A 144,179-nucleotide genomic window follows, 5' to 3' on the forward strand; every position below is an offset into this window, starting at 1 on the left:
TGCCCTACGGTCCAAGAAGGCCAGCATCCTATTGTCCTCCTCTTGCATGCGCGTAGACATGGGTGATTATGTCCATGGTGTCTTGCTGCGCCAGGCACTGCGCGGTGAGCGCGACCTCAAGGTGGACATTCTCCGGCGCGGTGGCGGGCAGTCGCAGGGCCACCAGTGCGTCGAAGAGGTTCTCACCATAGTGGCCATTGAGGGTGGCGGGCATTGCAGAGCCTGGGCGCGTCGGCTGTAGGCTTATGTCAAAGTTGTCCGCGAGCTTCTTGACGACGGTGAACTTGTCGAGGAAACCGACGAGGACCTCGTCAAACAAGGAGACGAAGCTGTCGTCTAAGCAGCCCCTCGCTCTCCCGGCCTCAAGCATTACTACCTGGAGACGTTCCTTGTTGCCGGGCCGCAGGCCGGCGTCGTGGACCATCTGGCACAGCCGGGTGATGCTCACGCTCATCGCCTCCATGGGTCTAGCTTAGCTTCTACTAGTCAACTGATCTTGTGATTCGAGTGATCACTCTTGCCCTCGGTTAGTATGCGTAGGTGTGTAGGATTTCGTACTACTCCTCGGCCCTCTACTGCACCTGCCTTTGGCTGTATGATAGGTGGGCCAGCCACCCCCTGTGCCCACATGTCATTCACCCAAAGGCAGTTGCCGTAAGTCAATGAAGCTGCGGCCCCCTCCGTGCCGGTGCAGTATAGTCATCTCACCGGACCTCTAGTTGGGGCCAAACGACAGAAGTTTGATGTTTTCTGGTTTATTGGCCCCCTTTGCATTTTGCGCCAAGTTTTGACCTTTGATTTAACTAATAAAATGTTAATGCATGTAAACAAAAATGTTGTGTAAGTCACATTACGAAAACCAAATAATCCCAAAACATTTAGGCACGATGCATTAACTCCCTCCTTGTTTCTTATTTCGTGACATATCAACCAATGAGAGATGTGGGCCGTGCATGCTTTCAATGACTTGAGACTACCAAACATGACATGCAGTGTTTAGTTCATTGCATCATTGCATGTAATCCTATTAAGACTCTAGTTAGCAAGAAAACATTAAGTTCTCTCGCCGATAGGAATAAAACACCATGTATTTATTTACAGAGGGAGTAGTACATTTTTTGTGACATGCATTACTAGATATTGCTAGTCAAATACTAAAATCCAGATGGACGTGGTAGTACTCCTAAATCCAGACGGTGGTGCTACTAGTACTAGTAGTAGTACTACCAATGTAGTACTCCTAGGAGTACAAGCATTGTACTACCCGTTGGTCAAATTATTACGTGCTACTCCTCACAGTGAAGTGACAAGACCCTGCACCGGAGATGACACCTGAGTATAGGCGCCGTGTTTGGCATACCATAGTCAGCCTCACCGTCTGCAGTCACTATCATCATGGCTGTAGAGCTAGCCTGCTTACAACTAGCCCTGTTCGACATAATTTCCCGTGCGTAGATGCCCGTGCATTGCACGAAACACCAAGATTGGGTGTGGACTGCTCCGGCAGCGGCCATCGCGCCAGATTTTTCCACGGCCTTCTAGATGTGGTGGGGAGGAGATAAGGCTGATTGTGAGAGACAAGGAGTTGTTTGTAAATAGGGAACAAATGCGGACATCTTTTTGCAAAAATGGAGAAGCTTGGTTTGTATGCGTCAGATCTAGATCCGACAGCTACTGGTGAAAGATGGGAGGCACAACATCATCACCAACTCATGACCTATTTGATTCGCAGGATTTTGAAAACGCAGGAATAGGACACGACAATATTACAAGTTTCAAACTGATATTACAAATGTTAGGAGTAATGCTGCACCTAGGAAGAGGGAATTACTAGGAAGTTCACGTAAGAACTTTCGTTACTTTAGGTGGATGCAGCATTATCATACAAACTAAAATCCATCGCCCTGACAAGTCACTAATGGGCAAATAAGTTTTCGAGTCTCTGGCCACTTAATGTTTCAAAAACAAATTCAGCTTCTGCGGAGACTTTGTCATTTAGGCTTAGACGCTTGCGGTGATCAGCACGCCATTCATTGTTGCGCCAGAGAACGCCAAACCTCATTACCTTGAGCACACTTGCCTCTAGAACAAAGAACCTGGTCAATTTAATCTCAGATGTGCTGCCTCGGTAGTCGATCAAATCAACTTTTGTAAGATGGAGATCAAGGCATACGATGAGATTGTTATAGTGCAACACATTTTTCACTTTCGGGTCTTTTTTTATCTGCAAAAGAAGAGAACATATTAGAGCAGCTGGCTGCATAAGATTGCCATGTCATCAAGAGGTACGAATAACATTCGCTCATACGATAGGGTTGGCTGGCTAGTGATATTTTTTCACTCTCTCTCTCTCCCTCTCTCTCTCTGTTTCTGTTTCCTCTCATTTAAGTAGGAGCACATGAAGAGCTTGGGCATTTGTTGCCTTCCACTATGTGGCCGATGCCATATTTCGCAAAAGTATGCCACATAATACGCATCGATGTCAAATCAAAAGATTTTGGCACCTCTCTCGCGATGTGAGAGAGTTGGCACCGCTGTGCACACAGACCCACATGTATAAACAAATCAATCAAACAAACTACACCAGCCTCTCACTCTACCAAACAAGTGTTTTTTATTGCCTCAGTCCTCTCTCTCTCCCACGCAGTGTTTTTTCATTGCGTGAGTTAATTTGGCACCGAAGCAAAGTAGGTGCTCCAGATTGGGGCACCAGGTGAGGAATGGAGGGGCATCGATGCCAAATGCATCACAAGTGAATTTGGCACATGTTTTAGCCTACATAGCCCACTTTTGTACTCCCTCCGTCCCAAAATTCTTGTCTTAAATTTGTCTAAATACGGATGTATCTAGTTACATTTTAGTGTTAGATACATCCGTATCTAAACAAATGTAAGACAAGAATTTTGGGACGGAGGGAATACTACCTCGTATTTAGTATAAAATTTTGACCATAGATTTACCTAAGAAAATGCCAATGCATGTCACTAAAAATTACACCATTTGAAATTATGTTCAAATACGAATCCAATGATATAGTTCTTAGTGACATGTATTAACATTTTGTCAGTTAAATCTATGGTCAAATTTTGATACTACAAAATTGGAAGAGTAAACCAGGACGGAGGTAGTACTTGCCCTTAGGGCAACCATAGAGTTACTGGAGTAGTCTAAGTTACTTTCCACTATGACTAGCCTAGGCTACTATAGTTGTACAACATAAAAATGATGCAGGTGATCACGTGAGAAAAAAATACTAAAAACATTTCTTTCGGTGCAGTGCGTAGATGTAGTTTTGAACACTACACTTGTCATCGTAATTTGGGAAAATTACGAAAAAATTGAGCTACGCTGTGATTACCGTTTACTAATAGGGAAGAAGTTTCACCTCGATGAGTAGCTTCTCCATGCATGGAAAGCATGTAAGGAATCCAACAACTTGATCCAAATTGGGGCCGATAGATTTTAGTGCTAAGATCTTCACTGTGCACATGGACTGGGTCAAGCTTGTGGGAATCATTTTCTGGAAGACGGTCATAAATACATCAAGAAGAAATAAAAATGTGAATTTCAAGAAGACGGAGAAGAAGATGAGTGCTGTACCTGAACGATTACGGATCCAATAAAGAGTTCGGAGAATTTGGCAGATGAGTACACCAACGCTGTCAATTTCGGCGCGTCAATGACCCTGATTTTTGTTGGACCTTCTAGATCCGATACAAGCAATCTCTCAAGGAAAGGCGCATTCTCAATGACCATAACATGGAACAACTGGAGTGATCTCTTCCCAATTGATGTCTTGTTGCGGGGCCAGCAAGACACATAAATCCATCGGAGGTTCGTCGAGGCGATGTGGAGGCTAATGAACCCGTGGATCTGCTCAAGATGAAGGTACTCGAGCGCAGTACAGCTACGGAGCAGGTGCTCCATAGCCTTCTTCGAGATGACAACATCGAAGAGGTAGAGCTGCTTGAGTTGAGGGAGAAGAAGGGCGGGCACGGAATTAATCTAGGGAAGATAGCAGGAGCTGAAGCTGGCGTGGCGCAGCGTTGGCCTGAGGCGGAGCGCGGACGGCGGCAGAGAGCGACATCGTCCAGCTTCAAAGCTGAGCTCCTCGAGCTGATCTAGGGAGGGGGATAAGAACCACTCGTCGAACTTGGGTTGGACCTTGCAGTTGGTACTGAACATGCAGATGTCAAGGCGTCTGGCTGGCCTAGGGTGCGATGAAAGGATCTTGGAGACCGCGGCCATGCGTTTGCAATCCCCGTCGCAGAGGCAGGTATCGACGTTGAGGTTGAGGGGGACGCAGTGCCAGAGGGGGCGCCACTGCCGAGAGAGCAGGGCGGTCCGCACGACAGATTTGGTGGGGAGGAGGCCGATGATGACGAGCAGCATGTCATCGGGGATGCTGCTGATGAGGTCCAGGCTCGCCGGATGCGGTTTTGGCTCAAGTGGCCTCCGCTTGTTGGCTGCCTTGCCGTCCATCTCAACCGGCGGCGACGCTGATGTACACGTGTGCTGGTGTGTGTTGTGTGCTGGGTGTGCGCGAGTGCGTCCTTCTGTACATGCCTCCGCGCAGTGGTGAATTGTGCGCGAGTGCGTCCTTCACGAGCAAGAAGTTTGTCCTCAATGCGCCCTCAATTTACTAGCGTGCGGGGTGCTACCCCGGTTGGTTTCAACTTTGTTTCCTTCACCGTGTGTCAGATGGGCCTCTAGTTTACTTATTTTCACCCACTGCCACATGGGCCAGCACACCAAGATACATAACATGAGCTGACAACACAGCATGTGGATTGGTTGACCGGTCAACTAAACAATATACAGAGCTATACGCTGACACAGTGAGCGTATAATCCGTTGGTATAGAGAGTTCGAGTGAGAGGGGAGGCCCGTGAGAGATAGCAGAGAGAGAGAAAGAGCTACTCCCTCCATTCGATAATGTAGTTACAACATTTTTTAAAAGTCAAACTTTTGAAACTTTGACCAAGTTTATAAAGAAATTACTTATATCGGCAATACCAAAGATAAATGATAGTATGAAGTAAGTACATGTTGTGATGAATCTAATGATCGTTCCAGATGTAAATGTTTTTCTCCACATATACCTAGTCAAACTTTTCTGAGGTTTGACTTTTTAAAACATCCATATGCTTATGGACATGACAGAGTCCCTGACGAGAGAGAGAGAGAGAGAGAGAGAGAGAGAGAGTGAGTGAAAAAAGTGTGTGTGCGTGTGTGAAAGAGACATGGACAACACACGATAAAAGTGGTGAAAAAGCGTGCGTGTCTTATGCAAACATATCACACATGCATCTTCGACAACAGAGGCAAGGTGAGGAGATAGTGTGTGGTTGTTTGGAACCGAGAGAGGAAGACCCCTAGCACGTGGCCAAGAGGGGTCTGACAAACAAGGGAGAGAGGTCGAGAGAGACGTATGGAGAAAATGCAGACATGGGGAGGAAAGAGTGTATGTTTGTCATAGAGAGATCCTCTGGAGATCGTGATGGGACTACATGGGTGGGAGATCGAGTGACAAGGTGTGTGCGCGATAGAAGATGCCCCGAGAGATATCGAGATAGACATATGGATGGAAGGAGACAATACGTGTGTTCCTGATGGCTAGTAAGAGATAATCATACTTAGGAGGGGGGGGGGGGTGCTTGCGCCTATGGCCCTGTTTGGATACTCTAACTCAGTTAGAGGTTAGACTTAGATTCTAACCCTTAACTAACTCTAAGTAAAGAGGTGTTTGGATGGCAGGGTTAGATGGAGCACGGATACGGCGAGGCACCTTCACGGGCGGTGCGAGAGGGAGGGACGGAGAGGACGAGAAGCTTCGAGGAAGTGGGGAGGGATCTGCTGCGGGGAGAGCGAGAGAAAAAAGTGTTTATTAGTGGTCCCGAGAAGAACTAACCCAAATAAGCACCTCTTGGATGGGTTAGTTTTTTTGGATGGGTTAGATGCATCTAACCTAAACTAACCCTCCTGTTTGGATCTTTTTGGGTTAGTTGACTCCAAACTAACCCAAACTAACTGTAACCCATGGATCCAAATAGAGCCTATGATGGTACTTAGGGGGGTGCGTGTCACATGGAGAGAGAACAAGGGCGGAGAGTGTTGGATGGGTCTATATGTATAGCATGAGCGAGACATGTGTATGTGTGAACCAGGGAGATATAAGGCCCGTTTGGCTTGCGTCATGAGCATCTTTTGCGTGGCCTGGGATTGTGGCTGGATTTCATGCACGCTTGTTTGGTTGCTACCCTGTGAAAAAGAAAGCCCGCCTGGGCTGGGTTCCCTCTTGCACTTTAATTAGCCTGGCTGAACTCCAGACACTGCAAGTAGCCTGGCCCAAGCGACCGATTTCGAACGCCTGGCCATGCTTGGTCGTGCGGCCACGAGGCTAACAACAACATGGATGGATATTAGCATTAAATAATCGATGCATGGATTGATTGATGGGATGTTGATGCTTTGCCTGGCCCAGGCATGAACCAAACGCTTCAGCACCACACAAGCCTAGCCAGGCAGAAATATTTTACATCTCACGTCCACACCAGGCAGTACCGACCATCAAGGCATGAGAGTCAGGTCACGAACCAAACTAACCAATAAAGTTTGAGAGAGATTGAGGAGCCCCGATAAGGCTGAGTGGTACGTCAGATAGCTGAGAGGGGGAAATAGATATTCCATCCGCTCGATAATGTAGTGCATGTAAATTTTTTAGAAGTCAAACTTTGGAAACTTTGATCAGGTTTACGCAAATGTTATTTATATCTACAATACCAAAGATACATCATACAAAACTACATATCATGGTGAATCTAATGGTATATGTTTGCCGTACTAGATATAATTCTTTTTCTCCACGTACATGGTCAAACTTTGTGATGTTTGACTTTTCAATAAATCAATGTGCTATGGATGGATGTGAGTGCCTCAGTCGATACAGATCAAGTGCGTGTGAAGGAGAATGAGTAAGTGTGCAAAAAGAGTATGTGTGTGAAAGAGAAAGTGACAACAAACGATAAATTAGAGAGAGAGTGTGTTTTTTCGTTTCTTATGCGAACATATCACGCATGCATCTCCGAGATGGAAAAGCGAGGCGAGGAGATACATGAAGATAGCTAGTGTGTGATTGTTTGCAACGGAGAGAGACACCCCTGTAGCACATGTCCAATAGAGGTCTGGCCAACAAGGAAAAAAGGTCGAGAGGGACACATGGATGGCATGGACGCATGGGGAGGGAGAGAGGGTGTTTTTGTGATAGAGAGATCCCCTCAAGATCGTGAGGGGACTATATGGGTGGGAGATCGAGGGAGTGCGTGCGCGATAGAAAGATGCCCCGAGAGAAATCGAGATAGACCATGTGCATGTTTGTGATGGAGACTAAGATTAGCTAGTCATATACATATACGGGGGACTGCGTGTGCCTACAATTGAGTGAGAGACCATCATACTTGGCTAGCTGGGCATGAGATTGTGTGTGTGTGCGTGTGAGATAGAGAGAGAACGATGGAGAGAGATAGAGTTTTAGATGGGCCTATCGAGTGCGAGTGAGATATGCATGTGTATGTGTGACCCAGGTGGATGGAGAGTTTGAGAGAGGGGGGGGGGGAAGAGCTCCGAGACGACATAGTGGTGCGTGAGAGAGTTACGGGCAAAGAGACAAGGAATTTGTGTGCGTACGATGAGTGCACCCAAGATATATAGCTTGGACTAGCTAGAGTATCATACATAGTGTGCGAGAGAGACCTATAGATGGTGTATATATGAATGCGGACTAGAAAGACCCCCCCCCACACACACACACAGAGAGAGAGAGAGAGAGAGAGAGAGAGAAAGGGAGAGGGACCAACAAGGTTTTTGTGTCGGATGCGTGCGATAGAATTGAAGATTGTCGGCGAGAGAGTGAGAGTGAGAGAGAGAGAGAGAGAGAGAGAGAGAGAGAGAGAGAACAGGAGTCCGGGAGAGGGGGAGATCACGTTTTATGCATCAAAGACTGATATAAACTTGCATCCAAATATTTAAATTGGAGACCATGTTGTCTGCAATCCACACATGAACGGATATATGCGTACATCAAACAAGTTCATTAATTTGACTTTCAACATGTTCATGGAGTACTATAATACTGTACAACATGCTACTCGATTGAGGTGTTCAATTTTGGATTTAGTTAACTATTTTGACCTACTGAACGAGCTAGTTCATTGAATCGAGATATTGCATTTTGGGTTTGATTTGCGTTTTTGAGTGGGTCAACTATTTGTCATATAGTAAATCGCTAGCAACGAGCATGTAAAAACACATTACTCCCGAGCATCATCTCTCCATCTAAAAAAGAAGTGGCAAGCTAATATTTCAAAATTTGATTCGAATCAACTTGGTAAGGTAGACGTGGATGCTCGTTCTCCCAAAATTTGAACGAACCGTTAAACATCCTCTCTGCTCGGTGGAATTCGCCCGAGCAAATAAATGGGAAACGCGAAATTACCATCCTATGTGGGACACGCATCAATTGCTCGTTGTACATCGAGGGTAGGTTCGTAACTTCATCCAAGCGCACCTTCTCCTCGGCCGAAATGACATGTGCCGAATAATTCATAAACCATGGTCGGCAAAACACGCTCTCCTCGCCCAAAATAGCTCGCGCCCACTATTTCAAAACACGCTCTCCTCGCTAGAATTCGCTCGCGCCCACTATAGTTCAAAACACGCCCTCCTCGCCCTAAATCGCTCCCGCCCACTATTTGGGGAGAAGCAAAGTTACTCTACTATCCCCGACCCTCAGTACACAGACCCAAGCCGAGAAGCCTATAGGCAAGGGTAGAACTGTAACTCCCCCTCACATTTCAGACAAATGCGTCCGGAAGACATGTTTCCACTCCCCTCCCAATTCCCCCCGCCCGCCCCCATTCATACCTCGTGGGCGCCAAATCACCTTCTCCCCGGGAAGCTCCCTTCTCCTGAGCCACGAAACCTCAGTCCCACCTCCATGGCACCCCCACGGCACCAATTTCACAGCCGCCCTCCTCCCTAATGCCGAAGACGCTGTCCAATATCCGTCGTGCACTGGGCCGTGTGCCTCTTACTCCGTGCTGCTGGTGCTGCCTCGACGATGGCCGCGTGAACCATACTGGAGCCGATTCACCCCTGCCGTTGTTCACGGCACCGGAGCGGCTCCAACTTCGGATTCGTCCAGAGTCCTGGCGCTGCTTCCGCGTAGCCGTCGACCGTCGCGACATCGCTCTTTCCCTGCCGTCGGTCTCCACCGCAACCGCGCCGGCCTCACTGACTCGGCAGCTGGACCTGCCTACTTCACCATGCCGCCAGATAGGTCGCACCCTCATTTGAAATCACTTTATTTAGGCGCCAGTTGTCTGAATTTTTATTCTGGGCCAATCGATTCCCAATGGGAAGCAGCACCCCTCGAGGCGGCGGAGCTCCTAGGTTGCCGGTTGGCTGGTGTCTAACGTAAGGGTGCGGGGCTGCAAGTTCGCCGCGGAAGCAGCTTAGATGGCTATCTTTTAGAGCTGCATGGGTTGAAGGTACTGCCGCCACCGGATCTGGATGACGGGGAGTCTTTGTGGATTGGCCCGGGGGCGGCGCAACCATGGTAGTGCGGTGGGGCGGGGAGTGGGGTTTTGGACGGGGCCACGAACGGCGGAGGCTGGCTGCTCTACCGTTGGTCGCTGGCTCTTCGGGGAAGATTCCGAACAGTGTCAGCCGGGAGGCACAAGACGGCCATCAAGCCATCCGACGTAGATCGGATAGTACCAAAATAAAATAAAATCGTGTGGCCCCAATTTAGTCTTCAGTCAACAGACATGTGACCACTCTCGTACCTTGCTGTTGATCTCTTAGTGTATTTCTTCGAATCAAAGAGATATGCCATTCTTAACTTTATGCGTTATCTGCATCTTCAGACACACCATCTTCCGACTCACCGTAGCTGCTCCAACAAGGGAAGCATACACCAGAAGGGAGCTACAATCCCCACTCAATAGTTCCCTGCATCGAATGCGCGTGCCTGACTTGGACAACCACAACAACTGCAGGGCCATCGACAAGTCAACACATGATGCTCACTCCTATGGATGGCAGCCAGATAGGTTGTACCCTCATCTTACTTGTGTGCAACATTTATGGCTTTGTTATTCATCTAAGCATGGAAAATAGATCATCACATTTCACTGTATATTCATGCTAATCTCTTACGGGTCTTGTTCAGGAGTTCACGCTGTTCCATAGTTCAGCTAAGATACTTGTTCTTTAGGTAACGTTGTTCCATAGTTATCATCCATCAGCCAATGCTATCCCACAGGCTGGTGATTATAGTATTATACTACTTCTAGTATTACCTATGTTGTTCTTTAATACTTTTGTGTGCCATCTAGTTAATCTCGAGTACAAACGATACATATTTTGTAGCTTTCATATGTGTTCTCCCTTTAGTTTATGAGACCTGTTGCTGCTAGTTAACCCCAGTCCTACTATTTATGTCGTCTCCTACAGGCACTCATTTACATAAATCTAACTACTAGTTGTCTTCCATGCATGTCAGATATAATTGCACACACTGATATATCCACAAGAACCTCACGGAGCAATGTAAAGGCCAATAAACTTGATGTCAATGATACCCAATAGGATGGAACATGTAAAGGCAGTTCTTCAGAAGACTTGCAGAAAGATGATGAATCCTCTTCACCCCACAAGGTCCTTGTTCTAACTTGGCCTGTGATATGGGTACAACATGCATATAATGTCCTAGAGTGTATCTACTCTGTTGCAATGCCATGTGCTTAGCATGCTGATCATGCATGTAAATATGTCATGCCTTCCTGTTTTTCAGTACCTATTCCATTCATGATAACATGTTTTCAAATTCAAGTACTGTCATTCTACTCTATCGCAATGCCATCTGCTTAATTTGGACATCATGCTTCTGAATATCTTATGGATTGTTATTCATCAGTATGTACTTCATCTGTCTGCCATACCATGTTTTTTTACATTGAAGTGCTGTTCTAGTGCTCTGTTGCAATGCCATCTTATTTTCCCAATCATACACGTGTATGTTGCCTTGGTTATTTCTGTACATATTCCGCTAGCATATAGTTTTACATTCAACTAGTTTTTTTGATGTGTTGTCTTGTCGTATCCCTAGCTCTTACACCATACTCCCTCCGTCCGGATTACATGTTGCCGAAATGGATAAAAAGGATGTATCTAGAACTGAAATACGCCTAGACCCATCCATTTTTTTCCGGATGGAGGGAATACATGTCAATATGTCATGCCTTTCTATTCTTCAGTACCTATTCCATCTCTCTGCTGTCCCATGTTTTATAATTAAAGCACCATTCTTCTATACAAGACATGCAAGGGGAAGACGACTATGTTAGAATCTGAAGGGTTACAAACAAGGCCTTTGCAAAAGATCCAAATGCCAGGAGATAATAAACCAACTCCAGTTTTTATAGATAATGCTCCAGCATAGAGAAACCCAACAACTACAGATAATAAGCAGATCCAGTGGCCAAAGAACTAGTCCGCTCCAGTCGAGCAAAAATATGTCAACTCAATTCTAAGAAGCGTGTGCATATCCTTGCATCATGAAATTTTATAGCATGCTGATCATATTTTCTACATGTTTCTTACCCATCTCTCTTTTAGAAAATAAGCTTAACAGATAGAAGAATTTCTGCAATGGTATCGTTTGTGAGGAAAGATTCTTGCAGGAATTCTCTGTGCTCCAATGTAGATGTAAGTACCTGTTGTATATCACTATATTTTTACATCAGCATGTATTTTGTTAATTGGCGTGAATCCAACCTTTATCCGATCTAAATTTAGTTGTAGCAAAATGTATGATTAAAGGCCACAATGTTGATTTTTGTAAGGAAAACTGCCTGGTAGTTTTGCATCCTGAGCTGCATGAGTGTACTATCTCATATCAGTGGGTTTGAATACTTTGGTTCTGCAGTGGGTTTTTTAGTGTTTTTTTACCGTGTTGTCCTGTCGTATCCCTAGCTCTTACATCATACTCCCTCCGTCCGGATTAAATGTCGCAGAAATGGATAAAACTGGATGTATCTAGAACTGAAATACGCCTAGACCCGTCCATTTATTTCCGGATGGAGGGAATACATGTCAATATGTCATGCCTTTCTATTCTTTAGTACCTATTCCATCTCTGCTGTAGCATGTTTTATAACTGAATCACCATTCTTCTATATAAGGCATGCAAGGGGAAGACGGCTCTGTTAGAATCCGAAGGGTTACAAACCAGGTCTTTGCAAAAGATCCAAACGCCAGGAGATAATAAACCAACTCCATTTTTCATATATACTGCTCCAGCACAGAGAAACCCAACTTCCACTGATAATAAGCAGATTCCAGTGGCCAAAGAACTAGTCCGCTCCAGTCCAGCAAAAGAATGTCAACTCCATTCTAAGAAGCGTGTGCGTATCCTCGCATCATGAAATTTTATAGCATTCTGATCATATTTTCTACATGTTTCTTACCCATCTCTCTTTTAGAAAATAAGGTTAAACGATAGAAGACTTCCTCCATTGGGATCGTATTCGAGGAAAATATCTTGCGGGAATTCTCTGTGCTCCAATGCTGATGTAAGTACCTATTGTATATCACTATATTTTCACATCAACATGTATTTTGTTAATCGGCGTGAATCTAACCTTTATCTGATCTAAAATTAGTTGTAGCAAAATGTTAAAGGCGCCAATGTTGTTTTTTGTAAGGAAAACTGCCTGGTAGTTTTGCATACTGAGCTACATGAATGTACTATCTCATATCACGCACATTACTAAATTGTAGTGCTTCTCTGGTTGCCCATTCATTCATTGTGTCAATGTTGCTTTCGTACTACCTTACCTGGCTGATGATAGCTGTGCCATATTGTGTTAATTTGGTGTAGGCTACTTGCCCAAACGTTCATTGTGTCAATGTTGCTTTCCTATTATCTGACTTGGCCAATGATAGCAATGCTAGTGTGTTAATTTTGTGCAGGCTGCTGAAGATAAGAAGACAAACTCTGAAAACAGCAAGGCAACCCCATTGTTTCTTTCCAGTAAATCTAGGCCAGGTAATATGGCAATAACTCATGATTAATCTGTTTGGTTCCCGTCCTAATTTATGTTATGATGCAGTGGTCGAGACACTCTCCACTATCAATAATACAAGCCTGCCAAAATCGCCATCTGAATCTGTTCAGTATCCTCTGTCTCGAATGCAACAGAATAAATGTATGTTTGTGAACCAATTAATGGCTGAAGCAATGATGGAAATGGTGGATGAATCAGAGGTGTAGAGTCGTGCGACACAACAACTGATCAATGTTTTCAGAGACAGTGTAGCAAAGCAGAAAGAACTTGCCCACATGCTTATGGGCGTCATCTGTGGTGAGGTTGCAGATTGTGATGTTGTAGATGGTTAGGTTCTGCTCATTTATTTGCACTGGCATCAATCTTTGATTGCCCAGTCGATGTAATTTCCTATAATATATGTTGGATGTGCAACGTTATTCCCTGTATGCTGTACCTTTGCGTGATCGGTTTTGGTCCTGTGAATAATTGCTCGTCGTAATGGGCTCAAATTATCTAATTTGGCCTAAAGACATGTACGAACTTTAGTGGGCCCATTAAGTTAATGGGCCGTTACTAGGCCGAAAGTTAATGGTCGGCCCTCTTACCTCCCGGGTCGTTAACAGGCCGACATCGAAGCGGGCAACATGTGGTCCCAGTTTATTTCACGGTCCGTTAACAAGCCGTTACTAAGTTTGGGCTACATATGGCCCAACTATACTGTAGGCCTTTAGCAGGCCGAAAGAGATAGCGGGCTTGTACTGGACCATGAAGACCATGGGCCGCTAAGAGGCCGAAAGTCAGGTCGTATTGTAAATGGCCCAACTGTGTTGTGGGCCTTTAGCAGGCCAAAAGGGAAACCGGGCTGGTATTGGACCATGAAGGGCATGGGCCATTAAAGGGCCAAAACTAAGGTCCGACTACAAATGGCCCAACTCATTTATGGTCCGTTAATAGGCCGAAAGTCACACAGGGCCGGGAATTGGCCCAACACTTAAATGGGTCGCTAAAAGGCCAAAACTCAGGTCCGACTAAAAATGGCCCAACTGATTTATGGGCCGTCAACAGGCTGAAAGTGACACCGGGCCAGAAAATTGGCCCAAACTTAAATGGGCCGCTAAAAGGCCGAAACTCAGGTTCGACAACAAATGGCCCATCAGATTTATGGGCCGTCAACAGGCTGAAAGACACACCGGGCCGGAAACTAGCCCAACATTTAAATGGGTCGCTAAAAGGCCGAAAGATGTACATCCTGAAAATTGGCCCATCCATTAAACGGGCCGTTAACAGGCCGATATCTCATCGGGCCGATATTGAGCCCAGATATATAGCGGGCTATTAACGGGCTCGAACTGACGATGGGCTGCAATGGTGTCAAATCTTTAACGGTCCGAATTGGCACATCTCGTATGGGCCGTGGGCTTAAATGGACCTGGCACAAGTAGGCCTTATATGGGCTGGCGTGCTAATTTTTACTAGGCCAACCTTTTCATAGGAATGGGCCTCTGTTGGGCCATGCCACGTGTCGACGTACCATAGGCGTCTTCCATCTAATGAGTGGATGACATCTGTCCCAATGGTGAGCCGACACGTGTTTCCTCCAGCCAATGATGATTTTACACGTGGAAAATCCCCATTGGTCGGGGCTATTAATGGGTTATCGGATCCAAAACCCGACCCGATAGCTTAACGGCGTTCCGTTACGGTGGATGCCACGTGTCGGTCACCCTTGACGAAAGCACTTCTGTGACGCGCGAATTATCGTCATGGAAGTGGACACTTCCGTGATGATAATTTTGATAATGTCATGGAACATTTCTACAACAGCATAGGTATGACTATCTTGATTCTGTCATAAATTTGTCATGGATGTACATGCATGACAAAAAACGCAACCTAGTGTGACAAACACGTATCATCACGAAAGTGTATTTTTTTTGTAGTGCATGCATCCGATCATTTCCCCGTTGTCCGTTTCGCGATCCGATACTCACACACGCACCCGTTGCACCCTTCTTATCTCGTTTCATGAGTAGGAGAAAAACAATCTCGGAATGGGTCAACATTTGTCAAGTGGCCTTGGTATATCATCGGTAGACCGCCTATCAAATTTTGTTCCATTTGGAGGTAGTTTGATGCCCCAACGGTTAACCGGTTTACCGCAAAAGCCCTCTTTTGTTTCAGCCCAACACCCCTCCTTAACAGCCCACTAACCCATCTGAAACCCCTCCATGCTCTCCATCGTTGGATCACGATCGTGTGGGCGAAACCTGCACCCCATTTGGACACTCCTAGCTCCCTCTACCTATAAATTACCCTCCCCCTATCGACATTTTGGGAACGGGGTTCCCCAGACTTGCCTGCCTGCGGCCTGCAGCGTCGCTCACCAGTGGCCCAGTACGGCCCGTCTTCATCAACCCAAGCTCAAGACCCTCGCGAGGTGCCAAGCCTCGCGGGGCAGACGACACAAGGCCTCCTCAGGGGCGGCCTCACCAGGCAGGCCCGCGAGAAGGCGGAGAGATCAAGGCAAGGGGTACCTCGCGAGGTGCTCATGACGCAAGCCATGACGATCAAGACCAGGCAGGCACCAGCCTGCACAGTGTCCTCGTTTCCTCTTTGGCGCAAAGGGGGCAAGCGCAGGCGCGGAGTACCGAGGCATCAAGCAAAGGTTTCCATATCAGTGCAACGAGACCAAGACCAGCAGAGCGGCAGGACAGAGGTCACCGTGGAGCCCAAGACGACGTCATCACCAGTGCTTTTGGCAGCCGAAGACCACCTTTAGTCAGGATAGCTTGTACTAGCTGTCCCCATTGAAAATGGCAGTTGTTGGCTCCCTTCCCACTCAATATTTGGGAAGAGGACCAGGGCCTCTATAAATAGAGCTAGCCACCACACTAGAAAGGGATCCCATCTCACCTAGAGCCAACAGAGATGGAGCAACTCCTCTCCAGCCACCACCACAAGAACACCCCTCGCTTGGTTGTTCTTCCCTTGTACTGTTCATCATCAGACCAAGAGGCAATCCACCACACCACACACATGATTAGCGTATTACACCACAACGATGGCCCAAACCAGTATAAACCTTGTGTCTCTTGTGCTGTTCATCGTGCTAGATTAGAATCGCGGCGAGGTTGTGGGCGTATTTCGATAGGGAGTAGATCTTCGTGCACACCCCAGTGTTCGAACCTTAGGTGTTTTGCCGAAACCCAACATCCGACATTTGGCGCGCCAGGTAGGGGTGCACCGAAATCTTCTTTCTGCTGATCTGCGTCCCAACGCTTCGTTGCATCCATGGCAGACACTCGCCGAGATCGTGCCAAGCGCCGGGCTGCTCTCGCCCCCCGCGTCACCCAGACGGGTCCCGTCGGTGGGCCTCCTCGTCGTTCTTCGTCACCTGCCGCCAACGCCGCCACCGGCCCGACGGGGAACGAGCAGCAAGCATCTTCGCTGCACCCCTCGGTGCGGCGGGAAGGCCGCACCGCCACTCCATCGCTGACCCCAGCTGGTTCGTCGTCTCATGCTTATCGCGCCCCCACGGACGCGCAGGCCGCGTTGCTCCTGGCACGTGAGCTCCTGCACTACCGCCTCGTCGACGACCTCTACGAAGAATGGCTCGCTCGCATCACCGAGCTCGTCAGCGCCGCAGGGGGCTCTCCCGTGCCACCTCTCTCGCTGCCTCGCCCTCCGTCATGCATGGGTGACGCTGCTCAGGGAGCGCCTCCGCCTCCTCCTCAAGGAGGCACCCCGGCTCCAAGGCGCGCGGCCCCTGGATGCGACCCACCGCGTCTGGTGCCCGCGTAGCAAGAAAGAAGCTGTCAAGAAATCCCTCGGCCTCAAGAAGGCCTCACGTGCTCCCTGCACCAGCTCGACAAGACCGCATCCCTGCGCCAGCGTGCCAAGACCCCGTGCTGCCCCTAGCGGCGGCGCGCGGGAACCACCAAGAGCAAGGTCTGCATCAGCAAAGGGCTTCGGTGACCAAAGTAGGTTGCCGCGCCTTCACCACCGAGGTGTGTAGCGTCGCTTGGCCCGGCAAGTTCAAGCGGGACCTGCCTCCTCACTACGATGGTACTACCGACCCCGCGGAGTTCTTGCAGCTCTACGAGCTGGGTATCGAGGCGGCCAACGGAGACGAAAAGGTCATGGCGAACTGGTTTCCCATGGCGCTCAAGGATAGTGCCCGCACTTGGCTCCTCAACCTACCTCCTAGCTCGATCTCCTCTTGGGACGAAATGCACAGCCGCTTCATCGCCAACTTCCAGGGCACTCGCGACCACCCCCTGGCCGCAGGTGACCTGCGCCGCATCAAGCAGCAGCCTAGAGAGACCCTGCAGAAGTACAACCAGTGATTCAACGACGCCCGCCTCAAGATCCCCAAGGTGACGGATGTGGCCATCATGTCAGCGTTTTCTGACGGCGCCCGCGACGTCAAGATGAAGGAGGAGCTCGCCATCCACGAGGACCTATGCACATCCCTGGAGCTGTTCCACCTGGCGACTAAGTGCGCAAGAGCTGAGGAAGGGCGCCTCTCCCTCCTTGAGCTTCCAACTGCTGACCTAGAAGAGAAGAAGGCCAATGCCAAGGACATGAAGCGCAAGGGAGCAGCCGTGCTCGCAGCAGAGCCAGACATGAAGCGCGCAGGGACCAGCCAGAGTCGTCCAAGGGCAACTGATTCTGCGCCTATCACAACCTCTACACCCACAACACAAACGAATGCCAGGAGCTCAAAGCCGTTCGAGAAGGATGCATCGGTCGATGCCCCGAGCGCAACAACCGGGGCTACGGCCGAGGAGGAGGAAGAGGAGGAGGACGATGGGACGACCGGGGCCCTCACCAGGAGTGGCCTGACCGACCTCGCGAGGATTGCTGGCAGGACCAGCCTCGCGAGGAAGCCTGGAGGGATCAGCCTCGCAAGGACGGCCCGCAGGGCAACGCAGGCCTTCCTCCTTTGCCTCCACCGCCAAGAAGGAATGATGACCACCACCAGGGCGAGGGGGCAGGGGGTTTCCAGGAGCCACGTGCTATCGTTTGCATCCTGGGCGGTGCCCAGGCCCCAACTTCTCAGTGCATATTCAAGAAGTTTGCTCGTGAGGTGAATGCAGTCCTCCCCAAGCTCGAGGCCATGCACCCTCTCAGGTGGTCCAAGTACGCCATCACGTTCAGCTCAGCAGACCAACTCAAGTGTGCGGCTACCGCTGGCGTCCTCCCAATGCTTTGATCCCCAGTCATCAGCAATGTGCAAGTTACCAGGACCCTCATCGATGGTGGCGCAGGACTCAACATTTTGTCCGTCGAGACGTTCAACAACCTTCAAGTGTCATATGATCAACTTCAGCCTACCAAGCCTTTCTCAGGAGTCACTGATGGCTCCACCACCCTTATAGGGCAGGTCCGCCTCCCTGTCACGTTCGGGCAGCGCGACAACTACCACACCGAGCTCATCGACTCCGATGTCGCCCACATTCGCCTACCATGCAATGCCATCCTCGGTTATCCAGCCCTAGCCAAGTTCATGGGGGTGACCCACCATGGCTACAACGTCCTCAAGATGCCAGTAAGCAGCGGGATCATCACAGTCCCTTGTGAAGAGAGATATGCGGTGTGCTCCCTCAAGCGCGCCTTCCAAGCTGCATAAATCGAGGACCCGGACAACAAGGGCAAGAACCCTCCTGAGGCAGTCCCCAAGAAGAAGAAGACATCACCCAGCTCAAGGCCTTAGGAGGTTGGCATCTCAGGTGGTGCCACATCAAGATCCGCGCCCGTGCAAGGGGTGCCTCCCTCCATCGCATAAGAAGGCGCGCCCGGTGCCCTTCTCGGGCAGGGCTCGGGGGCTCTCTTCTGAAGGGCCTCAGACTTTGCCAAGATAGCGAGGGAGGAGCTTGGGCACCATTTGGAGGTGTGCTTCACAGCACGTTTCCCTCAGGAAGTCTCAGGGCATGGAAAGCCCAACCCTCAGGAGTTCATCACCAAGAACATTCAGGAGCTTCAGGAAGCAAGATCCATGCGCGGCGATCGCTGTTTGCGTGGCTTAGCTCCCTATCCAGGCGAAGATGGCGGGCTGCGCGTCTGCATGGACTACCCAGGGCTCAACCAAGCCGCATCTCAGGGGTGCTTCTGGCCTTCGCGCGTGGGATGTTGTGAAGGTCCGCTGCGCAGCTGTGTTCGCATGCTTTTCGGCCTGCCAAACGCGACTGCTACTCACCAACGCCATATGTGGAGCATTCTGGCGGCTCAGGAGGCCAGACACCACGCGGTCCTGGCGGAGATGGAGATGGTGCTCGCGGAACTGCCTGGGCCCCCAGAGCCTCTCGAGGCTCATGGCTCCGGTGGCTCATGAGGATCGGCTCCTTCATCGCGCATCATCAGCTACTCCAACACCCCTTCTACAACGATACCAGGTGACATCTTTCGAGTTCATTTCAGCTGGGAGCACCCTTAGGGCTGCATCATTCCCAGGCCGCGTGGGTCCGTCCCTGTGGCATGTATCCCTTTTCCTTATGTCTTAGTTTACCTTGCTGGGGGCGCCCCTCGGGCTGCATCATCCCCAAGCCGCTCGGGCCTGACCCAGTGGCACGTATCCTTTCTACGTTTATCTAAGCTGATTTGCCCTTCATGCCTAACCTGCCTGCGATTATCGCCTCACCAATTGACATCTACCTCTGGAGCCGCCCGCGCTGGCACAACACTTGCGCATGGGTCCGTCCCTGCAACATCGACAAATCTGAGCGGTTGAGCTCTGACCCGCGGCAGCCCCGCAAGCGTCACCTCACCAGGCCCTTAGTGCCCTCACCACTCTCTCGGAGCAACCAAAGGCCGGCCGGCAATCATAATGGCAACCCGTGCTCTTCTCGTGTTGGTTTGCAGGAATCTCCCGAGGTCTATAGCGGGTGGCGTCGCAGGCTCTCTCCTCCTTTCCCGCGTGATTCGCTTGCGCCTTAAAAGGGGGGCTCCTAAGCATCACAACTCACGAGCTCTTACTAGCTCTCCAGCCCTCACCCCTGGCCTTGTCCACGGCATCGCGACCTGACATACTGTAAGACCCCGGATACAACTTTCCATATTAGTAACTCCGACTCTTGCCATTTTCGGCTATGTGATTTATTATTTCCTCCATGGTTGGGTTTTTGTCTGTGGTTTTGCATTTTGTTCTTGTTATGCATCTCGCCTCATGTCATCATCTGCATTTCATCCGCATGTTTTTTCAAAACTTGCATCCGTTCGGGTTCCGCCGGTTCTCTCCGTTGTCCGTTCTGAGCCCGACCACACTTGCACGCGCCCGCGGCACCTTCGAAATATTATTTTATAAGTGGGATAAAAATGTTCTCTGAATGGGATGAAACTTGTCGAGCGGTCTTATTATAGTGTAGACAGGCCGCCTGCCAAGTTTCGTCGCATTCGGAGTTTGTTTGACTGCCCAACCGTTAAATAAATAAAAGCGATATAGTCGGTATATTCGTCGGACATTTCAGTCTCGGAAACAGTTGCAGGGCTGCAACCTCTCTTCTCTCCCCTCAGCCCAACTCCTCTTCATCGCCCACTAGCCCACTCACCTAGACCCTCTCCGCTCCGGAGCCATCCGATGGCGATCGAACGGCCCGAAAACGGTCTCAAACCCCCCTAACCCTAACCCTGCCTATATAAGGGAGGCTAGTCCTTCCTAATCTGGAGTCCTACCCCCCTCCTCCTCTTTTTCCGCGCCCCCACCGCGCCGCCGCTTTCCCCCTCCAAATCTGGCGCCCCCCAGCCTCCTCTCGCCACTTGGCGCCGTCTGAGTGGCTGCGCCGCCACTCAGCGCCACTCCTGCCCACTCAAAGGCCGCCACGTCGCCCCTGCCTCCCTCCTCCTCCCGCAGGGCCCGCCGAGCCCGTGCGTGGCCCGCCCCAGGTCGATCTGGGCCAGCCGCGCCCGCCGCCGCCCGCGGAACCGTCCCCGAGCTCCTTCCCGAGCAGAGCGCTCGCTCCCGCTCCCCGCTCGCCGGAGCCGCCACCGGCGACCTGACCAGGCCAGCCCTCGCCGCCCTTCTCCTCTTCCTCCGTCCTTCTTCCACCTTCCTAATCTCTCTGCTCCCTCTCTGCCGCCATGGACAGGACTCCGATGTCGCCGTCCTCGTGCTGCATCGCCATCGCTGCCGTCGCCACGAACCGGCTCCCCTCGTCAGATCCGATGGATCCCCGCCGGATCTCGCCGTCTCCGCCATCCGTCCTTCACCTCTTCGCCCGGATCCCGTCGCCGACCTGCGCCAAGTCTAGCGCCTCGTCCCGCCTGCGGCTGCTTCGGTTCTTCAGAAACGAGCACCCCGCGCCCGTGTGGAGCAGGCCTCGATTGCCTCCAGCCCAGCCTTGCTCCAAGGCCCAGCGCTGCCTGCCCGGCCTCCTCCTCACCGACGGGCTGAAGCCCAATGTGAGCAGCTCCCACCTCCACCGATCTGGGCCTAGCCCAGCTAGGTGAGCTGCAGCCCACCTCTAAGCCGCACCCAGTGCTCCTGTCGGACCAGGAAGATTCGGCCCATCTCATGTTTTTTTCCCTGGACGGATTTTGCGATTTAAACCAGCGCATTAATACAACAACAACAAAGCCTTTAGTCCCAAGCAAGTTGGGGTAGGCTAGAGGTGAAACCCATAAGATCTCGCAACCAACTCATGGCTCTGGCACATGGATAGCAAGCTTCCATGCACCCCTGTCCATAGCTAGCTCTTTGGTGATACCCCAATCCTTCAGGTCTCTCTTAACTGACTCCTCCCATGTCAAATTCGGTCTACCCCGCCCTCTCTTGACATTCTCCGCACGCTTTAGCCATCCGCTATGCACTGGAGCTTCTGGAGGCCTGCGCTGGATATGCCCAAACCATCTCAGACGATGTTGGACAAGCTTCTCTTCAATTGGTGCTACCCCAACTCTATCTCGTATATCATCATTCCGGACTCGATCCTTCCTCGTGTGGCCACACATCCATCTCAACATACGCATCTCCGCCACACCTAACTGTTGAACATGTCGCCTTTTAGTCGGCCAACACTCAGCGCCATACAACATTGCGGGTCGAACCGCCGTCCTGTAGAACTTGCCTTTTAGCTTTTGTGGCACTCTCTTGTCACAGAGAATGCCAGAAGCTTGGCGCCACTTCATCCATCCGGCTTTGATCCGATGGTTCACATCTTCATCAATACCCCCATCCTCCTGCAGCATTGACCCCAAATACCGAAAGGTGTCCTTTCGAGGTACCACCTGACCATCAAGGCTAACCTCCTCCTCCTCACACCTAGTAGTACTGAAACCGCACATCATGTACTCGGTTTTAGTCCTACTAAGCCTAAACCCTTTCGATTCCAAGGTTTGTCTCCATAACTCTAACTTCCTATTTACCCCCGCCCGACTATCGTCAACTAGCACCACATCATCCGCAAAGAGCATACACCATGGGATATCTCCTTGTATATCCCTTGTGACCTCATCCATCACCAATGCAAAAAGATAAGGGCTCAAAGCTGACCCCTGATGCAGTCCTATCTTAATCGGGAAGTCATCAGTGTCGACATCACTTGTTCGAACACTTGTCACAACATTATCGTACATGTCCTTGATGAGGGTAATGTACTTTGCTGGGACTTTGTGTTCCTCCAAGGCCCACCACATGACATTCCGCGGTATCTTATCATAGGCCTTCTCCAAGTCAATGAACACCATATGCAAGTCCTTCTTTTGCTCCCTATATCTCTCCATAAGCTGTCGTACCAAGAAAATGGCTTCCATGGTCGACCTCCCAGGCATGAAACCAAACTGGTTTTTGGTCACGCTTGTCATTCTTCTTAAGCGGTGCTCAATGACTCTCTCCCATAGCTTCATTGTATGGCTCATCAGCTTAATTCCACGGTAATTAGTACAACTCTGAACATCCCCCTTGTTCTTGAAGATTGGTACTAATATACTCCGTCTCCATTCTTCTGGCATCTTGTTTGCCCGAAAAATGAGATTGAAAAGCCTGGTTAGCCATACTATCGCTATGTCCCCGAGACCTTTCCACACCTCAATGGGGATACAATTCGGGCCCATCGCCTTGCCTCCCTTCATCCTTTTTAAAGCCTCCTTGACCTCAGACTCCTGGATTCGACGCACAAAACGCATGCTGGTCTCATCAAAAGAGTCGTCCAGTTCAATGGTAGAGCTTTCATTCTCCCCATTGAACAGCTTGTCGAAGTACTCCCGCCATCTATGCTTAATCTCCTCGTCCTTCACCAAGAGTTGGCCTGCTCCGTCCTTGATGCATTTGACTTGGCCAATATCCCTCGTCTTCCTCTCTCGGATCTTGGCCATCTTATAGATGTCCCTTTCGCCTTCCTTCGTGCCTAACCGTTGGTAGAGGTCCTCATACGCCCGACCCCTTGCTTCACCAACAGCTCGCTTTGCGGCCTTCTTCGCCATCTTGTACTTCTCTATGTTGTGTGCACTCCTATCCAGGTATAGGCGTCTAAAGCAATCTTTCTTCTCTTTAATCGCCTTCTGGACATCATCATTCCACCACCAGGTATCCTTATCTTCGCTGTTTTAAACTGCTAATAACTGTTTTAAACCAGCGCATTAATAATTACAGAAAATGCCCCTGTTTTAAACTGCTAATAACTATTTAACCATGCATCCAAATAAAACATGTCTTATATGCAATATGCTTAGAATTTCATCTAGTTTAATAATATGCAACTTTCATTCATGTTAAAATATTTCAAATTGCTGTTTGTTTAAATTTGCTTAAATGCCATGCTAAAATGCTTTAATTCATAACTAAATAACCGTAGCTCAGTTTTAAATGTTCTTTATATGTAAATGGGGTGGAAAAATGCCTAGTTTAACATGGTCCACTTTATGTTGCTGTTTAACAACATTAAAATTGTGTTTAGGGCAGAACAATACCAAATCCATAATTTGCATATGGGGATTTTCCGGAATTGTTGTTTGTTATTCCGGCCTCATTTAAACTTGTCTAGATAGGTAGTTTTTCATATGCTTCACCCCTTGCCATGTTTAATAACATTTAATATTGTTGGGTACATAACCGAGATCAAACTAAATAATTGCATGTGGTGTTTCGTCAATATGCAACTCGTTGCATATTGAGCTCCATTTAACTTGTAATATTGTTTGTTGCACTTTGCCATGCTATGCCTCTGTAAACCGGACATGCATCATACTTGATTGTGCATCATGCCATGATTATGCTTGTGTGTTTACCATGTTGTTTGCTTCTTTCCGGGTTGCCTTCGGTTTCGTTCTGGAGTTGTGAGGATTCGTTCGACTATGTCCACTTGTCTTCTTGATGGACCCGTTCTTGTTCCTTGCGGGATTTCAGGCAAGATGACCGCTACCCTGGATCTCACTACTATCATTGCTATGCTAGTTGCTTCGTTCTATCGCTTTGTTGTGCTACCTATCATCTGTTCATCGAGCCATCCCATATTGCCATGAACCTCTAACCTTTGACACCCTTCCTAGCAAACCGTTGCTTGGCTATGTTACCGCTTTGCTCAGCCCTCTTATAGCGTTGCTAGTTGCAGGTGAAGTTGAAGATTGCTCCATGGTGAACAGGATTATGTTGGGATATCACAATATCTCTTATATTATTATTAATGCATCTATATACTTGGTAAAGGGTGGAAGGCTCGGCCTTATGCCTGGTGTCTTGTTCCACTCTTGCCGCCCTAGTTTCCATCATACCGGTGTTATGTTCCCGGATTTTGCATTCCTTACGCGGTCGGGTGATTTATGGGACCCCCTCGACAGTTCGCTTTGAATAAAACTCCTCCAGCAAGGCCCAACCTTGGTTTTACCATTTGCCTCACCACCACCTATATTTCCCTTGGGAGTAATTAACCCGAGGGTCATCTTTATTCAGCCCCCCCGGGCCAGTGGTTGTCTAAGTGTTGGTCCGAACCAGAGCCACTTGCAGCGCCACCTCGGGGAAACTCGAGGGCTGGTTTTAGTTGTACGTAGTGTTCATCCGGTGTTGCCCTGAGAATGAGATATGTGCAGCTCCTATCGGGATTGTCGGTGCATCGGGCGGTCTTGCTGGTCTTGTTTTACCATTGTCGAAATGTCTTGTAAACTGGGATTCCGAGTCTGATCGGGTCTTCCTGGGAGAAGGTCTATTCCTTCGTTGATCGCGAGAGCTTGTCATGGGCTAAGTTGGGACACCCCTGCAGGGTATAATCTTTCGAAAGCCGTGCCTGCGGTTATAGGCAGATGGGAATTTGTTAATGTCCGGTCGTAGATAACTTGACACCAGATCCGAATTAAAACGCATCAACCGCGTGTGTAGCCGTGATGGTCTCTTCTCGGTGGAGTCCGGGAAGTGAACACGGTTTTGGGTTATGTTTGACGTAAGTAGGAGTTCAGGATCACTTCTTGATCATTGCTAGCTTCACGACCGTTCCTTTGCTTCTCTTCTCGCTCTTATTTGCGTATGTTAGCCACCATATATGCTTAGCCGCTGCTGCAACCTCAACATTTTACCCCTTCCTTTCCCTTTAAGCTTTGCTAGTCTTGATACCCATGGTAATGGGATTGCTGAGTCCTCGTGGCTCACAGATTACTACAACAACAGTTGCAGGTACAGGTTATGCAATGATCATGATGCGAGAGCGATGTTTGCTTGTTTGGAGTTCTTCTTCTGCTTCTTCTTCGATCAGGGGATAGGTTCCAGGTCGGCAGCCTGGGCTAGCAGGGTGGATGTCATTTGAGTTTCTGTTATGTTTCATCCGTAGTCGGATGTTGCTCTTATGTATTGTGATGATGTATTCGTGTGGCATTGTATGCCTTATGTATGTATCCCCATCTATTATGTAATGTTGATGTAATGATATCCACCTTGCAAAAGCGTTTCAATATGCGGGTCTATCCTTGGTGGGACCTTTGAGTTCCTTTTGGATAGGGTCGCATATTGGGCGTGACAAGTTGGTATTAGAGCCTCGACCGACCATAGGAGCCCCCTTGATTGTTGGCCGTTGTTGAGTCTCGAAGAAAAATGTTTTGAGTCTTAGGATTATATATATCGGAGAGTAGGAATTCTTTTTACTCCTCAGCCCCCTTCGTCGCTCTGGTGAGGACTCCTGACATAGATGTTTTGTCTTTCCTCTCCTCAAATTTCACTAAATTTTTTTTAGGATCACGCGGGTATCTTGGAATCGTTCCGATGGTTTTGTGACGAGAACATTGTTCTTGGTGCCTCCTGTCTATTTATGTGGCTTTGACCCCGGGGAGTTGAGCTCCGAGGTGTTGTCATCACAATTTTATCGTTGCAGTTCTGGAATACCTGAGTTTTGCCGACATCAAAAATCTCTTTTATGCAGTTGTTGGTGAGATAATCTCGACGTCACCCAGTACTGGGGGGTTCGGGAGTATTGCCATAGCTTGTATAACGGATGCTCTTCGAAGGTTGAGGTACACGATTTCTAGAGTTTTCTTGGTTATGTGTTGACGGGTGGATACAGCTTGGATGTAGGTATTGTTAGTTTGGGTGAGATATATTGCTTCCCCTGTATCCCCAACACCAGATTGCATAACCAGAAAGTTTCGGGAGTTTATTGGTGGGAATTCAAGTAGCTCTTAGAATATCTTTCCGTCAGATGCATGATATGGGAGTGGGTAAATCTCTATCATATGTATTTGTTCCGGCTTATTCTGCAAGCCAATCCTTTGTTTTATTTTATATGTGGTATTTTAGTTGCTTCAATGTCAAGTGTTGATTCCATACCTTTCCTAAATGGTGTTCTCATATTTCTATGGGAGTGCTAATCCTTTTGATCATCAAGATTGTCAGGTCAATTCTTTCCAACCGGCGTGCTTCTCTTCAAGTGGATCCCATCATTTTTCCCCATCCGCAAGATCAATTCTAAGTTTTCTCAACGGTGTTTATTTCATGTGTCCCAAGTTGTCTTTGTTTTTCCCCACCCTCCCACCCTTTTCTTCAAGGACTCATTTTTTAATCAAGTATCCATTTATTCATGTGAAGTCACTTCACTCTTCTCAATCAATGTTCTGATCCGGTGATCCCTCGTGAAGATGCTCATGAGCTTCAAGTTCATCAATCTTCATTCTCGTATTCTTTTCCGGTGGATTTAATTCAAGCTTTCGATATTCATCATATTCCTTTCCTTGTTTCTTATGCCTTTTCATGCTGATGCACCTCTTAATCATTCACCTCTCTCTATTCTTATCCGGAGTGCTCAAGATATCTCAGAAGACTTGTGTTTCCATTCTCAATCCGTCCAAATTATTTCGAGGTTGTTATCTCATTCAAGTCATTTAATTCAACCGGTGCAATCCCCCCTTTCAATCAATTGTTCAACGGTGTATCTTTTAGTGGGCCCTAACCCACAGGTCTTTTCCCAAGATCTTACCTGACTCTTCTAATTATCAGGAGCGATTCTCAAATTCATTTGAAAGTTTGACGTAAGAATGAAATATCATCAGTCAAATGTCTTTCTCCAAGATCTTTCAAATTCTTTTCAACGTTGGTTCAACCTTTCCAACTTTCATTCCGGAGTGCCTCAACAATTCATGGTGTTTCTCATCATCATTCTAAACATTTGAAGACCGAAGAAGAGTTTCTCTTAAATCTTGCTCCATTCTCTTCAAGATTCATGGTTCTAGCTTGATGCCATCCTCTCATAATTGTTTTCGATTGTGAGAATTTTTTTTCATCCATCCGGAGCAATTCAAGAGTCTTTTCAGATTGATTCTCCGGAGCCATCATCTTAGAATTATTCATTCCAGCTTTCAGATCTCGTTCTACAAATCTTACCGGTGCATCATTCAAGTATTCTCTAATCAGTTCATGTTCTCTTCATTCTCTTGTATCAAATTCCCTCAAGTATCTTCATTCGTTCTATAATTCTTACCGGTGATTCACCCCTTTACTTCGTTCGTTTTCAATCCTTACGGTGGTTCGTTTCAGATTTCTCTTCCTTCGCTATTGTTTCAATTCATTCATTCATTCGTTGTTTCCAAATCCCACCAGTGGTTCCATCAATACCTTCTCAAGCTTGTGTTATATCTCTTTTAATCCTTTCAACGAGAATAAGTAGTATGCCAAATCCATTGCTTGTCATCAATTTAATTTGATAAAGGATAAGCATACAGTAAATCTTATTCTTATTTCCTCGAGGCGATTCAATTCTTTTCTTCCGGAGATTGTTCATGATGAAGTCATTCTCGGTTCAAGAGGCTTCATATTTCTTTCCAGAGTTCCAAGTTCTCTCGGTTATATCATCGCGAAGCTCCATCTAAATCATTGCAAGGCTTCACCTTGTGTTTTCAACTTCTCTTTATTTCTATCATCCTTTCATTACTGGAGTTCTTCATGGAGGCTCTACATGGTGTTTTGTCAAGGATTCCTTTCATTCTTCAATTGTTCTTCAAGATTCCTCTCGAACCTAAGATCCGCCAAGCTATACTCAAAATTAAACATGGTGCTAAACACATGTTTTGTTTTGGGGAGTTCAAGCATTCTTCATCTTGCATTCCGAAGCGCAATTCTTTCTACCTTATCTTTTGTGGTGGTGTTATGTCACTCTTGACAATTTCCCTTCGTGATTCATATGTTGTCAAGAATGAGGTATTTTAAACCCATCAACTCCTTCGAGCATGAGTTCTTCTCAGTCCATCAATCTCTTCATTGGAGTTATCTTGTGTCAGATTTCACTTAAAGCCTTCCCTAAGGAATGTTGCTCATTGTGGTGACTATCAATGATCCAATTTTTTCTCCTATCCTCTCGGTGAAAGGAGTTGCCATCTCCATGTTGACCTCAATACAATCTATTGTTTCCGTTAGTGGCAGAATTTCACCTCAATTTTGAGAAGTTTTCCATAAGCCCACTACAAACTTGTGTTTTTCGTTGTTGATTTTCCAACAACCCCGTTCAATCCTTCTTTGCAAGGGTGCTTTCCAAGCTCATTTGTGGCAGAAGTTGGCATTTTCTTCTCCATTCTTTTATTCCAGTGATCTATCTTCTATTCTTTCTTCCAGAGGCATTGTGATGTTGCTCTTTTCACTCATCATCTCTATTGTGAGGATCGTGTTCTTTTGATGCTTATCCATTTAACCGGAGTGTTGTGTTCTCATTCAAGTTCTTTCATCTTATCAAGTTTTGCTCCCCTTCACAACCGGAGTGCTGTCTGAAATCCTTCTTACCCATTATGCCATTCTTTCAATAGTTCCGGAGGCAGTGTGTTGTTCATCTCATCAAGTATCATCCCTTCTTCTCAAGTTCAAATTATATTCCTTCCATGGTCAACCGGAGTGCTGCCCAAATTATATCAATCTTATTCCTTCTCCATCTAGTTTTAACCGGAGTGGTTTCAATATCTATCTTATCACTAAACCTACAAGGTTCTCGAATGTTCCTTGTTCCTCTTTTCTAACGGAGTGTTTTCAACTTTGTTCATCTTCGTTGTTTTCTTTCTTCATTTTGCTCAACCTCTCAAGGTTCATGGTTTCACTCGTTTGTCGAAGAAGCAACTTAGTTTTACCTCTTCTCGTCCTCTTTTGTTTTCCCTCTGGTGCCATCCTAGATCTCGGGACGAGATCCTCTCGTAGTGGTGGAGTGTTGTAACGCCCCGGATACAACTTTCCATATTCGTAACTCCGACTCTTGCCATTTCCGGCTATGTGATTTATTATTTCCTCCGTGGTTGGGTTTTTGTCTGTGGTTTTGCATTTTGTTCTTGTTATGCATCTCGCCTCATGTCATCATCTACATTTCATCCGCATGTTTTTCAAAACTTGCATCCGTTCGGGTTCTGCCGGTTCTCTCCGTTGTCCGTTCTGAGCCCGACCACACTTGCACGCGCCTGCGGCACCTCCGAAATATTATTTTATAAGTGGCATAAAAATGTTCTCGGAATGGGATGAAACTTGTCGAGCGGTCTTATTATAGTGTAGACAGGCCGCCTGCCAAGTTTCGTCGCATTCGGAGTTTGTTTGACTGCCCAACCGTTAAATAAATAACCGCGATATAGTCGATATATTCGTCGGACGTTTCGGTCTCGGACACAGTTGCCGGGCTACAACCTCTCTTCTCTCTCCTCAGCCCAACTCCTCTTCACCGCCCACTAGCCCACTCACCTAGACCCTCTCCGCTCCGGAGCCATCCGATGGCGATCGAACGGTCTGAAAACGGTCTCAAACCCCCCTAACCCTAACCCTGCCTATATAAGGGAGGCTAGTCCTTCCTAATTTGGAGTCCTACCCCCCTCCTCCTCTTTTTCCGCGCCCCCAACCCGCAGCCACCACCTCCTCCCACCTCGGGGGCCGCGCCGCCGCTTTCCCCCTCCAAATCTGGCGCCCCCCAGCTTCCTCTCGCCACTTGGCGCCGTCTGAGTGGCTGCGCCGCCACTCAGCGCCGCTCCTGCCCACTCAAAGGCCGCCACGTCGCCCCTGCCTCCCTCCTCCTCCCGCAGGGCCTGCCGAGCCCGTGCGTGGCCCGCCCTAGGCCGATCTGGGCCAGGCGCGCCCGCCGCCGCCCGCGGAACCGTCCCCGAGCTCCTTCCCGAGCGGAGCGCTCGCTCCCGCTCCCCGCGCGCCTCCTCCTGCCGGACCGCTCGCCGGAGCCGCCACCGGCGACCTGACCAGGCCAGCCCTCGCCGCCCTTCTCCTCTTCCTCCGTCCTTCTTCCACCTCCCTATTCTCTTTGCTCCCTCTCTGCCGCCATGGACAGGACTCCGATGTCGCCGTCCTCGTGCTGCATCGCCATCGCTGCCGTCGCCACGAACCGGCTCCCCTCGTCAGATCCGATGGATCCCCGCCGGATCTCGCCGTCTCCGCCCTCCGTCCTTCACCTCTTTGCCCAGATCCCGTCGCCGACCTGCGCCAAGTCCAGCGCCTCGTCCCGCCTGCGGCTGCTTTGGTTCTTCAGAAACGAGCACCCCGCGCCCGCATGGAGCAGGCCTCGATCGCCTCCGGCCCAGCCTGGCCTCCTCCTCACCGACGGGCTGAAGCCCAATGTGAGCAGCTCCCACCTCCACCGATCTGGGCCTAGCCCAGCTAGGTGAGCTGCAGCCCACCTCTAAGCCGCACCCAGTGCTCCTGTCAGACCAGGAAGATTCGGCCCATCTCATGTTTTTTTCCCTGGACGGATTTTGCGATTTAAACCAGTGCATTAATAATTACAGAAAATGCCCCTGTTTTAAACTGCTAATAACTATTTAACCATGCATCCAAATAAAACATGTCTTATATGCAATATGCTTAGAATTTCATCTAGTTTAATAATATGCAACTTTCATTCATGTTAAAAATATTTAAAATTGCTGTTTGTTTAAATTTGCTTAAATGCCATGCTAAAATGCTTTAATTCATAACTAAATAACCGTAGCTTGGTTTTAAATGTTCTTTATATGTAAATGGGGTGGAAAAATGCCTAGTTTAACATGGTCCACTTTATGTTGCTGTTTAACAACATTAAAATTGTGTTTAGGGCAGAACAGTACCAAATCCATAATTTGCATATGGGGATTTTCCGGAATTGTTGTTTGTTATTCCGGCCTCATTTAAACTTGTCTAGATAGGTAGTTTTTCATATGCTTCACCCCTTGCCATGTTTAATAACATTTAATATTGTTGGGTACATAACCGAGATCAAACTAAATAATTGCATGTGGTGTTTCGTCAATATGCAACTCGTTGCATATTGAGCTCCATTTAACTTGTAATATTGTTTGTTGCACTTTGCCATGCCATGCCTCTGTAAACCGGACATGCATCATACTTGATTGTGCATCATGCCATGATTATGCTTGTGTGTTTACCATGTTGTTTGCTTCTTTCCGGGTTGCCTTCGGTTTTGTTCTGGAGTTGTGAGGATTCGTTCGACTATGTCCGCTTGTCTTCTTCATGGACTCGTTCTTCTTCCTTGCGGGATTTCAGGCAAGATGACCGCTACCCTGGATCTCACTACTATCATTGCTATGCTAGTTGCTTCGTTCTATCGCTTTGCTGTGCTACCTATCATCTGTTCATCGAGCCATCCCATATTGCCATGAACCTCTAACCTTTGACACCCTTCCTAGCAAACTGTTGCTTGGCTATGTTACCGCTTTGCTCAGCCCTCTTATAGCGTTGCTAGTTGCAGGTGAAGTTGAAGATTGCTCCATGGTGGACATGATTATGTTGGGATATCACAATATCTCTTATATTATTATTAATGCATCTATATACTTGGTAAAGGGTGGAAGGCTCGGCCTTATGCCTGGTGTTTTGTTCCACTCTTGCCGCCCTAGTTTCCGTCATACCGGTGTTATGTTCCCGGATTTTGCGTTCCTTACGCGGTCGGGTGATTTATGGGACCCCCTCGACAGTTCGCTTTGAATAAAACTCCTCCAGCAAGGCCCAACCTTGGTTTTACAATTTGCCTCACGACCACCTATATTTCCCTTGGGAATAATTAACCTGAGGGTCATCTTTATTCAGCCCCCCCGGGCCAGTGCTTGTCTAAGTGTTGGTCCGAACCAGAGCCACTTGCAGCACCACCTCGGGGAAACTCGAGGGCTGGTTTTAGTTGTACGTAGTGTTCATCCGATGTTGCCCTGAGAACGAGATATGTGCAGCTCCTATCGGGATTGTCGGCGCATCGGGCGGTCTTGCTGGTCTTGTTTTACCATTGTCGAAATGTCTTGTAAACTGGGATTCCAAGTCTGATTGGGTCTTCCTGGGAGAAGGTCTATTCCTTCGTTGATCGTGAGAGCTTGTCATGGGCTAAGTTGGCACACCCCTGCAGGGTATAATCTTTCGAAAGCCGTGCCTGCGGTTATAGGCAGATGGGAATTTGTTAATGTCCGGTCGTAGATAACTTGACACCAGATCCGAATTAAAACGCATCAACCGCGTGTGTAGCCGTGATGGTCTCTTCTCGGTGGAGTCCGGGAAGTGAACACGGTTTCTGAGTTATGTTTGACGTAAGTAGGAGTTCAGGATCACTTCTTGATCATTGCTTGCTTCACGACCGTTCCTCTTGCTCTCTTCTCGCTCTTATTTGCGTATGTTAGCCACCATATATGCTTACTCGCTGCTGCAGCCTCACCACTTTACCTCTTCCTTTCCCTTTAAGCTTTGCTAGTCTTGATACCCATGGTAATGGGATTGCTGAGTCCTCGTGGCTCACAGATTACTACAACAACAGTTGCAGGTACAGGTTATGCAATGATCATGATGCGAGAGCGATGTTTGCTTGTTTGGAGTTCTTCTTCTGCTTCTTCTTCGATCAGGGGATAGGTTCCAGGTCGGCAGCCTGGGCTAGCAGGGTGGATGTCGTTTGAGTTTCTGTTTATGTTTCATCCGTAGTCGGATGTTGCTCTTATGTATTGTGATGATGTATTCGTGTGGCATTGTATGCCTTATGTATGTATCCCCATCTATTATGTAATGTTGATGTAATGATATCCACCTGGCAAAAGCGTTTCAATATGCGGGTCTATCCTTGGTGGGACCTTCGAGTTCCTTTTGGATAGGGTCGCATATTGGGCGTGACACATACCAATGGCTGCTGAGCTCGCTCGAGGGCCGGGACCTGAGGACGTAGAGCACTAAGAGAGCGTGTGGAAGAGAGAGGAAGCTCGCGAGGGCCTAACCCAACTACATCCCAGCCGCCGACGTACAAGTCCGGCGCGACGCGAAGGAACGACTCCATGTTTTCGAGATAAGTTTCGCACCTGGAATAGCCAATTGATGCGACATAGACGCTCCACTTAATGCGGTTGTGTGACGGTGACACTGCCTTCCTTTCTCACCTTTCAGCGGCTGCTTGCACGCTAAAGGGGGCCTCTCGAGCATCACGCCTCGGGGACTCTTACTGGGCCTCGGGCCGCTCACCTCCTGGCCTTGACCACGGCATCGCGACCTGGCATACCAGCGATGGCTGAAGCCTGCCTGGGGATCGGGACCTGTCAGCGTAGAGCACCAAGTCGTCGCGAGGTTAGAAAGGGGGAACCAAGCCGGGACAGGACAAGCATTCGCACCGCTTCATAATATGGATAATATCAACAAAAGACATCGCGGACCCCTTTACAAGCCCCACGGGGTGTTTTCTCGATTCCTCACAGGGAACAAAAGATGAGAATCCTAAGGAGCCCTAACTACACGCGCCTCCATGGCTGACGCCATCATCAACAATGGGCCATGGGAGGCCGGCACCAACCTCATCCAGATCAGCTGCGCCGGCGGCCTGATGCAACCGCCTTGCTGCGGGCACGGCGCAAGCTCGGGGGCACATAGCTATCGTCGCTCGTCTCCGGAGTCACGAGGAGCTTGAGAGAATCGCTGGACTCCCAAGTATCGCCGCTGCTGCCAGAGAAGCCGTTGGGGAAGCGAATGGCAGGACTGGCCCCTGCCACGTCAGCGTCTCGGCTGCCTCCCCTGGGGCAGCACTCCAGGCGGCGGCCTTCAGCATCGAAGACCTTGAAGAGCATCAAGGAGGCGCCATCGTATTCGAAGTGAATCACGAGGGCACCCCTCGTTCGGCAGACCCAGGTGACCTCGCCCCAGCCTCGGGTCATGAAGACCTTGCCCGGAGCAATGACTTCAACCTCTGCTCCGGTCGCCGGGGCACCGCAGTCGGCGTGCTATAGCCAAAGCTCGAGAGGCCCCCTCGGCGGCATATCAAAGGCGAAGAATGAAGGGAAGCGAATCCAGGTGCTTGGAGGCATCACGACGTGGAGCACGAGCTCCCGAGAGGAGTCCGCGGCGTGGACTCCAGGAGCGATAGTGCGCGGCGCTGAGGGTCGTCGACCTCGTCTGTGGCGCGGGCGGCGCCGCTCACCGTCTCCCTCTCCAGGGCCCTCGGCCCGGGCGTACAGGGGTAGCGGGAACCCAGGAGGTGGCCGCTCGTACCAAGGCCTCATCATCTCTGGTGTCGCAACTTGGTCGCGGCGGCACTAGACCGGCCATTTCTTTGGCGGGAGCGGGTCAGGCCCCTCCCGGGGGGGGGGGGGGGGCTTTCCTTTCTCTTCGGCTAAGAACCGGCAGTTCAGTGCCATCGACGTCGAGAACGGAGGTGGAGCAGAGGGGAAGAAGCAAGCGGAGCAAGAAGAGATGAACAACAGGGGCTCTCGCCTCTCCGTACTTATAGTCCAAGGGAGGCCAACCGTCGACCCCCCACGATCACAGGTAATGATGACTCTTTTTGCATGCAGCAGGGACTCATCAAATCGGGCAGTTGCCGAGGCAGCGTGGGGAAGCGCAGACGCCCACGTATAGTCAAGTCGCCACACGTCGACCAAGGCCGCATGCTCTTGGGGCCCGCGGCGCTCCGCACTTGCCCTTTGGCTTCGCTGCTAAGCCAAGTCCGAGCGCGCCTTGGGCCCCAGGCTACTGTCGGCGTTCTGGGAACGGGGGTCCCCAGACTTGCCTGCTTGCAGCATGCAGCGTTGCTCACCAGTGGCCCAGTACGACCCGTCCTCATCAACCCAAGCTCAAGACCCTCGCGAGGGGCCAAGCCTCGCGGGGCGGACGACATAAGGCCTCCTCAGGGGCGGCCTCACCAGGCAGGCTCGCAAGGAGGCGGCGAGATCAAGGCAAGGGGTACCTCGCGAGCTGCTCATGATGCAAGCCATGATGATTGATAACCCGCAGGTATACGGGATAGTTTTAGCCTCTTTCAATAAGTAAGAGTGTCGAACCCAACGAGGAGCTAAAGGTAGAACAAATACTCTCTCAAGTCCTACCAGCCACTGATACGACTCTACGCACGCTTGACGTTCGCTTTACCTAGAACAAGTATGAAACTAGAAGTACTTTGTAGGTGTGATAGGATAGGTTTGCAAGATAATAAAGAACAAGTAAATAAAAAGTAGGGGCTGTTTAGATAAAGATGCAATAAAGTAAATATAGCGAGTGTGGAAAAGTGGTGGTAGGAGTTGCGGAATTGTCCCTAAGCAATTGACTACTTTACTAGACCGATAGAAAATATTATGTGGGAGAGGCCACACCTAGCATGTCATCCCTGACTTGGAATTCTATGCACTTATGATTGGAACTATTAGCAAGCATCCGCAACTACTAACGTTCATTAAGGTAAAACCCAACCATAGCATTAAGATATATTGGTCCCCCTTCAATCCCGTATGCATCAATGTCTATGCTAGGTTGAAGCTTCTGTCACTCTAGCCCTTCAATACATAGTCCTATCAACATACAACTAACCCTATAGTGTGATCCACGTGCGCACTCATATGATGGGCACCAAAGGACAGCAACATAACCACAAGCAAATTAAATCAATCATAGCAATTCATCAACCACCAATAGGACAACGAAAATCTACTCAGACATCATAGGATGGCAACACATCATTGGATAATAATATGAAGCATAAAGCACCATGTTCAAGTAGAGGGTACAGCAGGTTGCGGGAGAGTGGACCACTGTAGATAGAGGGGGGAAGGTGATGGAGATGTTGGTGAAGATGACGGCGGTGTTGGTGAAGATCGCGGTGATGATGATGGCCCCTGGTGGCGTTCCGGTGCCACCGGAAGCAAGGGGGAGAGAGCCCCCCCTTTCTTCTTCTTCCTTGACCTCCTCCCTAGATGGGAGAAGGGTTTCCCCTCTGGTCCTTGGCTCCGATGGCTTGGGAGGGGCAAGAGCCCCTCCGAGATTGGATCTATCTCTCTGTTTCCGCGTTCTCAGATTCTACCCCTTCACCGTTTCCTTTATATCTGGAGATCCGTAACTCCGATTGGGGTGAATCTTTCGCCCAGATCTTTCTCATAAAATTGGCTTTCTTCCGCCAAAAGAAGAGCATCAACCGCCTTACGGGTGGCCCACGAGAGCCCAGGCTGCGCCCAGGGGGGGGGCGCCCCCTGTCTCGTGGCCACCCCAGACACCGTTTCGCTTTGATTTTACTTCCCAAAAATCATAAATATTCCAAAAAAAATCTTCGTCCGTTTTTATCCCGTTTGGAATCCGTTTGATATTGGGTTTCTGCGAAACAAAAAACATGCAATAGACAGGAACTGGCACTGGGCACTGGATCAATATGTTAGTCCCAAAAAATAGTATAATAAGTTGCCAAAAGTATAGAAAAGTTGAATAATATTGGCATGGAACAATAAAAAATTATAGATACGACGGAGACGTATCAGCATCGCCAAGCTTAATTCCTGCTCGTCCTTGAGTAGGTAAATGATAAAAAGATAATTTTTGATGTGGAATGCTACCTAGCATAATTTTGATCATATGTCTAATCATGGCATGAATATTAAGATACGAGTGATTTAAAGCAATAGTCTATCATTTGACATAAAAACAATAATACTTCAAGCATACCAACCAAGCAATTATGTCTTATCGAAATAACATAGCCAAAGAAAGCTCATCCCTACAAAATCATATAGTCTGGCTATGCTCCATCTTCGTCACACAAAATACTCCCATCATGCACAACCCCGATGACGAGCCGAGCAATTGGTTCATACTTTTTAATGCGCTTCAGCTTTTTCAACTCTTACGCAATACATGAGCGCAAGCCATGGACATAGCACTATGGTGGTATATGGTGGTGGTTGTGAGGACAAAAAGGGAGAATATAGTCTCACATCAACTAGGCGTATCAACGGGCTATGGAGATGCCCATCAATAGATATCAATGTGAGTGAGTAGGGATTGCCATGCAACGGATGCACTAAGAGCTATAAGTGTATGAAAGCTCAAACTAGAAACTAAGTGGGTGTGCATCCAACTTGCTTGCTCATGAAGACCTCGGGCGTTTGAGGAAGCCCATCATCAGAATATACAAGCCAAGTTCTATAATGAAAATTCCCACTGGTATATGAAAGTGAAAGCATAGGAGGCTCTCTCTATGAAGAACATGGTGCTACTCTGAAGCACAAGTGTGGTAAAAGGATAGTAACATTGCCCCTTCTCTCTTTTTCTCTCATTTTTTCTTTTTATTTTTCATTTTTTTAATTTTTTTCTTTCTTTTTGGTGGGCTTCTTTGGCCTCTTTTTTTATTTGGGCTTCTTTGGCCTCTTTTATTTTTCATAAAGTCCGGAGTCTCATCCCGACTTGTGGGGGAATCATAGTCTCCTTCATCCTTTCCTCACTGGGGCAATGCTCTAATAATGATGATCGTCACACTTTTATTTACTTACAACTCAATATCTAGAACAAAGATATGACTCTATATGAATGCTTCTGGCAGTGTACCGGGATGTGCAATGATCTAGCATAGCAATGGCATCAAAAAACAGACAAGCCATGAAAACATCATGCTAGCTATCTTACGATCATGCAAAGCAATATGACATTGAATGCTCAAGTCATGTATATGATGATGATGGAAGTTGCATGGCAATATATCTCGGAATGGCTATGGAAATGCCATAATAGGTAGGTATGGTGGCTGTTTTGAGGAAGGTAAATAATGGGTTCATGATACCGGCGAAAGTTGCGTGACACAATAGAGGCTAGCAAAGTGGAAGGGTGAGTGTGCGTATATCCATGGACTCACATTAGTCATAAAGAACTCATATACTTATTGCAAAAGTCTACTTATCCCTCAAAGCAAAGTACTACTACGCATGCCCCTAGAGGGATAGATTGGTAGGAAAAGACCATCGCTCGTCCCCGTCTGCCACTTATAAGCAAAGCAATCAAAGAGCACCTCATGCTCCAACTTCGTTACATAACGGTTCACCATATGTGCATGCTACGGGACTTGCAAACCTCAACACAAGTATTTATCAATTTCACAATTACTCAACTAGCACGACTCTAATATCACCACCTTTATATTGCAAAACTATTGCAAGGAATCAAACATATCATATTCAGTGATCTACAAGTTTATGTAGGATTTTATGACTAACCATGTGAATGACCAATTCCTGTCATCTCTCTAAATAGATATAAGTGAAGCAAGAGAGTTTAATTCTTTCTACAAAAGATATGCCCACGCTCTAACAAATATAAGTGAAGCAAAAGAGCGTTCTACAAATGGCGGTTTTCTATGTGAAGAAAAATAGGCAATCCAAACTTCAAATGATATAAGTGAAGCACATGAAGCATTCTATAAAGCCATACTCAAAAGATTTAAGTGAAATGCAATGAGCATTCTATAAATCAACCAAGGACAATCTCATACCAGCATCGTGCATAAAAGAAAAATGAAAACTAAATGCAAAAGACGCTCCAAGACTTGCACATAATGCATGAACGAAACGAATTCGAAAACATACCGATACTTGTTGAAGAAAGAGGGGATGCCTTCCGGGGCATCCCCAAGCTTAGACGCTTGAGTCTCCTTTAATATTTACTTGGGGTGCCTCGGGCATCCCAAAGCTTGAGCTCTTGCCTCTCTTCCTTTTCCTCATATCGAGACATCCTCGATTAGACACTACATCCACACAATACTTCAACAGAAAACTCGGTAAGATCTGTTAGTATAATAAAGCAAATCACTACTCTAAGTACTGTAGCAAACCAATTCATATTTTGTTTTTGCATCGTGACTACTGTAATATAGCTTTTCCATGGGTTAATCCACTGATACAAATTGATAGATTCATCAAAACAAGCAAACTATGGATCAAAAACAGAATCTGTCAGAAACAGAACAGTGTGTAGAAATCTGAACATCCACCATACTTATTTACCCCCAAAATTCTATCAAAATTATGAAAAATAAAAAAGTTGTATATAAAGACAGTGCAAAAGGAATCAGAACCAATTGACGTTCCAGTTAAAAATGTAAAATCGCGCACTACAGAAAAAGTTTCTGTCCTGCACCGTACAAACCAACAAGCATTGTAAACATCCTAAAGGCAAACCTTAGCACATTATTTTTATAAAACATTGGAATTATACAAGGGGATAATTATTTTTATTGGAAAGTTTCTGTAATCAAGATTCACAAAGTTTCCGTGAGCATGAACAAAGTTCAAGGCTAGCTCCCACTTCAACAATGCTTGTCTTTCTCACTTTCACTTTCCTTTTTGAAAAGTTTTTGGGTTCCCCTCTTTATTTTTTTATTTTTAAACTATATGAAAGCACTCAACAGAAATAAATGACTCTCTAAAACTTCCGGGTTGTCTTCTTGGCAGCGCTTTCTTTAAAGCCATTAAGCTAGTCATATAGTGCTCAAGTAATGAATCCACCCGGATCCCAAGGTATATCAAAGCCAATTTTAATTAACAATGATTTGTAATTTAATAGTGAGCACAAAGTAACATATATCAAGCAACAACAAAGTCTAACTCTCTTCCTATGCATCAACATGTCATAAAAGAACAATTCATGCACACCAAGTAAAGGCCAATGCATAGTATAAGCAGTTTCTTGCAATTTCATAGTGTGGGAAACATAGAGAGGTGGAGAAATAGTTCCTCTCTCATAATAATTGCAAGTAGGAGCAGCAAGCACATGCATATTACATCCATCAAAATCATCATGTGCAACGGTAAAAGGCAACCCAACAATATAATCCTTACTAAGCACAAACTTCTCCGATATAGTGTAGTCGGGAGAATTCAAAAAGATAATAGGATTATCATGCGTGGGTGCAATAGAAACAATTTCATGTTTAACATAAGGAACTATAGCAAGTTCATCTCCATAAGCATAATTCATATTAGCATCTTGGCCACAAGCATAGCAAGCATCATCAAAAAGGGATATTTCAAACAAATTCAAGGGATCATAGCAATCATCCTTCGGTAAGCACGAAGGGGAATTAAATAATGTATGAGTTGGAGGGTTACTCTCATTAGAAGGTGGGCACAGGTAGCTAATCCACTCTTCCTCCTTTTGTTCTTCGCTCTCCTCATCATCTTTTTCATCCAATGAGTTCACAGTTTCATCAATTTCTTCTTCCATAGCTTCCTGCAAAATATTAGTCTCTTCTTGGACAACGGAGACTTTCTCAATAAATGCATTAATGTAGTAATTGTATTCATAATTTTCATAGCAATATCTAAGTATAGCAAGATTTTCTGGTCTATAAACTGAATCATCAAAATCATCAAACGCTTTAAACATAGATTCAACCTCATAAGCACCCATAAAAGTAACAAATTCTTCTATTTGTTCCATATCATAGTAATCAAAGATACCATTAGCATAAGAAGCTAAGGTTTCATTATCATTGAATTTGCATGAAAATGGAAGGTGTGGAGACTTCATCCTAGAACAACAAGTATAATCATGCATCAAGCATAGTTGCCTAGCATACCACTTCAACAGTTAAATTTTATCCCATAATAGTTTCCCTTTTTGTGTCAAGTGATAATCCCTAAAGTAATCACGTTGATCCAACGTTACTCCTATAACATAATTGAGTTGGGTTTTCTCAGGATTATCAAAGTAGTACATAATATCCTGAACATAACGAGCATCGAGGGTTTTAGGAGGTTCCCCATCTCCATGAGTAGCAAGTACACCTATTTTTTTGGTATTTCGTGTTCCATATCCATAACTAAAGATAGAGAACAACTTAGAACAGCAAATAAAAATTACTTAGTGATAAAGCAAACAAGCACACACGAGAATATTCACCCCATGCTATGACTCCCCGGCAATGGCGCCAGAAAAAGGTCTTGATAACCCGCAAGTATACGAGATAGTTGTAGCCTCTTTCGATAAGTAAGAGTGTCGAACCCAATGAGGAGCTAAAGGTAGAACAAATACTCTCTCAAGTCCTATCGGCCACTGATACGACTCTACGAACGCTTGACGTTCGCTTTACCTAGAACAAGTATGAAACTAGAAGTACTTTGTAGGTTTGATAGGATAGGTTTGCAAGATAATAAAGAACAAGTAAATAAAAAGTAGGGGCTGTTTAGATAAAGATGCAATAAAGTAAATATAGCGAGTGTGGAAAAGTGGTGGTAGGAGTTGCGGAATTGTCCCTAAGCAATTGACTACTTTACTAGACCGATAGCAAATATTATGTGGGAGAGGCCACAACTAGCATGTCATCCCTGACTTGGAATTCTATGCACTTATGATTGGAACTATTAGCAAGCATCCGCAACTACTAACATTCATTAAGGTAAAACCCAACCATAGCATTAAGATATATTGGTCCCCCTTCAATCCTGTATGCATCAATTTCTATGCTAGGTTGAAGCTTCTGTCACTCTAGCCCTTCAATACATAGTCCTATCAACATACAACTAACCCTATGGTGTGATCCACGCGTGCGCTCATATGATGGGCACCAAAGGACAACAACATAACCACAAGCAAATTAAATCAATCATAGCAATTCATCAACCACCAATAGGACAACGAAAATCTACTCAGACATCATAGGATGGCAACACATCATTGGATAATAATATGAAGCATAAAGCACCATGTTCAAGTAGAGGGTACAGCGGGTTGCGGGAGAGTGGACCGCTGTAGATAGAGGGGGGAAGGTGATGGAGATGTTGGTGAAGATGACGGCGGTGTTGGTGAAGATCGCAGTGATGATGATGGCCCCCGGTGGCGTTCCGGCGCCACCGGAAGCAAGGGGGAGAGAGCACCCCTTATTCTTCTTCTTCCTTGACCTCGACGGGAGAAGGGTTTCCCCTCTGGTCCTTGGCTCCCATGGCTTGGGAAGGGCCAGAGCCCCTCTGAGATTGGATCTATCTCTCTTTTTCTGCGTTCTCAGATTCTACCCTTTCACCGTTTCCTTTATATCTGGAGATCCGTAACTCCGATTGGGGTGAATCTTTCGCCCAGATCTTTCTCATAAAATTAGCTTTCTTGCGCCAAAAGAAGAGCATCAACCGCCTTATGGGTGGCCCACGAGAGCCCAGGCCGCGCCCAGGGGGGGAGGGCGCGCCCCCTTGTCTCGTGGCCACCCCGGACACCGTTTCGCGTTGATTTTACTTCCCAAAAATCATAAATATTCCAAAAAAAATCTCCATCCGTTTTTATCCCGTTTGGAATCCGTTTGATATTGGGTTTCTGCGAAACAAAAAACATGCAACAGATAGGAACTAGCACTGGGCACTGGATCAATATGTTAGTCCCAAAAAATAGTATAAAAAGTTGCCAAAAGTATATAAAAGTTGAATAATATTGGCATGGAACAATCAAAAATTATAGATACGACAGAGACGTATCAACGATCAAGACCAGGCGGGCGCCAGCCTGCACAGTGCCCTCGTTTCCTCTTTGGTGCAAAGGGGGCAAGCGCAGGCGCGGAGTGCCGAGGCATCAAGCAAAGGTTTCCATTTCAGTGCAACGAGACCAAGACCAGCAGAGCGGCAGGACGAAGGTCACCGTGGAGCCCAAGATGACGTCATCACCAGTGCTTTTGGCAGCCGAAGACCACCTTTAGTCAGGATAGCTTGTACTAGCTGTCCCCTTTCAAAATGGCCATTGTTGGCTTCCTTCCTGCTCAATATTTGGGAAGAGGACCAGGGCCTCTATAAATAGAGATAGCCACCACTGTAGAAAGGGATCCCATCTCACCTAGAGCCAACAGAGATGGAGCAACTCCTCTCCAGCCACCACCACAAGAACACCCCTCGCGAGGCTGTTCTTCCCTTGTACTATTCGTCATCAGCCCAAGAGGCAATCCACCACACCACACACTAGATTAGGGTATTACACCACAACGATGGCCCGAGCTAGTATAAACCTCGTGTCTCTTGTGCTGTTCATCGTGCTAGCTTAGAATCGTGACGGGGTTGTGGGCGTATTTCGGTAGGTAGTAGATCTTCGTGCGCACCCCAGTGTTTGAACCTTAGGGGTTTTGCCGGAACCCAACATCTGACACCCCCATCCAAATTCGCGGATGAAACCCTAGCGTCTTCCTCCTCGCGCCGCCGGACACATTCGCCCGCCGGACACATTCGCCCGCCGGACATGTCCGCTGGCCACGTCACACCGGCCAATCTGCGTCTGCCACGTCATCGCGCCGCCGCACCGAGCTACTCACAGACCACCACCTATCGCCGCCACCTCCCTCCATCGCGCGGCCCATGGGCCTAGATCCGGCCCGCGCAAGCCCGCTCCCCACCGCTGCTGGCCCATCGAGGCCCGAAGCTGCGCCGCTGTCCCCGCCGCCTAGCGCCTCCTCGCCGGCGACCAACACCGCCCGCGCATCGCCGGAGCACGCCGCCCCGCGCCGCGCCATCCCTGCCTCCTAGCACCGCGCGCCACCGCCCTGCCGCCGCCTCGCCGCCTCCCAGCCGGATCCATCCAGATCCGACCCGGACCCGCTCGCTCCGGCCACCTCCTGCTCGCCGGCCACCTCTCCGTCCTCTCCGTCATCTTCCCCTTCAACTCCGGCGAGAACTCCGGCGAGATCCATGGATCGGGACCTGGATCCCCCCATCCTGGGATATCCTCATCCCGTGTTGACTTTTCGCAGGGTAAATTCCACTGTCCCTGAGTTTTCCAACATTATGTGCCCATGTTCATCGCATCATAGCTCCGTGCTCGTAACTCCGTTTTGCACATATAATATATCAGAATGTTCGTCTCCTGATGATCTTCATGTTAGTATCATCTGCATGCATGTTAATGTCCATATTGATGCCATTATCATTATTGCAAAAGAGCTATATAATGTTGTCTACTGGAAGTAAATATAACTTGCTGATTTGTCATTTTTTGTTGCATTTTGTGTGTGCATCCTATGAGCATTATGTCTACATGTTTTATGAGCTTCATCATGCCATCTTTACAGGGGTGTAATCCATGTATTTTTATGATTCTTGTGGTGAGTGCATCAAGCTTGTGAAGTAGGGTATTTGCTGTTGCTGTTTTGCTAGGCTGAATCTATCATATCATGATGCTATGTTTGTTTGGAGCTACGATCACATCCATGCATAATCTAGAGATGCTCCCTTAGGATGTTTTGTAGAGATTGTAATGCTCTATCCATCCATGCCTCTGGTTGAAATTATAGAGTAGTGTAGCTTGTCATTATCATGCTCTACTTTTGCTAAATAATGTTGTTGCCACGCTGTTAACATTAAGTTTAGTTTTTGCCATGTGTTTTGCTAGTGCTCTATGCATTCTATGACCATGTTCTTGCCATGAGTAGCTGTATAAATAGGTCTTCTTACTGTTGGTTACCTTGTGATGCCATGTATTGCTTTGTGGTGAGTGCGTTGAGCTCGCAAAGTTTCTATCATGAATCTGATTATGCCACGCCCAGTTTTATCTGAAATTGTTATCATTTGCATTTTTTGCCATGCTGGTTTAGGATTGTTCTAGTGAGTTCTAGCCATAGCTCAGTGTTCATGTTTTGTAGAGCCTCACCAGTACCTTCATGCCATGCACTTTGTTGCTATGTTGAAGCACTGTAGCATAATTACTTGTTGCATCCAAAGTGCTATGTTGCTGTTAAGTGCAGCTTTATATCATTCTTGTTTTGCTTGCCATTTGCAAACCTTGCATCCGTTTTCGGTGATCCTTATATTGATTTCGACCGAAATCACCTCATCTATCCAGCGGCATACTTGGTTTTACAAGTTGATGTCTTGTTCAACCTTTCCCTTCCGGAGTACCCATATGCATTGCACGTCATACATTGCATACCATGCCATGTCTTGCATCATATTGCTTGTGCATTGCACCGTGATTGATTGTTGTTTAATTGCTTGTGTTCTTGCCTAGGGTAGAGCCGGGAGATGAATTCGTGAACAAGGAACCTGTTGAGTACGCTAACAAGGATCAATCTTTCGACAACTCTGAGTACATTACATGCAAGATGACCATTACCCGCGATATCACTTCTATCTTTGCTTTGCTAGTTGTTCGCTCTATCGCTATATTGCGCTACCTACCACTTATTTATCATGCCTCCCATGTTGTCATGTCAAGCCTATAACCCACCTTCCTAGCAAATCATTGTTTGACTATGTTACCACTTTTGCTCAGCCCCTCTTATAGCGTTGTTAGTTGCAAGTGAAGTTGAAGATTGCTCCATGTTGGAACATGATTATGTTGGGATATCACAATATCTCTTATTTAATTAATGCATCTATATACTTGGTAAAGGGTGAAAGGCTCGGCCTTATGACTGGTGTTTTGTTCCACTCTTGCCACCTTAGTTTCCGTCATACCGGTGTTATGTTCCTTGACTTTGCATTCCTTACGTGGTTGGGGTTATGGGACCCCCTTGACAGTTCGCTTTGAATAAAACTCCTCCAGCAAGGCCCAACCTTTGTTTTACATTTGCCTCACCTAAGACTTTTTCCCTTGGGTTTCCGGAGCCTGAGGGTCATCTTTATTTACCCCCCGGGCTAGTGCTCCTCCGAGTGTTGGTCCAACCTGGGCGATGCCCGGCGCCCCTGGGCAACAAGGGTCTATGCCAACCCGACGTCTGGCCCATCCGATGTGCCCTGAGAACGAGATATGTGTAGCTCCTATTGGGATTTGTCGGCACAATAGGCGGCTTTGCTGGTCTTGTTTTACCATTATCGAGATGTCTTGTAACCGGGATTCCGAGTCTGATCGGGTTATTCCGGGATAAGGAATATCCTTCGTTGATCGTGAGAGCTTGTGATGGGCTAATTTGGGACCCCCTGTAGGGTATAAACTTTCGAAAGCTGCGCCCGCGATTATGTGGCAGATGGGAATTTGTTAATGTCCTGTTGTAGAGAACTTGACACTTGACTTAATTAAAATGCATCAACCGCGTGTGTAGCCGTGATGGTCTCTTTTCAGTGGAGTCCAGTAAGTGAACACAATTTGGGTTATGTTTGAACGTAAGTAGTTTCAGGATCACTTCTTGATCACTTCTAGCTTCACGACTGTCGGTGTCAAAACCGGCGGATCTCAGGTAGGGGGTCCCGAACTGTGCATCTAAGGCTAATGGTAACATGAGGCGGGGGACACGATGTTTACCCAGGTTCGGGCCCTCTCGATGGATGAAATACCCTACTTCCTACTTGATTGATCTTGATGATATGAGTATTACAAGAGTTGATCTACCAAGAGATCGTAGAGGCTAAACCCTAGAAGCTAGCCTATGATTATGATTGTTGTTGTCCTATGGGCTAAACCCTCCGGTTTATATAGACACTTGAGGGGGCTAGGGTTACACAGAGTCGGTTACAGAGAAGGAGATCTACATATCCGAATTTCCAAGCTTGCCTTCCATGCAAAGGAGAGTCCCACCCGGACACGGGACAAAGTCTTCAATCTTGTATCTTGATAGTTCAATAGTCCGGCCAAAGTATATAGTTCGGCTGTCCGAGGACCCCTTAATCCAGGACTCCCTCAATAGCCCCTGAACCATGCTTCAATGACGATGAGTCCGGCGCGCAGATTGTCTTCGGCATTGCAAGGCGGGTTCCTTCTCCGAATACTCCATAGAAGATTTTGAACACAAGGATCGTGTCCGGCTCTGCAAAACAAATTCCACATACCACCGTAGAGAGCACAATATTCCAAAAATCTAATTTGCTGACAACTTTTCATAGCCTGACATCACGCCATGGCCAGGTCATTATTCGAACCGTTTTTCTCAACCAGCTACTGCATGTATTACGAGGCGGTTTCCTTGGCACGTCTTGTTGAAGCAGAGATTGTGTCCCCTTATCACGGGATTCTCATCAATACGGGTGTGGGTAACCCAACTGCGCCATTAATCGCAGCGCTTGGGGAATAAGCGATTTTACGAGCAAGTGGGGAGGCGCACAGTTTCTACCACCTTTATAAAGAGATAGGGATTATCCTTTTTCACCTGCGCCTTCTTCTTCCTTTTCTCATCCATTCTTGCACACTCGAGCTCCAATGCCCAAGTTCTCACCTTCTCCGTAAAGCCATTGCAAACATGTCCGGAGCGGGAGGCAAGTGGATGGCTACCTCCGTTACAGAGGAGGACATCACGAAGCTCCGGGAGGCCGGATACTTGGCCGCAGACGTTGCGCACTAGCTCCCGGATGCAGGGCAGATCATTCCTACTCCGGAACCCCATGAGAGGGTTGTGTTTCTCGCCCACTTCATCCGCGGACTGGGATTTCCCCTCCACCCATTTGTCCGCGGGATCATGTTCTATTACGAGCTAGACTTCCATGATCTGGCCCCCAATTTCATCCTCAACATCTCGGTGTTTATCGTCGTGCGCGAGGCCTTCCTCCGCATCAAGCCCCACTTTGGCCTGTGGCTGAAGACCTTCAACGTGAAGCCGGAGATAGTGGTTGGCCAGCAAGCGGAGTGCAGAGGCGCCATGGTGGGCAAGATGCCCAAGGTCAGTTGGCTCGAAGGCTCCTATGTGGAGACCGTGAAGGGGTGGCAATCAGGGTGGTTCTACATCACCGAGCCGCGCGACGCCAACTAGGCGGCATCCCCCGAATTCCGATCCGGCATCCCCATGCGGCTCACCTCCTGGAAAAAGAAGGGGTTAGCTTGGGGTGCATCGGCGAAGCTGACCGGACTCCAGAACTGTGTCAAAAATATGATAAGCAAGAAGATCAAGCTTGTCAACGTGGTCCAGGTCATGCTCTTCCACCGGATCCTCCCGTGTCAAAGACGGGCATTCAATATGTGGGAGTTCGATTCGACCAAACACCAGAAGCTGCGAGAGCTCTTCGACATGACGCACAAAGACGTCTAGAAGGTGCTGTTCAAGGCTGCTGAGGTGCCTCCTCCCCTTACCTAAGATCGCGGACTCGGTGTGAAGCGCCCCACCAATCCGGCAAGCTCTCGGTATTTTACAAGATGTTCCTTTCCCCAGTATATTTGTAGGAGGGATCTAAGACTCCACATCAATTTGACAGGACTGGGTAGCGACAGCGGAGCAGATCGACTGTCCGACTCCTCTACCTGAGGATCCAGCAATGGCTCTCCTAACGGAGATGCTGCTTCCGGCACCCTACGAGGTACCAGAGAAGAAGGCCAAGAAGAAGGCCACGGGGACCAGGAAAGGTCTCCGGCGCAAGGTGGTGTCGGACTCATCGTCCGAAGACACCGAGGCGCACTCCTCCAACGAACACGAGGAGGAGGAAGAGGAAAACCCTCCCCCCCCCCAAACCAAGGGGGAGAAGAAAAGGAAGGCCGCCCCATCTGGGGAGGCCGAAGGGTCCAAGAAGGGAAGGACCCTCCCTTCGGACCACTCCACAACAGCAGCCTACAGCGACGAGGAGTGGCTGCCCAGGGCGAAGCCCCTGGCAAAGTCGTAAGTATCCGGATACTATGATACTTCCGACATGTTTTGCTTTATTGCTTCTTATCATGCTGAACATGATCGTGCAGTCCGTCCAAAGCCCACATCGACTTATCTTCCTCGGATGGGTCTTTGAGCGTGTCGGCGATGAACAGCGACTCGCTCCCGACAGCCACCACCACCCGGCCCGTGGACGACACCGAGGTGTTGTCCCAGATGTTACTGGGCCAAGGGGAGACAGTTCTGGAGGCACCCAAAGGTAAAATCCCCGATGCCGGGCACATGGGGGGGGGGGGGAAGACCCCCATGGATTCTGATGAGGGGGGGCCGCAACAAGTTTGGCCCCCAGCTGGATACTGCACCGGAACCTCCAGTGGTTCCGGACTCAGGCAGGCAGCCCCTCGCGAGCCATTTGTGCCGATGACCTCTGTCCCTCCAGAGGCATCCGACAACTTGCTGGAAGCGCTTTAGGGCGCTTCCATTGAAGAAGAACACCGTACTCTTATGAGTACTGTGATTGTGAAGGTTCGGTCCGCCAAAAGCGGATTGACCGAAGCCTGCGCCAGCCTCCTAACAGGCTTTGAGGTAAGTAATTTAAATTATGAAAGAATATCACAGTATTGACAGTAGCCCCTGATGCTCTGTTTGGTGTTCGGAAATAAAGGCCGAACAGAGGATCAAATAACATCCACAGGAGTCTAATCATATTATGTCTATGTGAATAAGCAGGCGTCGCTGCTGGCGCTGCCGCCTGTACTGCGGAGGTCTCTGGACTGAAGTGGGACCTGGGTCGGGCCGAGGAAGAGCTCAGCCTCGTGAAGAGGCAGCTCGAGGAGAACAAAGTTAAGTGATACCCCGTCTGAATGTCATATAAAGGAAAAATTGTTGATGCTAATAGAAGCATCATGAATATAATAGGGGCCATGACCGAGGTGGCGGCCCTTAAGAAGGCGCTGTCCGTGGCCAAAGAAAAAGCGGCCAAGGAGCGCACCGAGTGCGGGAAACAGGAGGCTCGGGTTGATGAGGTCCAACAAGAGTTCCAGGACTTCGTCAAAAAATTCGAGTCCTTGGAGCGTGACTCCAAGACGCAAGAGTCCGAGCTTGCGAAGGCCCTCCAGAGCACACAAGATGCCAAGGCCAAAGCCCAAAAGGCCCTCCAGGAGATTCAGGTGGCCAAGAAGATAGTGGCGGGTAAGGCATTCATTATGCAAAGCAAGCATGTGAAAGAGACTTTCCTTTTACTTACCTGAATTCGGAGCTCTTGGGGAGCGTTCGTAGATCTGCCACGCAACATATTAGATGTCGTGGAGTTCTACCGTGCCGAAGAAGGGAGCTCGACGGAGAAGTTGTTCTGGTCTCAATATACTAGGACCGAACATCCGATGCCCTTGAGCGACCAGCTGAAGCAACTGGTCGAACTGCACAAGGCGGCCGAACTGGCCATGAAGGACTTCATAGTCCGGCTGTGGCCTGGCGAGCCCCTGCCCAGCAGCTACTTCGGCCTTGTAAAGCGGATGGTAAATGCCTGTCCGTGGCTTGAAGTCATTAAGTGGTCCGTCTGCATTGAAGGTGCGCGCAGGGCCTTGGCCCGCGTGAAAGTGCACTGGGCGAAGATGGACACCGAGAAGCTGGTGACGGAGGGGCCGCCGAAGGGCAAGGAGCATCGCCACCCCGAACAGTATTATGACAATGTCCTGAAGGGTGCCCGCCTTGTGCGGATGAATGTGCTAAGAATGTAATATTTGAATGAATGTACTCATGTCATCCTGTAATATGAAAACGAGTTCATGTGCGCTATATAACACTTGTTGATTTAAAATATTACCTTCTGTGCGGCCATTTATAAAGTCTGAGAGTTGGCAAGTCATCGGCTTCTACCCCCATGTAACTAGTACTGGGGTGTTCAGGATAAATCTGAACACTCTTTATCCAAATTTTTGGTCCTTTAAGGAGGTGTTTAGCGCAACGAACAAGGCAATCAGACTATACAGCTTTATCACTCTCACTTAGCCATAGAAGTCTACACTTTTAAATTTTGGCGAATCCCATAGTATTCGGAAGGCCGAACTTGGGGCGCTATACACGCCTAAATCGGACAAGGCCGATTCCTTGCCTGAAGCGGAAAAAATCTTTAAGGATTTGAGACCTCCTGAACAACGACCAACTCTCGCCTCATCATGACAATCAGTTTTTGGCTTTCTCTACTGAGGTGCTCGTCCGGAAGAACCGAGACACAATCGCAGTAGTTCTCCCTGTGCTACCTTAGCCGATATAGTGGAACGTAAGGTACCAAAACATGGGAGCCGGGCAAACCCAACTATTGACCCAAGACATGATTCAGAGCTGATGCATATAATGCTATAAGCTCGGGGTGCCGCACTATTTAAAGTGTTCGGACTTTTCTTGCCGTGTTATGGGGTACACTGAAGCCCCTGGCGAGCCGGACGTACCAAAATGTACGGGTGCAATTTGTAATGAATAAGCAGTAAAGGAAAGGATAAAGAAATGTAATAGTAAGCTGATGCTATACATTATCTTCCATTTAAATAATACGTCAAAGCGTATGTATACAAGTAGTGCGATAAGCAAAATAGGATTATTTGACATGTCCTGGCCAATGGGTAAGCTGCGTAGGGGTATATAAAATAGGTATAACGATTGTTATCAGAGACCACCTGGGAATCCCTCGTACGCCAAAGCTTCTTTTCTCCTTGGTGTTTCCATCCTGTTATATGTCCGATGTTCGGACTATCGGGAGGGCCTCCTGAAAAGAAAAAGGTGTGGAGATATACAGATCCTGGGGCGGTTGAGCCCTGTTGCGGGCCGTGTTGTAGCCGTGCCTCAGCCTATGCCCATGGTATTTTGAGTGCGTAATTATGTATGCGCGACACAATTTTCGCCGCTTGACTGGGACTAGGGCGGAGGCCTAATTGCTAAGCGAGCTCGAGACATGCCGGACGATCCGGTTGTAGGGTACTCCGGACTCGCTTGACGGCATCTGGGGGTTTTGTCGCCGAATTGGCGGTCTGGCTGAGAAGGCTGCTTTGTACTTCTACTATGTGGGCCGTAGTGTGCTCCTCCATACGGAGCGAGCGCTTTGTGTTTCCATTAACTGTTATAACCCCGCGAGGTCCTGGCATTTTGAGCTTGAGGTATGCATAATGCGGTACCGCATTGAATCTGGCGAATGCGGTTCGTCCGAGCAGTGGGTGATAGCCGCTGCGGAAGGGAACAATATCAAAGATTAACTCCTCGCTTCGGAAGTTGTCCGGAGATCTTAAGACCACTTCCAGTGTGATTGAGCCCGTGCAACAGGCCTCTACACCTGTTTGATCCTTGAGGGGTTGATGCCCATTTTGCGCACTGTATCCTGATAGAGCAGGTTCAGGCTGCTTCCACCGTCGATAATGACTCGTGTGAGATGGAATCCGTCAATGATGGGGTCGAGGACCAATGCGGCCAAACCGCCATGACGGATACTGGTAGGATGGTCCCTGCGATCGAAAGTGATCGGGCAAGAGGACCATGGGTTGAACTTTGGGGCGACTGGCTCCATTGCATAGACGTCCCTTAGTGCATGCTTCCATTCCTGCTTGGGAATATGGGTTGCATATATCGTATTCACCGTTTTCACCTGGGGAGGAAATTTCTTCTGTCCTCCTGTGTTCGGCGGCCGGGGCTCTTCGTCGTCGTCGCTATGCAACCCCTTTTCCTTATTTTCGGCATTCAACTTGCCGGCCTGTTTGAACACCCAACATTCTCTAGTGGTGTGGTTGTCTGGTTTATCGGGGGTGCCGTGAATTCGACACGAGCGACCGAGTATGCGGTCCAAACTGGAAGGGCCCGTGTTGTTTCTTTTGAATGACTTTTTCCACTGAACGGACTTAGAGCCGCTGAATCCGGCATTGACTGCCGTGTCTTCGGTGTTGTCGCCATTGTTGCGACGCTTGTGTTTGTTGCATCGTGGCTTGCCGTTGCTATCTCTGGCATCAGAAGTGTCGGGATTTCTTGATGTGCTATTGCTGTGAGCCAGCCAGCTGTCCTCGCCTGCACAAAAGCAGGCCATGTGTGTCGTGAGGGCTACCATGGACTTCGGCTTCTCTTGGCCAAGGTGTCGGGCGAGCCATTCGTCGGAGATTTTATGCTTAAAGGCCGCTAAGGCTTCGACATCCGGACAGTCGACGATTTGGTTCTTTTTAGTTAGGAACCGAGTGTAGAATTTCCTGGCTGACTCTCCGGGCTATTGGGTTATGTGACTTAAGTCATCAGCATCCGGTGGTCGCACATAGGTTCCCTGGAAGTTGTCAAGGAATGCGTCTTCCAAGTTCTCCCATCTGCCAATGGAGTTTGCCGGCAGGCTATTTAGCCAATGCCGAGCCGGTCCTTTGAGTTTTAGTGGGAGGTACTTGATGGCATGTAGATTATCACCGCAGGCCATGTGAATGTGGAGAAGGAAATCTTCAATCCATATTGCGGGGTTTGTCGTGCCATCATATGATTCAATGTTTACGGGTTTAAACCCCTCTGGGAATTCATGATACATTACTTCATCAGTGAAGCATAGGGGGTGTGTAGCGCCTCTATGCCGGGCTACATCACGACGCAATTCAGATGAGTCTGGTCTGTTCTATTCGGCCCGGCCGGACTTGTTTTTAGTATATCCGGCGTGACGGTCATCATCACGCGTTGTGGGGCGCCCCCGTGATCCGTAGATCGATCTTGACTGTCCTGCTTTGTTTTCCAATACGTCTCGCAGGTCCTTCGTGTAGCCCCGGGCCTTAGTGTTAGTGTTTGATTGGCGGCGGGGTGCGGGCTGGGGTTCGGGCTGATACGCCGCTTTGTCTCAGCCACGAGGTGGTCGGTCAGCCGCATCATGCGCTGGTAGTGTGGCTTTAATGCCTCCTTATTGAGTTGAGGTAGCAACCTGCGCTTTGGGTAACTTTTGGTAGGGCGCTCAAGTCCGTATTCCTTGGCCACCAGGACTTCAGTCCATCTATCCGTCAGCAGATCTTGATCAGCTTGAAGCTGCTGCTTCTTCTTCTTCAGGCTTTTTGAAGTGGCTATAAGCCGGCGCTTTAAGCACTCCTGCTCGACGGGATCCTCAGGCACGATGAATTCTTCATCGCCGAGGCTCGCTTCATCTTCGGAGAGGGGCATGTAATTGTCATCCTCTGATTCTCCATCTGTTGCCTGTTCCTTAGGGCTAGCTTGCCCATCCTCCCACTCGGCCTGCCCGAAGCCTAGGTGGGCGGGATTGTTTTCGTCTTCGGCACCATCCAGATTGTTGTCATCCCTTGTGCCAGTGTCGCTATTTTTGCTATGGCGGGGCTTAGAGCGGCGCCTATGACGCCTGTGCTTAGATTGCTTCTCAAAGGAATATCCTCCATTGCCTCATCGCCATCGCCTTCTTTGGGCGTGTCCACCATATATATATATATCATATGATGAGGTGGCTGTCCAGCGCCCTGTAGGCGGTGGTTCCTGTTCTTCTCCCGCATCGTCGTCCATACCGTCGATGTCTTCGGAGTTGAAGTCAAGCACGTTGGTTATGTCATTGACGGTGGCTATTAAGTGGGTGGTGGGTGGGTAACAAATTTCTTTGTCGTCTGCTTCCCACTCCCGCTGGACATAGTTCGGCCAAGAGTCTCCTGACAAGGAGAGAGACCTCAATGAATTTAGCACGTCGCCCAAGGGCGAGTGTTGAAAGATGTCAACAGAGGTAAACTCCATGATCGGTGCCCAATCGGATTCGATAGGCACGGACGCACGCGGTTCGGAGCCTGTGGCCGGAGACGAGTCCGAGGGTCCGATGACACCGGCCTCATAAGAGGTGAAGTCAGTGTTCAGCTCTATTGCCGCTGAGTGTGCGGCCTCCGTGGCGGGGTCCATCCACCCGTCCTCGGATGGCACGATCTACTCCGGATCAAGGGCCGGGGCAGCCGCAGGTGTGATCTCCCGAAGACTGTCTAATGGCAGATCTAAGTCATGCTCGTCGTGGCAGTTCGGTGCACCTGTCATGGGCTCGAATCCGTCGAAGATCAAGTCTCCGCGGATGTCGGCAATATAGTTCAAGCTTCCAAACCCGACCTGATGGCCAGGGGCGTAGCTATCAATCTACTCCAGATGGCCAAGCGAGTTGGCCCGCAGTACGAAGCCGTCGAATACGAAGATCTGTCCGGGGAGGAAAACCTCACCCTGGACCGCATCATTGAAGATGATTGAAGGAGCCATCAAGCCTTATCGTGACGGCATAGTTGAACTCTCAATGAAAGCACCAATGTCGGTGTCAAAACCAGCGGATCTCGGGTAGGGGGTCCCAAACTATGCGTCTAAGGTTAATGGTAACAAGAGGTGGGGGACATGATGTTTACCCAGGTTCGGGCCCTCTCGATGGAGGTAATACCCTACTTCCTGCTTGATTGATCTTGATGATATGAGTATTACAAGAGTTGATCTACCACGAGATCGTAGAGGCTAAACCCTAGAAGCTAGCCTATGGTTATGATTGTTGTTGTCCTATGGACTAAACCCTCCGGAGGGGGCTAGGGTTACACAGAGTCGGTTACAGAGAATGAGATCTACATATCCGAATTTCCAAGCTTGCCTTCCACGCAAAGTAGAGTCCCACCTGGACACAGGATGATGTCTTCAATCTTGTATCTTGATAGTCCAACAGTCCGACCAAAGTATATAGTCCGGCTGTCCGAGGACCCCTTAATCAAGGACTCCCTCAACGGCCATTGCGTAGCTTCTCTTCTCGCTCTTATTTGCGTATGTTAGCCACCATATTTGCTTAGTGCTTGCTGCAGCTCCACCTCATTACCTCATCCTACCCATAAGCTTAAATAGTCTTGATCTCGCGGGTTTTGAGATTGCTGAGTCCTCATGACTCACAAATACTACCAAAATAGTTGTAGATGCCGATGATGCCAGTGCAGGTGATACTACCGAACTCAAGTGGGAGTTCGACGAAGACCTTGGATGTTACTATGTTTCGTTTCCGGTTGATCACTAGTGGAACCCAGTTGGGACGATCGGGGATCTAGCATTTGGGGTTGTCTTCCTTTTCATTTGTATTTGTCCGTAGTCGGACTATGTGTGTCCTCTGAATGATGTATGATCTATGTATGTATTGTGTGAAGTGGCGATTGTAAGCCGTAGAGAACAGTAGAGACGTGAGAGATAATGAAAATTGTGTAATGTATAATGATAGGGAGAGTGTGACACTCCTCAAGGGAGACGTCGAGAGACCATGTTTGCGAGGATAGGAGAAACATGAAGTGAGTGCGCGAGTGAGCTGGAGAAAAGAGAGTGATACCTACATGAAGGAGCATGCATGCGAGAGAGATGGGCGTGAAAGGAGTGAACATAAAAGGGATTCTAATATTTGAATTCGAGACGATGATACATGTAATCCATACTCGAACCAAAATTGATCTACCAACATGCATACTCATATGAATTCACGCACATCTATGTTATTTAATATGTAGATATTATTGATCCATACATTTTAGTAGAACATAATTTGGTTAAATTTTTTTGAATTCAACCTTAAGATTTTGAGATCATTGTATTTGTAAATCATATTATACATATAAAGGAGCAGAATTCTTTGTTGTGCTTTTGAAAGTATATATAAAAAAATGATGTATATAGAATGTAATTCCAATTGAAAATGGATCCCGCCCAAAAAATAGAATACAAACGGATTCGAATTGAGTTGGAACGGTAAACGTGCACTCTGCAAAATTTGAACGAACCGGGGAAAGTCGCAGTAACCGCCCGAGACCAAAATCTGTGAGATGGAAATTACTACTGCCTATCCCTACCACGCAAAGCCTATCTGCTGGATTTCTATAGGTTTCGATAGGGGTAGGTTTGTAATTTCACCCAAACATGACGTAACGGCCTCTCACCCGGATTCATACACGGTGGGCGCCAAAACACAGTGTGTCCTCGGCCGAAATCGACTCCCTCCCCGATTCATATTCATACACGGTGGGCGCCAAAAACAAACTCTCGTCGGCAAATATTTGGTGTATGCGAGATTACCGTCCTATCCCCAACCGACTAATATTGCTGTGATGTAGGAAATTTGAAACGGGGGCTAAGTTTGTAAATTTCCTCGCATTTGAGACAAGCGCGCCCTAAATACATGGTTCCCCCCTTCCTCTCTACCTTCCTTTTCCCCATTCGTACTCCGTGGGCGCCAAAACACCCTCTCCACCCCAACCTCCTCCGTCCGCCGACGTCCGCCACTCCATCCACCGCCGTCCTCCTCTACCATGCCGGAGCTGATACCCCAATGCCGCCGTCCATTACAAGAGATCGACCTCTCTCATCCACGGCTTCGGACCGGGATCCTTGCATCCCGTCCTCTCGCTTCATCCCCACCGTCGTCCACCTTGCCGACGCCGCTCCTACGACCGTCTCGTCCACCGCGCCCCGCCGCCACCGTCTACCCTCCTAGATCTGCTTCCACGCCGTTGACAGCCATCGCTACCGCAGCACCGTCAAAATCTCAATAGATGCATACACGACGCCGCACCAGAGGCGATACTCTTCCGTATCTGCTCAACTTATTTATCGCAGCAAGAAAATAGATCGCCACTGCTTTACTCTGATTTCTTGTCTTGGTTGCGAAGTTGCCTTTGTCCGGTTTGCACCTTGAGATCCGCCATGGCACGCTCAACACTACAATCCCAGTGCTTATGGTTTCCCTCTTTTATATTCCACACTAGTTAAATCACAGTAGACTAAATTTCAAAATTGGGTCAGTCGATTTTATAGAGCTCGCCGGAGTTGGCCGGTGCGAACGAAGGGGCTCGGGTGGTTGTGGGGCCTCGCCGAACGAAGAAAACTCGACACGGGTGGGGGTGGGGGTGGCGGAGGAACACAGGCGGTGGGGGCCGGTGGTCCGGCCGGCGGCCCGTGCGGTATTCTGTATGGGAAGAATCAGAGACGAGGAAGAAGAAGGGTTAGGAGACGTAGGATCTTCATCCAACCGTGTGAAATGGTCGAGAGACAGCTGGGAGTTGCATTCTTAATGCGCTCTAGTTCATCATGTGTGGGCACTGCGCAACCAACATTTTATTATCCAAAATCTGCTTGCTCTTCTTTACCATGTTCCTCTTCCATTCTTCTTTAATATGCACTCTCTCCATTCCTAAATACAAGTCTTTGTATAGATTCCACCATGGAGTACTTATGGAGCAAAATGAGTGAATCTACACTCTAAAATGTATCTGGATACATCTGTATGTGATCCATAGTGGAAATCTCTACCAAGACCTATATTTTGGAACGGAGGGAGTATGATAGTAGTACAGTATGTTCCTTGTACTGAAGATGAGCAGGGACATTTGCAGTGTAGAGGTCTATAGGGTCAGTTGTGATGGACACTTTGAGCCTCTTTGATTCGTAGGATTTTGTAAACATAGGAATAGGATTTGTAGTGGCCTGCCCACTTGAATCATATAAGAATAGCAAGGAAATGCGGGGAGCTGTGTCGCCTTTGAGAGTTACACTGATATTAACAGTACCACACCTTCACTTGAAGAGAGCTGGTATCCGAAGCCTTTCTAGCCGTACCGACAATACTAGCACATATATTCCAGCAAGTTCCACTTTGCCGATTTTACTCTGATGCTTAAGGTTTTCCCGTTATATCTACACTATGATCTGTGTAGCTGCTTTGTGTCGCACTAGTAGCAGTCCACTCTTGAAGCTAAACACTGCAATGACTTACAAAATTGGCACCAAGGCATTGAGTGCCATTCTGGATGCAATGAAACTCATACGCTCCCCACCTGTTGACTCTTGTTCAGAATATGATCCTAATGACTCTTGTTCAAAATTGCCACATATAGAGAGACAACATGGAATTGCATTTCTTTGGGCGCTGTGATTCATCATGAGTGGGCAACCAACATTATGTGCAAAGAAGAAGAACCTCAAGAATATGCTTCCTCTTCTGTTCTTTAACATGTTCCTCTTTGTTTATTCTATATTTAGTACGTACAGTATGTTCCTTGCCAGGAAGGGGCGCAGGGACATCTGCAGTCAATAGCTGATAGAGCTGGCCTGTACGTGATCGATAGGCTTTCAATTACTAGCGGCAATACAACACCGTATTTTCAAGACAATTCCACTTTCCCGATTTATATATCGTGGTTATGGTGTACCCCTGTTATGTACACTATGATCTGCCTAGTTGCTGTGTGCTCTTGTTATCATGGTTTGGCAATAAACTCTCTATACAGTATATTATGAACCTATCATCTGCCAACTATCCTTACTTCTAGAGCCTATTTTTTGTGTACTTGTGCCAGATTATATAAATGCACGCACCATATTGCAGCACACATGAGCTCTCTCATCAGAATCCAGTGATAGCACACAAGTGTTTACAGGGGCGCCCCTATATTAGAATATCATCTGCATTACAAAGATAATCTCACAACTATTTATGTTTTCACGGTTCTCAGATATTATACGCAATTACAGTGAATATCAGAATCCGCGCATCAGAAGAATATTGTGGTACACTGCAATGACTTACAAAATTGGCACCAAGGCATTGAGTGCCATTCTGGATGCAATGAAACTCATATGCTCCCCACCTGTTGATTGTTCAGAATATCATCCTAATGACTATTCTAACCTCGAGGAGTCAAAGGCAGATGGCCTATCCTGTTCACCCATCAAGGCGCCTGTTCTAATTTGGAAAGGTTTTATTGTTTGCGCGTATCTTGCATATGTTGTCTTGCATTTCTTCTAGTTTCTTGCACCGCCATCTGCTTAGTTTACTCATCATATATGTCGAGATGCCATGTCCATCCATTATCAATACATATTCCATCTATCACCATACCATGTTTTTTCACTCAAATGCTGTTCTTGTGCATCAGACATGAAAAAGGAAGAGGGTGATTGCCGAACCTGAAGGAGCACCAGCAAAGTCCTTGAAAAACGTGGTGGTGCCGGAGAAATCAGACAACACCCCACTTATATTGGCTGTACAACTAGTGACACAAAATATAGGACCGACTCCAGGAGACTGTACCCATACTTCACTGGCCACACCACTAGCCCCACTACACAGGACCTGCACTCCAGCAAAAGGTATACCGATTTCATTTGCCATAGCACCAGCCGTACCACAGAAAAATCCCACTCTAGCAAAAAGTACAACAAGTCCACCGGTCGAAGACCTATCCGAACTGCAGAGACGGCCAATTCCTGCAGATTGGAACCCCATTCCATTTATTCCCAGTTTAAAAGACAATGCTTTCAATGTTGTTAGGGACTACGTGCATATATTCCCATCATGGGAAGATTATCGTGAAGACAAACACCATTTTCACATCTTCCTGTCCAACTTATGTGTAAGTGCTATTATTCATGGTTATTATTTTCTTGTTTTCTGCTGATTGAACACATCAATGATTTACATTACATTGTTGTAACTAGGCGAGGGTCAATCTGGATAGTCATGACGAGCAAAGCTTGCTTGTGCTTTTCAAGGAAGCATTGCAGCAGTATCGGTGTTACCTGAGGAAATCACACTTTGATGGCAAGTCTATAAAGGAATTTCCGGTGAAGTCTCCTGTGCTAAATTTAGAAGTCATTGAACGGAAAAACCTTGTATGCACTGGTCTCGTTCCCAGGATGAGGTACTGTCTATGAAATCACATGAGAATTTGAACTTCTACTTTTCCGCATGTGCCTTACGGATCTTTTTTGCAGGAAATCTGCTCGAAGAAGAATTCCGGTTTGAAAAGAATGACAGGATATCACAAATATGCTGCCCGCTAGTTTGCTCTTGTTAGTACCTATTGTCCTGTATCACTATACTTGCATACGTACCTGGTTCATTATGTGACAGCAGTAAGCATGATCGCTTGCTTATCAATTGTTCGCTCCAAATTATCTGATCTGTATGAATGGTTACATTAGTGTAGAATATATCCAATGCCAATGAATTTTTTATCTCTGCATTGTTCTTGTAAGTACATGCTGTCCTTTATCAGTGTACTTATATTGACAGGTAGTTGTTCATGTACCATCACTCTGCAGCTTATTTTCCTTTGCCCTCCATTTTCTACACATCAGACCTATATTACTCTTACCATAAGGTTGGTACTGAAGAAGTTTAGCCGTGCATTGCTCTTGGTTGTGCCTTTTGCCTGTATCGCTGCACATACATTTATAGCTACTTGATTATGTAGCATCACTCTTCATCTTATCTTAAATATTCTCCATTTTTTTGTATATTATCACATCTATATTTACTCTTAACAAAATGTAGAATAAAGGCAATGCTTATGAAGAAGATTCTGTGGTAAACTTCTTGAATTGCCCCCCCATCAGCATGGACAAGGGCTTTATAGAGCCTGTCTTCACCAGTAATGTAAGTTTGTCCTTCTCAAGCCTTCAAACTTTGTTGTGTATATTTGGTTAGGCATGACTGCAACAACTGTTTATTTTTGGTGTTTGCATCAAATTGCATGTTTAAAGTTTATTATGTAGTTCATAAACAAAAGTTTGTCCTTCTCAATTTAAGTTTTCAGCTGTACAACCAAGTTCCATCTTCATACCATGTAAATTAAACTATACAGAGCAAGTGATCTTCTTTTGCACTGCATGTATGCTTCTGTTCTTCATCCGTAATCCAGTAGTGTGGTGAACCTACCCACTATAGCACAATGTCATATTCTGCAATGTCTTAACTATGAACAATGTCATATCATTCTACCATTATTTAAACTATCTCTTTATTTGCTATTCTGAAATGGGATAAATTGACGGCACACTAACCATTGATACTTATGAGTTCTTGATCTGTAATCAGTGGTGTCGTGAAGCTGCCAACTCCTTCACAATGTCATTTCCTGCCATGTCTTGACCTGAACAATACCATATTGTGTTAATGCAATTTTAAACTATGTCACTTTATTCGTCGGTAAGAAATGTGATGAATTGTCAGCACTGATACTTTTATGTGCAAAACATGTCATTTGTCTATTTGTTTATCTTTCAGAGTGAGGAAGATATAAGTGTTGAACAAGCGTAGTCTGATCATCTTGCTCAGCTGCTTGCGCTGCAGCTCCCCAGCAGGGCTAACCTTTCTTGAACTCTATTGAAGTGTTGTCGGTTTTGTATATTATTTTGTCGGCGTGTTTATTTGCACTGGTGGCGATCTTTGATGCCCAGTGTATGTAATCTGTTGTCTGTTTGTGCTTTATTATCATAGTAGCGAACTTTGATGCCCAGTGGATGTAATATGCCGTAATTTCTTTATTGTATAGTCTAGGTTTTTTCTTATTCATGATGCTGCAGTTATTTTACTATATATATCATGTCTTCGTAGTAAACCGGCCAAACCGTAAAATTACGGTACATAATCGGGCCGTCATGCGATCACAATGTATGATCCGCATCATGGGCCCCGTCATCTTGGTCCCTTAAACGGCCAAAAGAAAACTGACCCACTAGTAGATAAGGGCCTTTAATAGGCCGAGTAAACCCCGACCCTCTTTTCGGAAGAAAACTCAATGGGCTTTTAGGTGGCTGAGAAGTAGGTTGGGTCTGAAACATGCCGAACAGCTCACGGGCCGGCAGCAACTCGAAATGGACCCCAGCCCATGAATGTGTGAATCAAATCACGGGCTTTTAACATGCCAAAATTGTCTTGGTCCTTGTTTGGCCCAATCAGATATCGGCTGCGAGCAGGCCGGATGCAAACCGGGCCGTAGTTAGGTCCAACTATATGACGGGCTTTTAACAGGCCGAAATTAATATAGGGACGGAATGTTAAACGGGCCCTTAATTGGCCCAAACTAATATCAGGCCGAATTACTAAATGGGCCTTTAGCAAGTGGGCCCAAAAGCATATCGTCCAGTTGATGGGCCGAATCTGATATGGGCCATAATTTAGTGCAAAGCCTCTTAAAGGGCTGGACCTGATCTGGGCCATAATTTGACCCAGAACGTGGTAGGATTTTAACGGGTCAGAGCTCAGTTGGGCAATTATTAGGCCCGGAACATGGCAGGCCATTAATGGATCAGATCAAATATGGGCCGACATTTGGCCCGAAACATGGCAGCCAGTTAATAGGCCGGCCTACTAGGGTCGTCAAAATCTTGTGGCCTACAGCTGGGCTGGCCCATTAATGTCGACAAAATCTCATGGGCCTTTAGCTGGGCCGGCCCATTATGATCCGCAAGAATCTTGTGGGCCTTTACCTGGGTCGGCCCATTATGGCACACGAAAATCTTGTGGGCCTTTACCTGGGCCGGCCCATTATGGCCCGCAAAATCTTGTGAGCCTTTAGATGGGCCAACCCATTATGGTTCGCAAAATTTCGCGGGCCTTTAGCTGGGCCGGCCCATTATGGTCCTCCAAATCTTGTGGGACTTTAGTTGGGCCGGCCCATTTAAACTTGATGGGCTGGTCCACGTGTCAACATATCGTAGGCGTGTCTGGCCCATTGGATGAGTGACACCTGTGCCAACACGGAGCTGACACGTGTCTCCTCCAGCCAATGATGATTTTACACGTGGAAAATCCCCATTGGTCGAGGCTGTTAACGGGTTATCGGATCCAAAACCCGACCCGATAGCTTAAAGGCGTTCCGTTACGGTGGATGCCATGTGTCGGTCACCCTTGACGAAAACACTTCTGTGACACGCGATTTATCGTCATGGAAGTGGACACTTCCGTGATGACAATTTTGGTAATGTCATGGAACACTTCTACGACAGCATAGGTATGACTATCTTGATTCTGTCATAAAATCGTCATGGATGTACATGCATGACAGAAAACGCGACCTACTGTGACAAAACACGTATCATCACGGAAGTGTATTTTTTTGTAGTGACACCAACATGTGGCACAAATATATATGAGTGAAAAGGGTGGTTTGTGATGTTCAAAATTACAATGCACAACTTTGACCCCGTGGGCCCACGGTTGGGCGCGTCATTGAAGATCGATGAGAGGGGCCATAAGTCAAGAACCACCTGGAAGTGGTCAAATATATGTACAAATATTGGGGATGTTTAAAACTTTAAATACACAATGCATAACTTTGGTGGCACCTGCCTCGCAAACCCGAAAGCACCCTTACAACCACCTAGCTAGGACATATATAATGACATAATGTCGTACCTAGCTAGGATGCTTGGCCACCACCTCCCACTTCGTGTCAGCGGGGCGGATGCATGTAATGATCGATACTTTGGTCATACATGCATGTCGCCATGACCTACCATAAGACGGACCAATGAATCTATTGTTTGGTCAAATGGCAGTTGTTGTTGTCGATAAACCGCTTGGACCAATAGATTGAACCATCATAAAAGTCGCACGAGAGGGACCACAAAACCATCACCTCTTGCATGCGGCCCAAAATGATGTACGTTGGAAACGGGTGATGTGTGTTTTCAATATAGAATAATGTAAAATTTAGATGTGGTACCTACCTCTCGATACAGACAACAACCATGAAGGCAAGGTAGTTAAGGACGAGATATGCAGGGTTTGATGTAGGTCGAACCCAGCAATCCGAGCATCTGGGAGGGAATCCTGACAACGCATGAGCTAGAGCTTTGGTTAACCGACATTTGACGGTGACCGTACCTAACACGAAATAGGAGGAATCCATTCATGGCCAACACATACCCCTCATTATTGGTCAAAGGGATGATATATATACACTCGGGTAGCCCACAGATATCTGTGTCGTCACAAAAAACTGCACAAGGGAGACGTGGTCGATCAGAAGACCCCGTATACACTGCATGCAACCCAAAAATATGTATGGGTACGATGGTGTATGATATGTTTAAATCCCAAATGCACAACTTCGATGGGCCACCAACTACATTACAAACCGAACACCGTACATGACTCCAAGCCTGGTACATGAAGCACTCTTACAACGATGATTCAGGCATCAAGATGAGCTCAAATGAATATGATGCAATGGAATGAAATGATGTACTCGTTGAGACGAACAATTTGACATATTACACGCACGAAACGGAGCTGCGGATGCAGAGATATGGCATGATGAACATGGCATGATAATTACAACAATCTGGGACAGCAATTTTTGAAAAAAAAACATAACGAGCGGGTGATAACTAAAATGCAACCGGGCGTGTTTTAGACGGGCCGCTCACCTAGCGGGCTGAGCCCAGATTGGTGGAGGACGAGGTGGGCCGGCTGGGGCTACGGTAGCTGGGCTGGGCCTTGGCGCTGCTGGGCTGAGGCCCGCGTGGATGAGGCAGGGGAGGAATCCCCTCGTGCCCGAGGCACGGTGGCGGCACCGGTGCCATGGCGACGGCGGCGGAGCTCCGACACATCTCCGGCGGAGCAGGAGGGCGCGGTCGGCGGCGGGGCGGTGACTGGGAGGGTCGGGAGCATCGGTCGGTGGCGGATCCGGCGAGGGGAGGCGCCGGCAGAGGCGAGCGGGGCCGGGCGGAGCTTCGGGTGACGGCGGCGGACGCCGCAGGCGGCAGACGGCGAGGCGAAGGCTGGCGGCGGGGGAGGTGCATGGCGTAGCGACGAACGGAGGCGGGGCCCTCGGGGACGCCTGGCGGCGACCGGAGGCGAGGTCGCCGGCGCCGGGGCGAGGCACGGGCAGCGGAGTCAAGCTCCGGCGAGGCTCCGGTGCGGCCGGAACCTGCGGGCGAGCGGCGATGGAGGACGGGCCCGGCGCGGCCCGATTCGGCCCGGGGCGGGCCGGATCTGGGCCCCGGGTGGCGTGGTGAAGGGGGCTCTGGCGGCGGTGACATGGCGGCGCGGGAGTGGTGGAGGGTGGCGGCGCGGGTGACGTGGCGGATGGCGATTGGCTGGAGCGACGTGGCTGGCGGACGTGTCCGGCGAACATGTCCGGCGCGGATGGACATGTCTGGCGGCGCGGTGGAGAAGGGGCTAGGGTTAGGGTAGGAAAACATCCGCGAATTTCGTGGGGGAGGGCATATTTGTAGGTAGAGGGAGCTAGGAGAGTCCAAATGAGGAGCGGTTTTTGGCCACGCGATCATGATCGAACGATCGAGAGCATGGAGGGGAGTTAGATGGGTTTTGGGCCACTTTGGAGAGGTGTTGGGCTGCAAAGAGAAAGGGGGTTTCGGGCTACGGGGTTAACCGTTGGAGTATCAAACGACCTCCAAATGGCACGAAACTTGACAGACGGTCTACCGGTGGTATACCAAGGCCGCTTGGCAAACCTCGGGCCATTCCGAGAAAGTTTAATACCTGATCACAACAGGAGAGAAAGGGGAACGCCGGATGACATAGGAGTGCCGGATTGCAAAACGGACAACGGGGAAAAGGCTCGGATGCATGAGATGAACACGTATGCAAAATGAAATGGACATGATGACATGATAAAATGCAACACGCAAGCAAATGACATGGCAACGACGGCGAATAACTGGCGGACACCTGGCGCATCGGATCCGGGACACATCCTGTCCACCTTGTAGGCTCGACGGGACACATGCGAGCAGCAAGGCCGCCCATGCTCACAAGGAAGCGAGCTCTTTGACCTCCATGTACCAGCCACCGCCCGCCTCGCTCACAACTTCTTCATTAATGGGTTAATTAAAGCACCTGGACGGAGGGTGTTTGCTTGTGATCGCATGGCAGCATTTGCTTTGTTCGTGTTTTCAACTCGTATTCCGCCCTAATTTAAATTGCCAAATAGGGCAATGGATAATACAACCACTAATAAAATGGCAACGGATAATACAACGACAAATTTACAATGGCGCAGATAATAATTGTCTTGCATATTCCGGATAATTTAAAATGCCACATGCGGCAAAGCACAGAAGACACAGGGGCAAGAGAAGAAGGAAATTGCAGACAACGATCTGGGTCGCTACTGTCTCTACTCGTCAGTGGATCGCCGGGCGGCGAAATCCTCCAGCTCCTTCTTCAATTCCTCACGACTTTGCTTGAAAGCAGCCACAAATTCCTCCACCTCCTGCTCGCGCTCGATCCGTAGCTTCCTCAAGCCACCCATCAGTTCCTCGATGACCGCTTTCAGTGTCATCTCCGAGGCACTGCTCTGCTCATGCAGCATCTTCTAGCCGGCGGCATACTCCTCCTTCTCGGCGACCAACTTGAGGAGCTTCTGTCACGCCCAATATGCGATACTATCCTAAAGAGACTCGAAGGTCCCACCAAGGATAGAATAGCATATTGAAACGCTTTTGCAAGGTGGATATCATTACATCAACATTACATAATAGATGGGGATACATACATAAGGCATACAATGCCACACGAATACAACATCACAATACATTAGAGCATCATCCGACTACGGATGAAACACAAACAGAAGCTCAAACGACATCCACCCTGCTAGCCCAGGCTGCCGACCTGGAACCTATCCCCTGATCGAAGAAGAAGAAGAAGAACTCCAAACAAACAAACATCGCTCTCGCATCATGATCATCGCATAACCTGTACCTGCAACTGTTAGTGTAGTAAACTATGAGCCACGAGGACTCAGCAATCCCATTACCATGGGTATCAAGACTAGCAAAGCTTAAGGGGTAAGGAAGGGGTAAAGTAGTGAGTTTGCAACAGCGGCTAAGCGTATATGGTGGCTAACATACGCAAATAAGAGCGAGAAGAGATAAAATGGAACGGTCGTGAAGCTAGCAATGATCAAGAAGTGATCCTGAACTCCTACTTACGTCAAGCATAACCCAAAAACCGTGTTCACTTCCCGGACTCCTCCGAAAAGAGACCATCACAACTACACACACGGTTGATGCGTTTTAATTCGGATCTGGTGTCAAGTTATCTACAACCGGACATTAACAAATTCCCATCTGCCTATAACCGCAGGCACGGCTTTCGAAAGATTATACCCTGAAGGGGTGTCCCAACTTAGCCCATGACAAGCTCTCGCGATCAACGAAGGATATACCTTCTCCCAGGAAGAACCGATCAGACTCGGAATCTCGGTTTACAAGACATTTCGACAATGGTAAAACAAGACCAGCAAAGCCTCCCGATGCGCCGACAATCCTGATAGGAGCTGCACATATCTCGTTCTCAGGGCAACACCGGATAGGTCAGCCTACGAGTAAAACCAGCCCTCGAGTTGCCCCGAGGTGGCCTTGCAGTCTGCCCGGTTCGGACCAACACTTAGACGAGCACTAGCCCGGGGGGGGGGGGGCTAAAATAAAGATGACCCTCGGGTTAATTACTCCCAAGGGAAATGTAGGTGGTGGTGAGGCAAATGGTAAAACCAAGGTTGGGCCTTGCTGGAGGAGTTTTATTCAAAGCGAACTATCAAGGGGGTCCCATAAATCACCCAACCGCGTAAGGAATGCAAAATCGAGGAACATAACACTGGTATGACGGAAACTAGGGCGGCAAGAGTGGAACAAAACACCAGGCATAAGGCCGAGCCTTCCACCCTTTACCAAGTATATAGATGCATTAATAATATAAGAGATATTGTGATATCCCAACCAAAATCCTGTCCACCAGGGAGGAATCTTCAACTTCACCTGCAACTAACAACGCTATAAGAGGGCTGAGCAAAGCGGTAACATAGCCAAGCAATTTGGGTTAGAGGTTCATGGAAATTTGGGGAGGCTTGAGGAGCAAAAGATAGGTAACGCAGCATAGCGATAGAACGAAGCAACTAGCATAGCAATGATAGTAAAGAGATCCAAGGTGACGGTCATCTTGCCTGAAATCCCGCTATGAAGAAGAACGAGTCCATGAAGAAGATGAAGCCACGAAGACGAACCAAGCGTAGACGAACAAATCCTCACGATCGCAACGAAACGGGAACTATCGATAAGAAGCACACAACATAGTAAACACACCACACATGAACAAGACATGATGCACAACAAGCATGATGCATGGCAAGACTACATGAAGCTACTCATGGCAAGAGATGATGCAAACAAGAGCAACACATCAAGGCAAGTTTAAATGAGGCCGGAAACAACATATAACAGTTTCGGTAAGTCCTCATATGCATATTTCAAATTAGTCCAGATCTGAACAAACCTTATGTTCAAGTTGTTAAACAGCAAGTTAATATGCACCAAGATGATCTACACGAGATTCTAATCAAGTTACATATAAAATTCATTTAGTTCGGAGCTACGGCCTAGAAGATATGAGCAAAACAAGTTAAACATGGCATTGATGCAAAATGCATACAAACATCAAGCAAACACCTCAAGACAAGGATGCAACATGATAATATGAAACTACATGCAAAATCAAGCAAGTTTCATATAGAGCACACTCAAAACGGAGTAACGGTTCAACACATACACTCTATACAAGTCATAACAACAATCTGTCCAAAACAGCAACTAGGCATATTGCAAGCACCAAAACAACATGCTACAGTACCACAATATGAGAATAAAAGGCATGGACATGATGTACATGTAAAGCATTACAAAACATGAACACTGAGCTATCTCCAGAAATCACTAGAACATGCTCAAACACACATGGCAAAATGGTAATAATAACAGTTCAGACTTTGCAGAAAATAACATCTGGTTGCAATGTTTAGACCTATCAAACAACATGTTACAGGAACTTATCATGGCAAACAAAGGCATGGAATGATTCTAATAATAGCATAGAACAAAAGTCCCTTACTGACCATGAGCCAAAAAGGATCAGAAAATATGATGGCACCCATGTAAACATGGCAAGTTATATTACAGATTCATACATGGCAGGAACATAATTATGAAGGCATGTTGGTGAGCTTGTACCACTCACCACAGAGCAATATATGGCATGGCAAGGCAACCAACAGTAAGAAGGCATGTTTATGAAGCTAAGCATGGCAAGAGCAAGTTCATAGGGTGCATGGAACACTAGCAACAATCATGGCAACAACTGAACTTAATGTTAACAGGCTGACAGCAACATTATTTAGCAACTTTGGAGCAAGATTACAACAAGTTACAGCACGCTATAAATGCAACCAGGGGCATGGATGGATAGAGCATGACATGTATAACAAAACACCCTTAGTGAACATCTCCAGATTATGCATAGAATGACTTGTAGCAGCAGGTTTACATAGCATCACGAAATAATAGATTCAGCCTAGCAAAACAGTAACAGCAAGTACCCTACTTAACAATCTTGATTCACTCACCACAAGTCATTGCATGACAAGATAAACATAGCATCAGCAAGAAGACATGCTTATGAAGCTAACCAAGGCAAGGACAAGTTCATAGCATGCAAGGATCAACTACAACAACCTTGGCAAAATTGAATAACACGTAAACAATCTACCAGGAAACATTTTGTAGCAAAAGTAGAGCAGGAAAATGACATGCTAGACTACTCCATAATTGCAAACAGGGGCATGAATGGATAGAGAACAACCATATATTCAAAACATCCTTACTGAAGTATCTCAAAATATGTTTGGATCTCTCTGTAGCATCATGTTTACATGGCATCAAAATAACAGCAGAACAGGGACTAAAATCAGCAACATCACGAAGCCTAGTTTGCATGCTTGTGCTAGTCACCACATTGATCACAAAAATACATGGTAAGCACCTCTGTAAAGATGGCATGGCATAGATCAAAACACATGTAGACATCAACCTCATAGGATGCACACATCAAACGTGGCAAAAATGACAAATGAGCATGTTCTATTAACAGTCAGCAGACAACATCATATATCACTCTTGCAGCAATGATTCAGGCATCAAGATGAGCTCAAATGAACATGATGCAATGGAATGAAATGAAGTACTCGTTGTGACGAACAATTTGACATATTACACGCATGAAACGGAGCAGTATGCATGGAGATATGATGCGATGAACATGGCATGCTAATGCAAAATTATTTCGGGACTTGAATCATTTTTTCAGAAAAAAATGGAGTGGGCGCAGATTAGCTAAATAGCGCCGCGAGCGAGGGATAGGCCGACGGGGGCGCTCACCTCGTGAGCTACGGCCCAGGTCAGTGGAGCGGACCGGCGCTGCTGGGCCTCAGGAGGCCCAAGCGAGGGGTGCTCGTCCTCCTCCCGATCTCGACCAGATCGGGGAGGCAGGGATGACGGCGGGGGCCGATGGCGATCGCCGGCGGGGAGCATGGCGAGCCCGGGATGATGACGGGGCCGGGAATGGGCAGATCAGCGGCGGGGGACCCCGGATCTGGTGTCGGGGTGGCCGGCGATGCTTGTGGAGGCTACTCCAGCGAGAAGCTCCAAGGGCGACGGGGTCCTGCAGGAGAGAGAGTGAGGCGGGGCGAGGAGAGAGAGGGAGAGAGGTGGCGAGGGGAGGTGCGACCTGGCCTTGGGGTTCGGCAGCGGCGAAGCCCGGCGGGGTCGTCGGCGGGGCGCGAGGTCCGGCGAGCAGCGGGGAAGCCACGGGGACGAGCGGGAGGTCGGGGTCGAGGGACGGGGCGAGCGGGTGCCAGGGACGGGCAGCGGCGCGGCGCGGGCGCCTCAGGCCCAGATCGGCCCGGGACGGGCCGCAGATGGGCTCCGGCAGGCCCGTGCGGTGGCTGGGGAGCTGGGGAGGCGACGTGGAGGCGTGGGAGAGGCCACCGACGGCTGCGCAGGTGGTGGCTGGCCTCTAGGCCGGCGACAATTGGCGGAGGGAGGTGGCTGTGCACGAATTTGGAGGGGGAGGTGGCGAAAACGAGGAGGAGAGGGGGTAGGCTGCCAAAAATGGAAGGGGAAGGTGTATATAAAGGGTAGGGACTAGGGTTTGAGGGTTTTGGAGGGGTTTCGGAGCCTCCGATCGCGATCCGACGGACCCGATCGAGAGGGGGGGGGGGTTAGGCAGGCCTAGGTGGGCTGTGTAGAATGCCTTGGGCTGAGAAGAGAGGGATGAATTGCGGCCCGGCACGGCTTTCGAATACCGAAAACGTCCAACGGATACACCGGCTATATTGGGGCTGTACGTTTAAGGATTGGGCTATCAAACGAGCTCCGAATGCGACGAAACTTGACAGGCGGTCTATCTACACTAAAATAAGACCGCACGCCAACTTACATCCCATTCCGAGAACATTTCTATGCCACTTATACAATAATATTTCAGAGGTGCCACGGGCGCGTGCGAGTGTGTCTGGACTCCAAACGGACAACGGAGAGAACCGGCGGAACCCGAACGGATGCAAGTTTTGAGAAACATGCAGATGAAATGCAGATGATGACATGGCAAAATGCAACACGCAAGCAAATGACGTGGCAACGACGGCGAATATCTGGCGGACACCTGGCGCATCGAATCCGGGGCGTTACAACACTCCTCCACTAACAAGAGATCTCGTCCCGAGATCTTAGGACCGAGACGGAAGGGAAAAGGGGATGAGGTGAAACAAGAACTCAAGAGAAGAAGCAAAGAATCGAGAGCACTCGAAAAAAAGAGAGGAACAGCGAGAATGACGAGAATCAAAAGCTCACAGAATCAGATAGGCTATGAAACCACTCCGGTTAGAACGAAATAAGAAACGAATAAGACTGAAAGGATTTAGGCAAAACTCCTAATGAACATGGAAAGAATAGAACATGAACTTGAGAGGATGGAATGATACTTTATGAAGGCATGACACAAAACCTTCGAAAAGAATTGAAAGAATTGAATGAAAAGTACTTAAAAAGAAGGATTGACTGGAGTTGTTGAGAAAATCAACAACGAAAGAATAAGCTTGTTGTGGTCTTATAGATAACATCTCAAGATCATAAGGTGATAACTGGCCACAAACGGAAATGATTGGACATTTGAGAAGAACGAAGAAATGCAAAACTCCACTTCAAAAGAATACAGAGAATTAATTACACTTCGAGACGCAAGAGGAAAAGATACTTGAACTCCACCAACAAAAATCTTGATGAACTCTTGAAGAAAAGATTAAATCATGAAGGACCACCATGAAGAACTCCATTGACAAAAGGATGACGAGATAGAATGAAGGATGTAAGAATAAGATGAGCCTTGCGGTGATTTAGATGGAGGTTCCGACGAAATTTGAACTCCGGAGAAGAAAAGATGAAAAACACTTGGAACTAGAATTTATTCATTAAGAACAAACTCCGAAGGAAAGGATTACTCACTTGGATGAAATAAGAATAAGATTTATGTTATGCTTATCCTCATCAAATTAAATTGATGACTAGCAATGGATTTCGCATACTACTTATTCTTCTTGAAAATGATTGAGAAGTGACATGTCGCAAACTTGAGAAGGTCTTCATGAACCACCGGTAGGATTGAAAAAAACGAATGGATTGAAATGTTAATCAAAGAAAAGAATCTTGAACGAACCACCATAAGAATTCGAAAATGACTGATGAAAGAGACTGAATCACCGGGAAGAATTAGAAGAACAAATATGCTAGAGGAAATTTAAATGCAAGAGAACGGGAAGAACTTGATCTGATTAAAGAACATTAGAACGAAGCACCGGGATAAATAGAGAATGATAACTGGAATTTGAGGACAAGGAATTTTTTCTGGAATGATGGCCTCCGGTGAAATGAAAAAGAAATCAACTCCTGAAATACTCCGGATGGGTAAGAAAAGAATATCTGACAAATGGAATAATTCGAGACTGATAACATGAAGCTAGAACCACGAATCTTCAAGAGAACGGACAATATTTAGAGGAAAAATCTTCTTCGGTCTTCAAAAGACGACGGTAAACACCACCAAAATTACTGAGATACTCCGAGAGAATTGAAAGCAAAGAGGTTGAGCCAACAATGAAATGATTTGAAATCGATCTTGGAAAGGCATCTGACTAATGAAATTTATTGTTACGTCAGACTCCGAAAATAATTTGAGAATAACTCCGGGGAAATTAGAAGAGTCAGGTAAGATCCTAGGAAAATACCTATGGGTTAGGGCCCACTGAAGAAAACACTGTTGGAAAGGGATGTTGAAAAGATAGATGATGCACCGGAACAATTGAAATATTTGAATGAGGTGACAACCTCGCATTAATTCGAACACAGACGAATCTCCTGAGATGTCTTGAACACTCCGGAAGGATAACTGGCGAGAGGCGAACGAGCAAGGAAAACACTTGATCCAAGGAAATGAATGTAATCACTACCGAAAATTAGACTTGAATCCACCGGAGAAGAAAAAGAGATGACGAATGTCAAATGAAGCGAGAATTCACCGGTTGAAATGATTGAGGGAAGACTGAAGAGGCTCCGCACGAATGACCTTGATGGTCGGTCGAAAGAGACTCAAGCTCCGGGAAGAAAAAGGGGTGGGAGGGCTGGAAAAAACAAAGGCACCTGGAAGAGAGAACCGACTAATAACTTGAAGAGAAAACACCGGTTGAAATCATTGAGGAAAGAAAGCAAAGACTCCGCACGAGTAGGATGGATACTCGATTACGGACTCCAGCTCCGAGAAGAAAAGGGTGGGCGGGTCGGAAAGAAAACAACTGAGGATTGAACTCAATGATGAAGAGGCTCGAGTCAACTTGACGAGAAATGCACCAGATAAAAAGAGCTGAGGAACAACTACCGGAAAACCAACTGCGTGATCCTAAAGAAAATTTGAAGGGGAAGAGGAATAATTCAAAACACCTACATCCAAATTCCTCACCAGAGTGACGAAGGGGCTGAGGAGTAAAAAGAATTCCTACTCTCCGATATAACTAGACTCCGAAAACAGTTTGCTTCTAGACTTAACAACGGCCAAACTACACGATCAATCAAGCAGAAGAAAAACTGCAAACAAACAAACATCGCTCTCGCGTCATGATCATCGCATAACCTATACCTGCAACTGTTGTTGTAGTAAACTGTGAGCCACGAGGACTCAGCAATCCCATTACCATGGGTATCAAGACTAGCAAAGCTTAAGGGGTAAGGAAGGGGTAAAGTAGTGAGTTTGCAGCAGCGGCTAAGCATATATGGTGGCTAACATACGCAAACAAGAGCGAGAAGAGAGCAAATGGAACGGTCGTGAAGCTAGCAATGATCAAGAAGTGATCCTGAACTCCTACTTACGTCAAGCATAACCCAAAAACTGTGTTCACTTCCCGGACTCCGCCGAAAAGAGACCATCATGGCTACACACATGGTTGATGCATTTTAATTCGGATCTGTTGTCAAGTTATCTACAACCGGACATTAACAAATTCCCATCTTCCTATAACGGCAGGCACAGCTTTTGAAAGATTATACCCTGTAGGGGTGTCCCAACTTAGCCCATGACAAGCTCTCGCGAACAACAAAGGATATACCTTCTCCCAGGAAGACCCGATCAGACTCGGAATCCCGGTTTACAAGACATTTCGACAATGGTAAAACAAGACCAGCAAAGCCGCCCGATGCGCCGACAATCCTGATAGGAGCTGCACATATCTCGTTCTCATGGCAACACCGGATAGGTCAGCCTACGAGTAAAACCAGCCCTCGAGTTGCCCCGAGGTGGCCCCGCAGTCTACCCGATTCGGACCAACACTTAGACAACACTGGCCTGGGGGGGGGGCTAAAATAAAGATGACCCTCGGGTTAATTACTCCCAAGGGAAATGTAGGTGGTGGGTGAGGCAAATGGTAAAACCAAGGTTTAGCCTTGCTGGAGGAGTTTTATTCAAAGCGAACTGTCAAGGAGGTCCCATAAATCACCCAATTGCGTAAGGAACGCAAAATCCGGAAACATAACACCGGTATGACGGAAACTAGGGCGGCAAGAGTGGAACAAAACACCAGGCATAAGGCCAAGCCTTCCACCCTTTACCAAGTATATAGATGCATTAATAATATAAGAGATATTGTGATATCCCAACCAAAATCCTGTCCACCATGGAGCAATCTTCAACTTCACCTGCAACTATCAACGCTATAAGAGGGCTGAGCAAAGCGGTAACATAGCCAAGCAATGGTTTGCATAGGAACGGTGTCAAAGGTTAGAGGTTCATGGCAATTTGGGGAGGCTTGAGGAGCAAAAGATAGGTAAAGCAGCACAACGATAGAACGAAGCAACTAGCATAGCAATGATAGTAAAGAGGTCCAAGGTGACGGTCATCTTGCCTGAAATCCCGCTATGAAGACGAACGAGTCCATGAAGAAGATGAAGCCACGAAGACGAACCAAGCGTAGACGAACGAATCCTCATGATCGCAACGAAACGGGAACTATCGATAAGAAACACACAACATAGTAAACACACCGCACATGAACAAGACATGATGCACAACAAGCATGATGCATGGCAAGACTACATGAAGCTACTCATGGCAAGAGATGATGCAAAAAAGAGCAACACATCAAGGCAAGTTTAAATGAGGCCGGAAACAACATATAACAGTTTCGGTAAGTCCTCATATGCATATTTCGAAATTGGTCCAGATCTGAACAAACCTTATGTTCAAGTTGTTAAACATCAAGTTAAGATGCACCAAGATGATCTACATGAGATTCTAGTCAAGTTACATATAAAGTTCATTTAGTTCGGAGCTACGGCCTAGAAGATATGAGCAAAACAAGTTAAACATGGCATTGATGCAAAATGCATACAAACATCAAGCAAACACCTCAAAACAAGGATGCAACATGATAATATGAAACTACATGCAAAATCAAGCAAGTTTCATATAGATCACACTCAAAACGGAGCAACGGTTCAACACATACACTCTATACAAGTCATAACAACAATCTGTCCAAAACAGCAACTAGGCATATTGCAAGCACCAAAACAACATGCTAAAGTACCACAATATGAGAATAAAAGGCATGGACATGATGTACAGGTAAAGCATTACAAAACATGAACACTGAGCTATCTCCAGAAATCATTAGAACATGCTCAAACACACATGGCAAGATTGCAAATAATAACAGTTCAGACTGCAGAAAATAACATCAGGTTGCAATGTTTAGAGCTATCAAACAACATGTTACAGGAACTTATCATGGCAAACAAAGGCATGGAATGATTCTACTAATAGCATAGAACAAAAGTCCCTTACTGACCATGAGCCAAAAAGGATCAAAAAATATGATGGCACCCATGTAAACATGGCAAGTTATATTACAGATTCATACATGGCAGGAACAGAATTATGAAGGCATGTTGGTGAGCTTGTACCACTCACCACAGAGCAATATATGGCATGGCAAGGGAACCTACAGCAAGAAGGCATGTTTATGAAGCTAAGCATGGCAAGAGCAAGTTCATAGGGTGCATGGAACACTAGCAACAATCATGGCAACAACTGAACTTAATGTTAACAGGCTGACAGCAACATTATTTAGCAACTTTGGAGCAAGATTACAACAAGTTACAGCAAGCTTTAAATTCAACCAGGGGCATGGATGGATAGAGCATGACATGTATAACAAAACACCCTTAGTGAACATCTCCAGATTATGCATAGAATGACTTGTAGCAGCAGGTTTACATAGCATCACGAAATAACAGATTCAGCCTAGCAAAACAGTAACAACAAGTACCCTACTTAACAAGCTTGATTCACTCACCACAAGTCATTGCATGACAAGATAAGCATATCATCAGCAAGAAGACATGCTTATGAAGCTAACCAAGGCAAGAACAAGTTCATAGCATGCAAGGATCAACTACAACAACCTTGGCAAAATTGAATAACATGTAAACAATCTGCCAGGAAACATTTTGTAGCAAAAGTAGAGCACGCAAATGACATGCTAGACTACTCCATAATTGCAAACAGGGGAATGAATGGATAGAGAACAACCATATATTCAAAACATCCTTACTGAAGTATCTCAAAATATGCTTGGATCTCTCTGTAGCATCATGTTTACATGGCATCAAAATAACAGCAGAACAGGGACTAAAATCAGCAACATCACGAAGCCTAGTTTGCATGCTTGTGCTAGTCACCACATTGGTCACAAAAATACATGGTAAGCACCTCTGTAAAGATGGCATGGCATAGATCAAAACACATGTAGACATCAACCTCATAGGATGCACACATCAAACGTGGCAAAAATGACAAATGAGCATGTTCTGTTAACAGTCAGCAGACAACATCATATAGCACTCCTGCAACAATGATTCAGGCATCAAGATGAGCTCAAATGAACATGATGCAATGGAATGAAATGAAGTACTCATTGTGACAAACAATTTGACATATTACACGCACGAAACGGAGCAGTATGCATGGAGATATGATGCGATGAACATGGCATGATAATGCAAAATTATTTCGGGACGAGTCATTTTTTCAGAAAAAACGGAGTGGGTGCAGATTAGCTAAATAGCGCCGCGGGCGAGGGATAGGCCGACAGGGGCGCTCACCTCGTGGGCTACGGCCCAGGTCAGTGGAGCGGACCGGCGCTGCTGGGCCTCAAGAGGCCCAAGCGAGGGGTGCTCATCCTCCTCCCGATCTCGACCAGATCGGGGAGGCAGGGACGATGGCGGGGGCCGAAGGCGATCGCCGGTGGGGAGCAGGGCGAGGCCGGGACGACGACGGGGACGGGAATGGGCAAATCGGCGGCGGGGGACCCCAGATCTGGTGTCGGGGAGGCTACTCCGGCGAGAAGCTCCAAGTGCGGCGGGGTCCTGCGGGAGAGAGAGTGAGGCGGGGCGAGGAGAGAGAGGGAGAGAGGTGGCGAGGGGCGGCGCGACATGGCCTTGGGGTTCGGCGGCGGCGAAGCCCGACAGGGTCGCCGGCAGGGCGCGAGGTCCAGCGAGCGGCGGGGAAGCCACGGGGACGAGCGGGAGGTCGGGGTCGAGGGACGGGGCGAGCGTGTGCCAGGGATGGGCGGCGGCACGGCGCAGGCACCTCAGGCCCAGATCGGCCCGGGGCGGGCCGCAGATGGGCTCCGGCGGGCCTGTGCGGTGGCTGGGGAGCTAGGGAGGCGACGTGGAGGCGCGGGAGAGGCCACCGACGGCGGCGCACGTGGTGGCTGGCCTCTAGGCCGGCGACAAGTGGCGGAGGGAGGTGGCTGCGCGCGGATTTGGAGGGGGAGGCGGCGAAAACGATGAGGAGAGGGGGTAGGCTGCCAAAAATGGAAGGGGAAGGTGTATATAAAGGGTAGGGACTAGGGTTTGAGGGTTTTGGAGGGGTTTCGGAGCCTCCGATCGCGATCCGACGGACCCGATCGAGAGGGGTGGTTAGGCAGGCCTAGGTGGGCTGTGTAGAATGCCTTGGGCTGAGAAGAGAGGGATGAATTGCGGCCCGGCACGGCTTTCGAATACCGAAAACGTCCAACGGATACACCGGCTATATTGCGGCTGTACGTTTAACGGTTGGGCTATCAAACGAGCTCCAAATGCGACGAAACTTGACAGGCGGTCTGTCTACACTAAAATAAGACCGCACACCAACTTACATCCCATTCTGAGAACATTTCTATGCCACTTATACAATAATATTTCGGAGGTGCCGCGAGCGCGTGCGAGTGTGTCTGGACTCCGAACGGACAACAGAGAGAACCGACGGAACCCGAACGGATGCAAGTTTTGAAAAACATGCAGATGAAATGCAGATGATGACATGAAAAAATGCAACACGCAAGCAAATGGCATGGCAACGACGGCGAATATCTGGCGGACACCTGGCGCATCGGATCCGGGGCGTTACAGCTTCACATTGTCACCCATGAGTTGCTCAATGAGGCCGGTCGCCTTGTCAACTGAGGCATCGCGATTTTGAGCAACTTCATCAAGCCGTCGACCAGCTGCTGCTACGTAGTGATGCCATCGAGAATGTCGTCGTCGCTGGCATAGGACTTCAGGAACGCCGACTCCTCGCGATGGCCGATGCTGCGAATGCACTTATGAGAGCCCTCGCGTGCCCGTGAGAGCTCGTTCGAGGGCTCCGCGATGCTTGGACATTTCTGCTGCGGCTGCGGCTTCACGATGGTACCTCTCTAGTTCTTCTGCGGCCTTGGTCTTTGTTGCCTGGTTATATCTCCACCCTAAACTCCTCCTACCGGTCATGGTAGAATGACTTGATAGAAAAAACAAGTTTTGTGGGTGATGAGGAGAGGAACTGTGAAGTAATTTTTGAGTGGGTAATTTTTATAGCCCGGTGCTAAGTGTGAACACATATTAATTTCATAGGTGTGAACAGATTTGCGATTACTTATTGCATTGTAATCAACAATGTGACGAGAAACAAGGTCAAACTTTATTGACGGCAGAAGGTTGACCACGTGGTTGCTTGCCGTTGAGGCGGCGGCGGCACACTCCGCTCTGGCGTCTGTAAGGGCATATTTATCCCCAAGGTGTTTTGGTGATTGATGGCAATGCTTGTGCGGACTAATCATGTGTGTTAAGTTCTTTCAGAGATTCATCCATTGGCACGAGACGATTACCTCCCCTCGGTGTTGTATTCAAGACGGTGTAGCTCCTTCGTTTCGTTGTTGGTGGACTAGTTTTGTAGGAGTCACCGTACTATCAAGAGGGGATCTGCTTTGGTAAGACTAGGGTGGAATCAACACGTACACATCCATATCACACCCGTCGTTTTTCCTTCCGCCTCATTGGAGCTGCCTTTCTTCTCCTAAGTATGCCTTATCCTGCCCCAGCGGTAGTACCGCAGTCCGCAGCGGTAGTACCGCCGAAGCACCCCAGCGGTAGTACCGCTCCGAAGCGGTAGTACCGCTCTCCGAGCGGTAGTACCGCTTGTAGTGCTCGGCCGTAGTACCGCTGTGCGTCTGGGCTACTGCCGCCTCGATTTTCGAACGAAGTTTTTCGTGTCGGGTTTTGCGGTACTAAGGGCGGTAGTAGTGGCGGTAGTACCGCTCCAAGCGGTAGTACCGCTCCAAGCGGTAGTACCTCTCCTACCCCCACGGTAGTACCGCCCTGGGGTCAGGGCCCTGTCAGCGCGGCAGTACCGCTGGGTATGGGCGGTAGTACCGCCCTAAGCGGTAGTACCGCCCTTCCCTAGCGGTAGTACCGCCCTGGGGTCAGGGCCCTGTCAGCGCGGCAGTACCGCTGGGTATGAGCGGTAGTACCGCCCTGAGCGGTAGTACCGCCCTTCCCTAGCGGTAGTACCGCTCTGTGCGGGGTTGCTCAGTGGAATAACGGTTGGATTGGTTCCCCCACTATATAAAGGGGTCTTCTTCCCCAAAGTTCTCCTACCTCTTTCCCCCAAAGCTCCATTGTTGCTCTAAGCTCCATTTTCGCCCGATCTCTCTCCCTAGCCAATCAAACTTGTTGATTTGCTCAGGATTGGTTGAGAAGGCCCAGATCTACACTTCCACCAAGAGAAATTTGATTCCCCCCACGTATCCCTAGCGGATCTTGTTACTCTTGGGTGTTGAGCACCCTAGACGGTTGAGGTCACCTCGAAGCCATACTCCACTGTGGTGAAGCTTCGTGGTGTTGTTGGGAGCCTCCAAGTGTTGTGGAGATAGCCCCAATCTTGTTTGTAAAGGTCCGGTTGCCGCCTTCAAGGGCTCCAATAGTGGAATCACGGCATCTCGCATTGTGTGAGGGCGTGAGGAGATTATGGTGGCCCTAGTGGCTTCTTGGGGATCATTGTGCCTCCACACCGCTCTAATGGAGACGTACTTCCCCTTAAAAGGAAGGAACTTCGGTAACACATCCTCGTCTCCACCGGCTCCACTCTTGGTTATCTTGTGCCTTTACTTTTGCAAGCTTACTTGTGTTGTATCTTTACTTGCTAGTGTGCTTGTTGTCTTTGCATCATATAGGTTGTCCACATAGTTGCACATCTAGACAACCTATTTTCGTTGCAAGGTTTAAATTGTTAAAGAAAAGTCTAAAAATTGTTAGTTGCCTATTCACCCCCCTCTAGTCAACCATATCGATCCTTTCAATTGGTATCAGAGCCTCGTCTCTTTATTAAGGACTTTGCCATCCGAAGAGTATGGTTGACACCAACGATGGTGCGGAGGAGCACTCCGGTGTGAATCCCATCTCGTCTTCGCCCGAAAGGGGAACCTCGGTCTCACGTGAGGAATTCAATGTGGCTTTAGACACATTGAAAACCTCCATGACGGCGGAGGTTAAAAGCATGTTTTCTGAATTCCTAGACGGACTCAAACTTTCTACCTCGCCGATGAAAGTGGGTGATCCCACTAACAAGGTGACGGATGCTAACCCCGACAAGGGGGAAGCTAATAGTGAAAAGAGTCCTTCTAATAGTGGTAGAAATGGCACCGGCATCTTTGCCCATGTGGAACCCCCAGTGTATAGAGGACCGATCCCCTCTACTCATTTGAATCATGCCGGTCCCCCTCCTAAATATGTGAAAAATGAAGATTTTGATTCTTGGGTTTACCGCTTCAAGCGTCATTTGAAACATGTGAATACTAACCTTTGGAGAATCATTGAATAAGGTTTCAATCCTCATGACCCAAGCAACTTCACCCCTCGAGAAGAAGTGGACAATCAATTCAATGAGAGTGCTCTTTTCATCATCCAAGATGCAATCCTTCCCGAAGATCTCCCTCATCTTTGACCTCATGTCATGGCTAAAGAAGCTTGGAAATGTGTGGAGTCTCTCTATCGAGGAAGTGCTAGCATTCAACACTCCAACTATGAAGTGGTGCAAGATGAAGCCGATGAGTTTGCAATGAAAGAGGATGAAGAACCTCGTGAGCTCTTTCGAAGAGTGACCAAACTCGCGGTTGCACTCCGAGATCATGGGAGCAAGGACACAGATGACAATTGGATCAAGCGCAAGTTCCTCAAGGCCAAGATGCCTTACAACAAGGCCATGTCCTCCGTCATTCGTCAGCGACCGGACTTCCACTCCATGACCTCAGGTGAAGTGTTGGATGAGTTTGTTGCAATGAGCATCTTGGACAAGACCGCCGACAATGCGGTGCTCCGTTCTCAAAGGGCAAAGAAGCCCAATCTTGCCTTGAAGGCCAAGGTTAGTGTGGAAGAAGAAGAAGAAGAGGAAGATGAGGAGAGCAACCCCGAAGACACCAAGTATGATTATCATGAGCACATGGCTCTTGTCTCAAGACAATTTTGGAGTAAGAAAAATACAAGACCCAACTTCAACAAGAACAACTCAAGTGGCCTCAAGGGCAAGCAACGAGTTAGAACTTGTTTCAGCTGTGGCAATGTGAGCCATTTCGTTGCGGATTGTCCTTACGAGAAGCGGGAAGACAATGGTGGCAAGTTTATCCGAAAAGACAAAGCCAAGTGACAATGGTGGCAAGTTTATCCGAAAAGACAAAGCCAAGTCCTTCCCAAACAAGAACAACTTCACCAAGAAGACTCCTACTCGCAGGTTGGTGGTTCAAGAAGAATACCGTGAGGATGACGATGATGATGAAGATAGTGAAACAATGGCCATGGCATCCGTTGCCATTGTCACAACTCCCCGGGTGTCTCTCTTCGATTCACCTAACAAGAACATCACGGCCAAGTGCCTCATGGCTAAGGCCACCAACAAGGTAACCCCCAACATCAAAACCACCATTATTCCTAACCCTCCTTCAACGTATGACTTTGATAATGGTAAGGGGTCTAATGAGGAGATCAATGAATTTGAGTCCTTCATGAGTAAGCTCAAGGGCAAATCCAAGAAGCACTTCGTTGCTCTCTTGGAACAACTTGATGAAGCCAGTGACATGATTGAGGCTCACGAAGAAACCATCTCTAAGATGGAAAGTCATAGTCGTGACTATGCCGATGAGATATCGGATCTCTCTAATGCTCTTGAGGAAGAGCGTGGGCATCGTTTGGCTCTTGAGGAGTCACACAACGATGGCCATGCTAAACTAAAGAAAGATCTTGATCATGCTCTTGTTGTGTCTCTTGTTCTAGCTTCCGAGAAGGCTAAACTTGGGGTTGATCATGTTAGACTCATGGAGGAGTTTGATGTACTTGACAAGGCCCACAAGGTCTTGAAAGGTGCTCATGCCACCCTCAAGGAGTCTCATGCTCAACTCCAAGTTAAGCTAACCAAGGAAAAGGCCACATTTCCTCACATGGTCTTAATTGATAATGCAAATGCTACTAACCCATGTTGTGAGCATGTGCATCTTGTGGAGGAGAATGCCAAGTTGAAGGAACAACTCGAGAAAGGTCTTGTGTCATGCATAAAAGGCGAGAAGAACCTAAATGACCTTTTGAGCAATCAAAAGGAAGTTGTGGGCAAGGAGGGAGTTGGGTTCTCACCCAAGTCCAAGAACAAGAAGAAGAACAAGGAGAAGAAGAGCAAGACCAATCGACCTCCTCCACTCAAGCAAACCTTTGTGAAGGAGGGAGAAGGTGCTCCTAAGGAGAAGAAGAACAATGCGAAGAGTGGTGATGCCAAAGAGCGCAAAGCCATCTCTCCCAACAAAGCCGGCGACTTTAACCCCTCTTATGTGTTGTGCCGTGCTAGTGATGGGCATGTTTATGATAAATTTGTTGGTTCCTCTTATGAGTACATTGAATGGTCTATTTGGGTTCCTAAGACCCTTGTTACTAACATCAAAGGACCCATTACTCAATGGGTACCTAAAACCAAGCATTGATCTCTTGTAGGTGTTTGCTTCCGGTGGGGGATCATGGTTGCTCGATAGTGGAGCAACAAATCATATGACCGGGAGCAAGGACTTGGTGGTGGACGTGCACAAGATCCCATCTATGCCCACCAATGTCTAATGTGGTGATGCCTCACATTCTAAGGTATTGGGTCTTGTCAAGGTTGTCATTTCTCATGATCTAACGATCGAGAAAGTCATGCTTGTTGAGTCCCTTGCGTTCAATTTACTTTCCGTTCATCAACTCGCACTCATGGGCTTTGCCACCTTCTTTGATATTGATACCATGGCCCTCTTGTGGAGCAAGACTCTTAAACTAGCCTTTGTTGGGCATGTCGAGAATGGTCTCTATGTGATTAACTTTTCGGAGCAACCCACTAAGACCACGACATGCCTAATGGCTAAAGTTGATGTGGGATGGCTTTGGCATCGCCATTTAGCCCACGTCAATATGAGATCTTTGCAAAGTCTTCTCAAGGGGGACCATGTTCATGGACTAACGAATGTTAATTTTGCCAAAGATCGTGCTTGCAGTGCTTGTATCGAAGGAAAGCTTAATGAGATGGCTCACCCTCCCACGACTATCATCTACTCGAAGAGACCCTTGGAGCTCCTGCACATGGACCTCTTTGGACCTCCATCCTTTGATAGTCTTGGGGGTAGAAAGTATTGCTTGGTGATTGTGGATGATTTCTCAATATACACTTGGGTATACTTCTTCAAGAGGAAGAGTGAGACTCAACAAACCGTCATCGACTTTGCAAATGAAGCTCAACATTAACATGATGCAAAGATCGTGACAATAAGAAGTGACAACGGCACCGAGTTCAAGAACTACACCTTGGATGAGTTTTTGAGTGATGAAGGGATCAAGCATCAATATTCTGTACCTTATACCCCTCAACAAAATGGTGTTGCGGAGAGGAAGAACCGGACGTTGATGGATGCGGCAAGGACCATGATGGCGGAGTTCAAGTCTCCATACAACTTTTGGGCCGAAGCCATGAACACTGCATGTCATGCATCCAATCGGCTCTATCTCCGCAAAGGCTTGAACAAGACTCCGTATGAGATACTCACCGGGAACAAGCCCAATCTCAAGTACTTCCGGGTGTTCGGTTGTAAGTGTTTCATTCTCAAGAAAGGTGTTCGGTTGTCCAAATTCGAGGCTAGAGCTCATGAGGGCATATTTGTTGGTTATGCTACAAACTCTCATGCTTACCGTGTTCTCAACAAGTCCAACGGACTCATTGAGGAGACGTGTAACGTAGAGTTTGACGAGAATAACGGCTCCCAAGTGGAGCAAAGTGGTACTTGTGATGTAGGTGATGAAATTCCTCCCCAAGCCATAAGAAGAATGGGTATTGGTCATATCCTACCCATTGAGGAACCCCTTGTGGCCGAAGGAGAAGGACAATGCTCCACTACAATGGAGCCTTCACCTACTCAAGACCCACACGCTTCCGAAGAACAAAGTGAAGGCCCTCAACCTCAGGAACAAGACCAAGGGCAAGATCAACCTCAAGATGGTAGTGAACCTCCACATGATGCCCAAGGTCAAGTTCTCCCCCTCGAGCAAGTTCAAGATCATCAGCAAGCTCAAGGTCAAGAACAAGCTCATGACAACGCTCAAGATGATCAAGTGAACCCTCCTCCTTCGACATCCGAGGAGGAATTGGAGCGTCGTGCCATGAAGAATTCTTCCAAACTCACCACCAAAGGTCATCTCATGGAGAATGTAGTTGGAAGCCTAAGAAAGGGGGTAAGCACTCGTAGACAATTAGCAAACTATTGTGAACATCACGCGTTTGTCTCTTGTGTTGAACCCCATAAGGTCTATGAGGCGCTCGAAGACTCTGATTGGCTCAATGCCATGCATGAAGAACTCAACAACTTCGAGTACAACAAGGTGTGGAGGTTGGTGCCAAGGCCTTCTGGGAACCATAACATCATTGGAACCAAGTGGATCTTCAAGAACAAGCAAGATGCTCATGGGAACATCATTCGCAACAAGGCAAGATTGGTAGCACAAGGCTACTCCCAAGTCGAGGGTATCGACTACGGTGAAACCTTTGCTCCCGTTGCTCGCCTTGAATCCATTCGTTTGTTGATTTCTTATGCTTCCCATCACAACTTTAAGTTGCAAAAAATGGATGTTAAAAGTGCTTTTCTTAATGGTCCTATTAATGAGTTGGTCTATGTCAAGCAACCCCCCGGGTTCGAGGATCCCTTCTTCTCGGATCATGTGTATCAACTCGATAAGGCGCTCTATGGCCTTAAACAAGCCCCACGTGCGTGGTATGACCACCTTACTGAGTTGTTACAAGATCGTGGATTTGAAGTGGGGCTAATCGTTCCCACTCTTTTTACTAAGAAGTTCAAAGGGGAGTTGTTTGTATGCCAACTATATGTTGATGACATTATCTTTGGTTCCCCTAACAAAGCTTTCAATGAAGAATTTGCCGCTCTCATGACCTCTAAGTTCAAGATGTCTTCGATGGGAGAGTTGAAGTTCTTCCTTGGTTTTGATATCAAACAAAGAAGAGAAGGTACCTTCATTAACCAAGCCAAATACACTCAAGACATGCTCAAGAGATTCCAGCTAAGTGATGTCAAGCCGGCCTCTACTCCAATGCCCACCAAGTGCCAACTTGACATTGATCCCAATGGTAAAGCGGTGGATCAAAAGGTATATCGCTCCATGATTGGCTCCTTGCTTTACCTTTGTGCATCTAGACCGGATATCATGTTCAGTGTGGGGATGTGTGCACGGTTTCAAGCCGCACCGAAGGAAAGTCACTATGTGGCGGTCAAGCGAATCTTTCGATATTTGGCTCATACCCCAAACTTTGGCTTATGGTACCCAAGAGGAGCAAACTTCAAGCTTGAAGGTTTTATGGATTCCGATTGGGCGGGAGACAAAGTGGATAGGAAGTCCACTTCCGGAGGGTGCCAGTTTCTTGGGTGCTCTTTGGTGAGTTGGTCTTCCAAAAAGCAAAGTTGTGTGTCTCTCTCATCCACCGAAGCGGAATATGTGGCGGCCGGTAGTTGTTGTGCACAACTTTTATGGATGATGCAAACTTTAAAGGAATATGGTGTCATTTGTGACAAAGTGCCTCTTTGGTGTGACAACGAAAGTGCCATCAAGATTTCTCTCAACCCGGTGCAACACTTCAAGACGAAGCATATTGAGATTCGGTATCATTTCATCCGGGATCACATTAGGCGAGGTGAGATCAAGCTCAAGTATGTCAACACTCATGATAACCTTGCAGATATCTTCACGAAGCCCTTGGATGAAGCAAGATTTCGCGAGTTAAGGCATGAGCTAAATATCATTGATTCGAGCAATGTGACTTGAACCCTTGCACACCCCACCCCACTCATCTTGGTGTCTAGCTTAGGTGTAGGCATGGACATAGGGGGAGTGTTGTTCTCTCAATGAACTCTCCCTCCCCCCATTATGCATAAAACGATCAAATCTTTCACATTAGCCATTTTTGATGGTACTTGTGCTTCAAAGACGAGTTTTGGTCATGGGCCCAAGGATAATTCTTCGCAGTGCCATACCAACTGACTCAAACATAGGTGGCTCCGGCCACCGCCCTCTCGTGAGAGAGGCCAGAGCTCGCTCTGTTTCGTGTGGTTGTTTGTGTTTGTGTGGTTTCTGGTCCGTTGTTTGTGTGTGTGTGTTGCCGTGTCGGTCTTCTCTTTCTCTTGGCCTTGCTTTCCGTTTTTTTGGAGCGTTAGCCGTTGGTCTAGAAGCCGTGTGGTTGCTGAAGCGGTACTACCGCTGGTGGCGAGCGGTACTACCGCCCTCCAGCGCGGTACTACCGTTGTGAGGCACGTGCAGGGGGTTATATCGGGGGCAGGGGGAGTTTCTTCTCCCCCATACCCATTCGCTCGCCCCCTCGCCCTGTTCCTCTCTCTCTTCAGCAACCGGCGCCGCGGGAGGGCTCCGGCGAATCTCCCTCTCCGGGGCGCTCCTCTCCATTTCCTTCGGTGGAATCGATCCCCACCCTGTCCTCTTGCCATGGATGCCGGTATTGCCCCCGTTCCCTGTTTCCTTTTGTCTAGATTTCCAATCTAGCTTCTTAGGGGCAATAGTAGTTGCATCTCTAGATTTTTGTCCAGATCTAGGCTTGAGTAGGATGGAGAATACTTCTAGACAGTTTGGATTAGTGTTTGGTTGGAGTATTTTTGAATTTGGTAGGACGGTAGTACCGGATCTGACCACGGCAGTAGGAAACTGCTGTTTCCCCGCCTCGAGCGGTACTACCGCTCTCTCCAGAGCGGTACTACCGCTTAGAGCGGTACTACCGCTCAAAGGTCACGGTACTACCGCCCCTCTACTAGTTTCCGTCATACTCGTACCTCTCAGTGATCTTTTTGCTCGTGTTTGTGGCTTACGCTCGTTTCTTCTGGTTTTTTGTGTGTTCTTGTGTGTGGTTCCAGGTGATGAGGTTCCTGAGCATCAGGCTCGTTGTGTCAACCCCGGTCGTGCCTCGTCGAAGTGCTACCGCACCACTGAGCCTGCCGGAGGATCTTCAAGTGCTCCACCTCCACCTCAACTCCAGAAGAAGCCTGGGGTCAAGCCAAAGCCAGGCAAAACCGTGCCAGAAATGCCACCCAAGGAGTTCTGGGCAAGGCGTCGCCACAACCCGTATGAGGCTGACAAAGATCCCTCTTTGGTCAACCGTCCATTCTGGAACAGGTTCCAGTTTGCCATCTACTTTGATGTTCTCACAGCCAAGAAGAACCTCTATGTCAACGTGCACTCCATCGACACCGAACACATGGAGAAAGATCCTGAATACTTTGGTGAGGCTCTTCAGATGTGCTCTCAACTGAACATCCTTGGGATCATGAAATTCAACAAGGATTATGATGCTGATATTGTGGCCCAATTATATGCCATGGTTCACCTTGGGACTGACGAGGATAGGACACTGACATGGATGACCAATGGCAAGTTGCTTTCACTCAAGTGGAAAGCTTTCATGGAATTGATTGGGGTGCAAGATCTAGGTCTTGAGTCTTCTGTCGGCTTTCGCCCCCACAGCCGCACCAACGCCACTCACAAGAAAGCTCTGTGGCCCTTCCGCACTTTGAGGATCAACCCTGAGACGAAGAAGGAAACCTATGAGTTGCCTGCCTATCTGGATATCCTTCACCGTATCTTTTAGAGAGACTCTTTTCCCTCGTATCGGGAATCTGGACCAGGTTCACTCCTATCTCGTGGACATGCTTCTTTTCTGCCAGCGTGAGAAGGGACAGATCTCCGGAGAGTCCCTGGATATCTCTCATGTGATGTGGTCTGAGCTGTTATCTGCTATCTTCGAGCGCAAGTGCCCGATTTATGGTCCGTTCATCATGCTGCTGATTGAGAAGGCCTGGGATCGTGTCTATCCCCAGGTGTTGCTGGAGACTGGAGAGTTGGTCTCTCACGACATCAAGCGTCTGAGGAGGAAAGATAACTGGGGCACTCAGACCCCTAGGACTGGAGTTCCTTCATCTGCTGCTGCCATGGAGACTGAGGAGGAGATTGGGGCTGAGGCTGAGGATGAAGATGATGACTACGTGCCTTATGAGGCAGAGCCCTCTTGGGCCAAGAAGCTCAAGCTCAAGGTGAAGAAGCTGTTCTGCATGGAGTCTCACGGTCAGTACATGACTCACGTGGCTGAGAAGAAGGCCCGAGGTCGCCACAAGGAGCTCATGCGACAGATGGGTGCCACTGTGATCAGTGGATTTGAGGATCAGCTTACCGAGGAGGAGGAGTGGATTCAGTAGCACTGCCCATGGACCGATTCTGATGCTGAGCACTTCCCGACTGACAATGGTGGTGCAGATGATCCCTCTGGGATCTGATGTGTGTCCCTCGTTTGCCATCACCTGGAGCCGTAGAAGCACTCCCTCTCCTTTTTGGTGTCTCGATGCCAAAGGGGGAGAGAGTTTAGGGATTTGCGCTTTGTGTTTTCCGCCTTCTGTGTTTGTGTTTCCCTCGCTTGTTGCTTTATTTGGTTTGTGTCAGTGAGACCTAAGTTCTGATTTGTGTCAGTGAGACCTAAGTTCTAGTCATATGGTGTGAGACATATGCTACCTTACCTTTCGTATATCTTTATCTATGTCTATCTAGCTTATGAGTTGCATGCTTATCCTGTTATCTATGTTGCTCTCATATATCGTGCTTAGGTAGTTGGTCTCTAAAATGTAGGGGGAGCATTGATCCTGGCATCTGTGCCATGCAGTTCAAAGCACATATCTCGTCAGCACACATCCAGGGGGAGCCCTTCTACATTTTAGGACGGTTGTGTTTTTGCGCTTGTCCTATATCTATCATATTGTGAAAATCCTGTATTGTCATCAATCCACCAAAAAGGGGGAGATTGTAAGGGCATATTTATCCCCAAGGTGTTTTGGTGATTGATGACAATGCTTGTGCAGACTAATCGTGTGCGTTAAGTTCTTTCAGAGATTCATCCATTGGCACGAGACGATTACCTCCCCTCGGTGTTGTATTCAAGACGGTGTAGCTCCTTCATTTAGTTGTTGGTGGACTAGTTTCGTAGGAGTCACCGTACTATCAAGAGGGGATCCGCTTTGGTAAGACTAGGGTGGAATCAACACGTACACATCCATATCACACCCGTCGTTTTTCCTTCCGCCTCATTGGAGCTGCCTTTCTTCCCCTGAGTATGCCTTATCCTGCCCCAGCGGTAGTACCGTGGTCCGCTGCGGTAGTACCGCCGAAGCACCCTAGTGGTAGTAACGCTCCCAGAGCGGTAGTACCGCTCCGAAGCGGTAGTACCGCTTGTAGTGCTCGGCCGTAGTACCGCTGTGCATCTGGGCTACTGCCGCCTCCATTCTCGAACGAAGTTTTTCGTGTCGGGTTTTGCGGTACTAAGGGCAGTAGTAGTGGCGGTAGTACCGCTCCTACCCCCACAGTAGTACCGCCCTGGGGTCAGGGCCCTGTCAGCGTGGCAGTACCACTGGGTATGGGCGGTAGTACCGCCCTAAGCGGTAGTACCGCCCTTCCCTAGCGGTAGTACTGCCCTGGGGTCAGGGCCCTGTCAGCGCGGCAGTACCGCTGGGTATGAGCGGTAGTACCGCCCTGAGCGGTAGTACCGCCCTTCCCTAGCGGTAGTACCGCTCTGTGTGGGGCTGCTCAGTGGAATAACGGTTGGATTGGTTCCCACACTATATAAAGGGGTCTTCTTCCCCAAAGTTCTCCTAACTCTTTCCCCCAAAGCTCCATTGTTTCTCTAAGCTCCATTTTCGCCCAATCTCTCTCCCTAGCCAATCAAACTTGTTGATTTGCTCGGGATTGGTTGAGAAGGCCCAGATCTACACTTCCACCAAGAGAAATTTGATTCCCCCCACGTATCCCTAGAGGATCTTGTTACTCTTGGGTGTTGAGCACCCTAGATGGTTGAGGTCACCTGGAAGCCATACTCCATTGTGGTGAAGCTTCATGGTGTTGTTGGGAGCCTCCAAGTGTTGTGGAGATAGCCCCAATCTTGTTTGTAAAGGTCCGGTTGCCGCCTTCAAGGGCTCCAATAGTGGAATGACGGCATCTCGCATTGTGTGAGGGCGTGAGGAGATTACGGTGGCCCTAGTGGATTCTTGGGGAGCATTGTGACTCCACACTGCTCTAACAGAGATGTACTTCCCCTTAAAAGGAAGGAACTTCGGTAACACATCCTCGTCTCCACCGGCTCCACTCTTGGTTATCTTGTGCCTTTACTTTTGCAAGCTTACTTGTGTTGTATCTTTACTTGCTAGTGTGCTTGTTGTCTTTGCATCATATAGGTTGTCCACGTAGTTGCACATCTAGACAAGTTATTTTCGTTGCAAGGTTTAAATTGTTAAAGAAAAGTCTAAAAATTGTTAGTTGCCTATTCACCCCCTCTAGTAAACCATATCGATCCTTTCAGCGTCCCTGCGCGTGCTCTACTCGTCGTTGAGGTAAAGTTACAATGGCAACGGTTAATAATTCTTAATAATTGTCTTACATATTCGGGATAATTTAAAGTGCCAAATGCGGCAAGGCCCAGAACACTCACGACCTACATATGCATACAATTATAATAAAATATATTGAGCTGGCGGCCTTCAGGTCATGGTCTTCTCAGACTCCATGATCAGCATAGCACCCTTGCGGCCGTTCACTCCGAGTGTCCCGACCCACCTCCGCCTACGGAGCTGTTGGCGCTGGGATGCTCTTGGGGCTGCTGGGCCTCTTCTAGAAGAGCTTGACAGCTCCACAGAACCGCTCCATTTTCTTGTCTTTGTCCTGGTAGCAAATTCCATCGATCACCTGCATCCTCAAGATATCACGTTGGCAATGTTCTACTTCGTCGAGGACGTCTACTCTGCCAAGGATGCGCTTGAACCTGGCCACCACATCATTGGGATCAAGGTTGACACAGCGGCCGCGGGCAATGATGAAGCCATAGGCTGCCTTTGTCTTGACTGAATTGCAGAGGTCCTCTGCCCATTCCTTCCGGGGCATTTGGCTCTCGATGAGCACTGGTGATGGTGGTTCTTCGGGTGGGTCGTCGATCATGCAGCCAGCAGCTCTAGATATTTTGCACGATGGATGGCAAACTGCTCATCACACCTCCTCTCCAATATGTCGATTGTGCTCCCAAGGACTATGACACCGATATTGCTGCCGATGGGCCATGGTGCCTGCACTGGCCGATGAAGCTCTTGCTCCCCGACTTGCTCCAACTCGTTCTCCTCGCCGAAGATGTAACGCAGGTAGGCGTTGACGTTGAAGCTTTGGTCGTTGCCTGGCATCGTGTGCGATACTCCTAGCCACTGCAAGCAACTAGTTTGCATTTTTCGAAATTTTCCCCATAGAATCGCACATCAACTAACTGTATTAACCGTCTGTGTTGTAAATTTTCATCGCAAACAGTTCATCCAAGTCGGCTGTTTGCCACGTATCACACACATCTTGTTAAGTTGAACCGTTTCTGTTGCGTTCGCTAATCGAAAATAGTTCGTCTGAGTGAACCGTATGCCCTATATCCCACATACCTTGATCTGGCTAACCGTTTATGTTGCACTCCCTAATAGCAACCGGTTCATCGGAGCAAACTATATGCCTTATATCGCACACACATTGATATGGTTGCCCGTTTCTGTTGTTCTACGTCATCGCAAACAGTTCGAACAGATTAACCGTGTGCCCTGCAACGCACACGCAACTAAGATCTAAACCATGTTTGATGCATCCTCCATCGCAAACGTTTTGCACCTTTTTTGACGTTTTTTTACATCCCCGTTTGTGATTAATACATCACACACAGTTTCATTAAAGGGTCTCTGATCGTATTGTCGCGTTAGCAGCATCCTGCAGTAGTGTATATAAAACTTATTATTGTACATGCCCGCTAAGAGGTTGGCTGTATATGACATGGCAACTTCTTATAGCCGACCCTTGGTTGTATTATTAACTAAGCTCTTAGTGAGGTAGCTAGTATATCATAGACGACTAGCTAGTATCAGACTAGCCACAATGGGAGTAACTTCAGCAGTAACATCGACTTCAACTCAACAAACTTGCTTATGTGGCAATAAGTTAATGAGGAGAGAGATAGTTTCAGTAACTTAGCTAGTTACTGTAACATCACATGTCCCAATGCAATATGAGTCTATAACCTAATAAATGAAGCTTTGCATGACACTACACTTATGTTACTACCCACTATGAAGGTAGTAACATAGTCTAGGGATATGTGTATGTTACTAGTGTATGTTACTCTCCATTGTGGCTAGTCTCATACTCCCTCCTTTCCGGTTTAGGCTAGTTGTAATGGTACATAGTATCATAAGCGGTATCATGCATGCCAACTAGACTCTCTGGATGATGTGGCACACATTTAAATGAGGAAAGAGAGGATGTGGTATCATATCATGATACCGTGTCATATTAAATGTTGTACTACTACTTTGTGTGATGCATGACAATTAATAAGGCAACCTAAGATACTAACTTATGATAATATGCATTACGGAAGTAGTATCATACACTATCATATGCATGATACTAGTATATGATACTCCCCATTACAACTAGCCTTATAGGGCTCAATTCAAAAATCTCACCAACCAAGGTAGATGGTGAGTGGTGGAATACTTTTTGTAGCTTGCAAAAACACCCAATTAATGCTTTTCTTTTCCTCAAAAAATTTTGTTTTCCAATGTATTAATTGCAATACATGCATATAAAGTACATGCATTGGTCAACTTTCTCTTAATACTTGCATGCAATGATTTAATGCACCTTGGAATCTGGGCATGTGATGGGGAACAACCAAATTGAGCCATATAAAATGTAAAGACTAAAATTTTGAGATAAGCCTATAAACCGGAAAGGAGGGAGTATATATGCATGATACTAGTATATGGTCGGCAATACCTCCATAATGCGCGCATGCATAATATCATAAGTTAGTATCATAGGTCCCTTATTAATTGCCATGCATGACACAAAGTAGTACAACATTTAATATGATACGGTATCATGATATGATACCACACCCTCTCTTTCTCATTTAACTGTGTGCCACATCATCCAAAAAATCTAGTTGGCATGCATCATACCGCTTGATACTCGCATATTACGACCAACCTTATTAGGGTGGCCATAGTGGGGGTATCATAGCCGGTATCATGCACTCGGGAATAGAAAATATGATGATGTGGCAAAGAAGCAGTAACATAGGTAGATATCGTAACATATATATATATATATATATATATATATATAATAAATGCTATACTACTTTGTGTCATGCATGACCATAAATACGATCATCTATGGTATATACTACTCTACAATACTATATATGCACTATGAAGGTACGTACGTAGTATCATACACTAGTATCATATGCATGATACTATATATATAGTATATGGTACTCCCCACTATATAAGGTTGGCCATAGTGGTGGTATCATAGCCGATGATGTCATGCACTCGGAAATAGCAAGTATGCTGATGTGGCAAAGAATTAAATATATATAAAGAGGGTTAGAGTAACATATAGGTAGATACCGTATCATGTTAAATGCGATGCTAGTTTGTGTCATGCATGGCAATAAATATGATATATATATATATATATATATGATACTATACTCTATGTATTATACTATGCGCTATAATTAATTAAAGGTAGTATCATACACTAGTATCATATATACTGTATATTCAGGATACTAGTATATGACGCTCTCCACTATACTCGTGATTTCTTACCATGGAAAAAAATTGGAGGCGAAACGATAAACTCATGTTTTCATTCGAATAAAATTATGATGTTAGGTATTGTAAATGTTTTCAAAGAGCACACGGTTCACTCACGAAAGCCGTGTGTCCACTAAACCGTGGCCAATGCACCCCAACCCCTCTGCCACGTGCGCGATCTGAGTCGTGCATTCTGATTGGCCAGAACCCAAACCCCAGGGATCACACGTCTGCACCATTAGATTCTCCTTGATCGAACGACGATCCTCATCCCTTTCGATAACACACGTACATGTTTTCAAATAGCCCCTCCCAAAAAAATGTTTTCAAATAGCACACAGTTCACGCACGAAAGCCGTGTGCCTACCAAACCGTGGCCGATGCCCCTCCCCCTTGCTGCACACGCGATCTGAGTCGTGCATTCTGATTGGCCAGAACCCAAACCCCACGGATCGTATGTCTGCACAATTGGATGCTCCCAGATCGAACGGCAATCCTCACCCCTTTTGACAGGAAATGCAGTCCGGCTAGGAATTGATTTATATGCCAACATGCACGGTAAATGCCAAAATATGTCTTACATATAGCACACAAGACCTAAAATGTGCCAGCAAATCAAACCCGTGGTAAAATTGTGATTGGTTTACATGGGAAAAATTTAGAGGCGAAACGATGAACATTGTTTTAAATGAAGGCCAAACTCGTAACTCAAATTTTCAACTCCGCGATCAGATCATAGAAACTTTATTTTCTTGTTACGATGATTCTCCACTTCATTCTAAAATTCTTTGAACTTTTCAAATGTTTCACCAAGTAGATATACCCATACCTACTCAAATCATCTACGAGGGTTAGAAAATAACGATACCTGCCCCATGCTTCAACACTCACCGGACCGCATACATCGGTATGTATTATTTCCAATAAGTCATTAGCTCGCTCCATTGTTCTAGAGAATTGAGTTTTAGTCATCTTGCCCACGAGGCATGGTTCACAAGTATGAAATGATTCATAATCAAGTGATTCCAAAAGTCCATTCGCACGGAGTTTCTTCATGCGCATTATACCAATATGACCTAAACCGCAGTGCCACAAATATGTTGCACTATCATTATCAACTTTGCATCTTTTGGCATCAATATTATGAATATGTGTATCACTACAATCGAGATTTAACAAGAATAGACCATTCACTAAGAGTGCATGACCATAAAAGATATGTTACTCATATAAATAGAACAACCATTATTCTCCGACTTAAATGAATAACTGTCTCGCAATAAACAAGATCCAGATATAATGTTCATGCTTAGCGCTGGCACAAACTAATAATTTTTGAGCTCTAAAACTCATCCCGGAGGTAGATGTAGAGGTAGCGTGCCGACGACGATCACATCAACCTTGGAACCATTTTCGAGGCGCATCGTCACCTCGTCCTTAGCCAATCTTTGTTTATTCCGCAACTCCTTTTTCGAGTTATAAATATGAGCAACCAGACCAGTCTCAAATACCCAGGTGCTACTACGAGCATTAGCAAGGAACACATCAATAACACGTATATCAAATATACCTTTGTTTACTTTGCCATCCTTCTTATCCGCCAAATATTTGGGGCAGTTGCGCTTCCAGTGACCATTACCCTTGCATTATAAGCACTCAGTCTCAGGCTTGGGTCCAACTTTGGGTTTCTTCATGGGAGTGGCAACTTGCTTGCCATTCCTCTTGAAATTCCCTTTCTTTCCCTTGCCCTTTTTCTTGAAACTAGTGGTCTTATTAACCACCAACACTTGATTCTCGTTCTTCATTTCTACCTCCGCCAATTTCAGCATCACGGAGAGCTCAGGAATCAATTTCGTCATCCCTTGCATATTATAGTTCATCACGAAGCCTCTATAGCTTGGTGGCAGTGATTGAAGAACTCAATAAATACACACTCATGTGGGAGCTCAATTCCCAGCTGAGTCAATTGGTTATGAGACCCAGACATTTTGAGTATGTGTTCACTGACAGAACTATTCTCCTCCATCTTACAACTAAAGAACTTGTTGGAGACTTCATATCTCTCAACCCGGGCATTAGCTTGAAATATCAATTTCAGATCCTGGAACATCTAATATGCTCCATGATGTTCAAAATGTCTTTGAAATCTCGGTTCTAAGACGTAAAGCATGGCACATTGAACTATTGAGTAGTCATTAGATCGAGTCTGCCAGACGTCCATAACATCTGTAGTAGCTCCTGCAGCAGGTCTGTCACCTAGTGGTGCATCAAGGACATAATTCTTCTGTGCAGCAATGAGGATAATCCTCAAGCTACGGACCCAGTCCGTGTAGTTGCTACCATCATCTTTCAACTTAGATTTCCCTAGGAACACATAAAAATTCAATGGAACAGTAGCATGGGCCATTTATCTACAACATAGATTTGCAAATATAATCAGGACTAAGTTCATGATAAATTAAGTTCAATTAATCAAATTACTAATGAACTCTCACTTAAATTAACTTCCTCAAGTTATGTAAGTGATACATGACCCAAATGAACTAACCCATGTCCGATCATCACGTGAGATGGGGTAGTCGTCAATGGTGAACATCTCTATGTTGATCATATCTACTATATGACTCATCTTTGACCTTTTGGTCTCAAGTGTTCCAAGGCCATGTCTGTATATGCTAGGCCCTTCAAGTTTAACCCAAGTATTCTGCTTGTGTAAAACTGGCTTACACCCGTTATATGTGAACGTAGAATCTATCACACCCGATCATCACGAGGTGCTTCAAAACGACGAACTTTAGCAATGGTGCATACTCGGGGAGAACACTTTTATCTTGAAATTAAGGGAAGTGATCTTCTTATAATGCTACCGTCGTTCTAAGCAAAATAAGATGCATAAAGGATAAATATTACATGCTATCAAAATATGTGACATGATATGGCCATCATCATCTTGTGCTTTTGATCTCCATCTCCAAAGCAATGTCATGATCTCCATTGTCACCGACACGACACCTTGATCTCCATCGTTGCGTAGGGGTCATCTCGCCAACTATTGCTTCTACAACTATTGCTAACACATAATTAAGAGACAACCCTAAGGCCCCTGCCAGTTGTCGATATTACAAAACATGATCATCTCATTCAACAACATATATCACGTCATGTCTTGACCATATCACATCACACCATGCCCTACAAAAACAAGTTAGACGTCCTCTACTTTGTTGTTGCAAGTTTTATGTGGCTGCTACGGGCTTCTAGCAAGAACCGTTCTTACCTACGCAAAACTACAATGTTGATTTATCAAGTTTGTTGTTTTAACCTTCTTCAAGGACCGATCGTAGTCAAATTTGATTCAACTAAACTAGGAGAAACAGACACCCGCCAACCACCTTATGCAAAACAAGTTGCATCAATCGGTGGAACCGGTCTCATGTACATGGACATGTAAGGTTGGTCTGGGCTGCTTCATCCCACAATACCGCCGAATCAAAATAAGATGTTGGTGGTAAGCAGTATGAACATCACCATCCACAACTCCTTTGTGTTCTACTCGTGCACATCATCTATGCATAAACCTGGCTCATGATGCCAATGTTGGGGAACATTGCAGGGAAAACAAAACAAATTCTATGCACACGCAAGATCTATCCATGGAGATGCATAGCTATGAGAGGGGGCGAGCATCTTCATACCCTTGAAGATCGCTAAGCGGAAGCATTTATCAACACGACTGATGTAGTCGTACACCTTCACGATCCATCCCGATCAAGTACCGAACATACGACACCTCAGCGTTCAACACACGTTAAGCTCGATGACGTCCTTGCCTTCTTGATCCAACAAGAGGGGCAAAGTAGTAGATGAGTTCCGGCAGCACGACGACGTGGTGACGATGGTGGTGAAGAACAATCTCTGCATGACTTTGCCAAGCACAACGAAAACTAGATGGATGATAAACTAGAGGGGACGGGGTTGCCGGCACACGGCTTGGTTATTCTTGATGTGTTTCGCGTGCTGGCCCTACCCCTCTATTTATATGTTGAGCCCTAGGGTCGTAACTTGGAGAAAGAGCCTCCTCAATGTCGGTTTTTCCCGGAAGGCAAGAGTCCTTCTCGGATTCCAGGACCAGACGCCAGGGTCCCTGGCATCTGGCCCCAAACGCCAGGGTCCCTGGCATCTTGGCCCCTGGCCTCCGCAAAACTTCCTTTTGCACCTTCCAAAAGCCTCGTGGGCTTTACCCCTTGGCCCAAATAAAGTGTTCTCGTACCCAAACATTTTGGGAAACATACGAAACCCCTTTCGATGAATTCCAGAACCCTTTTGGAGACTAAACACTATTATCCCATATATCAATCTTTACCTCCGGACTATTCGGAGTTCCTCATCATGTCCGTGATCTCATCCGGGACTCCGAACAACATTCAGTCACCAATATACATAACTCATATAAAACTATATCGTCAACGAACGTCAAGCGTGCGGACCCTACGGGTTTGAGAATTATGTAGACATGATCGAGACGCTTCTTCGGTCAATAACCAATAGTGAGACCTGGATGCCCATATTGGTTCCTACATATTCTACGAAGATCTTTATCGGTCGAACCTTTATGACAACATATGTAGTTCCCTTTGTCCGTCGGTATGTTACTTGCCCGAGATTTGATTGTCGGTATCTCCATACCTAGTTCAATCTCGTTATCGGCAAGTCTCTTTACTCGTTCCGTAACCCATCATCACGTAACTAGCTCCTTAGTCACTTTGCTTGCAAGCTTCTTGTGATGTTGTATTACCGAGAGGGCCGAGAGATATCTCTCTGTCATACGGAGTGACCCTAGTCTCAATCCATGCCAACTCAACAAACACGTTCAGAGATACCTGTAGAGCCCTTTATGATCACCTAGTTACGTTGTGAAGTTTGATGTCACACAAGGCATTCCTCCGGAGTCCGGGAGTTGCATGATCTCATGGTCAAAGAAACATGTATTTGACATTAAGAAAGCAGTAGCAATAAAGTAAACGATCATATTCTATGCTAATGGTTGGGCCTTGTCCATCACATCATTCTCGTAATGATGTGATCCCGTTATCAAGTGACAACACATGTCTATGGTTAGGAAACCTTAACCATCTTTTGATAAACGAGCTAGTCTAGTAGAGGCTCACTAGGGACACGATGTTTCCTGTGTATCCACACATGTATCTGAGTTTCCAATCAATAAAATTCTAGCATGGATAGTAGATGTTTATCATGAACAGTGAAATATGATAATAACCGGTTTATTATTACCTCTAGGGCATATTTCCAATAGTCTCCCACTTGCACTAGAGTCAATAATCTAGTTCACATCGCGATGTGATTAACACCCATAGTTCACATAGCCATGTGACTAAAACCCAAGGAGTTACAAGAGTCAATAATCTAGTTCACATCGCCATGTGATTAACACCCAAAGAGTTCTAAGGTGCGATCATGTTTTGCTTGTGAGAGAGGTTTTAGTCAACGGGTCTACAACATTCAGATCCATCTGTATTTTGAAAATCCTTAATTATGTCATACTATAGATGCTGCGATCACGCTTTACTTGGAGCTATTCCAAATGACTACTCCTTTATACGTATTGGGTTTGCTACTCAAAGTTATCTGGATCGGTGTTAAAGCTTGCATCGATGTAACCCTTTACGACGAACTCTTTATCACCTCCATAATCGAGAAAGATTTCCTTAGTCCTCTAGTTACTAAGGATAATTTTGACTGCTGTCCAGTGAGCCACTCCCGGATCACTCTTGTACCCCCTTTTGCCAGACACGTGGCAAGGCACACATCAGGTGTGGTACACAACATGGCATATCATATAGAACATATGGCTGAGGCATAGGGAATGACTTTCATTCTCTCTTTATCTTCTGCCATGGTCGGGCTTTGAGTCTTACTCAATTTCACACCTTACCAAACAGGCAAGAACCCCATCTTGGACTGATCCATTTTGAACTTCTTCAAAATTTTATCAAGGTATGTGCTTTGTGAAAGTCCTATTAAGAGTCTTGATCTATCCCTATAGATCTTGATGCCCAATATGTAAGCAGCTTCACCGAGGTCTTTCATCGAAAAATCCTTATTGAAGTATCCTTTTATGCTATCCATAAATTATATATCATTCCCAATCAGCAATATGTCATCCACATATAATATTAGAAATGCTACAGAGCTCCCACTCACTTTCTTGTAAATACAGGCTTCATCATAAATTTGTATAAAACCAAATGCTTTGATCACCTTAACAAAGAATTTATTCCAACTCCGAGATGCTTGCACCAGTCCATAGATGGATCATTGGAGCTTGCACACTTTGTTAGCACCTTTAGGATCGACAAAACCTTCTGGTTGCATCATATGCAACTCTTCCTTAAGAAACCCGTTAAGGAATGCAGCTTTGACGTCCTTTTGCGAGATTTCACAATCGTAAAATGCGGCAATTGCTAACATAATTTAGATAGACTTAAGCACAGCTACGGGTTAAAAGTCTCATCGTAGTCAACCCCTTGAACTCGTCAAAAAACCTTTTGCAACAAGTCGAGCTCATCAGCGTCTATCTTCCTCTTGAAGATCCATTTATTCTCAATGGCTTGCCGATCATCGGGCAAATCCGCCAAAGTCCACACTTTGTTCTCATACATGGATCCTATCTCAGATTTCATGGCCTCAAGCCATTTTTCAGAATTTGGGCTCATCATAGCTTCTTCATAGTTCATAGGTTCGCCATTGTCTAACAACATGACTTCCAGGACAGGGTTGCCGTACCATTCTAGTGCGTAACATGTTTTGGTCGACCTACGAGGTTCAGTAGTAACTTGATCTAAAGTTTCATGATCATCATCATTTGCTTCCTCTCTGGTTGGTGTAGACATCACGGGAATGGTTTTATCTAATGTACTACTTTCCAATTCGAGAGCAGGTCCAACTACCCCATCAAGTTCTACTTTCCTTCGACTCACTTCTTTCAAGAGAAACTCCTTCACTGGAAATGACCCATTCCTAGCAACAAAGATTTTGCCATCGGATCTGTTGTAGAAGGTATCCCAATAGTTTCTTTCAGGTATCCTACGAAGACACACTTCTCTGCTTTGGGTTCTGTTGGGGAACGTAGCATGCAATCCAAAAAATTTCCTACGATCACGCAAGATGTATCTTGGAGATGCATAGCAACGAGATGGAGAGAGTGTGTCCATGTACCCTCGTAGACCGAAAGCATAAGTGTTATGTTAACGCGGTTGATGTAGTCGAACATTGACGGTGTCCTGGACTAGGGGCTACTCAACACGTCGTCTCCCGATCAGTTGGATTGGGCCGAGGACCCCCATGGCCGTATACTCATGGGCCAGTCCGGACAGCTGCCGCATACAAGGAAGAATCCACAAGACTTGGCGATCAAGACAAAGACTCCTCCCCCACCGGCGTATTCGGCTAGGACTCTTGTTATCCTAGGCTTTTGGTGCATTATATAAACTGGGGCCAGGCTAGTCGATAGATATACAACAACAATCATACCATAGGCTAGCTTCTAGGGTTTAGCCTCTCTGATCTCGGGGTAGATCAACTCTTGTACTACCCATACCATCAATATTAATCAAGCAGGAGTAGGGTTTTACCTCCATCGAGAGGGCCCGAACCTGGGTAAACATCGTGTCCCTTGCCTCCTGTTACCATTCATCCTAAGACACACTGCTTGGGACCCTCTACGTCAACACTGCCCTCAGGCAACCGTGCTGTTTTTCTGGACGACAAACTTGTATCCGCTGCCACCGCCTCCTCGAGTGTCACCTAAACGATTACTTCGGTGGAATTATGCGGAATTAATTCTACAACAGCCCTGCAAAAATTTTGTCGAGTTCCGATGGAGAAATCTCCGGCAATCTCCGGTATACTGGAGCCCTGTTGAATCTGGACGAGAATCTGGACGAGTTTAGGGCGTGGTATCCAGCATCTAGTTCGGATGTCCTTTGGAAGATCCAACCGTTGATTTGCTGCGGAATTCCCATATCTACCACCTGCCAAAACTTCAGCTCGATCCGACCGTCCAAACTTCGGGAAACTTCCGATTAGTGCATCACTTTTTGGATCTGTTTTCTGCGCGAGAACGAATCCGACCCGAGTTCATCTTCTTTATGAACGGAATCTCGGACATCCTTTTTGAAGGAAGTTTCTGTATGGGGTGTTGTGTTTTATTCTCAAACACATCCCAATAGTATTAAAAGTATTCTTGCAATACGAACTTCACCGTCGCCCTGGTGTCAAACCAGCCCGACAACATCACTCCACGGCGGCCGACCTGCGTTAGACACGTCGTCGCTTTGTTGAGCCGAGCTCAATTTCTTCGGATCATCATCTCGGCCAGCTGAACAATAGTTCGGCATCGCGAAGGATAAATCGTCATCAACATCGCCGCCCCACGGATTACACGGAGCGGGCACACCGGCATCATCGCACAGTCACTTTATCAATCCAGCATTGATCACGTCACAAGCTACGACCTGCATCGGCATGGCCGAACTGTTGCTTCATCGAGCCGGTGTCCATCACGCCGAACTACTTCAACACCTCGGCTGACACATCTCCTCACCGACCTGCTCCGTCTCCTCGCCTGGACTGGGGGCTTCATCATCTCTTCATCAACCTACTCCGGAGACTTCGGCGTCGCTGGCCGACCAACTCTGTCATGTTAGCTCGATCGAGGGCTTTGCCTCGGTGAGCCAACCTTTGCCAGCATCGTCATGCCTTCACTTCATCACCCATCAGGCAATGGGTGTGCGGATCGAGTCCCGATTTTGGGAGTAACCTTTCTTCGAACCGCTACAACAAATAAACCAGGTGCTATTAATCCAAACAATTTTTTCTTGTTCGGGATTATTTTTTTCCAAGGAATTATTACTCTGCTTTGTTCCATCATCTATACGCAGGTCTATCAAATGGTGGCCGCATTAACGATGGTCGCATGGTGGTCCGGTCAGTTTCCGTACATAGTCCGGCGAACGCCGCATCCGGAACTCAAACCGACCTGTGAATTCAGGCCTTGCCATGCCTTTACCGCATCACGCCGCCGCCCTGTATCGACATTGACTTTGGCGCCAGGCCATATTTCTTTTATTACTCACTTTGCATAAATTATTTGTGAAGCAATGATTTTTTATTATTATTATTACTATTATCTCCGGTTTGCACTATTTTTTGTGCACAGGAAAATGATCCAGCCGGACTATATCCTTTGGCGTCACCTCGGCTGGACGGGGGGCTTCGTCAACACTTCATTACCCCATGCTGGGGACTTCGGCATCACCCTGCTGTCCTGCATTGATCGTGCTATGTCACCACTTCGGAGTGCCGAGCTCTTTGCTCCGCCACCTCGGGACCGGCTTGGGGGATGGAACCTTGTCCCGCATCAAGCTCGGACCGCGTCATCAATACCGAACGCATTAACCAGCTAAGTTGCCTTCATGCTCAGTGTTTTAAATTTTTAACTTGTGTTCGGCTCGACCAAGCATTATACTTTTTTGGGAAAAAGTTGCTTGCAAAAATTTCCTTGTCCAAACTTTGTTTGTGACGCGCAAATTCAAATACCCCGTTTACTTGGGGGCTTCCTTCATGAAGCTTTTTCCCCTCTTGCATATGATTATACTTGTATGGCTTTGTTCCTTGTTCATGTATTACGCCACAATATGCGCCATATTGACTTAAGCAATTTGCAAGCTGGGTTGCCTGGCTCCTGTGCTTACCCCTACGTTCCCGATTGTTCGGCTAGGGAGTAAAGGGAGCACCTCTGCGATTGTCACGATCGGTTCATCCAAGCCGGACCTCAGACTGGGTGAAGCCGAAAGCTAGCTCTCTTATTGTTATTCAATTATGGTCGGCACACAACGAAACTCATGAGTACAAAAAATCTATTGCACAAGTCTCATAATAACAATGACCACCGAACAAAGGTATCGGTGGGGGTACTATTTTCTTCGAAGATGCTTCTTACACTTTGCAGTAATATAGCATAAGTTCCCTGAGCGCGCTTTGTCTCTTACAGCCTTATGGCCTGATTGCCTGGTTATTGGAAACACCGTCGATATTCTCGACGGATGGAGTACATAACACTTTTCGGTCCTTGACTGAAGAGGGAGAAGCCGACGGTCGGTTAAGACGCGTTTAAAGTTCGGTTGAACATAGATATGATATAAGTACTTTGGTACATGCAATCATTCTTTTACCCAAGTCACTTGAGGGCTCTTAAATTTATATGAGCCGTTTTATGATAAGTATTCTTCTTCTCAGTCGTTGCAAAGTTTTATTATTACTGTTATTATCTATCACTCCTTTTTTCGACACGAGCGTGTGGTCACTAGCCGGGGAGCCTAATTTCTCTCTCAAAGCCGCTAGAGTTTAGTTTGCTAAACTGGCCTAATGAGAAGTACTCCACCCTCGGGATAGGAGGTTGAAGCCGTAGGCTGACCCGCTTGAAGTCTTGAGATAAGATGTATCATGTTAAAGCACGACAGAAGCACTTCTTTTGCTAAGGCCAATTTTCGGATTGGCACCAAACACTTGATCTTGTTCAGACGTCAAGTTTTTATTGACGTTTTTCTTGGTTTTCCAAGCTTATGGCACTTCTAAACTATTTGTGTGTTTTTAGCACAAGTCTCGCAGTGCAACACCGGACACCTTTAGAGATTCGGCAAAAACATTCTCGGATATTGCTATATATGCATCGGTTTCGAATTGTGTCTTCGGTCAATAGTTGGGTTACCCGGCTCCTGTGCTTGCCTCCTATGTTCCGCTTTGTTCGGCTAGGTGTGCAAAGGGAGGACCACTGCGATTGTGCTTCCAGCTCACATGGTTAAGTACCTCAGTGGACAAAGCCGAAAACTGACTGTCATAATAAGCGTAAACTGGTCAGCAATCCGATGACGGTGTTAAACGACGGGCCATTCATAACAATGGCCGAAGTGTTTACGGCTTGACCTCGACTATCGCCGAACACTACCGGGGGCTATTAACTGGCCTCCCAAACTAAATACTCGATATTTTGCTCTTACATTGGAGCTGAGGTTTCATGATCATGCTTAGCATGACAACCAAAGAAAGGAACCGATAGATGGACTATTTTCTTTGGAAGACATTTCTTCTGTTAAATAGTAATATAACATGTCTCTCCGTGTACCTTTGTTTATAAAACCGTATGGCCAGATTGCCTTGTTTGTTGTAAATCTTCGCCCTCATAAAGGATTTATAAAGTATGACAAACACTCCTCGGCTATTGGCCGAGGAGGTGGAAGCCGATGGTCGATCAACAAAGTTTTGTACAATGCGGATCTGAGCATTAATGACATAAAGTACTTGGATACATAGAGTCATTACACATAATTTGTGATTTTACTATGGATATCGATCCTTAATTGGGCCTCCCGTGCCCGCATTAAGGCTCGGGGGCTACGGGGCTTTCGGGCTTATTATTTACAGATATTCAAGAGGCACATTGATCCCCTTATCTGGTGTTGCCACCCGACCAGTGTCTCGGGGGATACTGCATTGCCTGTCCTATGCAGAAAATTTTAAGTGCAATACAGTTTCCGAGGAGATTTTGATCCTTAGATTGGTCGGCCGCACCCAACCTCAGTCTCGAGGACTGAGCACGCTGCTTTTTGTGTCCCGGAGTATTCTGCTGAGCTAGGACTTGATCCTCAGGCCAATTTTGCAAATCAACCTGAGTCTCAGCGGTTACTGGGATCAGCGGTCTTATGTCATCCTTCAGGTGCATCTCGGGTTTTAGACCGATACACACCTTGAGGGCTACTGGCTATATATTTCGTTAGAGAATAAATTGCATCAATAAAAAAACATTGACCAAAAATCAACCCATGACCGAGGTGCTTAACCACCTCAGAAGCAGTTCGGCATATAGCTCGGAAGCAAGTGGCTGGCTCCTTAGAGGGCATTTCTGGCATTAAGCTCGGCTAAACTCCTTCAACTTTTTTGGTCCAAGATGATCTATGACATCTTGGATATAGTCCGGCGTTGGAGCTTGGACACAGTCCGGCGTTGGAGTTAGGATAAATTTCGGCGTTGGAGCTTGAAAGCAGTCCGGCATTGGTGCTCGGCTGCAAAAGATAGCTCGAATGCAGTCCGGCGTTGGAGCTCGGATGCAAGAGGACGCTGCCGCCTGGGAACAACTTCAAACCCGAGGTGTGGCATAAAAATAACAAGGCATTGATAAAGGCCGTAAACTTAAAGGGGCTCCTCGGATACCCGACGTGTAATCTCGTCGAATGCATTTCAGCGATCCTCAAGATAGAAGATGAGAAGATTTGTTGAACCAGTTTTGAAGACCGGAAACCGAAGATGAAGAACAGTTCGGAAGAATCGAGGAGCGTCCCTCACTTGAAGACCGGTTCAGGGGGCTACTGACGGTGTCCTGGACTAGGGGGTACTCAACACGTCGTCTCCCGATCAGTTGGATTGGGCCGAGGACCCCCATGGCCGTATACTCATGGGCCAGTCCGGACAGCTGCCGCATACGCCAGTCCGGATAGCAGCTGCATACAAGGAAGAATCCACAGGACTTGGCGATCAAGACAAGGACTCCTCCCCCACCGGCGTATTCAGCTAGGACTCTTGTTATCCTAGGCTTCTGGTGCATTATATAAACCGGGGCCAGGCTAGTCGATAGATATACAACAACAATCATACCATAGGCTAGCTTCTAGGGTTTAGCCTCTTTGATCTCGGGGTAGATCAACTCTTGTACTACCCATACCATCAATATTAATCAAGCAGGAGTAGGGTTTTACCTCCATCGAGAGGGCCCGAACCTGGGTAAACATCGTGTCCCTTGCCTCCTGTTACCATTGATCCTAAGACGCACTGCTTGGGACCCCCTACCCGAGATCCGCCGGTTTTGACACTAACAAACATCTTCACGATCCAACCGATCCAAGTACCGAACGTATGGCACCTCCGTGTTCAGCACATGTTTAGCTCAATGAGGTCCCTCGAACTCTTGAAACAGTAGAGGGTGGAGGGAGAGTCAGGGCTTCGCCTAAGCACTACGATGCTATGACCGGAGAAGTAAACTATGGAGGGGGGCACCGCACACGGTGAAGAAACAACTGTTGTGCCTTAGGGGTGCCCCCCTGCCCACGTATATAAAGGACGGGGGAGGAGGAGGCCGGCCCAAGGGGGGCGCGCCAAGAGGGGGGAGTCCTACTAGGACTCCGTTCCTAGTAGAATTCGGCCCCCTCCTTCCTTCCAATAGAGAGGCGAAAGGGGAAAGGAGGGAGAGGGAGAAGGAAGGGGGGGCTGTCGGTGTCAAAACCGGCGGATCTCGGGTAGGGGGTCCCGATCTGTGCGTCTTAGGCTGATGGTAACAGGAAGCAAGGGACACAATGTTTACCCAGGTTCGGGCCCTCCCGATGGAGGTAAAACCCTACTTCCTGCTTGATTAATATTGAAGATATGTGGAATACAAGAGTAGATCTACCACGAGATCGTAGAGGCTAAACCCTAAGAGCTAGCCTATGATGGTATGATTGTAATTGTGATCGGCCTTTTAAGGACCATGCTCTCCGGTTTATATAGACACCGGAGAGCTAGGGTTTACATGGAGTCGGTTTACAAGGAAGGAAACATAATATCCGGATCGCCAAGCTTGTCCTCCACGCAAAGGAGAGTCCCATCCAGACACGAGCCAAAGTCTTTAGTCTTGTATCTTGACGCTTCTATAGTTCGGACGATGCATATAGTCCGGCTGTCCGGATACCCCTTATCCAGTACTCCCTCAGTAGCCCCTGAACCAGGCTTCAATGCTGATGAGTCCGACGCGCAGTCTTGTCTTCGGCATTGCAAGGCGGGTTCCTCCTCCGAATACTCCAAGGTAATTATCGAACACGTAATCTGTGTCTGGATCTGCAAAATGCTCTTCACATTCCACTGTAGAGAGAATGATACTTCAGATGAGAACTTTTTTAGACGACGGGATATGTTATTATGGTCAGGTTATTATCTGAACCGTTTTCCCCACAACCACCCATAGCATATACTGCGAGGCGGTTTCCTAAGCACGTCTTGTCGAAGCGAAGATCGTGTCCCCTTATCACAGGATTCTCATCAATACGGGTATGGGTAATCCAACCGTACCACTAATCGCGGCAAGCGGGAGGCGAGCGGGTTCCACCAGGCAAGTGGGGAGGCACAAAAAGCTCTTACCAAGAGATAGGGCATCTTCCTTTTACCCACGCCTTCTCCTTCCGCTAACTCACTTCCCTCTACTCGAGCCCTAACGCCCGAGCGCATTTCTTTTCCATCAAAGAGAGGGTTTTCAAAGATGTCCGGATCTGGAGCAGGAGGCAAATGGATGGCCTCTACCGTCCGGGAGAAGGATATCAAGAAGCTCCGGGAAGCCGGGTATCTGGCCAAGGAGATTGGCCACCGTCTCCCACCAGCGGGACAGGTTGTCCCTACTCCGGATCCCCACGAGAGAGTCGTATTCCTTCCCCATTTCATCCGCGGGCTCGGGTTTCCCCTCCACCCCTTTGTACGTGGAGTCATGTATTACTATGGGGTTGATGTTCATGATCTTTCCCCCAACTCTTTTCTCAATATCTCGACGTTCATCGTCGCATGCGAGGCCTTCCTCCGGATTCCGCCTCACTTCGGCCTGTGGTTGAAGATTTTCAATGTGAAGCCCAAGGTGGTGAGTGGCGAACACGTCGAGTGCGACGGCGCCATGGTGAGCAAGATGCCCAAGGTCGTTTGGCCGAAGGGCACTTTCAATGACTCAGTCAAGGAATGGCAGCAGCAGTGGTTCTATATTACCGAACCACGCGGTGAAGAATGGGCAGCAGCTCCTGAGTTCAGATCCGGAGCTCCACTGCGGCTTACGTCGTGGCCCAAGAAGGGCCCAAACTGGTGCTCGTCCGATGAGCTGTCACTGCTCCTGACGCGTGTTCGTAATATGGTCGACAAGGACGTCAAGCTTGTTGACGTGGTCCAGGTGATGCTAGTTCGCCTAGTTCTCCCTTGCCAGCGTCGAGCCTATACTTTATGGGAATTTGACCCATTTGAGCACCAAACCCTCCGGGAGCTCCATGATTCCTCCCACGAGGATATCTGGAAGGTGCTCTTTAAGTCCAGCAAATCATGGCCGGACTCTTCTGAGGATCAGGGTTATCAATTATCCCATTCTGCAAGCCCGGTAAGTTATAGCCACGCCCCATCCGTCCAGGCTTCAGCCGGCATATCATAAGGGGTCATTTTAATTGTGCTTCATTGTGGCTTTAGGGATGGATAAAAAGGGTGAAGCGGATACAATGTCCGGCCCCACTGCCGGAGGAACCGGCCGGACCTGTTCTGACGAAGATGTTGGTCCCTGCACCTTACAAGGCACCCAAGAAGGAGGCCCCAAGCAGGTCAAGAAGACCCAGAGTGGCCTCCGTTGTCGCGAGGCTCCGGACACCCGGTCCGAAGGCTCTAGCGACGCTCCTTCTTCCGAAGACGAAGAGGAGGAGGCGGAGGAGGAGGAGCCTCGCTCTACCGGCAGGAAGAAACATGCAACTTCCCCGTCCCTGGAGGCCGAGTCGCCCAAGAGAAGGCGAGGTTCCCCTCCAGAGGCATCCACCCTAGCTGTCGATAACAACCCGGAGTGGGATCCCGAGGACCAGCCCCTGGGAATATTGTAAGCAACCGAGATCCGAATACACCTATGTATCCAGGGTTGTCCGGGTATTGTAGTTTTAACTGTCGCCATATCTCACACAGCCCGGCAAGGTCTCCTGCAGGGCAATCCTCACCGGAGGATTCCTTGAGCTCGAATGCTATGGCGAGCAAGACGCCTCCGGGGATTCCTTTTTCGAAGTCCGGGCGCGACACCGAGGTGTTGTCTTAGAGAGACTCGGGGCCGGATAAAGTTCTGGAGGCCCCTAAGGTTCCAGGATCGGGCCAGCGGCCATTCTCCATGGAGGGAGGTTTGCCTACTCCGCCGGCCACCTCAGTATACGCCAAGCTGTCGGGCGGTCTATTGACAGCGTTAAAGAACGCGTCCGTCGTTGATGAACATCGGACCCTTATGGGTGGGGTGGTTGGAAAGATCCAGGCTGCCGAAAGCGGGCTGAATGAGTCCTGTCTTGGCCTTATAAGGGCCTTTGAGGTATGGTTTCTAAGGAACCTTTAAAGAATTAGTATGATATGAGGAGTAGCCCCTGATACACTATCCGGAAAAACAAAGCCAGGCAGGGGATCAAATCCTCAGTTGTAACAGGGACTTTTAATGCTGTATACCCATGTTTTTGAAAACAGGCGTCTGTGAAGAGGACGGCCGCTCATGATGCAGAAGTGTCCGAGCTGAAAGAGAGCCTGAGACGGGCCGAAGAGGAACTTGGCCGTGTGAAGAAGCAATTGGAGGAGAGGCAAGGTATGTTTGGACATTGTCTTGCGTTGGGCACAAATCAATAAGTGTGCCTATTTGAAAAGTATTTATGTTATGCGCCCTAGAAGCGAGTGCCGAATATGAGGCGCTGAAGAAAGCGGCGGCTGATGCCCAAGAGAAGGCTGCCGCTGAACAGGCTCTGTGTGAAAAACACGAGGCCAGGGTCGTCATAGCTGAGCGGGAGCTTCAGGATGCTGTGACGAAAAGCGAGAGCTTGGAGCAGAGTTTAGTGGGGAAAGAATCCGAACTCGCCCAAGCTCTCCAAGCCGCGGAAGATGATCGGGAAGAAGCCCGAGGTGCTGTACGGGACATTCAGGAGGCCCGGAAAGTTGCGGCTGGTAAGGCCTGTTGTATCTATGGCAGTTATGATGTTATAATATGGAGAACTCTAAGCGGCAAGCTGAATTCTTGATTTTGCAGGGGCGTTGGCAGATCTGCCTCGTAGCATATCAGATGCGGCCCAATTTTACCGGTCCGAGGAGAGGGAGTCTGCGGGGAGGACCTTCTGGTCGCAGTATCAGGCGCCAAACTATCCGGTGCCTTTTATCGATCAGCTAAAGCAGCTGGTCGAACTGCACCAGGCGGCCGAACTAGCCATGAAGGACTTGGTCATCTGGCTGTGGCCTGCAGAGCCAATTCCCAGCAGTTTCTTCGGACTCGTCAAGCGGATTGTGGGCGCCTGTCCTCAGCTTGATATTATCAAGCGATCAGTCTGTATAGAAGGTGCGCGAATGGTGCTTGCCCATGCAAAAGTGCATTGGGGGAAGCTTGACGCAGAAAACCTGATAACTGAGGGGCCACCAGAGGGTAAGGAGCATCGCAAGCCCGAGCTGTATTATGAAGGTGTAATGAAGGGTGCCCGCCTGGCGGCGGACAAGTCCACCAAAGACATTATTTTCCCCTGATGGCATTTTTGTCGTCGTTTGTAATATGGGATAATGGCACTTTTATTATATGTTGCCTATTTGGTTTGAACATGTGTTGTTCCTTTGCGGCTGTTTATTGTATGTAAATTCTGAGAGTTGGCCAGTCGTCGGCTTCAGCCCCCACGAGAGAAGTACGGGGGTGTTCGGGGTATTTATGAACACTCTTTATCCCATTGTTGGGTCCTTATAAGGAGGCGTTTCTCACCACGAACCAGGCAATCGGACTATAGGGCTTTACTACTCTCACTTAGCCATAGGAATACGAGTATGGTCGGCACAACCCCTAGTGTCCAGAAGGCCGGACTAGGGGCTCTATTGGCACCTGATCGGTAGACCGATCCGTCGCAATCTGCATTTTATAGTGGCATTATACGGAATGGATCTTTAAGGATTTTGCAACCTCTCGAACAGCTGACCAGCTCTCGCCGCATCATGACAGTCGGTTTTTGGCTTTCTCTACTGAGGTGCTCGTCCGGCAGATCCGGGACACAATTGCAGTAGTTCTCCTAGTGCTACCTTAGCCGACGGAACGGAACATAAGGTACCAAAACATGGCAGCCGGGCAAATCCAACCAATGACCCAAGACATGATTCGGAGCTGATGCATATAATGCTATAAGTTCGGGGTGCTGAGTGACCGAGAAGGTGGTCGGACTTTATTGCCGTATTGTGGAGCCCCTGGCATAACCGGGCGTAACAAGAAACATGGCTGCCACTTTTATGGCAAAGAGGCGTCGATGATAAACAACGACCGATGCATGTTTAGTGTAGTCTACGCATTGCAGTAATATGATATGTCCATGCATATGAATGTGATTTATGATTATCAAAAAGAGATGGTTTTCTGGCGGAACCTGTGGTGGCCGGACTGGAGGGGGCTGTGAATGGATCAAAAGTGAATCCGAACTGCCATCTACCTGCATGGTCCTGTCCTTGTGTGTTCGAGCCGACTTCCCGCTGCCGAACCTGTTCTGCATAAGAGTTAGTTTGTGAAGGTAAGTGAGCGAAGGGCGCCGAACGTCCTCGTGTGGTTGGTCCAAAGGTTCCTGATCGGACCCTGATGACCCCAGCCGCCATTCGAGAAGCAGCCTCGACTCCTCAGCTGGTGTCCGAATAGTTGGCTGTCATATCAAAATATTGACAGTCATGCGCGACTTGCTACTCTTGCAGCTGTATGATCCCTGCTTCTCAGGGCGGGGTTTGGCTCTGCACGCAGGCACGAGCGTATTACCGGTGCTGGCCTGATGATTTACCACGTGGAATCTAGCCAACGTGGTTCATCTTGTTAGCATATGGTGTTATACCGTAAAGGGGGAATGCGCCGATGGTGTGGCCTTATTTGGTTATCAAAAAACAACCGTTAGGGTGGCGGGCAAATAATCCAGGCCTTTGTGCCTGGCACCTTGTAGAAGGTGTTTATTTGTACGCACACTTGGGCTTTTATTGTTTTAGGAGCCCCTGGACTGTTAGGTCTGGGGGTATGCAATTGAATTGCTTTGGTTTGTATGGTAGGGGGCTACCGGCCGTACTGTTGTGCTGGGGGGGGGGCTTTTGACTAAGCGCCTCCCCTTAATGTTTCCGGCACATGCACGGTTGCTTTACTTTGGCATTCTCTATTAGTAGGTTTTGCCGTTCTTTTGGGAGTACCGTGAATTACGCACGGCTGATTGAGTTCATGGCTTGGGCCGAATAGGCTTGAGCCGTTCCTTGTCCGTTGACCGGATTGGGATTTGCTGAACTTGACACCGGCTTCTCTGATTTGCCGTTTATGACCGTTGCGCCGGGGCTTGAGGCTGCTTCTTTGTGTATCTTTCTTGCTGGTTTGGACCGTAGTGGTGTGCGGACGTCGGGTTGTGTGCCTTTGATTTTCCTGCTTAGGTTGAGGTAGCCAATTGTGCCGCGTATGCCCTTTGTTAGGGCTGTCGAGTCCGTACTTCTCGGTGGCCAGGATCTTGGTCCATCGTTCTATTAGCAAATCCTGTTCGGCCTTAAGCTGCTCTTGCTTCCTTTGCAGATTCTTTGCAGTGGCTATGAGTCGTCGCCTAAAGCGAACTTGTTCCACTGGGTCTTCAGGCACGCCGAATTCGTCATTGTCAAGGCTTACCTCGTCTTCGGAGGGGGGGTGTATAGTTGTTCCTCTCCAAGTATCCCACCGTGTCCTGTACGACCTACTTGATGGTCGGCTGATCAGGACTGTATTCCTCTTCGGTGCTATCCGGATCATCACCAGGACCGGTATTGTTGTGGTGGGGCTTGGAGTGGCGTCGAAGACGCCCATATTTTGCTTTTCCTCCCGAGGGGTTGTCCTCCACTTCCCGTTGCCGTTGGTTTCTTTCGGAGTGTCCACCATGTATATATTGTTTGAAGAGGTGACTGTCCACCGCCCTATGGGCGGTGGCTCCTGTATGTCTCCCGCATCGTCGTCCATACCGTCGATGTCTTCGAAGTCAAATTCGAGCACGTCGGTTAAATCGTCGATCGTGGCGACAAAGTGGGTGGTGGGTGGGCAGTGAATTCCTTCGTCGCCTGCTTCCCACTCCAGCCGGACATAGTTCGGCCCCGAGTCTCCTGACAAAGAGAGAGACTTCAATGAGTTCAGCATGTCGCCAAAGGGTGAGTGCTGAAAGATGTCCGCAGCGGTAAACTCCATTACCGGAGCCCAACCTGGCTCGGCTGGCTCGAGAGTGAGCGGACCAGGACCAACAGCCGGATATGAGTTCGGGGGTCCGGGGTTACGGCCTCCACAGTGGTGGGACCCGTGTTCGACTCTACTGTTGATAAGTGTGCGGCCTACGGAGCGGGGTCCAGCCCCCCGTCCATAGGCAACGCAACCTACGCTGGATTTAGATCCAAGGCTGCTTCTGGGATGATGTCCTGGGCACTGTCCGACGACACGTCTAGGCCGTGCTCGTCGTGGCTGTCCGGCGCTCCTGGCGCAGGCTCGAATCCGTCGAAGATCAAGTCTCCGCGGATATCCGCCGTGTAGTTCAAGTTTCCTAACCTGATCTGGTGGCCAAGGGTGAAGCTGTCGATCTGCTCCAACTGGCCAAGCGAATTGGCCCGCAGTGCGAAGCCGCCGAACACAAAGATCTGTCTGGGGAGAAAAGTCTCACCCTGGACCGTGTTGTTAACGATTGAAGATGCCAACAAGCCTCGAAGTGACGACACAGAGGAACTCTCAATGAAAGCACCAATGTCGGTGTCAAAACCGGCGGATCTCGGGTAGGGGGTTCCGATCTGTGCGTCTTAGGCTGATGGTAACAGGAAGCAAGGGACACAATGTTTACCCAGGTTCGGGCCCTCTCGATGGAGGTAAAACCCTACTTCCTGCTTGATTAATATTGAAGATATGTGGAATACAAGAGTAGATCTACCACGAGATCGTAGAGGCTAAACCCTAAGAGCTAGCCTATGATGGTATGATTGTAATTGTGATCGGCCTTCTAAGGACCATTCTCTCCGGTTTATATAGACACCGGAGAGCTAGGGTTTACATGGAGTCGGTTTACAAGGAAGGAAACATAATATCCAGATCGCCAAGCTTGTCCTCCATGCAAAGGAGAGTCCCATCCGGACACGAGCCGAAGTCCTGAGTCTTGTATCTTGACGCTTCTATAGTCCGGACGATGCATATAGTCCGGCTGTCCGGATACCCCCTTATCCAGGACTCCCTCAGCCGCGCCCCCACCCCTTGTCCAATTTGGATTGGGCTTGGGGGAGGGGGCGCCTCCTCTTGTGGCATCCTCCATCTCTCTCCACTATGGCCAAATAGGCCCATTGACTTTCTCGGGGGGTTCTGGTAGCCTCCCAATACTCCGAAAAATCCCTGAACCTTATCAGGACCATTCTGGTGTCCATATATAACCTTCCAATATATCGATCTTCACCTCTCGACCATTTTGAGACTCCTCGTCATGTCCGTGACCTCATCCGGGACTCCAAACAAACTTCGGTCACCAAACACATAACTCATAATACAAATCATCATTGAACATTAAGTGTGCAGACCCAAAGGATTCGAGAACTATGTAGACATGACCGAGACACATCTACGGTCAATAACCAATAGCGGAACCTGGATGCTCATATTGGCTCCTACATATTCTACGAAGATCTTTATTGGTCAAACCGCACAACAACATACGTTGTTCCCTTTGTCATCGGTATGTTACTTGCCCGAGAATCAATCGTCGGCATAATCATACCTAGTTCAATCTCATTACCGGCAAGTCTCTTCACTCGTTTCGTAATGCATCATCCCGCAACTAACTCATTAGTCACATTGCTTGCTGATACATCTCCAACATATCTATAATTTATGAAGTATTCATGCTGTTATTTTATCATTCTTGGGTGTTTTACAATCATTTTATGGCAACTTTATATCGTTTTTTGGGACTAACCTATTGACACAGTGCCCAGTGCCAGTTGCAGTTTTTTTCTTGTTTTTTAGATCGCAGGAAATCAATACCAAACGGAGTCCAAATGCGACGAAACTTTACAGAAATTTTTTTTGGACCAGAAGGAACCCAATGGGCCTGAGCTACACCTGGGGGGTGCCCCGAGGGGGGCACAACCCACCAGGGCGTGCCAAGGCGCACGTACCAAGGTGGGTTGTGCCCACCTCGGTGGCCTCCCGGACCCCCTCTTTGCACTATAAATTCCCAAATATTCTGAAACCCTTCGGGGTTGTCCTAGATCAGAAGTTCCACCGCTGCAAGGTCTCTGTATCTGCGAAAACCAATTGAGAGCCAGTTCCGGCACCCTACTGGAGGGGGGAATCATCTCCGGTGGCCATCTTCATCATCCCGGCGGCCACCATGATGAGGAGGGAGTAGTCCACCCTCGGGGCTGAGGGTTTGTACTAGTAGCTATGCGTTTGATCTCTCTCTCTCTCTCTCTCTATCATGATCTATATCATGGGCTTCGTTAATATATTCGGATCATATGATGTTCCTCCCCTCTATACTCTTGTTATGATGAATTGAATCTTTACCCTTCAAAGTTTTGTCTTGTCGGTTTGAATATTCAGAGATGAGAACACATGATATATGTCTTGCAATATGAATACTTGAGGTGACAATGATATATCCTATTGATTCACTTGATATGTGTTATGGCATTCAACTTGCGGATTTCCGCGGTGATATTGGGGTAATCTATGCATAGGGGTTGATGCATGTTTTTACTATCTTTTATCCGATGGAAACTTTGGGGTCTCTTTATAGTTCTTTGTGTGGATTGTGTATTATGAATATGAATTTGTTTTGGTGTTATTCTAGTACGAACTGTAGGATAGATCAAACGGAAAAAATAGCTTTGTGTTATTTTAGTACGAACTCTTGAATAGATCGAACAAAAAGAATAGCTTTGAGATAGTTTCGTGCCCTGCAAACAATTCCTATCTTTTGTTCTCCTCTAATAGGAACTCGGGAGTGATTCTTTATTGCACTTTGAGGGATAATCATATGATCCAACTATGTTAGCATTGTTGAGAGGTTGCACTAGTGAAAGTACGGACCCTGGGCCTCATTTTTAAGCATTGCAATATCGTTTTTGTGCCCGTTTACTATTTTCTACCTTGCTGTTTTTATTTATTCAAATTATAAAAATATATTTCTACCATCAATATTACACTTTTATCATCATCTCTTCGCCGAACTAGTGCACCTATACAATTTGCCATTGTATTGGGCGTGTTGGGGACACAAGAGATTTCTTGTATTTGGTTGCAGGGTTGTTCAAGAGAGACCATCTTCATCCTACACCTCCCACGGATTGATAAACCTTAGGTCATCCACTTGAGGGAAAATTGCTACTGTCCTACAAAACTCTGCGCTTGGAGGCCCAAGACGTGTCTACAAGAATAAAGTTGCGTACTTGACATCGAGCACTTTTCTGGCGCCGTTGTTGGGGAGGTGAGTGCTTGAAGGTATATCTTTAGATCTTGCAATCGAATATTTTAGTTTCTTGTTTTATCACTAGTTTGGTTTATAAAAGAAAACTAAAAAATGGAATTGAGGTTGCATCATATTATTGATCATCTTTATGATATCTTTCTTGAAAATGATGGATCGGAAAGTTGTGCTCAATTGCTTTTTTAGCAACAATTGTGCTCAATTGTTAGAAGAAGAAGTCAGTAAAATGCTTGGTACAAAATATTTGAATGATGAGCATGATTGCAATGTTGGTAGTATGAATTCTTTCAATATCCAAAATGCTAATGATGATTGCACAAGTCATGATAAAAATGTTTCTTATAAGCATGCCACTTTTTGTGGAGTGAATTGGGAGTGCCTTTGCACACCAAAAAGGGAAGATAGATTTTGTAAGAAGCATAAATATTTAGAAACAAAAAAGTTGCAAGAGAGGCTAGATGATTGTGATGAAAGATGTAATCCCCCCCATCCTTGTGAACTTTTCAATGAACGTGGTCATTTAAATCTCCAATGCAAATTATTTCATGATCAAATCGTGTCCAAAAATTGTGATAAGTTGATTACCTTTGAGCATCATAAGAGCTTAGTCTTCTTTTGGGGTATGCAGAAACAAAATGTATAACTAAGAGTTTTCCAAATCTCGAGAGGTTTCTTGATTTTGATCTAGAAGAAATTTATATGTTTTGTGTGGTAAATTGCATTGAGAATCCTTATATTGCCAACTATCTAAAGACAAGAGAACAAATAGAATATGAAGTGAGTACTAATGAAAGGGAAAATATTTCCCAATACCCTCCTAGTGTTTATTATGATGAATCAGGTAACGAGGAGGAGCTTCCTATCCAATCAATCTCTTCAACAAGAAGCTTGAAAAAATTAATTAAACCCACACATGATGTGGTGAGGAAGAAGAAGAAAAGAAGAAAGAAGAGAGGTAAAAAGGTATCTATCCCTAATAATGTTGCTCCTATCACCATTGTGCCTCACAAAAGTGAATCAGATATGTTGATGGAAGATGATGATATTGAGTATGATTTTGTGATACCTACTACTTGTTGTAATGATTATGATTGGGAAGACAACGATATCCATTATGATCATGAAAATCTTTTTAGCACTTGCTTAGAAGAATATGATAATAATGTTTGCTATACTATTGGTGCCATTCATGCTATTTATAAGAATGATTGTGATAATATACCAAACCACAAGCTTGGGGATGCTATGTTTAATGAGTATGACATGTTTGAAGATTTATTTGCTGGAAATAATGCTTGTCCTAACCTTGGGGATGCTTTGCTTAATGAATATGATCCTTTGATTCCTTCTACTTTCGATAATAAAATTTATTATGATGATAGCATGCCTCCTATTTATGATGATTACAATGATGAAAGTGGGTTTGGAAGAGTGTCAACTTTAGGTAGTAGTGATCCCACTATTTTGGAGGGTGTTGAATCTTGTTACAATATTGATGAAAGTGGATTTGGAGAGGTCGTGACTTTATTTAGTGATACATCCACTATTTTGTAAGAGGTTTCAATTGACTATGACAATAAAGTTACTATCTATAATGATTATTATGATTGCATGGATGCCATAAAGAGCAATAAATCTTCTGTGCTTGTGCATCATGAAAAGAGTGATGTATGTGATAGTTACATTGTTTAATCCATTCATGATGCCTCTGAAAATTATTATGAGAGAGGAACTTGTGCTCTTACATGTCTCAATAATATCAAGTTTCTTCTCTATGTGTTGACTGTTTTGAACTTACACTTGTTTTGCCTTCCTATGCTAGTTGATTCTTGTTCCCATAAGTTGTTTTCTCACAAAATCCCTATGCATAGGAAGTGGCTTAGACCTAAATGTTCTAGTCATATGCTTCATGATACTCTTGTTATGTTTCAATTCATATCTTTTATGCGAGCATCATTGAAATCATCATGCCTAGCATAAAAGGCATTAAAGAAAAGTGCTTGTTGGGAGAAAACCCAACACTTATACCTACTATCCTTGTGTGTTCACATGATTAAGCTACTATAATAATCATGTTTTATAGCTTTTGTTTCAATAAAGTTCCAAGTAAAGCCTTTGGGATAGTGTGGATGATAGTTGACTTGAATCTGTGCAAAAATAGAAACTTTTGCGCTCAGTCCAAGAAATTTGAAAATTCACTGGAATGTGCTTTTGATATGAATTTTTTTGACAGTTGATAGATATAAAAATTCTCTATGTTGTCCTAATTTTTCAGAATTTTTGGAGTACCAGAAGTATGGTTGGAGTATAGATTACTACAGACTGTTCTGTTTTTGACAGATTCTGTTTTCAATGCATAGTTTGCTTGTTTTCTAGTTTCTATGGCTTATATTGCTCAATATAAATTGGGAAATGATATGATACAGTAGGCATTGTGTGGAAACAATTATGGATCTTGTCTTTGACAGTACCAAAGTGAAATGGTTTGCTCTTTATCATACTAACCTATCTCATAAAGTCCCGTTAAGTTTTGTGTGATTGAAGTCTTCTAGTTTTGGGAGAGCTATCGATATGAGGAGAATAAGGAGTGACAAGACCCTAATAATGGGCATGCCCAAGGCACACGAAGTTAATATTCAAGGAAGATCCAACCAACTAAGCTTGGGGATGCCTCGGAAGGCATCCCCTCTTTCGTCTCCAACATTATCGGTAACCTCACTTGGAGCTATGTTTTCATTCGTCACATGATATGTGTTTTGCTTGGAGCATCATTTTCTTTTGTTAGGATTTGCTTTCTGTTATTTAGAATAATGTTTTTCATCTTTCTTTTCAATAAAAATGTCAAGGATATCCTTCACACTGCTTGTTATACAAGTCTACATGTTGTTGTTTGAAAACAAAAAGTTTATTGTTGTTGCAAAAATTCCCTAGAAAAGTCAGAATGTGATATAATGTTGAAACTTTTTGCATAATAAGCTCTGATAAATTTTCTATAGTGTGGTAAATTTTCATATTTTTTGGAGTTAGGGAAGTATTGATACTCTTGCATTCTTTACAAATTGTACTGTTTTGGCAAGTTGCTGTTATGTTTGCATTGTTTGCATATGTTTGCTTGTTAATGATTCTATTTGAGGATAGGAGTATTAAATATGTAGAGACATTTATTATGCAATATTGGATAATAATTCTTTTGATTTGCTACAGTAGATAATGATAAAGTTTTTGCATTGGTTTATACTAACTTATCTCATGAGTTCTTGTTGAGTTTTGTGTGGATGAAGTTTTTGAGATTTAGGAAAACCGTGATATGAGAGGAATTAAGGAGACACAAAAGGTCAAGATTGGGGATGCACAAGGCATCCCAAGCTAATATTTCAAGAATTCTCAAGCATCTAAGCTTGGGGATTCCCCGGTAGGCATCCCATCTTTCTTGTTCAACGATTATCGGTTAGTATCGGTTGAACCTAAGATTTGCTTCTTCACATGATGTGTGCCATTCTTGGAATGTCATTTTATTTTGTTTTTGCTTGCTGTTTTAATAAAATACTTAGATCTGAAAGTTTTTGAATAAGATAGAGTCCTCAAATAGCTACCTATTTACTTAACTACTCGCATGATCTTCACTTATATCTTTTTCGAGTAGTTTGTCATTTACTCTTGTACTTCACTTATATCCTATGAGTAAATTGTTGAATAAATTGAATGTCATGAATTTGAAATTATATCATGCCTAGTGGTAGCTTCACATTGGGTTTAGAAAGTGAAATCTTTTGAAGCTTGATAATCACAATATTGGTCATACAAGCAATTCACGAATAATTAGTATAAGGAAGAGAACTTTCACATGAAAATACACTATCATGGAAATCTTTTGTGATTGTGAGCCCCCATCAAAATATTATATTCCAAAATTGTGGACGTTGGACAAGGAAGACAACATAATGATTTATGTTTGCTCATATTCACATAGAAGTTATATTGTCATAGATCCATTAACATGTGGTGATTGCCCCCCCCCCATCTTTGCTAGCCAAAAATTCTGCACCAAGTAGAGATACTACTTGTGCATCCAAAAACCCTTAAACCCAAATCTTATTTTCAAGAGTCCACCATACCTACCTAAGGATTGAGCAAGATCCTTCGAGTAAGTTGTAATCGGTGCAATAATGCAATAAAAATTGCTTCTAAAAGTGTTAGATCATTTAGTGTAAGAGAAAATTGAGTGTTGTACGAACTTATGATGGCAAAGCAATAAAAGCGACGGACTGCATAATAAAGGTTGCTACCATAAGGGGCAATATAATGTGAGGTTCTTTTGCACTAAGGGATTAAGCATACGAACAAATAAGCGCATGGCAACCTTTGCTTCCCTCTGCGAAGGGCCTATCTTTTACTTTTCAGTATTTACTTTTATGCAAAGAGTCAGAGTTTTTTTTCTCTATTCCTTTTTATTTTTCTCTTTTGGCAAGCATCATGTGGTGAGAAAAGATCTAGGCACATATGTCCAGTTGAATATGGGTAGCATGAGTTATTATTGTTGACATCACCCTTGAGTTGAATACGTTGGGATGCAAAACAATAAGCCCCTATCTTTCTATGTGTCAGGTTGAAACATTTTGCATGTGTATGAGGTGAGTGTTAGCAATCATAGAAGACTATATGATGGTTGAGTATGTGGAGCTCTTACTTAAACTCTATTGAATAAGTTGAATTGTAATTTCTTGGTGACTGAGAACATAGGTTGTTGAGTTTCAAGAGAGTTCATTGTTTTAACCTTAACATATGAATTGGTTGCTACTTTAACATGAGAAATTTTATAAGAAAAAAATTGCTATTATGATGCTAGGAAAAGTGATTGAAATTACCATTGATCAAACTTATGCACTTTGCTAGCATTCACAATTCATAAATTATTTCTTTTATCATTTACCTACTCGAGGATGAGTAGGAATTAAGCTTGGGGATGCTGATACATCTCCAACGTATCTATAATTTATGAAGTATTCATGCTATTATTTTATCATTCTTGGGTGTTTTACAATCATTTTATGGCAAGTTTATATCATTTTTTGGGACTAACATATTGACCCAGTGCCTATTGCCAGTTGTTGTTTTTTGCTTGTTTTTTACATCATAGGAAATCAATATCAAACGGAGTCCAAATGCAACGAAACTTTACGGAGATTTTTTCTGGACCAGAAGGAACCCAATGGGCCTGAGCTGCACCTGGGGGTGCCCCGAGGGGGGCACAACCCATCAGGGCACGCCAGGGCCCCCTGGCGCGCCAAGGTGGGTTGTGCCCACCTCGGTGACCTCCCACACCCCCTCTATGCACTATAAGTTCCCAAATATTCTGAAACCCTTCGGGGTTAACCGAGATCAGAAGTTTCGCCACCGCAAGGTCTCTATATCCATGCGAAACCAATCGGGAGGACATTCTAGCAACCTGCCGGAGGGGGGAATCATCTCCGGTGGCCATCTTCATCATCCCGGCGGCCACCACGATGAGGAGGGAGTAGTCAACCCTCGGGGCTGAGGGTTTGTACCAGTAGCTATGTGTTGGCTCTCTCTCTCTCTCTCTCGTGATCTATCTCATGGCCTTTGTTAATATAGTCGGATCATATGATGTTTCTCCCCTCTATACTCTTGTTATGATGAATTGAATCTTTACCCTTCAAAGTTTTGTATTGTCGGATTGAATATTCAGAGATGAGAACACATAATATATGTCTTGCAATATGAATACTTGAGGTGACAATGAGGTATCCTATTGATTCACTTGATATGTGTTATGGCATTCAACTCACGGATTCCCGCGGTGATATTGGGGTAATCTATGCATAGGGGTTGATGCACGTTTTTACTATCTTTTCTCTGACGGAAACTTTGGGGTCTCTTTATAGTTCTTTGTGTGGATTGAGTATTATGAATATGAATTTGTTTTGGTGTTATTCTTGTACGAACTCTAGGATAGATCGAACGGAAAAAATAGCTTTGTGTTATTTTAGTACGAACTCTTGAATAGATCGAACAGAAAGAATAGCTTTGAGATAGTTTCATGCCCTACAACAATTCCTATCTTTTGTTCTCCGCTAATAGGAAATCGGGAGTGATTCTTTATTGCACTCTGAGGGATAATCATATGATCCAACTATGTTAGCATTGTTGAGAGGTTGCACTAGTGGAAGTACGGACCCCGAGCCTCATTTTTAATCATATGACAACCTGGTTTTTGGCCCTTTCTTTTTCTTTTGTTTTTCTGAGGTTTTTGCTTGAGTTTTCTTTTTCCGTGGCTTTGTGGTCTGGAAACTGAAAAAGATGACCTCTTCTTTGCTTCCAGAGTGGCTGTCATATCCAAATCCTTCCCTAGTCCTTTACATCTCCACCTTGGACCAAATCCCAATATTCTTTTTATTGGGAATATTCCTTTTCTATTAAAGGAATTATCCTCTTTGCCCTTGGTTGTGAAGCAACCTATATTTCCATCACTCCAAAAATTCCCAAATAATTCTCATAATTTTTTTGGGTCATATCTTCATCAAATGTGGCAAAACTTTTCATTGCCATGTTAAAAAATAATTCCTTTTCTATTCGGTCCTGTGTGACAGGTTGTGAAGGAAGTGATATTTTCCTTTGCCCAATTGACCTCAACCTTTTTGGACATCATTTCATGTTCAAATAATTGCCCTGTGCCAAAGCTCAACTTTATTTGCCTAGCCAATCTTCCTCAGTGATTTTTCGAAGTTCCTGTCTGAGGGAATGCATTGTGAAGGAAGTACTAGCTAGGAGTATCCAAATGAGTTGAACTTTTGCACACTCCTTCATGTGGTCATATTAACCCTCTCCACCCATTTTCAGCCCCATCCCATTATCTATGTGAGCACATGATCAAATCTTTGATTCTGGCAATATTTTTAGGTTGTGAAGCAAGTGTATTTTATATTGCTTCAAAAATTCTGATAAATTACCATATCATGATCCTACCCATAAAACATCTATCCACCCATTTTGGGCACATTTTATTAAGCCATTATTCCTCTAGAATTTCTGCAAGTTTAAGGTCAGTGGGGATGTTTGTGAAGGAAGTGCCATTTTGGTTTATCCAAATGGTCTGAAACCTTTTTCAGCATCTTCATATGATCAAATAACTATGCCTTGCCCAAGTTGAGATCAAGTTGACACTCCTAGTGAGTGCTTCTTCCTCATTTCCAAATCTAGCCAGTATGGCAATATCTACAGCAAGTGCTATCAAAACTCCTTTTCTTGAGCTGAAACCTTGCCATCCTAATCACCTTAGTGAGTGATCAAGCCCTACCAAAGATCAGCTTCGGCCTCTTTGTGGGTTTCTCTCCCCGCAGCACAAACACCTTTTTGTCCATCTCTCCTGGATCCTTCTGCCAAGCACTTCTTTACCCCTAGACCGACTTGTTGCTTTGTTTAGACTCAGGGCACTATGGTAAATGCATTAGACATGGACGATTCGGCAAAAACACACCATATGCACCAGCTCACGCGGTGACCACAACCCTGGCATGCATTAAACGCGCTCTGTTAAGACCTCGGCGATGTGCTCATTCGTTCCTTCGTCGTCTTGACTCCCAGCCATGTCCAGTAGTTTCCTCATGATCGATTGCATCGCCCTGTGCCCTTGCCCCCTCTGTCTTATTCTCCGGTGAGCCGTCCCTCTCGCCGCATAGTGCGCGTGCTATAACCGACAGTCGTCTTCTCCTCTATTGGCTTCTTTCTCCCTTGTCTTCGAGCTCCGCTTGTCTCCGTGACCCCTGGTGCTCGTCCGCACCTCCCAGTCGTCTTCCCTGAGCTCATGCACGAGCACACGCGTCCGCGACGCCGTCCACGTGTCCAAGGTGACACCATCTTGGCCATGACCTCGCACGGCTATAAGTAGCCCATCCCCGTGCAGCCTGAGCATTCTAGCAGCCTCACCACCCTCCTCTGGTCCCGCCTAGCCACTAGCCCGAGCTCGAAGAGCTCCCGTTACCCTCCTGTGCCGCCATGGCCGCCGCACGGCCTCGGCTAAATTAGCCCGAAACCGAGCCTCCCCTCCTCTTCTCCACCACCAGCGACCTCGATCACCACCTCGAAGCCACCCCAACACCTCAGCCCCTCCTCCGGTGGCCTCTAACCGCAAGCCCATCACCACCCGGAGCAGTCGTCCCCTGCAGCCGCGGCCTTGCTCCACACCGTCCTCCCCGTGGTGTGTAGACGCTCCAGGCGGGTGCGGCTCATCTCCCTGAGCATGTCGATATGCTACACGGCTAGGGGGATGGCCGGAGTCGGCCAGGCAAGCACCGGCGCCGGCGGCCTCTCTCTGGACCGCGGGCGAGCACGGGGAGAAGACGAAGACGACGAGCCTGGCTGCCAGCTGGCCGCGGGCCCCGCGCGTGAGTGAGCCAGGAGCCGGCCCTATGTTGACCCCACCCATGTTGACGTGGATAAGTGGAAGCGCATTCGCGCGAATGCTTTTTCCCTTTCCGAAAGCGTATTTCTAGTTTTGCGCCTCTGTCTTATACACTGAGGGACCCGGCTATGAATATTATTTTTCCAAAAAAGTCCCTTATGTTACAACCCTCATATCTACGCAAACGTAACTCCGATTTAGGTGATTCCAAAGCTCACTTCTTATTCTTGTCGAGCCCGAACTTTTGGAACCATTTTCACTATGTTTCAACATTCTGAAAAATGACCATTTTGCCCTTGCCCCTAACCAGCCCCTCCGAGAGCGAACCCTTTCCGGCGATTCTTTCCGCGGTCGTTCCGCACTTCTTTCCGGAGCCTTCTTCATCCCCAGGCAAGCCACACCCACCATTTGCATGATAGCCATGTAGAAGCATTGGTTTCCAAGTTGAATCTTTAATAACTGTTTGATTGTTTTGCTACTGTTGTCGTTATTTCGGTTATACTTATGGATCAGTGTTTACCATCATGTTATGTTTTCTTGCACTCTGTTATTATGTTCTTCATGCTAGTATTACTTTAATATTGGCAATGCTTGGTAATAGTACATGTTGGTGATGGTCTTCGGTGCATGACTATCGTCTATCCCGAGTGCCGTTGTTATGCATGTTCCTTCGCACCCAGTTGGTTAAACACTTGCATGGTAGATTTATCGTTATGTTATTGCATGGTATTTATTATTGATGCTAGTGTTCATGTCATGCTATGGGTAGTGTGCTAGTGTGATATTCATGCTCGTCAGTATGCCATGCTCATCTGGACAAATTCTTACATGTTGCTATGCTCGTTGATTATGATGCACCCCATGCTTATGTTTGATATCATGTTCATGCCTTGTAGTTGCATTCTGTTATTTTTGTCATGGCTCAGCATATTGCATTCAAGTTTAACCGGATTAAATTGAACTTGAACAACTGTTGGCTGAGTCATGGTGCCACCATATCGAGCTGACCAGTGCCACCACGTTTGCCTTATGGGAAGGCCCTAACTGGGTCTATTGTCATGCCTCTCACCGGTGCCTCCCGCGAGGGAAGGTTATGCACGGGCGCTACCTTGGCCGGGTAGGACGGCATAAGCCTTGTGTGCACATGTTTGGTTTTGAGCTCATGTCCCTGTTTGGGACCATTTTGCCACAACGGTGGCCGTTGGTGCCTTTGGTAGGCACGGGGCCACCCAGGACTTAGCCCAAAGGGGAGTTGGTCGGAGTGGCCGGGAGAGTGTCATAATAGTAGATCGGTTTTGTCGGAACACCGTGTCCGCACGTATGGGAGTGCGAGACCATGGGTTCCGTGGTGTGGGTACAGTGTGCTAACCTCTGCAGAGTGTGTGTTTAATCTATCGATAGCCGTGCCCGCGGATAAGGGCCCAGTTCGTGCCGGTCACACTATGGGTCAACAGTAATAATAATAATTTGATTAATAACAACCCCGATTCAATGATGAAAGAAGTTGGTTGATATTCATGTGATCGTGAGAGGATCACTGTGGTATCGTGAATACTGACTCGTTGGATATTTGTGGTGTTATGCGAGATTCAAGGGTAAAAGTCAAGCTCCTTGTGGTCATAAATGATTACTACGGTATTGTTAATACCAAGCTTGATTGGATCCTGAGATGACCATGTGATGTCCGTGATGTTAAGTTTGTCCATGTGATGGTTACGAGGTAACCCGAGCAGAGTAAGTTGGTGCATGATGGTTTCATCATGTTGCATGCTAGTCTCATCATGTTCATATGTTCATGTCATGCTTATATTGTTCAAGCTGTATCATGTTTTTCATGCTATGTTGTTCTGATAGTATCGTGTTCCTCATTGCATAATAATCTGTAATTGCCATGCTATTGTTTGTCTTGATTGCTTTGGTTGCTGTGAGCTTGCAAGTACATTCAATGTACTGACCCGACGTGTCATGCCAGTTTGCAGGTTATGCTAGATTTGATTGCTTGTTTGCTGTGGATTCCTTGTCTGCGAGCTAGGATCAGCGTTTCAGCCAGAGTCCCTGTGGAGTGGAGTTCATCACCGTCGTCGATGTTCCGATGCCAGTAGTCATTCCGCTGCGCCGAGTTATTCTATTGTTTGCATGGAGCAACCGTGGCAGGCGTAGTGTCGTCGTGCCGATGTAAACCCCCCTTGTACCCATTTAGATTGCAATAAAGAGCTGGTTTGTTCTATGCTAAGCAGTGTCGTATTCCAGAAGACTTCTCCTCGATCTCTGGGCTGGAATACTGGGCTTCCAGTTTCTCTGACCCGGGGTGCCACGGGCTTGGTATCAGAGCAGGTCTAGTTGTAGGATGCCCTAACCCGCGCGAACGTTAGAATGCGGTAGTATAGAGCCCCGTTGGTTTGTTGCACTTGATTGCTCCATTTGTTTGTTGCATAGCATGCATATATATTATTATCTTGTTGCTAATGGTTAATCTTGTGAGTATAGGTGGTATCGGTTTTGATCCACTACCTGCACCGTGCTTCTTTGCATGCCTGTTGTTTGGTGTTCGGTGTTATCTCTGTCCCAGCAGAGTGATGCCCTGGTACCGAGTGTTCCAGACACCATTTGCAGGTGTTATGCTCAGGTATTGCGTCGGTATCTTTTCCTCCACCCAAATCGTTTTGGTGATAGATGTGTCTCTATCCCGAATCATGTCCTCCATCTCGTCCCTTTGGCAACCCTTACTGATCTTTGTTATCAGAAGAGGGCAATGCCAGCAAGCCTTGCTTTTCCTCCCCTAGTTTTCCATGTCATCTCATTCTTTGGAGCGTGTACGGTTTCCCTTCATACGCTTGATGATGACGTGGTCGCGACCTTGTGTCTCGCTAATTGATCACCAAGTCCGTCCCCGCCTCTGTATCCATCTAGATCTAGCCGGTATTCAGCCAGTGCTTGGTGTAGCTTCGGTTACACCAACTCTTTCCACACACAGACTCACTCTCATGCACACCGCCACAGCATATTAGACCATAGTACCAGAGCTTCAGCGACAATTGTGTGCTTAGGTGTGCATGCATATTATTGTGTGAGTAGCAGTAATATGTGTTGATTGCTTTATATTATCAGTATGCTTGTGTGCTTTTGTTTTTGTCGTTTATTTTGTTTCTTTCTTTGGGCCTTCAGTGTTACAAAATTTCCCCCTTCTTAAAGTTGCTCGTCAACCAACACCGGACCCGAAGAGTCAGCAAGGAATGCATATATTTGGAAACTCAGCTAAATAGAATGGATATAAGCAGATTGCAGTGGAATTGGAATATCTTGTCTGAATGTGAAAGAAATCCTCGATGGACTGTCAATATCAAGTTTGCATCAGTAGGGAATTCTCCGCCGACCGCATTGGGATCTGGGATATCTGATCGTGATACGGATAATCAGGTTTGCCTCAGTGTGCATATTTCATAGCAGGAATGATCAAGAAGATAAGCTTGAATGTATATGGCAGTACATCCCAAGAATCAGATCCACAACAGTTTCGTCAGAAGCAAGAATTAGTCAGAAAATAAGCCTGCCTCGGGAATTAGATACTCATATATAAGCAGTCAGCATACCACCAAGGTCTTGCAAGTCACTCAAAAACAGATTTGACAGTCACATGAGGATTGTTAAAAGAAGGAATCCAACTATACATCAAAGCTATGGCCACATAGAGAAACAATATGAGCCCGCTCCTTCACCCAAGGATCCAGACAAGAAAAACAGTAACGAAGGAGCAAGACCAGTGATGCAGGTGTGAAAATTGTTGCAAGACCCACATTGTGCAGATAGCCGGACAATCTGAGTCAGTATGGATCACCAAGGATATTCACCTAAGGGGCCTACTAAATTTTGGTAAGGAACCTCATATCCAGACAACCCGCTCAGTTGACCGCATGTGCTTAGATTTGCCAGTATCGAATACCTGGGTTTGTGAAGTCAGATCAAAGGTCAGTTCAACAGTATGACTCCAGCAACTATGGTGAAGCCTCACACAGGCTACTATCCCCATGGACCGACCGACAGAATGAGCAATCAGATTGTGAATAACAGTCTCGAAGCATGTGTCCTCAAGTATGAGAATCACCAATGGATAGCTTGGCATGGATAAAATCTCGTCTGTCAGAACCACCATCGGTCAAGTCCGCGGATAATATCATAAAGGTTCGTACCCATTTATACTGGCCAAGAGAAATATTTGGTATGATTCTGATACTCAAGACAGTGGAACTAGTTAAGATGATTCAGAAATTCCTGCGATAAGTCAGAATCTGTCAGGAAATGGTTATGTCTCAACTCACAGTTTGGAACCCGAAGGACCTGCCTTTAGTGGAGAAACCCAATGCAAGGAGTCAGAGCTTGGGTGTTCATCAGGAAAATCTGGTCACCGATTCATGGAAGATTGCCAGTACAGACACAGCCATCAGAAATCACCCTCGGATTTGTAAGACACACATATATTTCAGACATGGTAAATCTCAGCTAGGTCAGCAGATATGAGCAGAATTGGAGCTAGTATAAGCCGGAAAATGTGAGGTAAGGTCTGTCAGGATATGGATACAGTAAAGCAAACCACCCTAGGGCCAGTCAGATAAAAATCCGGTGGGAACAACAACAAAGGAAAAAGGATACCCGAGTTGGAAACGGTTTCCTTAAGTCAATATATATTCATACTTGTTCCCTGAGCAACCAAATCTCGAGGACGAGATTTCTTTAAGGGGGTAAGGTTTGTGACAACCTGATTTTTGGCCCTTTCTTTTTCTTTTGTTTTTTCCGAGGTTTTTGCTTGAATTTTCTTTTTCCGTGGCTTCTGGTCTGGAAACTGAAGAAGATGACCTCTTCTTTGCTTCCAGAGTGGCTTATCGTATCCAAATCCTTCCCTAGACCTTTCCATCTCCACCTTGGACCAAATCCCAATATTCTTTTTATTGGTAATATTCCTTTTCTATTAAAGGAATTATCCTCTTTGCCCTAGGTTGTGAAGCAACCTATATTTCCATCACTCCAAACATTCCCAAATAATTCTCATAAATTGTTTGGGTCATATCTTCATCAAATGTGGCAAAACTTTTCATTGCCATGTTCAAAAATAATCCTCAAATAATTCCTTTTCTACTCTGTCATGTGTGACAGGTTGTGAAGGAAGTGCTATTTTCCTTTGCCCAATTGACCTCAACATTTTTGGACATCTTTTCATGTTCAAATAATTGCTCTGTGCCAAAGCTCAACTTTATTTGCCTAGCCAATCTTCCTCAGTGATTTTTCAAAGTTCCTATCTGAGGGAATGCATTGTGAAGGAAGTACTAGCTAGGAGTATCCAAATGAGTTGAACTTTTGCACACTCCTTCATGTGGTCATATTAACCCTCTCCACCAATTTGCAGCCCCATCCCTTCATCTATGTGAGCACAGGATCAAATCTTTGATTCTGGCAATATTTTTAGGTTGTGAAGCAAGTGTATTTTATATTGCTTCAAAAATTCTGATAAATTACCAGATCATGATCCTACCCGTAAAACATATCTCCACCCATTTTGGGCACATTTCATCAAGCCATTATTCCTCTAGAATTTCTGCAAGTTTAAGGTCAGTGGGGATGTTTGTGAAGGAAGTTTCATTTTGGTTTATCCAAATGGTGTGGAACATTTTTCAGCATCTTCATATGATCAATTAACTATGCCTTGCCCAAGTTGAGATCAAGTTGACACTCCTAGTGAGTGCTTCTTCCTCATTTCTAAATCTGGCCAATATGGCACTTTCTACAGCAAGTGCTATCTAAACTCCTCTTCTTGAACTGAGACCTTGCCATCCTAATCATCTTAGTGAGCGATCAAGCCCTACCAAAAGATCAGCTTCCGCCTCTTTCCGTGTTTGTCTCTCCGCAGCACAAACACCTTTCTGTTCATGTCTCCTGGATCCTTTTGCCAATCACTTCTTTACCCCTAGACCGACTTGTTGCTTTGTTTAGACTCGGGGCACTAAGGTAAATGCATTAGACATGGACGGTTCAGCCAGAACACGTCATATGCACCAGCTTACGTGGTGACCACCACCCTGGCATGCATTATACACACTCTGTTAAGACCTAGGCGCTGTGCTTGTTCGTTCCTTCATCGTCTCGACTCCCAGCCATGTCCAGTAGTTTCCTCGTGATCGACTGCGTCGCCCTGTGCCCTTGTGGCCTTGCCCCCTCCGTCTTCTTCTCCCGTGAGCCGTCCCTCTCGCCGCACAGTGCGTGCGCTGCAGCCGACTGTCGTCTTCTCTTCTGTTGGCTTCTTCCTCCCTTGTCTTCGAGCTCCGCTCGTCTCTGTGACCCCTGGCGCTCATATGCACCTCCCCGTCGTCTTCCCAAGCTCATGCGCAAGCACACGCGTCCGCGGCACCGTCCACGCGTTTGCGGCGGCCTCATCTCGGCCATGACCTCGCACGGCTATAAGTAGCCCATCCCAGCGCAGCCCGAGCACTCCAGCAGCCTCACCACCCTCCTCTGGTCCCGCCTAGCCACTAGCCCGAGCTCGAAGAGCTCCCATTACCCTCATGTGCCGCCATGGCAGCCGCACGGCCTCGGCTAAATTAGCCCGAAGCCGAGCCTCCCCCTCCTCTTCTCCACCAGCGACCTCCATCACCACCTCGGAGCCACCCCAACACCTCAGCCACTCCTCTGGTGGCCTCTAACCGCAAGCCCATCACCACCCGGAGCCGCCTTCTGCTACAGCCACGGCCTTGCTCGACGCCGTCCTCCCCGTGGTATGTAGATGCTCTAGGAGGGTGCGGCTCATGTCCCTGAGCACGTCGATATGCTGCACGGCTCGGGGGATGGCCGTAGTCGGCAAGGAAAGTGTCGACGCCGGCGGCCTCTCTTTGGACCGCGGGCGAGCACGGGGAGAAGACGAAGACGACGACCCTGGCTGCCAGCTGGCCGCGGGCCCTGAGGCAGTCATGGATAAGGGGGTATACGGATAACCGTACTGTATACTTTGGCCGGACTGTTGGACTATGAAGATACAAGATTGAAGACCTCGTCCCGTGTCCGGATGGGACTCTCCTTTGCGTGGAAGGCAAGCTTGGTGATCCGGATTATAGATCTCCTTCTCTGTAACCCACTCTGTGCAACCCTAGCCCCCTCCGGTGTCTATATAAACCGGAGGGTTTAGTCCGTAGGACAAGACAATCATAATTGTAGGCTAGCTTCTAGGGTTTAGCCTCTATGATCTCGTGGTAGATCAACTCTTGTAATACTCATATCATCAAGATCAATCAAGCAGGAATTAGGGTATTACTTCCATCGAGAGGGCCCGAACCTGGGTAAACATCGTGTCCCCAGTCTCCTATTACCATTAGCCTTATACGCACAGTTCGGGACCCCCTACCCGAGATCCGCCGGTTTTGACACCGACATTGGTGCTTTCATTGAGAGTTTCGCTGTGTCGTTGCTGTAGGGCTCGATGGCTCGCCTCGTTGTCAAGGACAACATCACCTCTAGGGGAGCACTGGCCCCAGGGCAAACTCTCCGACTAGGCGGCTTCGTCATGACTGCCCGATCGGCTTTCACGCCGACGACGACTTCTCAGGTCATCAAAAACAGCCTCCACGTCGATTCGGAACTCTTTGAACAGATGGATCCAATGGAACTCTCCTCCCTTAATGAGCTCTTGGATCGCATCGCCGCCCTGGGCGCCGCTACAAACTATGATCAGATCAGGCTTAAACCCGACCAAAGGGAGATTTATTCTCCGCCGGTCACCCATGAGATAGCGGTAGTGGAGGAACATCATATGAATTCTCCCTCTATTTTTAGGACAAACTGTGTCCGGATTTCCGAGCTCTCTGAGCCAGACACCCGCTCGCGGGAGGACATGACCCAAACCCTGAACTTAGGATCGGGCGGCGGGTCGAACAAATTGGGCAACATCCCAGAGCCGGAGCCGTTAAGCTCGGAAGCTTCTTTGCGCCTGGGTCTCAGATTGGGTCAGGATTCGGATTCAAAATGTAACGCCCCGGATACAACTTTCCATATTCGTAACTCCAACTCTGGCTTTTTCCGGAGATGGGATATGATATTCCCTCCGTGGTTGAGTTATTATCTTTTGTTTTGCATTTTGTTCATGTCTTGCATCTCATCTCATAGCATCATGCGCATTGCATCGGCACTGTTTTCTTAAAACTTGCATCCGCTCGTAGTTGCCGTTCCTCGCTTCTCTCCATTGCGTTCGTTGACCGTTTGGAGACCAACCATGTTTTCGTTTCCCTCTCGTCAAACCACCTAACCTCTCTGCATAGCCGCCGATCCCCCCCTCGCGCGCGTCCGGAACCTGCCCGGAACCCGACCTGCTCAGTCATCACCGTTGGATTCAGTTCATCTCCTAACATCTATAAAATATCTCCGTTTATTATTTGGACTCCCTGCCTATTTTATTCACGTCCGTCCGATTGCGATCAGAGGGACAAGGTAGCCCCTAACTTAATCCGTGATGTATATATTCAGTCCAAACCCTAGATCATAGCCCTCTTGTCCCATCCTTCCCGATCGCCGCCGCCACCCACTCACTTGCCTTCCTTTCTCAGGATCTGTCTGATCCTTCCACCCACCTTCTCCTCGATTTCCCATCAGCCCAACCGCGGCGCTCAAACAAGTCTGCTCCTTCCTCGGGATCGATCCAGATCCCACCTACCAAATCCCCTCTCTTGCCCGATCCAATCCAACCAGCCAACCTCCTCCTCCTCTCAATCCATCCCCCTAGCCACCTTCAGATCGAGCAGGAGCACTCGGCCTCGTCTCGTCGTGCCGTCGAGTCGCCCGATCCTCCTTCCAGGACAGCCAAGGACCTCCCCGACCCCGTTGTTCCTCGCCGTCTTTCTCCTGCAAGGGCTGTGCCACCAAGTCAAGATCGTCGATGGCCTCATCAACCCTCCTTGCTGCCTCCGTTTCGAACCGCTTCTGCCTTCGTCCCTGACGCCCTGTTGGACCTTCAGCCGCAAGCCCCGGCGCCGCGCAGCCGCATGCCCGACCTCGAGCTCTCCCGTAGCCAGTCGGCGCTTGATCCAGGTTGGATCGAGGCCACGGCCTTGCTCGCTTTGTCTCCTCCGCCCAAGCCACTGCACGGGAGATGCCCGAGTGCTCCTCCTCCTCGCGACCCGTGCCGCCCCGGCGAGCATGCTAGCCGGCGACCTCGATCCCAGGACCGGCCTCGCCTCCCTTCTCCTCCGTCCCCTCCTTCCCTTTGCTTTTTCTCTCTCTCCCTCTCACTCCCTGCTTCCTCTCTCTCGCAGGGACTAGCAGGAGCGCCATGGCCGCCCGATGCTCAAGCCACCACTGGGAACCGCCCCTCCGCCATCGCGTTGCTCCGCCCTCGCCGTCGCCCGCTGGATCTCGCCGCCTCCGCCATGAACCCGTCCATTCCCGACCTCCTCTGTTCCCTACATCGCCTGAAGCCGCTGCGGTCTCTACATCCTCTACATCGAGCAGGTGCTCGCCTGCATGCCCGCTCGCCCGCTCGTTGACCGCGTCGCGCCTGGGCCAGCAGCCTCCAGGCCCAGTCCGCCCCTCCTGCAGCCTCCCCTCCAATCGGGGCAAGGCCCATGGTGAGGCCACCCCAACGCCCCTCCTTTTTTTCTCCTATTGGGCCAGCCTACAGTTTCAGCCCAATAGCGTTTTTTTCCTGCGTTGCGAATTTTGCTACTTATCCCATGATTTTCATAATTGCAGAAAACCCCCTGTTGTTCATGCATATAATAACTCCTCAACCGTGCATCATATTAAAATGATTTAAACATGTAAAATGCTTAGAATTTTGTGTAGATTAATAATATGCCACTTTCATCCATGTTAAATAATGTTTAAATTGCTGTTTGATTAAATTTGCTTAATTGCCATGCTAAAATGATTTATTTCATAACTAAATAACCGTAGCTCCAATTTTAACAAACTTTACATGTAAATGGGGTGGAAAAATGCCTAGTTTAACACGGTGCACTTTATTTTCCTGTTTAACAACTCTAAAATTATGTAATAGGCAGAACAGTACCAAATTTGAAATATGGACATGAGGATTTACCGGAATTGTTGGTTGTTGTTCCGGCCTCTTTTAAACTTGCCTAGATAGGTAGTTTTCATATGCTTCGCCCCTTGCCATGTTTAATAACATTTAATATTGTTGTGTACCTAAACGAGAGAGAACTAAATAATTGATGTGGTGTTTCGTCAATATGCAACTCGTTGCATATTGAGCTCCACTTAACTTGTAGTGTTGTTTGTGCATATTGCCATGCCATGCCTCATTTAAACCCGACATGCATCATACTTGGTTGTGCATCATGCCATGGTTATGTGATGGTTGTTTACTATGTTGCTTGCTTCTTTCCGGTGTTGCTTCTTAGTTCCGGTAATGTTGCGTTCGTGAGGATTCGTTCGACTACGTTGGTTCATCTACTTCATGGACTCGTTCTTCTTCCTTGCGGGATCTCAGGCAAGATGACCGCTACCATGGATCTCACTACTATCATTGCTATGCTAGTTGCTTCGTTCTATCGCTTCGCTGCGCTACCTATCACCAGTTTATCAAGCCTCCCATATTGCCATGAACCTCTAACCTTTGACACCCTTCCTAGCAAACCATTGTTTGGCTATGTTACCGCTTTGCTCAGCTCCTCTTATAGCGTTGTTAGTTGCAAGTGAAGTTAAAGATTGCCCCATGATGGACAGGATTATGTTTGGGATATCACAATATCTCTTATTTAATTAATGCATCTATATACTTGGTAAAGGGTGGAAGACTCGGCCTTATGCCTGGTGTTTTGTTCCACTCTTGCCGCCCTAGTTTCCGTCATACCAGTCTTATGTTCCCGGATTTTGCGTTCCTTACGCGGTTGGGTGATTTATGGGACCCGCTTGACAGTTCGCTTTGAATAAAACTCCTCCAGGAAGGCCCAACCTTGGTTTTACCATTTGCCTCACCTAGCCCTTTTTCCCTTGGGTTTCCGGAGCCCGAGGGTCATCTTTATTTTACCCCCCCGGGCCAGTTCTCCTCCGAGTGCTAGTCCAAACCGAGTGATGTCCGGCGCCCCCTAGGCAACCAGGGTCTATGCCAACCCATCGTCTTGCTCATCCGATGTGCCCTGAGAACGAGATATGTGCAGCTCCTATCGGGATTTGTCGGCACATCCGGGCGGCTTTGCTGGTCTTGTTTTACCATTGTCGAAATGTCTTGTAAACCGGGATTCCGAGTCTGATCGGGTCTTCCTGGGAGAAGGTATATCCTTCGTTGATCGCGAGAGCTTGTCATGGGCTAAGTTGGGACACCCCTGCAGGGGATAATCTTTCAAAAGCCGTGACTGCAGTTATAGGCAGATAGGCATTTGTTAATGTCCGGTTGTAGATAACTTGACACCAGATCCGAATTAAAACGCATCAACCGCGTGTGTAGCCGTGATGGTCTCTTTTTGGCGGAGTCCGGGAATTGAACACGGTCTTTGGGTTATGTTTGACGTAAGTAGGAGTTCAGGATCACTTCTTGATCATTGCTAGCTTCACGACCGTTCCGCTTGCTCTCTTCTCGCTCTTATTTGCGTATGTTAGCCACCATATATGCTTAGTCGCTGCTGCAGCCTCACCATTTTACCCCTTCCTTTCCCTTTAAGCTTTGCTAGTCTTGAAACCCATGGTAATGGGATTGCTGAGTCCTCGTGGCTCACAGATTACTACAACAACAGTTGTAGGTACAGGTTGTGCGATGATCATGACGCGAGAGCGATGTTTGCTTGTTTTGGAGTTCTTCTTCTGCTTCTTCTTCGATCAGGGGATAGGTTCCAGGTCGGCAGCCTGGGCTAGCAGGGTGGATGTCGTTTGAGTTTCTGTTTGTGTTTCATCCATAGTCGGATGATGCTCTTATGTATTATGATGTTGTATTCATGTGGCATTGTATGCCTTTTGTATGTATCCCCGTCTATTATGTAATGTTGATGTAATGATATCCACCTTGCAAAAGCGTCTTCAAGATGCGCTTCTATCCTTGGTGGGACCTTCGAGTTCCTTTAGGATAGGGTCGCATCTTGGGCGTGATAAAGTTGGTATCAGAGCCTCGAACGACCATAGGAGCCCCCTTGATTGTTGGCCGTTGTTGAGTCTAGAAGAAAACTATTTTGAGTCTTAGGATTATATATATCGGAGAGTAGGATTCTTTTTACTCCTCAGCCCCTTCGTCGCTCTGGTGAGGTCTCCTGACGTAGATGTTTTGTCTTTCCTCTCCTCAAATTTCACTAAAAAAATTTAGGATCACGCGGGTATCTTGGAATCGTTCCGATGGTTTTGTGACGAGAACATTGTTCTTGGTGCCTCCTGTCTATTATGTGGCATTGACCCGGGGAGTTGAGCTCCGAGGTGTTGTCGTCATAATTTTATCGTTGCAGTTCTGGAATACCTGAGTTTTGCCGACATCGAAAATCTCTTTTATGCAGTTGTTGGTGAGATAACCTCGACGTCACCCAGTACTGGGGAGTTTGGGAGTATTGCCATAACTCGTATAACGGATGCTTTTCGAAGGTTGAGGTTCACGATTTCCGGAGTTTTCTTGGTCATGTGTTGACGGATGGATACAGCTGGATGTAGGGATTGTTAGTTTGGGTGAGATATTTTGCTTCCCCTGTATCCCCAACACCTGATTGCATAACCAGAAAGTTTCAGGAGTTTTATAGGTGGGAATTTAAGTAGCTCCTAGAATATCTTTCCGACAGATGCATGATATGGGATTGGGTAAATCTCTATCATATGTATTTGTTCCGGCTTATTCTGCAAGCCAAATCCTTTGTTTTGTTTTATTTGTGGTATTCGAGTTGCTTCAAAGTCAAGTGTTGATTCCATACCTTTCAAGCGGTGTTCTCATATTTCTATGGGAGTACTAATCCTTCTTGATCACTGAGGTTGTCATGTCAACTCTTTTCCAACCGGCGTGCTTCTCTTCAAGTGGATCCGATCATTTTCAACATCCGCAAGATCAATTCTAAGTTTTCTCAACGGTGTTTGTTTCATCCGTCCCAAGTTGTCTTTGTTTTCCCACCCTCCCACCCTTTTTCTGCAAGGACTCATATATGTTAATCAAGTATCCATTTATTCATGTGAAGTCTATTCACTCTTTTCAATCATTGTTCTTACCCGGTGATTATCATGAAGTTGGCCAGGGGTTTCAAGTTCGTCATTCTTTGTTATTTTCTTCTCCGGTGGATTTAATTCAAGCTTTCGGTGTTGATCATATCCCTTTCCTCGTTTCAAATGTTTTTCCACGTCGGTGCACCTCTTAATTGTTCACCTCTCTCTATTCTTATCCGGAGTGCTGAAGTTATTTCACAAGACTTGTGTTTCCATTCCCAATCCATTCAAGCTATTTGGAGATTATTATCTCATTCAAGTCATTTAATTCAACCGGTACAATCTTCTTTTTTCAAGTAACCATTTCCAATGTTGTTTCCTTTTAGTGGGCCCTAACCCACAGGTCTTTTCCCAGGATCTTACCTGACTCTTCTAATTTATCCGGAGCGATTCCCAAAGTCTTTCCAAGTTTGACGTAAGAATGAATTTTCATCAGTCACATGCCTTCTCCAAGGTTGCTTTCAAATTCTTTTCATCTTTGGCTCAACCTTTCCTCTTTTAATTCTCCTGGAGCATCTCAACAATTCATGGTGGTGTTTCCCATCGTCATTCTCAACATTTGAAGACCAAAGAAGAGTCTTCCTCCAAATCTTATCCGTTCTCTCAAAGATTCATGATTCTAGCTTGATGCCATCCTCTCATAATTATTTTCGATTGTGAGAATTCTTTTCATCCATCCGGAGCAATTCGGGAGCCTTTTCAGTTTGATTCTTCGGAGCCCATCATCTAAGAATGATTCACTCCAGCCTTCAGCTCTGGTTATCCAAATCTTACCGGTGCATCGCTCAAGTATTCTCTAATCAGTTCATGATCTCTTCGTTCTCAGGGATCTAAATCCCCTCAAATATCTTCATTCATTTTCCAATTCTTCCCGGTGAATTGTGCCCTTGCTACTCTCTTTTCCAATTCTTACGGTGGTTCGTTCAAGATTTCTCTTCCTTCGTTATCGTATCAATTCACTCGTTCTTTTGTTGTTTCAATCCTACCGGTGGTCGTTGAAGACCTTCTTCCAGTTGGCACTATATCTCTCGTAATCCTTTCTACGAGAATAAGTAGTATGCAAAATCCGTTGCTGGTCATCAATTTAAATTGGTAAAGGATATGCATAACGTAATTCTTATTATTGTTTCATCCAAGTGATCTAGTTTCTTCTTTCCGGAGTTGTTCATCATATCACATTTCCCGGTTCGAGATGTTTCATCTTTTTCTTTCCGGAGTACCAAGTTCTCTCGGTTATATCATCGTGAAGCTCCATCTAAATCATCGCAAGGCTTCACCTTGTGTTTTCAAGTTCTCTTTCTTTCTATCATCCTTTTATTACCGGAGTTCTTCATGGAGGCTCTACATGGTGGTTCGTCAAGGATTCCTTTCATCCTTCAATTGTTCTTCAAGATTTCTCTCGAAGTTATGATCTGCTAAGCTATACTCTAAAATAAACATGGTGCTCAACACATGTTTTGTTTTGAGGAGTTCAAGTATTCTTCATCTTGCATTCCGAAGTGCAACTCCTTCTATATTATCTTTTGAGGTGGTGTTATGTCATTCTTGATAATTTCGCTTCAAGTTTTATGATTCACAAGTTGTCAAGAATGAGATATTGTGAATCCATCATTTTCTCTTCGATCATGAATTGTTTCAACCCATATTAATCTCTTCGTTGGAGTTATCTTGGTATAGATTTCACCTAAAGCCTTCCCCTAGGGAATGTTGCTATTTGTGGTGCTTATCAATGATCCAAGTTTTCTCCTATCCTCTCGGCGAAAGTAGTTTTCATCTCTTCGTTGATCTCAAGCAAGCAATTGTTTTAGTTAGTGGCCGGTTGTCACCTCATCATTTTGAGATGTTTGCCATAAGCCCATAATAAGCTTGTGCTTTTCGTTGTTGATTTTCCAACAACTCCGTTCAATTCTTCTTTGCAAGGATGCTTTTCAAGCTCATTTGTGCAGAAGTTGCATTTTCTTCTCCATTCTGTTATTCCAATGATATATCTTCTATTCTTTCTTCTGAAGGCATTGTGATTTTGTTCTCTTCACTCATCATCTTGTTTTGTCAAGATCATGTTCTTTTCCATGCTTATCCATTTAACCGGAGTGTTGTGTTCACATTCAAGCTCTTTCATCTTATCAAGTTTTGCTTCTCTTTTCAACCGGAGTGCTGTCTGAAATCCTTCTTACCCATTATGTCATTCTTTCAATAGTTCCGGAGGCAGTGTGTTGTTGATTTCATCAAGTATAATCCCATCTTCTCAAGTTCATGTTCTATTCCTTCCATGTTCAACCGGAGTGCTGCCCGAATTCTTCCTCTCTCATCTTGTTTTAACCGGAGTGGTTTTGAATTCTATCCTGTCCATTAAACTCTTGATTCATGTCTTTGCAACCTTCAAGTTCTCGTAATGTTCCTTGTTCCTCTTTTTCAACGGATTGTTGCAATCTCATTCATCTATGTTGTACTCTTTCTTATAAATTGCTCAACCTCTCAAGGTTCATGGTTTCACTCATTCGTCAAAGAAGCAATTTAGTTTACCTCTTATCTTCCTCTTCCGTTTTCCCTCCGGTGCCATCCTAGATCTCGGGACGAGATCCTCTCATAGTGGTGGAGTGTTGTAACGCCTCGGATACAACTTTCCATATTCGTAACACCAACTCTGGCTTTTTCCGGAGATGCGATATGATATTCCCTCCGTGGTTGAGTTTTTATCTTTTGTTTTGCATTTTGTTCAACCGTGTTTTCGTTTCCCTCTCGTCAAACCACCTAACCTCTCTGCACAGCCGCCGATCCCCCCCTCGCGCGCGTCCGGAACCTGCCCGGAACCCGACCTGCTCAGTCATCACCGTTGGATTCAGTTCATCTCCTAACATCTATAAAATATCTCCGTTTATTATTTGGACTCCCTGCCTATTTTATTCGCGTCCGTCCGATTGCGATCAGAGGGACGAGGTAACCCCTAACTTAATCCGTGATGTATATATTCAGTCCAAACCCTAGATCCTAGCCCTCTTGTCCCATCCTTCTCGATCGCCGCCGCCACCCACTCACTTGCCTTCCTTTCTCAGGATCTGTTTGATCCTTCCACCCACCTTCTCCTCGATTTCCCCATCAGCCCAACCGCAGCGCTCAAACAAGTCTCCTCCTTCCTCGGGATCGATCCAGATCCCACCTGCCAAATCCCCTCTCTTGCCCGATCCAATCCAACCAGCCAACCTCCTCCTCCTCTCGATCCATCCCCGTGGCCACCTTCAGATCGAGCAGGAGCACACGGCCTCGTCCCGTCGTGCCGTCGAGTCGCCTGAGCCTCCTTCCAGGACAGCCGAGGACCTCCCCGACCCCGTTGTTCCTCGCCGTGTTTC

Source organism: Triticum aestivum, chromosome 7B (genome assembly GCF_018294505.1).
Source record: "Triticum aestivum cultivar Chinese Spring chromosome 7B, IWGSC CS RefSeq v2.1, whole genome shotgun sequence".
NCBI lineage: Eukaryota > Viridiplantae > Streptophyta > Magnoliopsida > Poales > Poaceae > Triticum > Triticum aestivum.